General features: G+C 65.7%; 8 protein-coding genes across 14 annotated transcripts in view; 6 read left to right on the forward strand and 2 right to left on the reverse strand.

Moving 5' to 3' along the window:
* Positions 1-2,279, forward strand: part of NTSR1 (neurotensin receptor 1) — a 25,892-nt gene extending 23,613 nt beyond the window's left edge. Inside the window, exons 3-4 of the mRNA XM_062202419.1 lie at positions 1,261-1,351; positions 2,003-2,279. Coding sequence (XP_062058403.1) covers positions 1,261-1,351; positions 2,003-2,252 — 341 coding nt within the window. The 3' untranslated portion in view covers positions 2,253-2,279. The remainder of the gene's footprint in view (positions 1-1,260; positions 1,352-2,002) is intronic.
* A 21,376-nt stretch (positions 2,280-23,655) lies between these two features.
* MRGBP (MRG domain binding protein) lies at positions 23,656-26,063 on the forward strand. The gene is made up of 5 exons (XM_062202420.1): positions 23,656-23,834; positions 24,034-24,155; positions 24,683-24,764; positions 24,909-24,983; positions 25,258-26,063. The coding sequence occupies exons 1-5, from the start codon at positions 23,687-23,689 to the stop codon at positions 25,443-25,445; spliced, it is 615 nt and encodes a 204-aa protein (XP_062058404.1). The 5' UTR covers positions 23,656-23,686; the 3' UTR covers positions 25,446-26,063.
* A 2,180-nt stretch (positions 26,064-28,243) lies between these two features.
* OGFR (opioid growth factor receptor) lies at positions 28,244-33,548 on the forward strand. Its single transcript, XM_062204454.1, has 7 exons — positions 28,244-28,406; positions 29,517-29,585; positions 29,928-30,006; positions 30,875-30,953; positions 31,303-31,369; positions 31,940-32,088; positions 32,415-33,548. The coding sequence occupies exons 1-7, from the start codon at positions 28,281-28,283 to the stop codon at positions 33,328-33,330; spliced, it is 1,485 nt and encodes a 494-aa protein (XP_062060438.1). The 5' UTR covers positions 28,244-28,280; the 3' UTR covers positions 33,331-33,548.
* Positions 33,549-35,172: 1,624 nt separating this feature from the next.
* Positions 35,173-52,203, forward strand: COL9A3 (collagen type IX alpha 3 chain). The gene is made up of 32 exons (XM_062202587.1): positions 35,173-35,235; positions 35,589-35,657; positions 36,367-36,402; positions 36,698-36,769; positions 37,288-37,341; positions 38,156-38,191; positions 39,842-39,865; positions 40,014-40,067; positions 40,278-40,331; positions 40,625-40,666; positions 41,782-41,838; positions 42,096-42,149; positions 42,448-42,501; positions 42,708-42,761; positions 42,921-42,974; positions 43,163-43,216; positions 43,602-43,655; positions 44,099-44,152; positions 44,245-44,298; positions 44,496-44,540; positions 44,633-44,686; positions 44,792-44,845; positions 45,242-45,295; positions 45,367-45,438; positions 46,261-46,296; positions 46,748-46,792; positions 47,346-47,378; positions 47,548-47,694; positions 47,855-47,909; positions 48,156-48,338; positions 50,231-50,308; positions 51,350-52,203. Exons 1-32 carry the CDS (start codon positions 35,173-35,175, stop codon positions 51,538-51,540), a joined length of 2,040 nt encoding a protein of 679 aa, XP_062058571.1. The 3' UTR covers positions 51,541-52,203.
* Positions 52,009-65,577, reverse strand: TCFL5 (transcription factor like 5). Of its 2 annotated transcripts, none has more exons than XM_062204456.1 (6): positions 64,967-65,577; positions 64,691-64,874; positions 64,436-64,598; positions 62,728-62,968; positions 61,159-61,300; positions 52,009-52,933 (listed from the first exon to the last, which is right to left on the reverse strand). In XM_062204456.1, exons 1-6 carry the CDS (start codon positions 65,575-65,577, stop codon positions 52,823-52,825), a joined length of 1,452 nt encoding a protein of 483 aa, XP_062060440.1. In that variant the 3' UTR covers positions 52,009-52,822. The 2 variants fall into 2 exon arrangements, with proteins under 2 accessions (XP_062060440.1, XP_062060439.1); XM_062204455.1 differs by having other exon boundaries at positions 62,728-62,971.
* A 2,227-nt stretch (positions 65,578-67,804) lies between these two features.
* DIDO1 (death inducer-obliterator 1) lies at positions 67,805-110,821 on the reverse strand. Of its 4 annotated transcripts, none has more exons than XM_062204460.1 (17): positions 110,732-110,821; positions 97,556-97,690; positions 96,800-96,904; positions 95,331-96,177; positions 93,658-93,979; positions 92,197-92,409; positions 91,460-91,670; positions 83,022-83,484; positions 82,777-82,936; positions 82,171-82,287; positions 81,981-82,085; positions 81,504-81,639; positions 80,780-81,311; positions 79,599-79,752; positions 79,029-79,118; positions 78,226-78,421; positions 67,805-72,247 (listed from the first exon to the last, which is right to left on the reverse strand). In XM_062204460.1, the coding sequence occupies exons 4-17, from the start codon at positions 96,173-96,175 to the stop codon at positions 69,066-69,068; spliced, it is 6,726 nt and encodes a 2,241-aa protein (XP_062060444.1). In that variant the 5' UTR covers positions 96,176-96,177; positions 96,800-96,904; positions 97,556-97,690; positions 110,732-110,821; the 3' UTR covers positions 67,805-69,065. The 4 variants fall into 4 exon arrangements, with proteins under 4 accessions (XP_062060444.1, XP_062060445.1, XP_062060441.1 ...); XM_062204461.1 differs by having other exon boundaries at positions 96,800-96,879; positions 110,706-110,815; XM_062204457.1 differs by having other exon boundaries at positions 110,706-110,815.
* A 239-nt stretch (positions 110,822-111,060) lies between these two features.
* Positions 111,061-118,221, forward strand: GID8 (GID complex subunit 8 homolog). Its single transcript, XM_062204462.1, has 5 exons — positions 111,061-111,167; positions 113,640-113,769; positions 115,553-115,749; positions 116,249-116,446; positions 117,550-118,221. Exons 2-5 carry the CDS (start codon positions 113,652-113,654, stop codon positions 117,721-117,723), a joined length of 687 nt encoding a protein of 228 aa, XP_062060446.1. The 5' UTR covers positions 111,061-111,167; positions 113,640-113,651; the 3' UTR covers positions 117,724-118,221.
* A 6,567-nt stretch (positions 118,222-124,788) lies between these two features.
* Positions 124,789-133,350, forward strand: part of SLC17A9 (solute carrier family 17 member 9) — an 11,476-nt gene continuing 2,914 nt past the window's right edge. For 2 of the 3 annotated variants that reach the window (XM_062204465.1, XM_062204463.1), the window contains exons 1-10: positions 124,789-124,875; positions 128,508-128,705; positions 128,994-129,133; positions 130,180-130,279; positions 131,332-131,462; positions 131,688-131,769; positions 131,958-132,054; positions 132,583-132,670; positions 132,951-132,985; positions 133,216-133,331. In XM_062204465.1, the coding sequence (XP_062060449.1) occupies positions 124,820-124,875; positions 128,508-128,705; positions 128,994-129,133; positions 130,180-130,279; positions 131,332-131,462; positions 131,688-131,769; positions 131,958-132,054; positions 132,583-132,670; positions 132,951-132,985; positions 133,216-133,331 (1,043 nt within the window). In that variant the 5' untranslated portion in view covers positions 124,789-124,819. Of the gene's footprint in view, positions 124,876-128,507; positions 128,706-128,968; positions 129,134-130,179; positions 130,280-131,331; positions 131,463-131,687; positions 131,770-131,957; positions 132,055-132,582; positions 132,671-132,950; positions 132,986-133,215; positions 133,332-133,350 lie in introns of all 3 variants that reach the window. The other variant, XM_062204464.1, reaches the window with a different exon arrangement.

Genomic DNA, 133,350 nt, shown 5'->3' on the forward strand with positions numbered 1-133,350 from the left:
CCTGCTGGGGTCAGCTGTGGCCAGCAGTCGGGAAGGCTCGGGATGGGGCGGCTGGGGCCAAGGCCCAGGGGTGGCTCCATCTGTCCGTTCATCCTTCCACTCGCTCACTCACACACCAGGGCCAGGAGTTTGCTCTGAGATGGGGGGGACAGCAGAGGCGGGGGCCCCGTGAGGAAGCAAACCCACCCACCAGGCACTCAGAGCCCGAGCTCGAAGGCAAGGCAGCCGGTCTGGCAGGTCCTAAGGCCCTGTGGTCAGCGAGCCTGGCGAAAACTGGGGCTGGGAACCCGCAGCCAGGTGAGGCGAGGGTGACCTGGGAGAGGTGGGCACCGCCTCACTCACTCCAGTGTCCACCTGGCCAAGCGTCCGGTCCCCTGTTCCCCAGCGTGGCCGGGTCTCAGGTGGGACCCAGGGCCCTGTGGCCCCAGCCTTCCCCACACGTGGGGCGGAGGAGACTGGCCTGGCCAGCGATGTGGGGCAGTCCGGGCTTCCTGGCTGGAGCCAGCTGGGACAGAGCGCTGGGCCAGACCCCTCCTTCCGGGGACTCTCCCAGCCCCCTCTCCCCGGCGCCCTGTTGGCAGCCCTCCAGCCTGGACCCGGCTCCCTGCCTCAACCTTGGGGCAGGCGGAGATAAGGGCATCAGGAAATGCCCGCTTCCGGCGAACGGCGGCTGTGTCTCCTGATTCCCGGGCTCTAATTCTTTTTCTTTGGTGCCAACTCCACGCGGTGAAGTCTTTGTTCTCTTCCAGGGCTCTGTCGCTCGGCTCTCACGCTGAGCTCATTAACCCGTCTCTTAGTGGATTTTGGCGCGTGGCGTGGGGTGAGGGTCCAGCCCCACGCTCCCATGTGTGGCCGCCCCGTTCCCCGTCACCATTCGTGGGAGACACTGCCCTTTGCCCACGCCCTGGTGCCAGCACCCTTGCCAAAGGTCTCCTGGCCGCGGGCAGGGTTTGCTTCCTGTGCTCCCCTCGACGTCTGGGTGCCCGTGCCGCACTGTGCCCGTGCCGGTGCCTGGCTGTAAGTTTTCGGATCAGGGAGTGCGCACTGAGATGCACAGTCCCCAGCTCTGCTCCTTCTGCAAGGCTGCAGCTTCTCGGGGTACAGATGTTGGGGGAGAAGCATCAGTGGGAGCTGACGGGGGTGCGTGGACGCCGTGGACCACGGTGGGCGGCCGGGGCCCTGGTGGTGCCCAGCCCCCGCTCCTTGGACAGGACCCCCCTCAACCCATGTCTCCTGAGGCCGCGTCTCTCTGTGTCTCAGGGGCCGTGGTCATCGCCTTCGTGGTCTGCTGGCTGCCCTACCACGTGCGGCGCCTCATGTTCTGCTACGTCTCGGACGACCAGTGGACTCCGTGAGTAGTGGGGGCTGGGCCCAGGCAGGGGCTCCCCCGCAAGCTGGCGGCAGGTTGGGGAGGGCACCGCCCAGAGCAGTCGGGTGTCGGGTGCTGAGTCCACCCCGCGGCCGCCCTCCATCCCCACAAGGCTTTGAGCAAGCAGGAGAACCCGGCCAGCAGGTCCCTCAGGGCCCCATGAGCTCTGTCCGCACTGCCGGGCTGCCAGGGCCAGGGCAGAGGTCCCTGCTGGGGACGGCGGGAGACGACACGGGGGCTCCGTGGTGGCCAGCTGCCTGGCAGGGGGGTGAGACCCTGTGGGGGGCAGCAGGCCCAGAGGCCGTGGGCTGAGGCCCCTCGAGGCTCTCGGAGGCTGGGGTCCTGCGCAGGATCCAAGGATCAATGCAGGGAGCTGCGGCTTGCACTGGGCTGGGTGCAGTCAGAGCCAGGGCCCACGAGCGTCCTGGGCAGCGTCCAGCGGGGAGGTGTGGGGCGGGGCCTGGGCCGGGGTGCTGTGGGCGTGGTGGGGGCAGGGCCTGAGGGGCGTGGGCGTGGCCTAGGAGGGGTGTGGCATGGGTGTGGGGCAGGGTCCCCTTGTCCCCCAGGGAAGCACGGGGCGGGTCTGGGCGGGGCAGGGGCTCCCCCCAGGCCCGTGTGACTGCTGCCCCGCAGGTTCCTCTACGACTTCTACCACTACTTCTACATGCTGACCAACGCGCTTTTCTACGTGAGCTCCACCATCAACCCCGTGCTCTACAACCTCGTCTCTGCCAACTTCCGCCAGATCTTCTTGGCCACCCTGGCCTGCCTGTGTCCCCTGTGGCCACGCCGCCGGCGCAGGCCCGCCCTCTCCAGGAAGGCCAACAGCGTGTCCAGCAGCCACACCTTCTCCAGCCACGCCACCCGGGAGACGCTGTACTAGGGCCCCGCGGGGAGGGCGGGAGCCGACGGAGGCCACCTGGGAGCCCGGGGCGGTCAGCCAGAGGCCAGTCCGGACCCTGGCGCCCGGGGCCTGTTTCTTCTCAGCTTCTCCCCGCTTGCTCCACCCTCCCTCGTCTCCTCTTGGAAAGCCGGAAAGAAAGATGGTCCCCTCGCACCCAGAAGGCCTCTTGACGCTTGGCCAGGAGCAGTTGCTTTGTCCCGGACTAAGGGGCATGCGGAGGGGGGGTGGTGAGAGGGGCGGTCAGGCTGGGCCTCGCCTGCCTCCACCAGCCCAGGCCTGGCAGGCGCCAGGGCCCGCACCTCGCACCCAGGCCCTTGCCCAGCCGGCCGGCTCCGCCTCCCTCCGGGGCAGGCCCAGGGGAGCCCCCAGTGCTCCAGGCATGGAAGGTGAAGGGACCCCCTCCCGCCGTGACCCACAGGTGCTGGGTGCCCCGGGGGCAGCTTCTCTGTAACCGGGAGGACCCAGCCCCTGCCCAGGAGGCCAGAGCCACCTGCTTCCTGTTCCGCTGGAGAGAGACGGGCAGGAAGACGGCTCCTGGACTCTGGTTCATGCCCCAGATGCCGGCCACAGCCGAGGCTGGGCCGGGCTGAAGCCAGAAGCCAGGCGCTCCGTCCAGGCCCCTGATGTGGGTGGCAGGGACCCCAGGACTTGAGCCATCGCCTCTGCCCCCCAGGTGTGCATGAGCAGAGACTGGAGTCAGGATCAGGCGTCCCAGGCTCTGTGCCACGTGCTGCCCCAGCCCCATTCTCCTGTCCCTCCAAAGCCCATGGGGGAGGGAGGGGGCGGGAAGCCAGCTTGCCCTAAGGGTGAGGGAGGGGCATGACCCCCCCGGGGGGGCAGAGCTCCAACACCAGCTCTGAAAGAACTGAAGCCCCATGCCATCGGCTCCAGGACTGCTGCCCGCTCCCCACAGCAGGTGCACAGGCAGCTGCCTCCAGGACACGCCCTCTGCCCTGTGCCATCATCCCCACTCGGGGTCCCTGAGCCCAAGGCTGCCCCCTGCACTGGAGGGAACCCTTCCAGACTGCAGGCCTGGGTCCTTCCGAGGGGAGGGGCAGCCAGGGTCCAGGCCCCCACCTGACCGTGTCAGGCTGCGTCCCCAGGACATCGGCTGTGGAGTCCATGCTCGCTCCACGACCGGTCTGTTCACTCTGCTCCCTCCCAGCTGACATGGGTGCCCCGGGACGGCACAGGGACGAGCTCCTGGGGCTCCCACACTCCTGGCCACTACAGGGAGGTCTCCTGACCCCCACCCACCCCAGGGTGCGGGGCCTCGCTGGCCCGCTGCTGGCTGATGGGAATGTCAAAGGAATGAAACTCAGATGGTGGAATTCCAGTCCGGGATGTGGGGGCCGTGGGCAGGCAGCCCTGACCCCTCACCCCGGACCCCTGGCCACAGCTCAGTCCCCACCTGCCCATGAGGCCAGAGTATGGGTGCACCCCTCCCCACCCCACAGGTCATCTGCTCCTGACCCTTGCTCCCAGCGGCGTCCCCACTGTTGCTAGGCAACGTGGTGGTCTTGGGAGATGAGTCTGCATTTCAGATGCATCTGGGGACGGAGAAAAACGGCCCCAGCCACAAGGAGCCGGGAGCTGGCGCTTCCTGCACGGAGCGCTTCCCCGCCCCCACCCCCTGCAATTACGATTTGAACTCCGGTTCCTATTTGAACACCATGGAAACCGTGTCCAGGCTGAGTCTACGGAGGCAGTGACGCCAGGCAGAGAATGGGCACGGAGGCGGGGGCCACTCGTGCAGTCACACACATGCACACACGCGTGCAGGCTCACACACCCCAGGCAGAGAGCGGGCACGGAGGTGGGGAGCCCAAGGCAGGGCCGTCAGGACAGGCAGAGGGAGCAGTGCAGGGTCCAAGGGAATGACGTGCTGAGTGCGCCTCGCACACAGGCACACACCACACACACACACGTGTGAGCACATGGCCTGCCTGCATGGGCCCCACTCCTGGCGTCTGGGGGCCTTTGCCAGCTCTCCCTAGGAGATCACAGCACCTCGGGGAGCCCGGGGAGGCCCCAGCCAGGCTCAGAACCGGCCCGAGGCTGACTGCCCAGCTCTGGCCCTGCCACCCCCACTATCGGGCTACACCTGACCCCGTCCGTGATGGGGACAGGAGAAGCCCCGGATGCAGGCACGCGCGGGGCCTCACGCTCTGGGGGGTGGGGCCTCATGCAAGGTGGCTCCAGGTCCTCAGGCCAGCGGCCTGTCGCTCCATGGAGGCCTGACCCTAACCAGCCGCACTCCCTGAGCACGTGAGAGCAGACACCACGCATGGCCCCCGCACCCGGCTCTCAGCCTTGTCGGGACGGGACAGGAGCCTGGAGCACCTGCCACCGCAGGGAGGGGGCCGGGCGACCGCGGGGCGGCCAGCGCTCAGGGCAGGCTGGCGGTGCGGCCCGACAACCCCACACCCGCGTCTAACGCAGAGGGTTGGAATTGCTCCGTCTCCTGCTGGCCCTGAGCAGGTTCACTCGGGTCCCACGGGCTCCGCCCCATTGTGGGCCGCTCCTCCCTTCCGGGGATCCAGACCCCAGGCCCACTTCCGGGAAAGGGGAGAAACTCACGGGGAGTGTCGTGGCGCATGGGCCACCGCAGCCAGGACCTGCGTGTCTGCGCCCGGCGCGGGCAGCCCTGGGGAGGAAGGGACGAGAGGAGCCCCCCCCCCCCCCCCCCCCCCGTGCAAGTCACGTCTAAGCTGAGCCCCTGGAGCAGGCCAGAGAAGACGGGCGGGGGGCGTGTCCCAGGGAGAAGACGGGCAGGGGGCGTGTCCCAAGGAGAAGATGGCCAGGGGCGTGTCCCAGGGAGAAGACGGGCAGGGGGCTTGTCCCAGGGAGAAGACGGGCAGGGGGTGTGTCCCAGCCAGAAGACTGGCAGGAGAACGCCCTGGACAAGGCTCTGTTCTGATGCGGGGTGGGGGGGGGGAGTCAGGGAGACAGATGAAGTTCCTGAGCTGGAGGCCACACCCACCCCAGCCCGTAATCCCGACATCGGTCAGATGCACTTCTCCCCTGGGACCCCGGGGCGGTGCGATGTAGCCACGCCCCTTCTCCAAGCCTGGGGAGGGGCGGGGCTCCCTTCCTCTCCCACCCCGTGGCCCCAGGCCCGCACAGCAGGTATGAAACTCCCTTTCGGCCGCTCTCCCCAGGTGCCGCCCTCAGGTGTCTGCGCGTCCTCACTTTCTCAATAAACCTGCGCTGCATGCCGAGCCCTGCCTGTGCCTAGAGTTCTCTAAGGAAGAGGCAAGCGCCTGGGATATCAGGTCTCGCCCACCCTGGACCACGCCCCCACCGTTGTGTGGGCGGGGCTTCGAGGGCTGGTCACTCTCGGGAGTCCTAAGGCCCAGGGGCGGACGCCACTGTCACCAGGCGTCCACGCCAAGGCCACCAGCTCTGCCCTCAGGGGTTCCTCCAGCTCGGGCCACGCCCCCCACGTCTGAGGAAGCGCCCACCACTGGCTGCAGCCCGGGGCGCCCTCGGCAGAGGAGCAGAGTGGACACCGTCAGTGGCCAGTGGCCAGTGGCCTGGCAGGGGCGGACCCTCCCAGAGCTCCGCCCAGGCCCTTCGGGAAGACCTTGCCCGTGCCTCCAGGGGCGCAGGAGGCCCCGCCTGTGGACCAGGTACGCGCCAGCCCTGGCAGGGCGCTCTGCGGTCCTGGTCCCCTCCAGGCCCTGTTTCCCCCTTGCTTCACAGATGGGGAAGCTGGGGCTCAAAGGACCAGGGGGCCCAGGCCTCCAGGCCAGGTGGCCACCGGGAAGGGCGTCCAGAGCACCCGCCGCCCGGGGTCCAGAGCACCCGCTGCCCGCCGCACCGCCCCGTCACCCCAGCCCTCGGCTGCCGCCCGCCCCACCGCCCCGTCACCCCAGCCCTCGGCTGCCGCCCGCCGCACCGCCCCGTCACCCCAGCCCTCGGCTACCGCCCGTCACCCCAGCCCTCGGCTACCGCCCATCACCCCAGCCCTCGGCTGCCGCCCGCCCCACCGCCCCGTCACCCCAGCCCTCGGCTGCCGCCCGCCCCACCGCCCGTCACCCCAGCCCTCGGCTGCCGCCCGCCCCACCGCCCCGTCACCCCAGCCCTCGGCTGCCGCCCGCCGCACCGCCCCGTCACCCCAGCCCTCGGCTGCCGTCCTCCGGGCACTGCGCTGACAGAAGGAAACACCCTCGCCCAGGTCACGATGCCTGCACCCTCAGGACGTGCACCCCGCCCCAGCCCGGTCAGCCCGAGACCCTGCGCCGTCCCCCTCTGAGTCCCAGCCTGTCACTCAGGAGCATTTATGCAGCACCTGCTGTGTACCCCCTTTCAGGATGCAGCACACAGCTCAGCCCCCACCTTGGTGCGCTGCCCCCTCCCCCACCCCTTTCAACCCAGCAGGGGTCCTTGGTGAGGGGTTCTCCCATGGGGTGGGGAGACAGCCATAACTCCGCCCCCAGGGCTCTGACCACGTCCCTCTGGGGCACCGAGCCTGGCCATGCCCAGGCACCCAGCTGGGCTCCTGGCAGGGACTGGCTGGTACCCAGGGTCAGCTCCGCCAGGACCGCCCCCCCACCCCTCATGGCTCTGGCAGCGGAGGGGGCAGCTGTGGGCTCGCCCCTTCCTGTCACCGAGGGCCACCATGAGGTGGGACAGGGCAGCACGGTGCGCGCACACAGTCTGGCCTCCGTGAGGAGCCGTCAGCGCTGAGGCCGGCCTGGCCGGGGCTGCTGACCGCCCGGCGGGGACACAGCACTGCCTTAGTGGCGCCACGAGGGCTGTTCCCACCCCGGTGCCAGCCTCCGGGAGTGGCCGGGGTTGGGTCCACGTTGCCCGCAGCCCTGCACCCAGTGCGCAATGAAGTCTCCGGCAGAATATTCCGAGACATTCTCTCTGGCATCAGTCACCAGGCGCTCAGAGGGGACCGGAACCTTCAGGACCCGGCCCTCAGACGCCGGGGCCCGGGCAGCCGCACAGCCCCACCTGCCCGAGCCGGTGGACTCGGGACTCAGCAGGACGGCCCAGGAGCCAAGCGTCCAGGTCCCAGCAGCTGAGCTGAGCCACAGGGGCCACCAAACCCCAGCTCCCGGGGACGGTGCCTCCCTCGCCAGGTCCCAGCAGCTGAGCTGAGCCACAGGGGCCACCAAACCCCAGCTCCCGGGGACGGCGCCTCCCTTGCCCTCACCCTGCTGCTCCAGGGCAGAGCCGATCACGAGCTTGCTCCAGCGCCGCCTGGGCGTGGGCGTGACGCATGTGTGCGGTGTGTTGCACACGCGTGTGGTATGTTACATGTGTGGCGTGTTGCACGAGTGTAGCGTGTTGTGTGTGTGGCCTGTTGCATGTGTGTGGCTGTGGTACACATGTATGGTGTGTGTTGTGTGTGTGTTGCACATGTGGCCTGGTGTGTTCACCCACAGGGTCGCTGTGAGACACACTGGTGCCCCCGAGCGCCTCTGTGAGACAGAAGCCCCCAGGCGCTGGCTCTCAGTGCTAGGCCCTGGGCAGAATCCTGGGAGGTCAGAGCTGCCCGAGGCCACCCAGCGCCCAGGGGGCGCCCGCGGCACCGTGCACCCTTGCTTGGTTTCGCTGTTTGCTCCGTGCACACCCGGGCTCCCCGCGTGCTCCCCCGGTCTCTCCCGGCGCGGGCGGCCAGTGGCGGAGCAGGTCAGCCTGCTCCCGCTGCAGGCCGCTGGCGCTCGTGCCTGGCAGCCTGCTCTGGCCGCGTTGGCTTCTTTGTGAGCGCGGATTTGGAGAGCGTCTGCATGTGAAAGCTGAGCTGCAGAGTGCAGTCTCCACCCCCCCCCCCGCGTCCCCCCCAACAGATGGCCAAGCGCGGCGCCAGCGCGTGACGGGCGGAAGCTCCGTTGACAGCTCGTCCCGGTGCTGTCACTCCGCCCGCCTCCCAGGTGGGCACAGTCCCAAAGCTGTGCGCTGCACCCTCCGAGGTAAATGATTTTCTGACATTTGGAAGCTTCTGAAAGCAAAAGGCCCGTCAGGTGCAGTGGGGACGTCCCTGTCCCCACAGGACCCAAGCAGGGGGACAACGGGGCACAGCTGGGCTGGCAGCGGGCTCACAAGGCCCTGAGTCCCTCCATGGCTGCAGGCAGGCCGCGCTGTGGGGGTCAAGACCATCCGGGTGGGGATTTGGGATCTGAGTGGGGGGGCCTCAGACTGCCCCTCCTCCGTCTTTCCTTGGGCTGTGAAACCTCCGTCCAGGTCCCCACGTCCACCTCCCCCGACTCCCTCCCCAGCTCTGGCCCAGCCCCCGCCAGGCGCCCCGCCCTCACGGGCCCCGGGTGGTCTCCCCTGCACAGCCTCAGCTGTGGAGGAGGGTGAATGACAGCTGTCCTTCAGGGGGAGAGATGGGGAGGTGCGAATGCCGTGGAGGTCACAGCCACCTCCAGCCGGGGCGGGAGCCGGTGACCAACGGTCTGGCTGCACCCTGGCCCCTGCCTGAGGTCACATGTGGGACAGCCCCAGGGGCCCGAGCCAGGGATGAGAGGTGTGGTCGGGATGTGGGCACGACTACCCACTGCCAGGGGCGGGCAACTGCTGTGGACGTCCCCGGAGCTCCCCAGACCCAGCAAGGGGCACCCTGACCGCCCGGCAGCCCCTGGCCAGGCCCTGGCAAGGCTCCGTGTGCAGGGGAACCCAGTAGGTGGCTCCTGGTGACCACAGCCCCTTCCCCCGCTCAGGGGCTGCTCTGCCCTCAGAACTCGGCTGGGGGCCTGCCATTCACGGTGGGGGAGGGGGGCAGCCACGTAGGTAAGGGGCCACGCCGGCACGCGGCAGCTCCTCTGAGCTCCCTGTGGCTGCTCTCCCTACCATGGCAGAGCTGGGACCACCCAGCCATCCAGGACGTGAAAGCGCCGGCCCCCAGCCTGTTCCAGGCCAAGTCTGCCCAGTGCCGTCCTCGGCAACCTGATGGCAGCCACAGGTGTCGCTTAGAATCTTGAACACATTCTTATTTATTTATAAAGAATCTTCCGTCTGCTGGCTCATTGCCCCAAAGCCAGCAGCAGCCAAGGCTGGGCCAGGCCGAAGCCCGGAGCCAGGTGAAAGGCAGGCCCACCACCGACACCGAACCCGGAGCGGGGAAGAGGTTCCCGGTCGGGTGGGGGAGGCCCGACGCTGCCTCCCCGTGCGCTGGGAGAACGGTCTCCTGCAGCCTTGCAGGGTGGGACGTGGGTGGAGCCGACGCCTGTGATTGGGCCACTGGCTCACCTGACTTCCAGAAAGCCAGGCTGGGCACTGGGGGCCTCCGGTCTCCGCATGGGTGCTGGGGGCCGAGCACTGGAGCTGCTGCCTCCCGGGTGCACATGCAGAAGCTGGCGTCGGGAGAGGAGCCGGGAGTCAAACCCAGGCCCTCGGCCGTGGGCCGTGGGCTGTGGGCCGTGGGCCGTGGGCCGTGGGCCGTGGGCTGTGGGCCGTGGGCCGTGGGCCGTGGGCCCTGGGCCGTGGGCCCTGGGCCGTGGGCCGTGGGCCGTGGGCTGTGGGCCGTGGGCCGTGGGCCGCAGACGTAAACGAAGAAGCAGAAACATGTGGAGCTGACTTTGGTGAGACAGCATCACCTAACGCCACGATGTCACCACATCCAGAGAGATGGCTGTGGCAAATCGCTCCTGGGGCCGGCGCTGTGGCATAGCGGGTAAAGCCGCCACCTTCACCGGGGCGGAATCCAACATGGGCGCCGGTTCGAGTCCTGGCTGCTCCTTTCCCAATCCAGCTCTCTGCTGTGGCCTGGGAAAACAGTGGAGGATGGCCCAGGTGCTTGGGCCCCTGCACCCACGTGGGAGACCTGGAAGAAGCTCCTGGCTCCTGGCTTCGATGGGCACAGCTCCAGCCGTTGCGGCCATTTGGGGAGTGACCAGCGGATGGAAAACCTCTCTCTCTCTCTCTCCCTCTGCTTTTCAAATAAATAAATCAATCTTTGGGGGAAAAAAAAGACATCGCTCCTTATCCTGCTAAGTGTTTGGACCGGGCTGCCTTGTGTGCTTCCAGCGCCTCTGAATTTAGACGCGAAATCTGGAGGAGCCGGCGCTGCGCTCGGGTTTTGTGAGCGGCACAGTTCAGAGCGAATTCATACACGGTTCCAAGGAGCTCGGTGGATGGAGTTTTCCAAAAACTGGATGGCGTGCCGGGCTTTTTTTTTTTTTTTTTTTTTTTCAAGTGTAACTCATTGAAAACACAAATGTGAAGTTCAGCTCTTCGGTCACAAAAGCCACATTCCGAGCCCCGGCAGCCACAGGCGCCCAGCGGTCGCTGATGTGAAAGCTCCGGGAGCCGAGCCCGGCCCCCGGGGCACAGGGCCAGCCCCTCCCTCCTGCCAGTCTCCCGACCCCCAGGGTGCCAGCCCGCACGGCCCCTGCAGGTGAACTGGGTGCTCAGAGGTGCAGCAGCGTCTGGGCCCTGGTGCTGGGTAATCGCTGCTTCCACAGAGGCCCCGGGGCGCCGCCCCTCCCAGCCCAGGCCGGCCGAGGCCCCTCCCTCTGTGGTCTGGGGTCAGCCGGGGCGGGGGCGGCTCCCAGGCCCATGGCGCAGGCGCTGCCCTCATGCACCGGGGAGAAACTTGTCTCCTACCCTAAGGAGAAGCCTCCCACGAGGCCCCCAGGCACCCACCTGCCTGCCTGGCCCGAGCTGGGGCCTCTGGGAAGCAGGGAGCTGTGCCCACGGTGCTGGCCAGGCCAAAGGCGTGGGCCAGGCTTGTCTGGCCTGGTGCGTGGAGGGTGCAGCAGCAGAGGGAGGAGGCGGCAGCTCCGCTGTGACCACAGGGGAGTCCGGGCGCAGCCTGGTCCCGCGGGCCCTGGGTGAGCGCCGCAGTTCCATGCTGCACGGCTCTGCCGTCCGCCCCAGCGCGGGGAACCCGGAGGCACCCACGGAGCCACGGGGCACGCGGCGATCTGTGGGCCTCCGGCCTGAAGCCCCTGCCCTCTGCCCGGGAGCAGCCGTCCCCTCCTCCTGTCCTGACCTCGTGCTGGGGCCTCCCTTTCCTGGCGCCAAAGCACAGCGTGGACGGCACTGCCCGCTCCTCGGGGGGCACCGGGCCAGGCGTGCGTGGGGTTTGGAGTGGACAGGAGCTGGAAGCAGGCACGGCGCCGGCGCTGCTCAGGTCCTTGTCTGGGCTTCACGGTGCCCTGGGGTTGGGCAGTGCACACCGTGCAGCTGTGCAGGGCAGCCGTGGGTCTCCACATCAGAAGGCGCGTGGCGGCGTTCTGAGCTCTTCCGTGTGTATGGGGGGGGGGGGGGCCTGTGCTGACCAGGAGGCTCAGAACATTCCAGACCCACCATCCAGGTAGCCTGAGGACTGGGCACTGAAGTCTCGCCCCATTTCCTGGTGGCTTTTGCCCAGCCAGCATCCGGCCATGGTGTGGGCCGGCTCTGGTCACCACTGAAGAGCTCCTGTCCTCTCCCACACCTGCCCTGGGGCGGGGGCATTGGGACCCGTGGGGGACAGGGATGGGGGTCCCTGTGGGGCAGAGCAGGCAGGAAGAGCCTGGCAGTGAGAGGGGGTCTTGCTGAGCTCGGGTCACTGGGGAGGGACAGGGAGGCAGGGGGCAGTTGGATGCAGAGGCCAAAGTCCCCTCGGCCACACTGGGGAGGGGCAGGAGCAGGGTGGGCAGAGAGCTGCCCCACCGCCCCCGGGATGCCCCTCTGGGGTGACTTCACGTGCCCCCCCCCCCGGTGCAGCCCAGGTGAGGCAACAGGAGGGGGGGCAGGGGCTTATCCCCAACCTCTGGGGGCTTCAGCCAGGAGGTGACAGGTGACCAGGTGGTGTGCAGCTCCCCTGAGAGGAGAGCGACCCCTTCCTGAGTTGACCCCTGGCCTCTGGGGCTGGACCTGCCTCCCGGAGCCGGTCCCGCTCACAGGGGTCAGGTCCGTGCGGGGCCCCGCCCTGGCTGCTGCCGAGGTCTCTGTGTCTTAGGCTCAGACCCGGGGCCCTGCCCCCAGCACCTGTGCGCAGGCGCAGGGGTGTGATGAAGGCCACAATGCTGGGGTCATTGCGTGAACCTGTGAAGAGGGAACTTGCCCCCGCCATCCCCGCGGGTGGACTCGGGGGGCCACAGGGAGCGGGAGGGTCCGGGCAAGCAGGAGGAAGGGGCCCCCAGAAGCCGGGCACAGCCACAGCCAGCGAGGGCTGGACACCCACTCCCACCACCCACGGGGCTGGATCTCATGACGTCCACAACGGGCAGCAGGCAGACGTCTCCCAGGGCCACCAGGACCCCGGCTGCAAAACCTGGCTCTCGGCCCAGAGACCCTGAGCAAGGAAACCGACTGGGCCCAGGGCCCCTGCCTGGGCGTGGGGCGAGCAGAGGCGGCCCCCAGGGCCCAAGGTGACTTCCAGCAGCAGGGCCGAGGGCGGTACCACTCATCTGGGGGTAGCTCGGCCCCCTCCCCCCTCCCCTCCCACTGACCGGCGGCAGCCGCTCCTGTGCACCTGCAGGGGAGCAAACTTGCTCTTGAGCCCCGAGTTAAGCCCCCCAAGATGCCACAAAGCCAGGGCACCCACCAGGCGCCTATGCCCAGGCTGCGTCCACACAGGACGGACCGCACGCAGGAGGGGCAGCTGGCTCCCCGCCACCCCCCCCAGGCCGACTCATGAGCCCCGCCCAAGCGCTTGGCTCCCTGTTCCTGAGGAGCGGATGCTCGGAGCGCCTGGGCCGCACAGCTGACGGGCAGCCAGGGAGCCCTCGGCAGGGCCAGACCCACAGCGGGCGCGCGTGTCCCTGCCGGCCGCCACCTCAGCCTCGCCAGCCCTCCCTTCGGTTGCTCTGGGCAGGGCTGCAGGCCCAGGTGGTCTCCCCCCTGCTCAGTCCCTGACTCTCTGGAAGGGACGTGGTGGACCCTGGCACAGCCACCACGGGGCTGCCCTGGTGCAGGGCCACCTCTTCCTGGGGCCGTCTCTGAGGACAGGAAGCTGCCTGGGGGGGGGGGGGACAGGACAGGCCCCTGAGTGCTGGAATGGGCGGATCGTGTCTATCTCGCACAGGAACTGGTTTGGGCTGACGTCCAGGCCTGGCCCCTGGGCACTCCGAGCTGTGACGTCAGGGCCCCTCGCACCTGCTGTCCATCTCCCAGACTCACTGCTGAGCCCCCAGCAACACTGCAGAGGCCACGCCCCATGGTGTAAGACCCCTGCTAAAAGTAAATATTAAAATAATATTATAGTAAAGGGTTAAAAAGTTTAGCTGCTGACAGTAGACATCCCTTAAAATAACTGTGTCTCCACCTGCCTGCAGAATAACCTTGGGAAACTGCCTTGGGAAGCTGCTCTGTGTAACTGTCTCACGCGATAACACTTGCAGGAGTCCGGAAAAGACTCGCAATAAGGTTCTGTGACCATTGTATAAACTTACCCCTTCCCTCGCTAAAGCTAACAAGAGTTTGCCCTTCAAAATAGTCAATCACCAAACGCCCCGCATACACATGTCAATCAGGTGGCTGTTGTCTTTAAAAACTGCTGTAACCCCTGCTCAGGGCTCTCTCGCTCTCTCGCTCTCTCGACTGCCTGTGGTGCCGGGGAGCCCGTTTGCGCAAACGCCTAATGAAAATCCTCTTGCTCTTGCATCTTCTGGTCTGGAGGTTGGGTTTTTGGGCGACCACCTGAGCGCGCTGGATTCCCAGATTTGGGGTCGTTCAATGGCAGGTGGGAGGAGGGCAGCCTCGGGGAGGATGAGGGTGTGTTACTGTTTTTGTTTTTAAAGATTTGTTAATTCGAAAGCCAGAGTTAGAGAAGAGGAGCAACACAGAGAGACACAGGCCACCACGGGAGACACAGGCCACCACGGGAGACACAGGCCACCAAGGGGGGCACAGGCCACCACGGGAGACACAGGCCACCATGGGAGACACAGGCCACCACGGGAGACACAGGCCACCAAGGGAGACACAGGCCACCACGGGAGACACAGGCCACCAAGGGGGGCACAGGCCACCACGGGAGACCCAGGCCACCACGGGAGACACAGGCCACCACGGGAGACACAGGCCACCAAGGGGGGCACAGGCCACCACGGGAGACCCAGGCCACCAAGGGGGGCACAGGCCATCACGGGAGACACAGGCCACCACGGGAGACACAGGCCATCACGGGGGGCACAGGCCACCACGGGAGACACAGGCCATCACGGGAGACACAGGCCACCAAGGGGGGCACAGGCCACCACGGGAGACACAGGCCACCACGGGAGCACAGGCCACCACGGGAGACACAGGCCACCAAGGGGGGCACAGGCCACCACGGGAGACACAGGCCACCATGGGAGACACAGGCCACCACGGGAGACACAGGCTACCATGGGAGACACAGGCCTCCACGGGAGACACAGGCTACCATGGGAAACAGAGGCCATCACGGGAGACACAGGCCACCACGGGAGACACAGGCCACCACGGGAGACAGAGGCCATCACGGGAGACACAGGCCACCACGGGAGACACAGGCCACCACGGGAGACACAGGCCACCACGGGAGACACAGGCTACCACGGGAAACAGAGGCCATCACGGGAGGCACAGGCCACCACGGGAGACACAGGCCACCACGGGAGACAGAGGCCATCACGGGAGACACAGGCCACCACGGGAGACACAGGCCACCAAGGGGGGCACAGGCCACCACGGGAGACACAGGCCACCACGGGAGACACAGGCCACCACGGGAGACACAGGCCACCAAGGGGGGCACAGGCCACCACGGGAGACACAGGCCACCAAGGGGGGCACAGGCCATCACGGGAGACACAGGCCACCACGGGAGACACAGGCCACCAAGGGGGGCACAGGCCACCACGGGAGACCCAGGCCACCACGGGAGACACAGGCCATCACGGGAGACACAGGCCACCACGGGAGACACAGGCCACCAAGGGGGGCACAGGCCACCACGGGAGACACAGGCCACCAAGGGGGGCACAGGCCATCACGGGAGACACAGGCCACCACGGGAGACACAGGCCACCAAGGGGGGCACAGGCCTCCACGGGAGACACAGGCCACCATGGGAGACACAGGCCACCACGGGAGACACAGGCTACCATGGGAGACACAGGCCACCACGGGAGACACAGGCTACCATGGGAAACAGAGGCCATCACGGGAGACACAGGCCACCACGGGAGACACAGGCCACCACGGGAGACACAGGCCATCATGGGAGACACAGGCCACCACGGGAGACATAGGCTACCACGGGAGACACAGACCACCACGGGAGACACAGGCTACCATGGGAAACAGAGGCCATCACGGGAGACACAGGCCACCACGGGAGACACAGGCCACCACGGGAGACACAGGCCATCACGGGAGACACAGGCCACCACGGGAGACACAGGCCACCACGGGAGACACAGGCCACCAAGGGGGGCACAGGCCACCATGGGAGGCACAGGCCACCATGGGAGACACAGGCCACCATGGGAGACACAGGCTACCATGGGAGACACAGGCCATCACGGGAGACACAGGCCACCATGAGAGACAGAGGCCATCACGGGAGACACAGGCCACCACGGGAAACACAGGCCACCATGGGAGACACAGGCCACCACGGGAGACACAGGCCACCATGGGAGACCCAGGCCACCATGGGAGACACAGGCCACCAAGGGGGGCACAGGTCACCACGGGAGACACAGGCCACCATGGGAGACACAGGCCACCACGGGAGACACAGGCTACCATGGGAGACACAGGCCACCACGGGAGACACAGGCTACCATGGGAAACAGAGGCCATCACGGGAGACACAGGCCACCACGGGAGACACAGGCCACCAAGGGAGACACAGGCCACCACGGGAGACACAGGCCACCAAGGGAGACACAGGCTACCACGGGAGACCCAGGCCACCACGGGAGACACAGGCCATCACGGGGGGCACAGGCCACCAAGGGGGGCACAGGCTACCATGGGAGCACAGGCCACCACGGGAGACACAGGCTACCATGGGAAACAGAGGCCATCACGGGAGACACAGGCCATCACGGGAGACACAGGCCACCATGAGAGACAGAGGCCATCACGGGAGACACAGGCCACCACGGGAAACACAGGCCACCATGGGAGACACAGGCCACCACGGGAGACACAGGCCACCATGGGAGACACAGGCCACCACGGGAGACCCAGGCCACCACAGGAGACCCAGGCCACCTCCTTTGCTCTGATCTTTCTCCATTAGTCGCAAACCAGCATCCTCTCATCACTGTGTCTCTGCTGTCAAACGAGGAATCTTGCTACGCTCACTCTGTGGTGCCTGACAGAGAAGCAACGGGACCCAGGAGTGGGGGGGGGGTGCCCAGGTATGGGTGTGAAGGGGGGGCGCACGGGTGTGGGTGTGAATGGGGGGTGGGGAGTGGCTGTGAATGGGGGGTACATGGGTGTGGGTGTGAATGGGGGGTGGGGAGTGGCTGTGAATGGGGGGTACATGGGTGTGGGTGTGAATGGAGGGTACACGGGTGTGGGTGTGAATGGGGGTGCATGGGTGTGGGTGTGAATGGGGGGTGCACGGGTGTGAATGGGGGTATGTGGGTGTGGGTGTGAACAGGGGTGGGGAGTGGGTGGGGGGAGCATGGACGCTGGCAGGAGACAGAAACGTGCAGCTCACGAGGGCAGCTGCCTGTGTTTCGGTGACGGGTTGGCCCCTCCCCTTCCTTGCCGTGGTCCCAAGGCAGCTGGTAGGGAGGTCAGCGCTGGTCGGACTTTGCCAGGGGACTTCCGTTAGGAAAGGAGCATCCCGGCGGGCGTGGCAGCTGTGCCGACAGGGAGGGCGCGTCCCGGCGATGCCTGTCGGGCTCTGAGGGGACTGGGACAGTGACCGTGGCAGAACTGAGGGCGGACGGTCAGCTGCAGGCTGGGCCCCCAGCCCCCAGGCCCCATGCTGCCCAGGTGGGCGTCTGCTCAGCACCTGCTAGTGCCCCGGGGTCCACTCCACGCTGTCCACACAGGCGCTCCTGCCCCAGCCTCCCCTCACACAGCCCGAGACAAGGTCCAGGTGCAGGGGTCTCTGGGAAGAGCCCCAGGGAGCAGGTGGCGACGGGAAGTGGGGGAGCCGAGGCCCAGTGTGTCCACGTCAGGTTGCTCGGCCCCTCCAGGGAGGTCCCACCCAGGGCAGGGACCGGGGGGCTCACCCAGCAACACCACCAAGCATCAGGGAAGGCCACTCCCGGACACCAGGCGCCCGAAGGCTGGACCCAGGCTGCCCACGGCAGGGGCAGTGCCTCCCCCGCAGCGAGAGGGGCAGAGCCACCGCCCCCCAGGGCTCGCCAGGCGCTCGGCTAGAAAGAGGGCGGGCCTGCCCGCTCGTTTGAGTCCATCAAGAATGACAGGCAGCCCAGCTTCCGAGCCAGGGCGCTGCCCGTGGGCGGCCTCGGGGAGGCTGCCATCCCCCGCCGCGTGCGCGTTTCCGTGACAACGGCGCCTCCAGCGCGGGGGTCGGTGTTTATTTCCTGCACTCGGACACGCGAGGACGCTGCTGGGGGCACCCGCGTTCCGCCGTCACCGAAGGCTCTCTGACTGTGCTACACGCTGGGGCCCTGGGTCGGGGGCGAGGGGCCAGCGGTGGCCCTAGCCTGGCCCTGGGGGGAGGTGGAGGCGGTGTGGGCGGGGCCTGACGCGTGGGCGGGGCCTGCTCCCCGCCGCCTGTTTGCGCCTCCCGCGCAGCAGACTTTGACAGCTTCATGGGGGAGGTGATGTGCCGGGCTTTGGGGAAAACATGACAAACGCTCATAATTTTCGTCTTCCGTGGAAACCACAGCACAGAGAGAGGCTTCCCCTGCGTGGCCCAGCACGGGGGAGGCAGGCGGCTGGGTCCTAATGCCCTACACTGACACTGGGCACCAAGGGGCCAGACCATAGGAGGACAGCCAAGGAGGACCCTCGGCCTCCGAGCCTGGACTGAAACCTGACAGCCCCGCTGGTGACCCCGCTCTCGACGCCACTGACAGCCCCAGTGGACTCCAGTGGGGTCCGGGCACAGTCGCAGCCACAGCTGGAGCCCAGGGGCCGGAGCTGGCCAGGCCAGCGAGTCTCCAGGACGCAGCTCAGGGGCTGTTCCTGCCGGCTTTGTGGCCCCCACCCCCGGCAACAGGCTCAGTTCCCGGGAGCGTCAGGACACAGGAATCCCCGGGGATTCCCGTGCTGACCCGGACAGGCAAACAGAGGCGGTGTGGGCCCCTTCCCTGCCCTTCCTAGTGAGCCGGCATGGTCACGCCGCACGGTCCAGGCAAGGTCGTGTCAAAGCTGATCGCCGTGGCGGCCCGGGGCTCACAGAGGGTGCCCGGGCTCTGGGCGACAGCTCTGCCTCGCCCAGGGCAGCCCAGGGCCAACTGGAGCCTCTGCGTGGGCAGGCGCCCCTCGGCCTCACGGTTTGCCGCAGCACCCCCGCCCAGCACGCAGAAGGGCTGATGTTGTGGAGTGGACAGCCATGGGCGTCTGCTCCAACCCCAGCTCGACCACTGCCCCCCGAGGAAGGAGAGGGCCTGGGCAGCCTGGGCCAGCCGGACCAGATCCGCGATGAGAGTCCGCTGGGCTCTTCGCGTCCGCACCTCCGTGCCCGGCTGGAGCTGACCGGGGGGCCTGACCGTGCCCAGCCCGCTGTCCTAACCCAGCTGTGCAGGAGCCGCCCACCACGGGCAGCACCAGCACACAGACCTCAGAGTGGCCTTGGCCCCGCTTCTGCCTGAGCCCACACCAGGGCCCCCAGCGTGGCCGTGCCAGGGGGCCCGGCAGAGCCCATGTTGACCTCCAGGGCCGGGGCCACTTCCCCACACAGACCCACTGGGCCAAGGGGTGTTGGACCCACCGGGGCCCCGGCCGGCATGAAGCAGCAGTGCCATGGGGGGCGGGGGGGCGGTAGCTGGGCCCCTCCGTATTCACTTCCCGCCCACGGTCCAGCAGGATGGCAATGGGTGTGACCACTGGACGAGGTCCTTCAGGCCGAGGGGCTGTGAGGGGGCATGGAGGGCCCCACACCCACAGCAGGCAGGAGACACCAGGCTCACCTCCACCCCCTGCCAGAAAACCAGACAACGAGGACAGCAGGCAACACCCCCACCCCCGCCCCTGCCTGCGGCAGCAGAGCTGGGTGCTGGGTGCCACCTGTGCATGTGGGCACACGTGTGTTCATGCTGTACATGTGTGTTGATCGTGCACACGCGTGTTCATGTTTGTGTGCACACACATGCACCTGTTTCTCACCAGTGCCCTGGGCCTACCAGGACTTGAGGCTCCTCTTCCCGCCCGGCCCACAGGCCTGAGCCGGTTCCGGGCTGCGGGCAGCACAGACCCCCAGAGCAGCCTGGGACCCCCGGGGCCCACGCCTGGCTCCTCCCTCCGGCCACAAACCCTGAGGAGCAGTGTGGGAGGGGCTGCCCCGTCCTGCTTCCTGCCGCCGGGGACCGCGGCTTGGCGGCCAATCAAGCTGCTGGCCAGGCGCCAGCTGGGGAGAAAGAAGCAAGAGCGGGGCCAAAGCAGAGCGCCAGCGCGGGCGCTCACACCCGGAATTCGCCAGGGCTCCCCTGAAATCCCGATTCAACTTGGCAGCCGGAAGTTTATGTCAAATCTGGCAACTCCTAAACACAGCCGGAGCCCCCACGGCCAGTCAGGGGCGACGCTGGCCCCAGCACCCTGCACCTGCCCCCCTCTCGGGACCTGGCCCTGTGGGTGACGTGGAGGCGACAGCAACAGCCGTCAATGGAGCTGCCCCCGAGCCGTGCCCACTGGGCGGGGATGGATGCCCCCCTGTCCTCAGAACTGTTTCATCCTCTAGATGGCGAGGATGGCCCCTCCCGCCGCGTGGGCCACCCTCCCGGGGACCAGGAACAGCCCCTGGGTCCATTCAGTGGGTGGGAGACGCCCCCTGCAGGCCCAGCGACTCCCCAGGGCCAGCTCCGAAGTCCTGGTAGCTCCAGGCTCAGGGAGCGCACAGCCGTGGCCATGTCAGCGGAGACAGAATTCAGGCGTGAGGGCCGTGGTCAGCAAGGTAGCAAGGCTTATTGGAGTAGGGCAGCCTTCAGAGTGGACGGGACAGAGAGAGCGCCCGGTGCCTCAGACCGGGGACAGCAAGGTCACGTGGTTAAGTGGAGCAGCTGCACCTGGGCCCGGGCGGGCGGCTCAGCAGAGCCGAGTGCTGGGCACGGGCTTCGTTCAGACTGGGGTTTTTAAGGGAATTGGTCTGATTCTTCCAGGCTTTTCTCCCCCTCCCCCCCCCCCAGGAAAAAGTGTTTGCTCAGCATAAATTATGAAAATTCTTCCCAAGGGTTTACCTCTCAGTGCTGTCAGACTGGGGGCCACCACTTGGTCAGAACCCAGAGCCAGACCCACCCAAGACCCAGAGCCCCCACTCCTGGAGTCCAGGAGTGGAGAGGCCATTCACCCCTTAGTTGGTCAGTTAGTCCATCAACAGATGGCCACTGCCCCCTTACGTGCTGGGTCCTTCCTGGGAGGCTGGGCAGACCCGGCTAGGAAGCCCGCCCTGGCCCCTGGAGCGCCCTGCAGGGAAGGCGCACGTTGGACCGGCTGTCACCAGTCCAGCGTGAGGAGCAGGGGAGTGCGCCACGGGAGCCTACTTCCTGTCTCAGCCTCCTGGCCCGAGAGGCTGCTGCTGCCCTCGGCCCTGCCATCGGCTTCGGCTCCCGCTCTGGGCATCTGTTATTGCTGCCCCACCCCACCCCACGCAGGTGTGCACCCCAACCCCCAAGGTCGGCCTGATCCCGGGCCTCCCGCAAGCGTGTCCTGTGCTTGGTCACTCTCCGTAGCCCCGCAGGCTGCCGCCCCCCCCCCGCCCCCCTCACTCTACAGAGCTGCTGACGCCGCCTTGCCCGCCCGGAGACCCACTGTCAAGACGGGGTGGGGAGGGGCAACCTGGGCCTGTTTACTGGGGCGGCCTCTGCCCATCCCCCCTTCCCAGTCAAGGGAACCTCCGGGGAAAACCCTGGGTCTCGGCTGGCTCCGCCCACCTCCAGGCCTTCCCGGTCCCCAGGATCCCCCGTCTCCTCTACGTGTCTGCAGCCCCAGGCTGTGAGCCCCCTCGGGAGGGGACCCCAGGCCGGGCACATGGCAGGCGGGGGAGGGACAGCAGCTGCGTGGCGCCTTCCCCTTCCCCACCACGGGGGACACCACTGCCCAGCGCCCCGCTCCCGGCCTCAGCCTGGGCGCGCAGTCCGTCCACTGAGTGCATTTCCGTTTTGAAACACAGATGTGAAGGCTTCCTGGGCCTGGCTCTGTGGCATAACAGGCTAAGCCTCCGCCTGCGGTGCCGCATCCCACATGGGCACTGGTTCGAGTCCTGGCTGCTGCTCTTCTGATCCAGCCCCCTGCTAATGCACCTGGGAAGGCAGAGGATGGCCCCAGTGCTTGGCCCCTGCACCCGCGTGGGCGACCTGGAGGTTTCCTGGCTCCTGGCTTCGGAGCAGCACAGCTGCCACCATCTGGGGAGTGACCCAGCGGATGGAAGCGCTGTCTCTCTCTGTCACCCTGCCTTTCAAATAAAATAAGTAAATGTTTTTTTAAAAAATTATTTATTTATGTGAGGGGTAGAGTGACAGAGAGAGAGAGGTCTTCCATCCGCTGGGTCACGCCCCAAAGACCCACGAGAGCCGGGGCTGGGCCGGCCCGGAGCCAGGAGCTCCGTCCGGGTCTCACGCAGGTGAGAAGAACCCACGCACTTGGGCCGTCGTCTGCTGCCTCCCAGGATGCTCTGGGAGCAGGTGACAGGACGCAGGGAGCAGCAGGGGACCCAGCTCTCCAACGTGGACTTGGGTGCCCCAACGCCCACCCCTGCATTTCAGTTTTCAACTTCTTTTTCCCCGTTGTAGTGTGAGGCCACGGGAAACACCCACCCCGACTCGGCTCCCCCGGGGACCAGGGGCCTCAATCCCACATCACCGACTCCAGCTCTGCTCGGACGCCCGTGAAACGGGCAAGCGGGCAGCGTCCCGCAGCCGCCCAGCTTGTGCCCCGTGGAGACCTGGCCGGGAGCCTGCACCGGCAGTTTGCCCACAAGATGCCCGGGAGAGAGCGAGGCGCTGCCCTCGGCCCGAAGCAACCAGCCCGCGTCTGGTGGAGCGCGGGTCGGGGCAGGGCTCACCGGGCAGGCACAGCAGCGTGGAGAGGACCTCAGGGCCAAGGGCAGCCCCGAGGGCTTCCTGTGGGAGGCGGAGATGACCACAACGCCAGGGGCAGCAGGCAGGGATGGGGGGCCAAGACGGGGAGGCCGCCGCCCGCGGGCGCTCAGAACCCCCACGGGGATCCGGCCGAGCAGCACCATCCTCGGGCTCCTGGTGCTGGTGGTCCCGGCAGCCAGGGTGGGGCGCTGAGCCCGAGCCCAGAGCCGAGTCCCGAGGGCGGCGCCACCGCCGAGCCCCTCCCAACACCCTAGGGCGGGCTGCCCTTCGCCCCACCGCGCGGGGGACGACGCCGAGCCCGGACGCGCGCGGGGCCTCGCCGGGGGTCTCACAGCCGAGACGCCGAAGAGCCCGAAACGCGCCCCGGCCTGCGGCGCCGGGCACAGACGCACGTGTGCGCCGCGTGGGCGTGGCGCGCGGGGAGAAGGCGGGGTGGGGGCGGAGCCACGATCCGTGCGGACTCCGACGAGCGTCTCCGTGAGCCGGTCCCCGGTCGCGGTCCAGTGGGCGGCCCCGCCCCGCCCAGGCCCCGCCCCTCCCTGACTCCGCCCCAACCAAGGCTCCACCCACGACAGACTGCTCGAAGGGCACGCGGGATTCCCGCCTCGCCCAGACTCCGCCCACGACCGATCCGCCCCGCCCAGGCCCCGCCCACTCCGCCCCTCCCTGGCTCCGCCCCAACCAAGGCTCCACCCACGACAGACTGCTCGAAGGGCACGCGGGATTCCCGCCTCGCCCAGACTCCGCCCCCGATTGGTCCGCCCCGCCCACCCCCCCGCCCAGGATTGGTCCGCCCCGCCCAGGCCCTGCCGTTGACTCCGCCCCGCCCAGGCCCCCCGTTGACTCCGCCCCAGCCCGCCGCTGAGCGGACTGAGACCCCCAGGCAGCCCCGGGGACCCGCGGCCGCGGAGCGGGGCTGACTCCGCCCGGGCGGTCCCGCCTGCAGGCCCCGCCCTGGGCCCGGGGGCGCCGCCGGGCTGCTAACTCGCGTCGGGGTGGGGGGGAAGTGTCCGGGCGGCGCTGCGGGGGCCAGGGTGTCGGACAGAGACCTGGGAGACCCCCACCCACAGCAGCCGCGCCCGCTTCCCGCCTTTGCGCGGCCCCGGGTCCGAGCCGCGGGCGGGTTCCGTTCGGGCCCGCGCCGCCAGGGGCCGCCGCCAGGGGCCGCCACAGCGCGCGCCCACCCCGACCGCAGCTGCGCCTGCGCCGGCGCCGGCGCGCGCGCCCGAGCGGCCCGTGACTGCGCCTGCGCGGAGCCCGGGCCGTGCCCGCGCCCTCCGGGGGGCTTGTCGCCGGGCGGCCATGGGGGAGGCCGAGGTGGGCGGCGGGGGCGCCCCGGGTGACAAGGGCCCCGGCGAGGCGGCCACGAGCCCGGCGGAGGAGACGGTGGTGTGGAGCCCCGAGGTGGAAGTGTGCCTCTTCCACGCCATGCTGGGCCACAAGCCCGTCGGTGAGCGCGGGCCCGGCGTGGGGGCGGGGCGGGCAACCGTCAGGGCGGGGGCGGGGCCTGGGACCCCCGCGACCCCGCACGCCCTCACCCCGTGCCCGGGGGCGCGCAGCTCGCCAGCCCGCCTCCCCACTCCTCTGCGCCAGGGGGGCCGCGACTGCTTCACCCCCGGCCCCGCCCTCACCGGGCCCCGCCCCCGCAGGTGTGAACCGGCACTTCCACATGATCTGCATCCGGGACAAGTTCAGCCAGAACATCGGGCGGCAGGTGCCCTCCAAGGTCATCTGGGACCACCTGAGCACCATGTACGACATGCAGGCCCTGGTGAGCTGGACCCGCGGCGCGGGGCGCGGCGCCGCCCGGGCCCGCGTGGGGGCCACAGGAGGTGGAGGGGGCCTTGCTGGCCACCTCCCGGGGGTCCCGGGACGGCTGCCCGAGTCCAGCTAAGGCGCAGCACAGCTCCTGGGGCCCCGGGCCTCACCTGTGTTGCTGCGGGGGGCAGGCTCCCCCCGGCCCCCCCGGGCCAGGGCTGCGGACCTTGGGTCTGGGAGTTCAGAGGCGCTGACTGCACCGGAGGGGGGGGCGGCAGAAGGGGCAGCACCTGTGCCTCCCAGCTGGACTTGGGGCTCCCGCGGCTGTGCGGGACCTTGCCCGCGGCTGCCCTGCGCCCGAGTTCAGCCTGCGTGGTGCCTGGGGGTCCTGGTGCCCAGAGGTTCCCCTCGCGGCTGCAGAGGCCAGAGCAGCCCGGGGAGGCAGAGGCCAGGGCGCGCTCACGGCTGCAGGGGCTGGCCCAGGAGCAGCGCCCTCACGGACTTGCTGAACCCGTGTTCCTTTGCCGGGTCCGACGTCAGCACGAGTCGGAGATCCTTCCGTTCCCGAACCCCGAGAGGAACTTCGTGCTCCCGGAGGAGATCATTCAGGAGGTCCGGGAAGGTGAGCAGGGCTGGGCCGAGGCCCTGTGGCCGGCACAGCGGGTGGGCGGGCAGGGCTGGGGCCGAGGCCCTGTGGCCGGCACAGCGGGTGGGCGGGTGGCCGGCACAGCGGGTGTCCCATGGTGCCGCCGCCGCCTCCTCCCAGGCAAAGTGATCCTGGAAGAGGAGACCAAGGAGGAGATGAAGGAAGACCTGGACCCCCACGGCGGGGCCGACGACGGTGAGCGCGGGGCGGGGCCGGGGGCGGGGCTGCGCGCGTGGCGGGGCGGGGCGGGGCCGGGGGCGGGGCTGCGCGCGGGGCGGGGCTGCGGCGCACAGGGCCAGCTGGTCTCCCGACGGTGCTGGCTGCGCTGGCCTTCAGGCTGGGCACCCCCTCGAGCCCCGCGGCCCGGGCTCCCAGCCCAGGAGGGCACCGAGGGTCAGGTGCGCAGAACCTGACGGGCGGATGGTGGAGCTCCTGGGCTCCGTGCTCAGCTGAGTGGTTTTGCTCTCAGTTTTCTCATCCTCAGGGAGCTTGGGCAAAGCCACAGAAAAACCCGGCAAAGACAGAGAGAAGAACTCGTCCGACCTGGGCTGCAAGGAGGGGGCGGACAAGCGGAAGCGCAGCCGGGTCACCGACAAGGTTCTGACCGCCAACAGCAACCCCTCCAGCCCCAGCGCCGCCAAGCGCCGCCGCACGTAGGCCCCGGCCCGGGGGCAGCCGGGAGCGGGTGAGGCGCCACGGCCGCCGAGGGCCGAGCGCTGGGGGCCAGCAGCGGGAAGCCCAGGTGGGCCCCGCCGTGTCCATAGGCTGGACGCACGCAGCTCCGTGTCCAGCGTCTGGCACGTGTGGGCCGTGGCAGCGGCCTGGGACTGGGGAAGACCTGGACGTGGCCAGCCAGGAGGACAGCTCCACGCCCCGCTGCCGTCTGAGGCCCCGAGCCCGCCACGGGGCCTGCGCCGATGGCCGCCCTGCCCATCGGGGGCCTAGGACAAGGCCTTCTGCCCCTCCCCGCACCGCAGCGATGCGTGTGGTCGGGTGGGCGTCTCACTATTTAAATTTCCAGAAGCCTGTTTACTAGGGTTTTACGTGAAAGCACACGGGAGTGAAGGCCGCGGGGCCCTCGCGGGAGCTGCGCTGTTTGCGCCGCCTGCGGGAGTTTGCCGCCTCGCTCTTGCATCGCCCGGTGGGGAGCGGCGGGCAGACGGGGTGGGCGGGAGGCGGGCACGGCCTGGCGCCCCCGCCCTGGGATGAAATTTCTTTTCCTTTGATTGCTGCACATTAAAGCAGAGAGGGGCGTGTTCGCACCAGTGGGCTTTCCTCCAGCAGGAACTCGCGTGGGTGACCTCCCGGGCGGGCGGGCGGGCGCTCGCTACACTGTTAGTGCCTCAGCAGGGAGGGGGAGGAGCCGCGGGGCTGGGCTGCCTCCCCGGTCGGCCCTGGCACCGCCCCCCACCTCTGCCTCGGGGGTCCGGGCCACTGGGTTCCTCGCCTGCACTGACCCCGCAGCACCCACCGAGGCGGCCAAGCCGGGCCTGCTGTGGGGAGGGGCTGGCGGCCCCAGGTCACTTCCCGGGGCGACATCGGGCTGGCAGCTGCTTCCCTAGCACGCACACAGCACCCTGTGCCCCCGGAGCCCCCCCTAGCCAGAGCCAGGGCCCAAGCTGCGTGGCTGCCCTACCCTGGCCACGCCTACCCGGCCCCAGACCGCATGGAGGGAGGGGAGGGGTGTCCTCCCAGTGCCCCCCGGGGTCCCCTGCACAAAGCCAGCCCCCCCCCCCCCCCCCGCCTTGGGCCAGCTCTGCAGCCAGAGCTGTGATCCGAGCAAGCCAGGCCTTGCAGGAATCGGCCCGGCCGCGCGCTCATCACCCAGCACCGCTCTGCCCTCGGCCCGTGCCTGCCTGCCCCGTCGGCACGTTTCAACCCCTGGGCCCTTCGCGCCGGTTTTCTAAGGATGGACGAGTACCGGACGCACGGAAGGGCGAGTGTCCGCCACTTCACCCCCAGAGGGCAGTGTGGCTGGCCGGCCGGAGCCTGGAGCTGCCTCCGGGTCGCCCACGCGGGTGCAAGGGCTGAGCCGTCTTCCACTGCTGTCCCAGGGACAGCAGGGAGCTGGGTTGGAAGTGGAGCAGCCGGGACTTGAACCTGTGCCCGTGTGGGTGTCGGCCCTGCAGATGGCCACAGCACTGGTCCCAGCATCCCGTTTCTGCAAGCAGGGGCTGCCCACACACCCAGGGGGCCGGCCTGGCTGGACAGGTGGGCAGCCCTCCTGGGCCCCTGCGGGCAGGTCCCGTGGCACTGCTGTGTCAGGGGTGTGGCCTGCGATGGGCTTAGGAATACCTGGGCTCAGTGCAGGCGGTGCCAGCCGGGACTGGGAGGTGGAGGCAGGAGACGCGGCCTGGGGCAGCTGACCCTCAGCTGAGCCAGCACTGCTGTGCGCTTTGTGTGGGGGCCCCTGGCGAGCACCCCGCGTACCACACAGGCTTCCCTAAAAGTTATTTGAAAGCCAGAGTTAGAGGCAGATCTGTCCACTGGTTCACTCCCCAAATGGCCACAAGGCCCAAGGCTGGAGCCAGGAGCTTCATCCCGGTCTCCCTTGTGGGTGCAGGGGCCCAGCGCTCGGGCCTCCATTGCTTTCCCAGGAGCATCAGGGAGCTGGGTTGGGAGTGGAGTCGCCGGGACTTGAACCAGCACTCGTGGACTGTGGCATCTCCCGGCCCTGGCCGTCTCCTGGTGGATTCAGATGGGGGTTCAGGAGGGGCTGGAGGGGTGGGTGTGGTCCCAGCCCAGGGGCAGCCAGGAGGGAGACTGGGCCCCGGTGCTGCCCAAGTAGTGGTGACTGCTGATCGGCATTGGCCGCCTGGGTGAGGACAGGGCGTACAGGGACCTGGCCACACACCTGTAGCCTGCTGCCAAGGACACCAAGGGGACTCTAACCAGAGCCGCCGGAGCCCCAGTCCTTGGTGCTGGGCGGGTGTTTCCAGGTGTGCCACCTGCTTGCTGCCTCCCCCAGCCCCGGCCCCGCCTGAGGTGGCAGGTGCTGTACGCACACCGGCCAGGGAGCGTCTCACCAGCAACGCTGTGGGAGCACAGCGCCATGGCCCACCGGCCTGGCGAGACGGCCACATGTGCTCCGACCCATGGGACTGCCCCAGCACCCACCTGTGCCCCACCAGAGGCCTCTGTGCACCGACTTGGCAGCTGGGCCTCAGCTGGGAAACATCCAACAGGCCGCCGAGGCTCGGGGCCAGCCCCACTGCCCTGGCCACCACGGGGAGTCCTCCTGGGAGGAGGAGCGGCGGCTCCCGCACCCGCGGCCGGGCGGGGCGCGCAGCCCACAGGGTCGGGCCTCCCCCCGCCCGCACAGCGCCTTCGGGGCTCCCCTGGCACGCGGGGTCGCGGCGGGCGGAGGATTCCCGCGCCTCCGAGGGGCGTCCCGAGGGCGGGGCCGGGCCCGGGGCCGCCCCCCGCCCCGCCCCCGCGCTTCCTCCGCTTTCACTTTCGCTTCCGCCCGAGCGGGCCCCGCCGCCGCCGAGCATGGACGACCCCGACTGCGACTCCACCTGGGAAGACGACGCGGAGGACGCGGGGGACGCGGAGGACGCGGGGGACGCGGACGAGGACGCGGACGAGCTCCGGGCGGCCCGGCCCGGCGCGCAGCAGGTGCGGCCCGGGGAGGCTCCGGGTCCCCGGGGGCAGAGGCCCCCCTCGGCCGCGCCGGGGGCCCCCGAGACGCCGGCCCAGGCCAGGCTGCGGAACGCGGGGGTAGCCCTGGGACCGCGCGGGACCGGGGCTGTGCGCGCGTGACGTCAGGGGTCGGAACGTGGCTGTCCTCAGAGCCCCGGGCGGGGCCGCGGTCCGTGAGCGGGTGCCATCCGGGCTGTGTGCCCGGGTCCCGCAGCCCGACCGCCTGTGGTCACCACGGCCACCGTGGCCTCCGTACCGCTCTGCTGGGCACAGCCGCCCCTCTCCGGGTGCAGCGCCGCGAGCTCCCGGGGTTGGGCAGGGGGTGGCGGCCGGGGGGCGGTCAGCCGCTGGCTACTTTGTTGCCGCCCGCGCGCTGCCAGCGCTCGCTGCTGGTGCTCGGCTCTGCGGCGGGTCCAGCGCGGTTGCCCAGAGCGTCCCCTTCCCGCCTGTGGTCTCGGGATGGGTCCTCCCAGCTCCACTCTCGCCCGCGGTGGTCAGGCAGAGCGGCCGGAGGACCTCCGACCTCTTCTGCCTCTGATCTGGACCCTGGCCAGGGGCACCTGTCGCCCTCTGGACACAGAGGGAAGTAGGGGCCGCTGGAGGGCGGGGCCCGGCTGCCGAGTTTCGGTTTCCCAGCAGCTGGCCCCGGTTTCAGGTCCCAGCGGAACCAAGAACGGGTTCCGGCGTCCAGAGGTTCCTCCAGGGCCTAGGAGCGCGGCGTTTCCGCGGAGGGCCGCCCCCTGGCCCCTGCCTGGGCCTCTTGCTGCCCTGGGATCGCAGCTGGGCTCAGCCCCACCCCCGCCCCCGGCCAGAGAGGTGGGGTCAGGACTGACCCTCCCTGGTGCCCAGTATTTGGCTCTCCTAGCGGGAGGCTGAGGGGCGTGGTCAGCCTGGGCCAGGAGTCCCGGGGTGGGGGTGCAGCCGAGGCCCGGCTCTGGCAGCTCCTCTGCGCAGGGATCCGAGCATCCTCTCGACCCAGCTCTGCCCACTGGGCCGTCCTCCCCGAAAAAGTATCCAGGTGGGGGCACCGAAGCCACAGCCTCCGTGCCCTCTGCAGGGGGCCTCACCTTTCTCTCCTCCCATCAGTCCAGGGCACTGCGGCCCCGCAACTGGCGAGCCATGCAGGACATGTGCAGGTACCGGCGCCACTACCCGGTAGGTACCTTCCCGGCCCCCGCACCCTCTCCTCAGAGTGCCTCGGGGCCCCTTGCCGTCAGAGGTCAGGTCCCAGGGAGGTGGGGGGGACGTGGGTCCCACGAGGATGCCCCACTGTGCCAGCAGCCCGCACCCCAGCCTCTCCCCGCAGACCCCTTTTCAACCCCAGGTTGCCTCGGAGCTGTAAGACAGGGGGTCTCCCACCCTGCGCCGTCTGGTGGGGCCGTGAGGGTGGCTGCCAGGGGTCAGAGCCAGGAGCCCAGGCTGGGCTCGCGGGGCCGAGACCCCCGCCCTCAGTGCACACCTGCTGCTGCCATCCCTGACCCTCTCCTCGATCTCTAGGGTTTGGTAGAGCGAGACTGCAATGGTGACATGCCCAACCTGAGCTTCTACAAGAACGAGATCTGCTTCCTGCCCAACGGTACAAACCCGCCTCCTGGGGGGCTCCCTTCCTGCCCTCCCCACGGGCTGTCCCCGACTCTGTCTTCTTAAGTAGCTCCACAGTGCCCCCTGCAGGCGGCTGGGGGACTCCAGGGAAGGCCGGGTCAGGGCTTAGTGAAGTCAGAGGCGCCCCTGGCCCTGCTGTGCTGGGTGCTGTGCGGCTGCCCCCTGAGACCCAGGGCGTGTAGACCCCCAGGCTGGGAACCAGGCGCGCTCTCTCTCTCTCTAAGATTTATTTGAGCACCCGGCGCTGTTTGAAAAGCAGAGTTACGGGAGGTGGGGTGGTCTTCCATCTGCTGGTTCACTCCCCAAATGGCCAGAGCTGCGCTGATTCGGAGCCAGGAGCCGGGAGCTTCTTCCAGGTCTCCCATGTGGGTGCAGGGGCCCAAGCACTTGGGCCATCTTCTACTGCTTTCCCAGGCCAGAGCAGAGAGCTGGACTGGAAGTGGAGCAGCCGGGACTCAAACCGGCGCCCATAGGGGACGCCGGCACTGCAGGCAGCTGCTTTACCCGCTACTCCACAGCGCCGGCCCCTGATGCTGGAGAGAACTTTATGGAGTGGAATGCTTTGTGCCATGAAAATGCCAGGGTCAATAAGTGACTCTTGGTGGCTGCCGGAGACCGCGGCCTGCACACGGCTCAGTCCTGGGCGCGGGCGGCTGCCCTCCCAGGCGTGACAGTCTGGGCTGGGGTCTGTGTGAGGCCAGAGCTGTGTGGCCGAGAGGCTGTGCAGGGGGAGGTGGTGAGGCCAGGTCCTCCGGACGCCCCCAAGTCCCCCTCTGCGTTGCCCTCGTGGGGAGGGCGGGGCGGGGCCGAGCCGCCGCGCTGACTCGTGCCTGGGGCCCTAGGCTGCTTGATCGAGGAGTTTCTTCAGCAGTGGAGGAGCCGCTACAGCCGGCTGGAGGACAACCACTCCTACATCCAGTGGTGAGCGCGGGGGCCCCGCCCGGCCTTGGTCCTCCGACAACCTGGGCGCCGCCGCTAGTGGGGGAGGGCGGGGCTCCACAGCGTCCGCCCTGGGCCGGGGCCTGATGCCCGGCTCACTGCCTGGGAGACGCTGACCCTGCCAGGCCCCCTCTGAGCCTCCCCGCAAGGTGCATCCCGGGAATAACTGTAGCCTTGAAGAGAGAACGGGAAGTGGAGGCCAGGCCCTCCCTGAGCTGCCGGCCCCGGGCCCGTGGCTGTGTTGGCTGCAGGAGGCCTGGCGGGAGCACCCGTGACGGGGGGGGGGGGGGGGGGGCACTTTCTGTCATTTACGGGGCCGCCCTGCCCGCAGGCTGTTTCCTCTGCGGGAAGCAGGAGTGAACTGGCACGCGAAGCCCCTCACGCTCAGGGAGGTGGAGGTGAGCTCGGCTGGGGCAGCTGGGGAGACCCGGGGCAGGGCTGGGCAGGGCTGGGGCAGGTGGGGAGGCCTGGGGCAGGTGGGGAGACCGGGGGCAGGGCTGGGGCAGGTAGGGAGGGCTGGGGCAGATAGGGAGGGCTGGGGCAGGTGGGGAGGCCTGGGGCAGGTGGGGAGACCGGGGGCAGGGCTGGGGCAGGTAGGGAGGGCTGGGGCAGGTGGGGAGGCCTGGGGCAGGTGGGGAGACCGGGGGCAGGGCTGGGGCAGGTAGGGAGGGCTGGGGCAGGTGGGGAGGCCTGGGGTAGCTGCCCCCGCCCAGGGCGGGGCTCACACCTAGCCTGGTGTTTGGGGACCCTGGCGAAGGCCTCTGGGGTAACGGTCTCCCGTGCAAGGGGGTCCCCCCGGCCGCCCCCGAGGCACGCCTGCTGCCCAGCAGGAGGCGAGGGCAGCGGTCTCCGTGGTGTGGCTGCGCAGGGCCACCTGGGTCTGGAAGGCCCTGAGGGCCGGGAGTGTCGCCCGGGAAGGGGCTCCCACGGCACCCGGTGGCCGCCTGAGCCCCGGTGGGTGTTTCCAGGCATTTAAAAGCTCCAAGGAGGTCAGGGAGCGGCTCGTGCGCGCCTACGAACTCATGCTGGACTTCTACGGGATCCAGCTGCAGGACCGGGACACGGGCGCCGTCTGCCGGGCGCACAACTACCAGAAGCGCTTCCAGAACCTGAACTGGTGAGGGGAGGCCCCACCCCGGGGGGGGCAACTTGAGGCCTGCCCCAGGAGAAGCCAGAGCCTGGAGGGGCCACAGCTCCTCTGGCCTCTCCCAGCTGGGGGTGGGCTGGGGGCGGAGTCGGGAGTCGCCGGGGGCGGGGGGGGGGGGGGGGGGAGTAGGGAGTCACCGGGCCGGGGGCGGCCCCCTTCTGGGTGATGCATCCGAGGCCCCACTCCTGTGCCCAGGGCCCTCTCCCACTCTCCGGGGTGTGGGGTGAGGGTCCCCCCACTGCCCCCCAGGGAAGGGGTTCTGGCAGGCTCCGCCCACCGCCCCCTCCCCCTCGCAGGCACAGCCACAACAACCTGCGCATCACGCGCATCCTCAAGTCGCTGGGCGAGCTGGGCCTGGAGCAGTACCAGGCGCCGCTGGCGCGCTTCTTCCTGGAGGAGACGCTGGTGCGCCACGAGCTGCCCGCCGTGCGCCAGAGCGCCCTGGACTACTTCGTGTTCGCCGTGCGCTGCCGGCGCCAGCGCCGCGAGCTCCTGCGCTTCGCCTGGGAGCACTTCCGGCCGCGCTGCCAGTTCGTCTGGGGCCCGCACGACAAGCTCCGCAGGCTCAGGCCTCTCCCTGCGCCGCCGCCGCCGCGGGCGGGCCCCGGGCAGGCAGAGGGAGGCCAGAGCCCCGAGGCCAGCGCCCAGGGCCGGACCTGCGGGCCGGACCGGACAGGGGCGGGGGACAGGGAGGCCGAGAGTCCCCCGGGCGCCAGCACCCTGGAGAGGGAGCCTGAAGCCGAGGCCGGGGACTGCGGGGAGGACCAGCCCGAGCCCCCCAGCCCCAAAGAGACCAAGAAGAGGAAGTTGGAAGCCAACCGGCAGGAGCGGACCCTGGAGGAGCCAGGCCCGCAGGGTGCCTCCGACGTGGAGAAGATCGCCCAGAACCTGGAGGGCTGCGCGCTCAGCCAGGGCGGCCAGGAGCCGGGGGACACTGAGCAGCCCCGCCCAGGGCCCCCAGGCGCGAGGGCTGCTGAGACCAGGAAGCGCAGGAAGGTGGACAGAGGCGCCGGGGGCTCCCAGGCGCCTGCCCCAGCTGCGCCCTCCGACCCGCAGGAGCGCCCTGGTGCCGGAGCCGAGGCGGAGGAGCCGGAGGGGCCGGAGGAGCTGGAGGAGGGAGCCCAAGGCTGCCTGTCGGAGGGCTCCAGCCAGGGCACGGCGAGAGACACCGGGCAGGACAGGGCTGGGGCAGGGGAACCCGCGGAGCCATGAGGAGTGGGCCCAGCAGCAGGAGTGGAAGCGCCCGGTGGTGGCCAGGACGGAGCCGCGCTCAGGGAAGGCCACGGCCTTGGGGACGCCCCTGACCTCAGCCTCCCCCTTCTCTGCGACCCCCATCTTTTGTGTGGACCCTCGGGGGTCGGGTGGGGTGGCCCCTGTTTTCCTACTCTGGTGCCGAGGGAGGTCTTTCCCAAATAAACAGTTCACTCGGAGCCTCTGCTGTCGCCCGCGGCCCGGCTTGGGGCCTTGGGAGCTGGGAGCCCCTCTGGACTCCTGTCCCTGGTAGGTGCAGCCTTGCTTTGCCCAGACGCCACCCACCCCTCGGCGTGCACACCGCGCTGGGCTCCATCCGCCCTGGCAGGTGCCCCTGAGGGCCGTGCCCTGCCGGGACGCCAGATTCTCCACCAGGGTTTCTACATCACTGGGCGGGGGCCTGTGTGGGCCTGCGGGCAGAGCAGCACAGGAGGCCGGGACACACACAGGGACGGCGTGGGGAGGCCAGGACGCTCATTCCTGAGCGGTGGCAGGGGCACACCTGAGCTGAGGTGCCCAGCGCCGGCTGGGGACAGGGGTCTTGTAAACTGGCTCCTCAGCCTGCTGGGTGCACCAGACCCCGGTGCCTCCACTCTGGCTCAGTGCCGGGGTTCTGCCCCTGGGCAGGGACTGGGGCGCTGAGGTGAGCCGGGCATCAGTGTCTCCAGCAGGGTCCGTTGGGCTGTCTGGCTGACCATCAGGGGCCTCCAGGGGGGACAGAGCCCCTCAGCGCCTGCCCTGACCAGCTGAGAGGCTGGTGCCAGTGGGGCTGGGCCCTGACGGGTGGGTTTTGTGGGGGCTGATGGCAGGGGGAGGGTGAGCGAGGTCTCAAGCGCCTGTCCACCCGCCGAGCACAGGCGAGAGCCGGCCACACGGTTGGTCCAGCAGGAGCCCTCCCTGGCCTGTGTTGGCTGTGGCGGCACAGGGCCAGGCCGGATGGGCTGAGGGGCACTGGCCTCGCCTCGTCTGGTCCCAGGCCTGGTGTGGGGTAGGCTGGCTGTCCCCCACCCGCCACCAGTCTTCTGTCAGACTCAGCTGGGAGCTCGCCCCCGCCCTTCCTGATGTGATGCCCACCCAGGCTCCTGCCCACTCCCTGGTTGGCGACCTCAGGGGGTCAGTGCCACTGTCCTCACTCCTGTCCTGCCCCACTGTGTCACACTCAGCTTTGGGGGAGGGGCCTGGGATTCTGTGCACTGAGCAGCCGTAGGGGACCTGAGCATTTGAATCCCCAAGGGTGTCCCCCGCCTGCCCGGGGGGTGTCCCTCTTCCTGGGGACCTGGTGCCCCCTCAGGAAGGAGCCGAGCTTGTGGGGGGGGGGCTGACAAATCCCTGGGCCAGAGCAAGGCGCGGCTTCCTCCAGGGGCCAGGACCTCCATGAGGCTGTGGCCCTCGCCACTGGCGCCGACGTGGCCACGCCATGTGGTCAGCCCGGGCTTCGTGGGCAGGGGACCAAGGGGTCCCAGCCTAGCAGCCACAGAGCCTTTACCAGGGCGCGGCCTGGGGGTCTTCCTGGGCTGGGGCTGGGGCGCACGGCTCACAGGAGCCTTGTGTGCGGCCGACGTCCGGAGAAAAGGTGTCTTTCTTCCCCGCCGCGAGGTGCGTAATTTTAACTCCCGGGCTGGCCGCGAAGACGCCGCCACCCGCTTCCCCCGCCCGCCCCGGGGCGGCCGGCTGAATAGGGGGCTTGTGCGCGCGGCCCGGCCCGCCCCCGCCCCAGCCCCCGCCCGCGGCCCCGCCCCGCCCCGCCCCCCGCGCCGCCGACCCCGGGCGGCCGCGCCTCGGGCGCTCAGAGCGAGCGCAGCCATGGCCCGCGCGCCCGCGCTGCTCCTGCTGCTTCTCGGGCTCCTGGCGGCCGCCGCGGCGCAGGTGAGCGCGGGCTGCGGGCCGGCCAGGCTCCCGGGTCTGCGGCCGGGCCCGGGCCCGCCGCCCCTGACCCCGGGGCGCCCGCGCAGCCTGGCTGCCCGCGGCCCGCCTCGCCGACGGCGCGGCCGTGAGCCCCCGGACGCCGGGATGCCCCGGGGAAGAGTCCGGCCCGGGGTCGGCCGCTGCCCGAGCCGCCGGCGGACAATGTCCTCTTTGTTTCCGGAGGCTCCCGCAGGCCCGGCGCAGCTGCTCCCCGCCGCGACCCGAGGCTCGGGGGGGTCTCTGAGGCGGGCGGGGGTCGCGGGCCCCGGAGCTGCTCGAATGCGGGAGCTCTCCAGCGACGCTTCTCGTTTCAGAAAACCGGACCGCGAGGGCCCCCCGGCCCCCAAGGGCCTCCTGGGAAGCCGGGAAAGGATGGCGTCGACGTGAGTTTGGGGTTGGGTCGGGGGTCCTGGGTGCCGGCTGCGCCCGCGCTCCGGAGCGCTCTGGGCGGATCTCCCAAGGCTGACCCACCCCCGCAGGCTCCCTGTACCCACCTGGGGGCTGTGGCTGGGCTGTGGGCCCCAAGGGCTCCTGCTGTGGGTAGACGGCAGCTCTCAGGGTCTCTGTGGGGCGCAGCTGAGCACCTGTTCCCTGCCACCGCCTCCTTACCTGAGCAGTGCCCGACCCTGGGCCTCAGCCGCCCCCATCTCCGCCGGGCTGAGTCCAGGACCCCGTGTAGGACCCTGGGCCTCAGCCGCCCCCATCCCTGCCGGGCTGAGTCCAGGACCCCGTGTAGGACCCTGGGCCTCAGCTGCCCCCTGACCTAAAACCTGGCCATGAAGTTGGTGGAAGGATTTCAGGCCTGATGCTGGCCACGGGGGCGGGGGCTGGGGGTCTTCCTGGAGGAGGCTGCCCTTAGGAAGCCCCTGAAGCTCTTGGGGTCCTGTCCAGTTTGGGGAGCTGGCCCCCACGCTGCTGGCCCATCAGTGCAGTGACCGGTGGGTCCTGGCAGGAGCCGAGGCCCCGCCTCCTCCGACCGGACACAGGGGTGCAGCTAGGGGGCCGGGGCAGGTCCGCCCATCCTGTCCCCTGGGCTGGGCTCCCGTGGGGTGAGATTTTCTGGGGTCACAGTGGGCTTCTCTCCCTGTGCAGGGAGAAGCTGGTCCCCCCGGTCTGCCTGGGCCCTCGGTGAGTGTCCCCCGCCGTGGCGGGGAGGGCGGGCCCAGACAACAGAGGGTCATTGAGCACGGCGGCCCTGGGTCTGGGAGCAGGGGCTGGAGCCAGGAGGGGGAGGGGAGATGTCTCTGGGCAGGGTCTGCCTGAAGCTTGCTTTGGGCCGGTGCCCAGGCAGCCAGGCAAAGGGAGCGGAGCAGCCCTGCCGTCCCCGACAGGGCCCCGCAGCCCTCAGCTGGGGCGACTGTCCCGGGGCTGGGGCCGTGGGGCCGGCTGCTCCCTCACACCGGTCCCCTTTGTCCCCACGCAGGGACCCAAAGGGCTGCCAGGGAAGCCGGGGACGCCGGGCGAGGCCGGACTGCCGGGGCTGCCTGGAGTGGATGTGAGTGCCTGGCCCCGCCCCCGCCCACAGCCCTGGACGTCCTCCGGGCCCAGGACCCCCTCCAGCTGTGCCTACCCCAGCAGGACCCCCAGAATCCCACAGCGGGGGTCTCGTGGTCTCCACGCCAGCCCCCAGTGCTGGCTTGTCTGGGAACCAACTCCCATTGGCGGGCTGCTCTGCCTGCCACTGCCCGTGCCCCTCTGAGCCCCAGGCCCACCTAGGTGGGTGTCCGTGGGCTTGGAGCCTGGCCCTAGGGTCCCTGTAGTTTTGCTAGACGACGTGGGAAGTGACTGCTGCCTGGCCCCCGGGCCTGGCTCCAGCAGGTGCCCCCACTGCTGGCCCCCCACTTGCTGCCCCCGCCTCCCCCAGACCCTAGGCACGCACTGGGTAGACGAGGCCGGGCCTAAGGCCGAGACCGCCTGACCCCGGGGTCATCTGTTGGGTCCATGTGTTTGCGCCTGTGCGCTATGCCGTGTCCCGTGTAGCTCCTGGAGTCCTCTCCCTCCCTCCCTCCCCAGGGTCTGACTGGGCAGGATGGACCCCCTGGACCCAAGGGCGCTCCTGGAGAGCGGGTAAGTGCCAGCCCCGTGTCCAGGGGCCGCCGTTCCGAGGCGAGGCCTGGCTGGGGTGAGTAGCAGTCTGTATCCACCTGGAATGGGCAGGACGTGCGGGCAGGTGGGGCCACGTGGCAGTGCCTAGTGGTCCCGCAGGGCAGCCCTCTGTGCCCGTCCACATTTGGCACGCGGAGCACTGCGGGCAGGGTAGGTCCATGCGGGGGGTGGCAGGGGGTGAGCAGCCCCATACACCTCCTCCCTTGGGTGTCCCTGGGGCCCCTAGGAGGGCCATCGCCACGGGCCTCCCTCGCCCGGGAGTCTGACTGTCACTGTCACTGTCACCGCGAAGCCCCGCCCGGCTTTCTTCTGTGTGGCCGCTGAGCTCACAGCTGCGCCCAGCCCTCGGAGAAATGACCGTCCCCGTGGGGCTTCTGGGCCTGGTGCCAGGCAGCACCCAGTGGGAAGGCTGGGCGGGGCCACGGGACGCCCCCGGGCCCCTGGGAGCTCAGCAGCTGTGCACGACGCTCTGCGCCGGCCTCTGGTGCGGGGACGACCATGGGTCCCCTCCTGGGTCCAGGAGCCAGCTCCTGGTGGCTCAGGCTGCTGGGCCTTGTCCCTGCTGGGCGGCCGTGTCCGGCTGCCTCCCCTTGGGGGTCCTTGCTGGCTGAACTGCTCAGCGGGGCTGTTGGGGGGGGGTCCTGCCCAGTGCTGGGCGACAGGGGCCCCTTGGGCCTCAGCTCCCGGCAGAGTGAGGCTCCCTCCCTGCACCCCCCCAGTTACGAGGGAGAGGAGCAGGTTCCGTGTCCCCCCTGACACCCCTTTCTTTCCACAGGGGAGTCTGGGACCCCCAGGGCCGCCCGGGCTGGGGGTAAGTGCTGTCGCCTGTCCAGGGGTCTGGCTGGGTGGGGTGACCACCAGGCGCCCCCTGCTGTCCTCTTTGCAGCCCCTCCTGGGGTCTCCTAGACCAGGTGCCTGTGTCTAGGCCCCTGCACCGTGTGTGTTGGGGGGGGCTGTCCCATGCTCTGACCCCCATGTCCGGGCCCCCTTCCCCAGGGCCCCCTGCACTGTGTGTGGGGGGGCTGTCCCGTGCTCTGACCCCCATGTCCGGGTCCCCTTCCCCAGGGCCCCCTGCACTGTGGGGGGGGGCTGTCCCGTGCTCTGACCCCCATGTCCGGGCTCCCTTCCCCAGGGCCCCCTGCACCGTGTGTGTTGGGGGGGGCTGTCCCATGCTCTGACCCCCATGTCCGGGCCCCCTTCCCCAGGGCCCCCTGCACTGTGTGTGGGGGGGCTGTCCCGTGCTCTGACCCCCATGTCCGGGCCCCCTTCCCCAGGGCCCCCTGCACTGTGTGGGGGGCTGTCCCGTGCTCTGACCCCCATGTCCGGGCCCCCTTCCCCAGGGCCCCCTGCACCGTGTGTGTTGGGGGGGGGGGCTGTCCCATGCTCTGACCCCCATGTCCGGGCCCCCTTCCCCAGGGCCCCCTGCACCGTGTGTGTTGGGGGGGGGGGCTGTCCCATGCTCTGACCCCCATGTCCGGGCCCCCTTCCCCAGGGCCCCCTGCACCGTGTGTGTTGGGGGGGGGGGCTGTCCCGTGCTCTGACCCCCATGTCCGGGCCCCCTTCCCCAGGGCCCCCTGCACTGTGTTTGGGGGGGCTGTCCCGTGCTCTGACCCCCATGTCCGGGCCCCCTTCCCCAGGGCCCACTGCACTGTGTTTGGGGGGGCTGTCCCGTGCTCTGACCCCCATGTCTGGGCCCCCTTCCCTAGGGCCCCCTGCACTGTGTTTGGGGGGGCTGTCCCGTGCTCTGACCCCCATGTCCGGGCCCCCTTCCCCAGGGGCCCCTGCACTGTGTGTGGGGGGGCTGTCCCGTGCTCTGACCCCCATGTCCGGGCCCCCTTCCCCAGGGCCCTCTGCACTGTGTGGGGGGCTGTCCCATACTCTGACCCCCATGTCCGGGCCCCCTTCCCCAGGGCCCCCTGCACCGTGTGTGTTGGGGGGGGGGCTGTCCCATGCTCTGACCCCCATGTCCGGGCCCCCTTCCCCAGGGCCCCCTGCACCGTGTGTGTTGGGGGGGGGGCTGTCCCGTGCTCTGACCCCCATGTCCAGGCCCCCTTCCCCAGGGCCCCTGCACTGTGTTTGGGGGGGCTGTCCCGTGCTCTGACCCCCATGTCCAGGCCCCCTTCCCCAGGGCCCCCTGCACTGTGTGGGGGGCTGTCCCGTGCTCTGACCCCCATGTCCGGGCCCCCTTCCCCAGGGCCCCCTGCACCGTGTGTGTTGGGGGGGGGCTGTCCCGTGCTCTGACCCCCATGTCCAGGCCCCCTTCCCCAGGGCCCCTGCACTGTGTTTGGGGGGGCTGTCCCGTGCTCTGACCCCCATGTCCAGGCCCCCTTCCCCAGGGCCCCCTGCACTGTGTGGGGGGCTGTCCCGTACTCTGACCCCCATGTCCGGGCCCCCTTCCCCAGGGCCCCCTGCACTGTGGGGGGGCTGTCCCGTGCTCTGACCCCCACTCTTGGCTTTGCAGGGCAAAGGCCTCCCCGGACCCCCGGTGAGTACAGGCCAGCGTCATGCGCCAGGGCCAGCCTGGGCTGGGGGGTGCTTTGGGCTGCTCTGTCCCTGCAGAGATGGACGCTGGCCCTGGGTGGGCGCCCTCGCTGTGGAGCTCCCTGGGCCTCTCACTGGTTTGCTCTCCCCAGGGAGAGGCAGGAGTGAGCGGCCTGCCTGGAGGGATCGGCCTCCGTGGCCCCCCGGTGAGTGGAGACCCCCCCCCGCCCCTCACCCAGATTCCACTGAGGGGGTGGGGGAGGGCTGCCTCCCCTCCCCTCCCCTCCCGCCCTGTCCCCTCCAGACTTGTGGGCACAGCACGCAGCAGGAGCTGGGTGCATCTCTTCTGGGAGTGGCTGGGGTCACCTCGGGTGGGGGTGGGGGCTGGAGCTGCTCTAACCCCCGCCTCCCCACAGGGACCCTCTGGACTCCCAGGCCTCCCCGGCCCTCCCGGCCCTCCTGGGCCTCCCGTAAGTACTGGACAGGGCTAGGAGGTGCCCGTTACAGACCAGGCAGGGCCGGAGCCCCCCCACCCCGGGCTCGGTGCGCACCCTGAGATGACCCGCGGGGCGGACGGGACGTCGGGACAGAGCCCAGGGCTGCAGCCAGGGCTTGGTCAAGGCCTGGTCGTCACGGCCACCCTGAGGGTGGTGGCTTCTGGCTGTGCAGATGGGCCAGCAGCACCCAGCGCTGGTCACGTGGGGGCTGGAATGAAAGGTCCCTAGGTCCCTGGGGGGTGGACCTCAGTGTTTTCTCTTTCCAGGGACAGCCAGGGGTCCTCCCCGAAGGCGCCACGGACCTTCAGGTGGGCACTTGCTGCTTTTGTGCAGGGGGTTGGGGGCATCTGCCTTGGGGGTGGGGCGCCCGCCTGGGGGAGGGGTCCGTGTGGGCGGCTGCGGCACAGCCTGGAGCATCCCCCACCCCGGCCCCGAGGACACTGGGAGCCTGAGTCGCACACTGAGCTTCCTGCGGCCCCAGCGGCCCCAGCGCAGCCCCGCGGTGTTCAGCCCTGGAGGCTGCTGCCCTGGGCAGCGCCGCGTGCTTCCCTCACACACCAGGTTCCCGATGCGAGTCTGGGACTGGCTTCTGTCCTGATGTTTGCCTGGTCACTCCCAGGGTCACAGCCATAGCTCTCGGTGCCGTCCACGGCCTCCTGTCCATAGAGACTTCTGCATTTTGTTTTTGAAGATTGATTGATTTATTTGAAAGAGCTACAGCAAGGGAGCAGAAAGAGATCTTCTGTCTGCTGGTTCAGTCCCCACACGGCTGCAACACGGGGCTGGGCCGGGCCCGAGCCAGGAGCTTCTTCCGGGTCTCCCATATGGATGCAGGGGCCAAGCACTTGGGCCATTGTCCTCTGTGTTCCCAGGCCACAGCAGGGAGCTGGGTTGGAAGTGGAGCAGCCGGGATTTGAATCAGTGCCCGTGTGGGTGCCGGCGCTGCCGATGGCGGCTTCACCCCTGCGCCCCAGCCCCAGCCCCAGGCTTTGTATCCGCAAGGAAAACGTCCCCCTGGCTTCACCGAGCCGCAGGGTGGCCTGCCAGCTGCTCGCCCCCCCTGGGTCCCACGTGGTGGCCGGGTCGTGTCCTGGGAGGGAGAGGTTGATGGTGCCAGCCCTGCACCCCTGCCTGGCTTCCCCAGGTTAGCTGGGGAATGATCTAGAAGGCGCCATACCTCCCATGGGTTCCAGCACAGGGGAGCTGTGGCACAGGTCTAGGGCCCGGGCTCACGTCCCTCCCAGAAGCCACACAGCAGGCAGATCGGCACGCCACGGTCGGCTCAGCACACGTGAAGGTGCCACCATGGTACCAGATGGCGCGTCTCAGGTGTCGCTGCGGCCTGAGGCTCTGGGGCTGCAGCTCTGCTGGGGGTCCAGCTGCGTCAGGCTGGGAGGGGTCTGACCACTCTGCTTTCCAACAGTGCCCAGCCATCTGCCCACCAGGCCCCCCTGGGCCACCAGGAATGCCAGGGTTCAAGGTGAGTGGCCCCAAGGTGACTCAGACCAAGCCCACCTCCCCACTGGCAGGGGCAGCCCGCCCAGCCCCCAACACGGGCCATGAGACATCGGGGTATGGGAGGCCTGGCCCTGGCTCCAGGGCTGTCCCTGTCTCATCACCCAGTGACTCACGCACCTGGAGAGTGAGACCCCCTCCCCCACCCCCACCCCCACCCCCACCCCGAGTGCCGCGGCTGGACGCTGGGCCCCTTGGCAGTGACTCTCGGTCCGCTTTCAGGGGCCTGCTGGCTACAAGGGGGAGCAGGGCGAGGTGGGCAAGGACGGCGAGAAGGTGAGGACGGGGCCCTGGGCCGGTGGTCATCTGGGTGGCTGGGGCGGGGCTGTGCGCATGGACGCTCACTCGTGTGTTGGGGCTCCACGGGGACACTCGGGTTGCAGCCTAAAGTGTCCTGGGGGACGCCGCTCACCCTGAGCCTGTGCTGAGGCCAGAGGGGACCACCGCGTGCGTGGCTGGGGTTGTGCCTGGCCACGAGAGGGGCCACGACAACAGGTGTGGCCTCTGGCTCTGTGGGTGCGTGACCCTGCTGCTTAGGCCTGGACCCGCTGACCACCGCTCTGTCTCGACGCAGGGTGACCCTGGCCCTCCAGGGCCCGCTGGCCTCCCAGGGACTGTGGGGCTGCAGGTGAGCCCGGGCAGGGGGAGCTGGTGGTGTGTGTGCGTGGGGGCTCAGGCTGGGGGTGGGGGGGGGTCCCGTCCTGGGAGGGCTGCTGGTACCAAGGCTGGGCCCCTCCCTCTGGGGGCCTGAGCCGAGCTCAGGGGCTTCCAGGGGTCCTGGGCGCTCACCAGGTGGGTGCAATGCTGTCTCCATGTCCTTCTCTGTCCCTGCAGGGCCCCCGGGGAGCACAAGGACTTCCAGGGCCACTTGGACCCCCCGGGGACCGGGTAAGTCGTGGTGGCCGTGTGGTGGGGATCCGGGTGGTGAGACCTCCGGACTCCAGGTGGGCTGGGAGGGAGCTCCCCAGTGTGGCGCCGCTGGCTCTGCCTGGGGGCCGGCCCCGCTCGTCTGTGAAGACCCAGAGCCCCGCCCCCTCTCTCCTGCAGGGTCCTATCGGGTTCCGAGGTCCCCCTGGGATCCCAGGAGCACCTGGAAGAGTGGTACGTGCGTGCTGGGGGTGTCCCCCGTGCCTCCCTCTCGTCATGGACACCTCCCCAGCTGCATTGCTGCTGGCCCTGTCCCGGGCTGAGCTGCCCAGGGCCCTGGGGAGGCTGACGCGGCCTCAGCCACGCCGGGCCTGGGCTGGGCCTTCTGCTGTTTAACTGTCCCTGTCCCCCTCCCTTTGCAGGGCGACAGAGGCGAGAGGGGCGCAGAGGGGTTCCGCGGCCCCAAGGGCGACCTCGTAAGTGAGACAGAATTTGGTTCTCTGGGTCCTTCTGGGGAGAACCCTCACCTGCCTCCTGGGTGGGGGAGACAGGGGAGCTGGGGGCTACCCCATGCCCAGCCCTCTCCTGCCCTCCCGCAGGGCAGCCGACAGCAGTGACAGCCAGAGGCATCGGGGTCTCGCGTTGCTCCACGGGCACTGCCTGGAGGGCGCCTGCAAACCGCGGGACCTGGCAGGGGCCCCAGGCGCCCTGGCGGGATGGGGCGCAGAGCCTCTCGGTGCTGTTGGGACCAGGGCAGCTGCCCCCTGCAGCTCGGAATGGGGGCATGTGCAGGAGTGGGGGGTGGGTGCCGCCGGCAGGAGGGTCCCCACTGCAGCACTTCCTTCCCCGTGTGTCGTCCAGGGCAGACCTGGTCCCAAAGGAATCCCCGGAGTGGCCGGGCCTGGCGGAGAGCCGGTGAGTGCATGCTGGTGCCGCCGCGGTCCCCCTGGGCGTCCGCGCACCCCCTCCCACATCCCGGCCCTGCACCTGGTGGGCTCGGTGGGCTCGTGACCCGTGTTCTCACAGGCCTGCTCAGGAGCGGCCGTGCTCAGTCGAACGCTCTGCCGTTGCCGGCCTGCAGCTCTGTAGCCACCACGCCATGTCCTGGGGGTCCCTCCCCCCGATCTGTGCCCACCCCTCAGCCCCTCTGGAGCTGGTGGAGCGGCCTGCAGGGGTGACCCCTCCTCTTGCCACTCTCCAGCGAGGCCCCGGGGGGGGGGGGCCTGGCCTGTGTCCTGGGTCCACAGGGGGCGGCCACCAAACCTGCCACGCCCCTGGGCCTGCAGGGCCTGAGGCAGCACAGGTCTGGGGGGTGGGGGGGCTGTACCCCACCCAGAGCTTGACGTCCTCGTCCCCAGGGAATGCCGGGCAAGGATGGCCGGGACGGCGTGCCAGGCCTCGATGGCGAGAAGGTAGGTGGCTGGTGTGGGGGGGTGGCCGCAGAGGAACCCAGCCCCCTGGTCTCAGCACCTGTTCCCCTCCCCCTCCATCTTGGTCCTCACAGGGAGAGGCAGGTCGCGGTGGTGCCCCCGGAGAGAAGGGCCCCAACGGGCTGCCGGTGAGTGCCCTGGCAGGGGACGGCCCGCCCAGCTGGCCCCGCCCCCCTCGTGTGCACACGCCTGTCCCTTGACACGGAAGGGCCAGCCCCGTGTGGGGCGTCAGTGGGGGTTCACAGAGGGCTCTGCTTCCAAGGTGGGGAAGCCGCGGGAAGCCCCTGGGGGCAGACGGCCCCGCTCACCCTGAGCTCTCCCCCAGGGCCTCCCCGGAAGAGCGGGGTCCAAGGGCGAGAAGGGAGAACCGGTAGGTGGCTGCTCCCGCGGGGCGGGGGGCAGGTGGCGGCTCCACAGCCCTGGCCTGTGGGGCGGGCCGGCACCTGAAGCTGTCTTCCTCAGGGCCGAGCTGGGGAGCTGGGCGAAGCCGGCCCCTCGGGAGAGCCGGGCGTCCCTGTGAGTATCCGCAGCCTCCCCTCACGTGTGCGCCTGGGCCTCAGCCCTGCCCTTCCCCCGTGGGCGCGTCCACACCCTGCTACAGTGTCCCCATGCCCCCTGCAGGGAGACGTTGGCGTGCCTGGGGAGCGCGGCGAGGCTGGCCACAGGGGCTCTGCGGTGAGTGGGGGACACGGCCCCGAGCGCCCCCAGTGCCCCCAGTTTGAGTAGGCGGGGAGGGGACTCTGGGCACACAGATGGGCCAAGCACCAAGGATGCCCGCATGGGACAGGGGCCTCATGTTTTTGGTCCCTGGCCCACTGGGAGGTGGAGAGGCCACCCGTAGCCGCCGCCGGCCACAGGGCCCTGCCGGAGGCAGTGGACATTGGTGTCCGGCGCAGAGGCCGGCCTGAGGGTCTGAGCTCTGAGCCTGTGCAGGAGGCACCCCTGCCTCTGTCCCCGGCCACTGGAAGACGCTACCACCATTGCAGCGTCCACCCAGCCCAGCTAGGGAGGCAAAGCCGGGGCCCCGGGGCCCTGCCACCCCACGCAGTCACTCACACTTTTATCTTTCAGGGGGCCCTTGGCCCGCAAGGCCCCCAAGGGGCCCCTGGCATCCGAGGCTTCCAGGTAAGGAGGTCGGGGTTGGGGGGACAGGTGCCCTGGGCCCAGTGGGCACTGACGCTGGGCCTCGTCCACAGGGCCAGAAAGGCAGCGCAGGAGAGCCTGGCCTTCCAGGCCCCCAGGGCCTCCGAGGTGACGTGGGTGATCGGGTGAGTGTCCCCGAGGGCTGGGCCCCGAGGTCAGAGACAGCAGGAGGCTTACCTGCCACGTGGTGGTGCGACCCTGCAGTCCCGTGGGGCTGGTCTGGGGGCTCTGTCACCCCCCCCCCCCCCGTGGAGGTCCAGCCAGGCAAACAGCTGTGGCTGCCCCATAATCAGGACAGGGTGGGGGGTGACTCCACCCCCTGGGTGTCAGCTGAGGTTGGCTGGGGGGCGGGTCCCACTGAGTCCCAGCTCACCTCAGGCTTGGTCCCTGTTGGTCTCGTGGCAGCGGTAAGGGCAGGTCCCTGGTGGTCCCGTGTGCCTGCCTGGCTGCAGGGCAGGGACAGAGCTCTGGACATGCACGTGGCCCGAGCAGGCGCCAGGCCCCCCTGCAGACAAAGCCCCGGCCGAGACAGTGGGCCTTTATTAGCCCCCCGGGCAGGACATTCCAGCTTGGCCAGAAGCTGCCAGCAACCCTGGGGCCCCAGACGGGGAAGGCGTGGCGGTGGCTCTGCGCCCTGTCCCCGCGGGGGCGGGCAGGCCCCACACCTCAGTCTGGGCTTCTCTGCCCTGTGGGCGGCTCCCACTCGCAAGAGCGCCAGTCCAGGGGGAGGCAACTCCGGGAGCTCTGGCTCGGCTCGGCTTCGAGGGAGGGATGCCGGGCTGGGGCAGGCCGGGGCGGGGCGGGCGGGGGCTGCCAAGGGCGGCACGGATTCACAGCCGTCCGGGCAGGGTTCACCGCAGGCCTGAGGCCCGGCTGGGCAGTGTTTACCCGCTGCTCCGGGCAGGGCTCCTGTGCTGCGCTAACCCAGGGCCTTCTCTCCACCCCAGGGCCCAGGAGGCGCCGCAGGCCCTAAGGGAGACCAGGTGAGTGGGCGCAGCGTTCGGGTCAGATCCGGTCCCGGCTCTCCCAGGCTCTGCCAGCCCGTGTGGCTCTCGGCTCCCTCTCCCCCCTGCCCGCTCTGCCCAGTGACGGCAGGCAGGTGCCGTGGTGGGGATGACGAAGCAGACGGCTGCAGTCCCAGGTCCGGAGGGGAAGCGTCCCCTGCTGGCCTCCGGGGAACAGCTTTGGGTGAGCCGGGTGCAGGCTCCAAGCTGCACGTGGGCAGCGACACACCAGAGAAACGCTTCCGCCATCTCTGGCGAGGCCGTGCCCGGGCTCTCGGGGCCGTGTGGGGTTCTGGGCAGAACAGCCTCCCTGTGCTAACCTGGACCTCAGCCCGCGGGCGGCGGGACCCAGCTCTGGTCTCTGCCCTGGGGCTGGACAGCGAGTGACTACTCTTAACTGATGGTTCTTACCTTTGGGTCCCTCTTTCAGGGAGTTGCAGGTTCCGATGGTCTTCCTGGGGACAAAGGCGAGCCGGTGAGTGTGGGGAAGATGGGCGCTCACTCTGGGTGGGCAGCCGCCCAGACAGGGCCCTCGCCCGCCCACCTGGGAGCAGCACTGGCTGCCTCCCCCATCAGGCAGCACAGGGAGGAGGGGCCTCCTCCAGGCAGCTGGAGGGTCAGCGCTTCGGGGAGTGTTGGGCGAGGGGGCTATGGTGGTATCATCGCTTCCCTGGGGGCTACTTCCCACCCAGCCAGCGACATCCGGGTAATTCAGCGGTCAGCGCTGTGGCACAGCAGGCAGAGCAGCTGCCTATGGCACTGGCTTCCCGTATGGGCGCCGGTTCAAGTCCCAGCTGCTCCACTTCCAGTCCAGCTCCCTGCTAATGCACCTGGGAAGGCCGCGGAAGACGGCCCAAGTGTTTAGGCCCTGCAGCCATGTGGGAGACCCTGACGGAGCTCCCGGCTTCAGCCTGGCCCGGCCCCAGCTGTTGTGGCCACCTGGGGAGGGAACCAGCGGATGGACGACCTGTCTCTCCCTCTTCTCACTCTGCTTTCAAAACAAAACTTTGTGTGTTTTCTCCTCGCAGGGTCCCAGGGGGCCAGTCGGACCGAAAGGAGAGGTGAGTGCCTGGCAGATCCTCCCTTGGCCTCTGGGCCAGCAGCCCGGGCCCTGCACTGGCCAGATGTGGTCACAGCAGCTCAGCCTGTTCTCCGCAAGCCGGCTGGGGAGCAGGCCCGCGGGGCCTGGCGGGGCTCGCCTCCCAGCCCCTTTGTCCTGTTGCTCTGCAGTCTGGCAGCCGAGGGGAGCTGGGCCCCAAAGGCATCCAGGGCCCCAACGGCACCAGCGGCGTCCAGGGCGTTCCGGGCCCCCCTGGCCCCCTGGGCTTCCAGGGCGAGCAGGGTGTCCCTGGCATCACCGGGAAACCAGGAGTCCCGGTACGTCGGCTCTGCCCCCGCGAGCCCCTGCCATTGGCACCTGGCTCATCGCAGTCAGAGCGCCGGGGCCGGGGCCGGGGCCGGGGGCGGGGGCAGTAAGAATGCCTCCACGGGGCTGCCAGCGCGGCCACCCGCTCACGGCCCTGGGGTGAAATTCCAGGGCAAAGCGGCCAGCGAGCAGCGCATCCGAGAGCTGTGCGGGGGGATGGTGAGCGGTGAGTAGGTCAGCCTCGCCAAGCGGGCTGTGCCCCCGCCCACTCCCTGCCCGTCCTGCCCGCCCTCCAGCCAGGGGCTCCCTCGCTCCCCAGGAGTGAACAGTGCCTGGAGGGCGAGCTCCCAGCGCTCCCTCCGCTGTCACGACCTGGGGCCGCCTCTTTGCCACTTCCCGCACGCCCACGGCAGCTGGCCTTCTGGAAGGCTCTGCCTCGGGCACTCTGACCCGCTGCCCCTTGTTTCCCAAGAGCAAGTCGCACAGCTGGCCGCGCACCTAAGGAAGCCGTTAGCCCCGGGCTCCATCGGCCGGCCTGGCCCAGCGGGCCCCCCCGGGCCGCCAGGCCCCCCAGGCTCCATCGGTCACCCAGGGGCCCGAGGGCCCCCCGGATATCGTGGTCCCCCCGGGGAGCTGGGAGACCCCGGACCCAGAGGTGAGTGTTGACTCAAGAAACAGCTGCTGCAGCCACAGGCAGACCCCAGACACCCCCCACGCACGGGGAGGGGACAGCTCGGGCCCATGACGACCCCTCGCCACCTGGGCGTGACCAGCCTGTGGCCAAGCTCGTCCCTGCCTGACACGTGAGCTGTGTTGCCTCAGAGTCCCCCCCCCCCCCGGCTCTGACCATCTGCGCAGCTGGCTCACGCGTGTGGGCACAGAGGTGTCACCAGGGACCCCTGGGAGGTGGGGACCCTGTGCCCCTTTGGGACCTACACGGTGAATTCCTACTGACCCTGCAGGACTGGGCTTGTTGAAGTGCGGTGTTTTCTTAAATACCATCAGAACAGCATCTGGTAGGAAGGGCTGATAAAAAGTGTGAGGTGTTACAGGAGTCCTGTGGGTCCCCCAGTGTGGCCGGGTCCCCCAGTGTGGCCAGGTCTCAGTGTGGCCGATTCCCCCAGCATGGCAGGGTCCCCCAGTGTGGCCAGGTTCCCCAGCAGGGCAGGGTCCCCCAGTGTGGCCAGGTCTCAGCGTGGCCGGGTCCCCCAGTGTGGCCAGGTCTCAGCGTGGCCGGGTCCCCCCAGCATGGCTGATTCCCCCAGCGTGGCCAGGTCTCTCAGGTGGCAGGTCCCCCAGCATGGAGCGGCTGCAGGTGCTGGCTCCCTGGCCTGGGCAGGCTGAGTGCGTCGGGAGCAGGAGTCGGTACTGACCGGGAGCAGGAGTCGGTACTGACCTGTTACAAAGTGACTGGCGACCCAGTGCGCTGCGAGACGAGATGCGCTGCTCGGCCCCGCCTCGGGTGTGACGCTGTGGCTCCAGTGCCGAGCGGCTGGCGGACGGCGCCGAGGTGCAGCTGAGCTCAGCAGGAACGCACGGGGCCCGTGCCAGTGGCGGTGTTTCACGTCCTGAGACAGCTTAAAGAACGCGAACACGAGAGGGCAAGCGTGTGGAGTTTGTCTTGCCCAGAGGCGCCACCTGGCCCAAATCTCCCGGAGGCTTCCTGGGTTCTGGAAGTTTCTTCAGGCTCAGGCCCTCTCCAGCAGCTCCAACGGGGACCTGGATGCCTGCTGGACTTTCGGGGGTAAAAATTCAGAGCACTGAGCCCTCCCTGGTGTCACAGTCCCATCACACAGAGGGCAGACACACGGCCGGCCCGTGGAGAGCCAGACGCACACACGTGTGCTCGCACACACGGGGCTTCCAGAGGATGTGCAAAGTGGAACTGTTTGATATCAAAACAATTCCGAGTCCACGCACAGGTTTTCCATACCACACGTCCCACCAACTTTTCACACAGCCAGGCCGCAGGTCCAACAGGAGCCACTGCCACACTGTGCCTGGGCCAGCCCACGCCCCGCCTGCTGCACGGGGCCAGCAGTCAACTTCCGAGCTCATTGTCCCGCCTGGGAGGCCAACTTCTGACCTCCCTCCCGTAACGGTGGGTGAGTGGTGGCCGCCGCGTGACCCACGCCTGACGGCGCACACGGCCGCAGCACTGAGGTTAATTGAGCCAGAGCCCAGGGCGGGCTGCTGCGGTGAGCGGCCTCGCGTGCCGACCGAGGGGTTCGCTTGCCAGGAGCAAGGTTCTAGAACAGTCTGCTGCTGGCGAGCGTCGGCTGGCCCCTCTGACGTCACAAGGCGCTCTCACCACATGGGGGCTCCCAGACCAGGAGGTGTGCGACCTGAGTAGCGGGGTGGGGGCTCCCCAGCACCCTGGGTCAGCTGTTGGGCGGCACGGTGTCTCCAGCAGAGCCGGGCTGCCTGTGGCTGGTGACTGGGGGCCTCTCTGCAGACTGTCGGGCCTGCATGGCCGGCATCTCTGCCTGGCGAGCCCCCAAGCAGGGGCTGCAGCAGACACCCCAACACCCTGTGTTCTCGCCACAGGGAGCCCAGGGGACCGTGGAGACAAAGGCGCGGCAGGCTCTGGGCTGGACGGGCCTGACGGAGACCAGGGACTGCAAGGTAGGAGGTCACAGTGCCACGCTGCAGGCGGCCTGGGGTGCGAGCGCACCTCTTTGTAGGGAGGACATCCCCTCCTCCCTGCCTCCCCGGAAGCCAGGTTAGGAGCTGCCTCAATGGTCCCCTTAGCCAAGAATGGTCAGTTAAATCTGCTTAACTGACGCCCCAGACGCCCACCAGGGCCCAGGATGAAGCAAAGGGCCAAGAACTCAGGCCAGGTCCAGCCACCCGAGCCATCCCTGTGCCGTGCAGGAAGCTGGAGTCAGGACCCTCCAGGGACGTGGGCTTCCTAGCCAGTTTTTTTTTTTTTTTAAAGACTTATTTGAAGGGGGGTGGGATACACAGGTAGGTAGACTGACAGATCTTCCATCTGCTGGTTCACTTCCTAAATGTCCACAACAGCTAAGGCAGGACAGTCTGAAGCCAGGAGCTCCACCCGGTCTCCCACGTGGGTGGCAGGGGTCCAGGCACTTCCGCGTCACCGGCCACCTCTCAGGGCACGTTAGCGGAATCTGGCTAGGAAATGGAGCAGCCGAGATTCAAAACGGCCCTCGAGTGTGGGACGTGGAATCCCAGGCAGCGGCGTAACCCGCTGTGCCACCGTGCCTCGCCCCCAACCAGCGGCTTCCACAGCCACACACCAGTCCCTGGAGGGTCCATTTTTGTAATGTCAAAAACGCGTGGTCTGTCGAGGAGGGAAGCAGCCTTGCCACTCCTCGCGAAGACCTGCGCCTTCCCCAGTGCCCGGCTCGGGACCCTCACCTGCACCCACACAGGCCTGTCCACTCCGGCTGTTCCTGCACGCACCTGGTGCTCCGTGGCTAACCCAGCTCTGCCTCCACCCAGTGCCCCAGTGCTCAGGCGCCCCAGGTCCCCACCTGCGAGGCTTTCTGTCGCCTCCGTGTGGCCTTCCAGGTGGACGGCATTCCAGCCCTGGGCTCGGCCACCTCCCCCAGCCTCCAGAATTCCGAGTCAGCCGGGGCTGGGTGCTCGGGACGTGAAGCACTGTCACCTGGCGCTGCTCACCTTCCCGCTCTGTCCCAGGACCCCAAGGCGTGCCTGGCGTAAGCAAAGACGGTCGAGACGGTGCTCACGGCGAGCCTGGCCTGCCCGGGGATCCCGGTCTGCCCGGGGCCGTCGGTGCTCAGGGGACTCCGGGGATCTGCGACACGTCGGCCTGCCAAGGAGCCGTGTTAGGAGGGGGCGGGGAAAAATCAGGTCCCAGAAGCTCCTGAGATAGAACTGAGCCAAGCGAGAAGGCAGCGACCACAGCTTCAGCAGAGCGTGGAGAGGGCTCCCTGGGACCCGCGCGCCGTCGCCGGGAGCGCCCGGGAGCTGTCCTGGCCTCGGTGCTGGCCAAGTGGACGCTGGGGCCCGAGCGTGTCTCGCCTGGCTCCCCTCCGTTCATCTGTGACGTCTTACCTCAGACGCAGGCCTGGGTGATAACTGCCACCCGACGCTCGAGGGCTGGAAGGTGTCGCGTGCCGAGTTGTGCACACTGCCGTGCGATGGGAACACTCGGCAGTGTTTACACGACACGTGTGCAGGCTACGATACGAACGCGCAGGTGGATGGCCGCAGAGTGACGGGAAGTCCGTACGGCGTCCCGTCCAGAGCGCCGGACCCCACCCACTGCCGCGTGCAGACTGCACTAGAGGCTTGGTCTCCCGTTGTAATAAAGCCACTCATTGGAAAACTCGGTTCCGAACACTGCAGTTTATTGCACATAAGATAATGACTCTCAGTGCGGAACGTGCACACTGAGCGTCTACTGACAATATCGCTTCTATGGACGGGAGTAGCTTTGCAGGGGTCTCTGGGGAGTTTACAGTAGGACTGCCCCTTGCAGCACGGCGCCGTCACCAAGGGGAGCGACAACAAAGCAAATAAAATTTCCAAACTACTACCTAAGAACAATGTAACTTGTTCCAGCTGCTGGAGGGGCAGATTTAAAATGTAAATGAAATAAGTAAAAAGCAATGCACCTTTTAGGACGAAAGAAATTACAAAGGATGTTAATCCTTCAAGTTATCATGTTGAGGAAACATGATGGAATCAGATCATTGAAAATTACTAATTATCAAGATGTCATCACCCCAAATGGTCTCACAGCCACGAGTGGGCCGGTGTTGAGTGCGGACTGTGGCAGAGTGTGCTTCCACGGGCCCCGGTGTTGTGTGAGACTGGCAGAGCGCGCTCTCACGGGCCACGAGTGGGCCGGTGTTGTGTGCCAGGGGAGACAGAGCGGCCCCATGTGCGCGCTGGTGTGTACTGACCGGCAGAGTGTGCTGCCGTAACGTGTGGGCCGTGTTGCGTGCCAGGGGAGCCTGTGGGCCGTGCGTGGGCCGTGTTGCGTGCCAGGGGAGCCTGTTCTACAGAGTGCGCTCTCACGGGCCCTGCTGGAGCCCATCAACCTGAGTCGGTCCCCCTCGAGCCGGACGGTCAGCTCCAGGACCAGGGAACCTCCGGATCTCGAAGGAACGGCCGTTCGCTGCCTGAGGACTCCTGCTCAGTCCATCACTTGATCTCCATCGAGGGGCTGCCCTGTGCGGGACAGGCGATCAGGGCGTCCGGCCTGGTCAGCTTCAGCCTTCTGCCAGTCTTACCGCAAAACACACTCTCAAATTCCTAGGGCCAAGACGGGTCGTTAGTGCACGTTCTTCGAAAGCATGGGCTGCTGAGCCGAGTGTCACCCCGATTCCTGTCCCCTCGGGAGGGCGCCTGCGACAGACAGGGACTCGGGCAGCCACTTTTAGACTGTGGCAAAACCAACACAAAATGTACCACTTAAACCACCAGTGGCACCAATGCCGGCTCGGCAGTCGACCCCCTGCCAGCCGCGGCACAGCGGGCAGCGTCACTGTGGCTCTCCCTGTGGGGCGAGCTCCTGGCACGCCAGCTCTAAGAAGCCGGCACTGCAATGGCCTCAAACCAGGCCTCCTGAGAAACAACCACACACAGAGCCGGACCCCATCAAGACTTTAGGTCACCCACCCCTCTATGGGAAGAAAAAGACACAGCACGGCCCGGACGTGCAGGACGGGAAAACCGCCCATTCCTGACAAGAACGGGGGCGCATCTCAGAGCTGCCGACCCAGCACGAGGTCTGCATCCCGACTCAGAGGCCACGGGGGCGCGGACAGGGCTGGCCACCAGGTCAGGGAGGCCACGGGGGCGCGGACAGGGCTGGCCACCAGGTCAGGGAGGCCACGGGGGCGCGGACAGGGCTGGCCACCAGGAGCGGCGAGGACGTCGTGGCCGCGTCCTCACACAGCCCTGTTCTGAATGGAAGGCTTTAGAACAGGGAGGATGAAGGACAGGGAGGCCGGGGGCTCGCGTCTGCAGATTTCCATACACTTTTTGTTTTTTCACAGATAGAGTTAGTGAGAGAGAGACAGACAGAAAGGTCTTCCTTTACCGTTGGTTCACCCTCCAATGGCCACTGCAGCCGGCGTGTTGTATCAATCTGAAGCCAGGAGCCAGGTGCCTCCTCCCGGTCTCCCATGGGGTGCAGGGCCCAAGCACCTGGGCCATCCTCCACTGCACTTCCGGGCCACAGCAGAGAGCTGGCCTGGAAGAGGGGCAACCGGGACAGAATCTGGCGCCCTGACCGGGACCAGAACCCGGGTTCTAGAATCTGGCACTGCAGGTGGAGACTCAGCCCAGTGAGCCGCGGCGCCGGCCCCAATTTGTCTTTTAATTTGGTGAGGGATGGGGTCAGGTGCTGCTGTACTTCCTGTGCGCGTGGACACCCTGCTTCCCAGCACCAACTGCTCCAGACTTGCCTTCTCCACCGTTTCCGTCGGCTGGCTGAGCCCACGGATTCCCGGTCCCCTGGCGGGCTGTGCGTCCGTCCGCTGCTCCGGGCGCGCTGCTGTGCGGTCAGGGCTTGAGGCGCAGCCACCGCAGGTCTCTGCTCAGCTCACCTCGGCTGTTCAGGGGCTTCTGTGGCTCCACGAATCATAGCAGTGTTTTCATGTTTCTAAACAAGGCCATGGAGTTCTGACGGGCTGCACTCAGTGTGTGAATCGCTTGGGCATGTGGCCGCATCAGTAACAATGATTCTTCCAGCTCACGGACACGGGACACCTTCCCTTCCCGTGTGTGTCCTCTTCAGATTCTGATTTTCACTGCAGAGGTCCCCACGCGTCCTTGGTTAAATCCATTCCTGGGTTTCGTCTGGCAGCTCTAGGGAACGCGATTGCTCTCCTGCTACTGATTAAATCAACCTCGTGCTGCCTGCGTTGGCCACACCCTAACACCCGCCCATTCCCTGGCCCCTGGGCGGAGCGCGGCGGTGTTCCCTCTGCCCGCCACACTCGTGGTTGTCTGTGATTTCCGAATACTTTGGGGGCCTCACACACTACAATCACACGGCACTGCTCCTGGAGCCGGCTCCGTTCACTCGGCAAAACGCTCGCGTCGTCACGCCGAGGCGGGCGCGGGGCTCCTTCCCCGCTCGTGCGCTCACTGCCCGTGGCGGCTGGGCTGCTGCCGCCAAGAGCACGCGCGGACAAACGTCATTCCGGCACTGAGATGGGACTGCCCGACCGGGCGCGAGGTCTAACCTCAATTTTTTGAGCAACTGCCATAGCTGTCCAGGGCTGGGTCATCTTACACCCTCACAGCAACGCACAGCGCTCCGGCTTCTCCAGTCCTCGCCGACGGCCGCACTGGTGGCTGTGAAGCGGCGCCTCCCTGCGCTGCTGACGTGCACTGGTGGCTTCCAGTGTCCCTCTGTGTACGTACTGCCTGTCCGCGTATCTTCCTTGGAGAAACGTCCACTTTCAAGTCCTTCATTGTTGTTGACGTCTATTCAGTTTATATTTAATTCAAGCCTGGGATGAGAAGTGGAAGGGACTCTGCTGCCGCTGGCGCGAGCTCCGAGCTGGGTGCCACGGCCAACGCGCTGCACCTGTGGGCGGCACCGAGACCAAGGCCGACCACCACTCCCACGATGCGCGCGCGCAAGCTGCATCTGCACGTAAACAGACTCCGGTTCTCCCAAACGTCGAGAGGCTTTAGGATACAAGTTAAGATGAACCACATCTTGATAATTTCCTATACCTGACACCTGAAGCGTAAACACAAAGTAGCTCCCTAAGTTTGGCAAAGTAGAATTTACCTTTTAGAATAACTAAATGAAAGGAAGAAAATGACCACTTCTCAGATGTCAGGAGGCACCTGAGAGATTCTCCAAACCATTTCCATACAACCACGAGGCTGTGCAAGGCCTCTGCTGCAGGCCGGCGGGAGTGGGTCAAGCTGAAGCTGTCCCTCCAGGGACAGTGTGGTGACCACAACCCAGTGGACAGACAGACCTCGCTGGGCCTCCTCAACCGGAATGACGACCGAGGATCATCTACGCGGGCTGGCGCTGTGGTGTCCCGGTGAGGCCCCATCGCCTGCAGTGCCGGCATCCCATATGAGCACCGGTTGGAGTCCGGGCTGCTCCACTTCCAATCCAGCTCTCTGCCAAGGCCTGGGAAAGCAGTGGAAGATGGTCCAGGTGCCTGGGGCCCTGCACCCACCTGGGAGACCCAGAAGCTTCAGATCGGCTCAGCTCTGGCCGTAGCGGCCATTTGGGGCGTGAACCCACAGAAGGAAGACCTTTCTGTCTCTCACTAACTCTGCCTGTCAAAAAAAAAAAAAAAAAGGCAGACCCCTGTGTAGATGGAAAATTAAAAATGGACTCCGAGAGAACTCACAGCTCGAAGAGGCAAACATGAAAACTGCAAGATATGAAGGACGGAGCGACGACCAGGGGATCGCAGCCCAACCTGGGGCGCGCTCCCCGAGGCAACACAGAAACCCGCTTCAGATGCACCGGGCAGAAAACAAACCGAGTGAACTCAACTCAGCACTCCAGGAAAAACTAAAACTTGAGAAAGGAAAACACAGATCCAAGGTTTTAAAAAATGATAAAGATAAACGCAAATTTCGACAGAAAAGACATGCACCCCCAGCAGAGGTGACGGGGGCCCCAGCAGGGGTGATGAGGAGCCCCCAGCAGGGGTGACGGGGTGTCCTCCCACAGAGGTGACGGGGTGTCCTCCCACAGGGGTGACGGGGGGTCCTCCCACAGAGGTGACGGGGTGTCCTCCCACAGAGGTGACGGGGTGTCCTCCCACAGGGGTGACGGGGTGTCCTCCCACAGAGGTGACGGGGTGTCCTCCCACAGGGGTGACGGGGTGTCCTCCCACAGAGGTGACGGGGTGTCCTCCCACAGGGGTGACGGGGTGTCCTCCCACAGAGGTGACGGGGTGTCCTCCCACAGAGGTGACGGGGTGTCCTCCCACAGAGGTGACGGGGGCCCCAGCAGGGGTGATGAGGAGCCCCTAGCAGGGGTGATGGGGACCCCAGCAGCTCAGGACGGCCCAAGGGTAACACAGGGTAGATTCATCGGCACAGACAGCAGACTTGATTTTCAAAACAGATCCCAACACAGCTTTTGCAGCAGCCACACACAAGCTACAAAGGTTCGCTCAACAGCGTGTCCCCAGAGCAGACAAAAGTCCCCGTCCAACAGCCCTCAAAGCTTCCACAGGGACTCTCAGCCTGCCCTGAGGCTGCGCCAGGGCCAGCCCTGCGAACATGGGCTTCAGCCGTCCCTGGGGCCCCTTAATTCCTGCTGATGTCAGCTGAGGCACCTGTCACCCCCCCCCCCCCCACACACACACACACGGAGACAGGCAGAGCCGCTGGTGTCCTGCTCCTCCTAGGAGGGAAGTCGCCCACCACCGAACGCGACAGACGGCCTCGGAGCACATCAGCAGCACTGACGGCAGCAGCGCGTCAGTGCCCACGCCCTCAGAGCATGCCCCAGGCAGGTGGCGGCACTCATAGCCTGATGGAGGCCGGGATAGTCTGTGCGGGCCCCACCTGCTGGGTGACTACTTCTCATGTGGGCTGGGTCTCTGTGCAGAATGGCCCGCCATGGGCACACCACAAAGGTCAGGTGACCGTCCATACCCCACTCACATGACGCGCAGGGCTGGTTCACGAACACAAGCCTGGGAGGGGCGACACAGGACGAGAGCAGGAGCTCCACACTGCGGGCTGGCGGGAGGCAGAGCCGCCGGGCACCCAAAGACCGTCCAGCTCCGGGCTCCGGGAATATGGACACCGGGGCGTTCAACAGAACCAGCCTTCGCCCTGTGCGAGGACAGTCGTCCAACTCCGTGCCCCACCCTCCCTACCCTGGAGGCAAAAGACTGGGGGAGTTCCTGTTTGGAGGGTGAGGCTGGTTGTAGACTTGGGGGGCCAAGCGTGCAGGCAGGGGAGGCACCCTACTGACCAAGAGAGCCACGGACACTGGACACGGATGGGGGTGCTCTTCAGGTCCCTCAGCTGCTCAGCTCCAGGACGGCGCACACAGCCTGGGCTCCTCAACGCGGAGAACCCGGGCACAGAGCAGCAGCCGGCAGGGAGGGCTCATCCCGGAGGCCGTGGCGTGTGTCCACGCTACACAGAAAGCCACGAGGTCACCTCTCATCCCGCGGCTGGCTACACAGGAGGCAGAGGGGAGCAGCAACCAGAGGCGGAAGGAAGGGAATGTAGGTCTAGGAGAGGGTGGGGAGGGGGCACCTGACTGGGCAGCTAACGAGGGCCAAGGGGTTACTGCTGGCAGGGGTCCCCACCCAGAGCTCCCCCAGGACAGCGACAGGCAAAGTGAGCAGGGGCGGGGCAGTTCCGACATCAGCAACAGGCTCAGAGCAGCACGGTGAGGGCCTGACTCCAGTGTGGCCGGAGGAGCCAGCCCTGGTGACAAGAGGGGCAGCAGGGCAGGTGGGCTGCCCCTGACGCTGGGGACAAGGGAGCGTGCGGGGCCGTGCTGAGGCTTGTCACTAGTGGGCATGGTCAGTGACTGGCCCAGTTCCTCCAGGGAAACGCCCGAGGACATTACTGGGACAGGGGCAGCACCTGAATGGATCAACAGGGCCCCTGAAGTCCTACTGCGATGGCCAAACCCAGGTACTCAGGCACGCGAGAGCCACGGCGTGGGCAGCGCCAGGGACGGAGCTCTCTGCACTACTCTGTGTCTCTGGGCTTGAAATGATGTCGAGATCGAAATCACAGTACACAGCCGGAGCCCAGGAACGCGTTCTGCAGACAAGCGCCTCGGCCCCCCTCGTCTCCGCCCAGGCCACCGGCGCAGGCCACGACACACAGAGTGCCAGCCACGGCGTGCTCTGGGTGAGGGCAGAAGCTCACCAACGCCACGTGCAGGCACAGGCACGAGGTGGTGCCGTCAGCCTCGGGGGGCGCGGGCGCGGCACCACAGCACCAGGAGGAGCCGGTCTTGAGACGCATGAGACACTCGAGAGGAAGACTCGGCTCTGAGCGTGAAGCTGTGTGCGCACGAGGTGCACACGGTCAGCGTCACCTGCTGAGATCAGGCCACGGGCGTCCACGGTACTTGCACATCACGTGCACCCGAACACAGACGCATGGCTGTCTGGGGGACGCCTGCCTCCGGCTGGTCGGCAACACACTCCCACTCCCCCGCCGGCCGCCCCTCCCGCCAGCCCCAGCTGTGCCCGTCAGCCCACGCCCTCCCAGCTACCGCTTAACCACCGGCACGCGGGGAAGCCTCATTCCTGCCACGTCCTGCAGCCAAGGCGCGTCTCTTCCCTCCCCACGGAGGCCAGGGATGGCTCTAAAAGCTGTCAGATCTCGGGCGCCTTGACCCTCAGGAAGCCTCCAGCCCAGCATGCCTGGCCAGTCCGCCTCTGCCCCAGACCCCGGCAACGTGGCCGCTTGTGGTGGCCCCCAAACACAGCCGTGGCACTGTCTGAACATCTGAGGAGCCCCAGCTCCTACTCACCCCCCGGCCTCAGCCAGACACCCAATCCCTGTGCAGTCCCACAGAGCCGCCCAGAGGACCCTCCATGCCTGAACAGACGCCTCGGACCGGGAGAGACGTGTCGAGTGACGTGCACGCTGAACCCACCCAGAAAACCCACCTCAAAACCTCAGCGTTACATCTGTAAAGACAACAGTGTGCATGAAGGGGGGCAAGTTGCCATGGAAATGCGTGCGTGCACGTGCTCGGGCCGCGTACACGCGCTGGGGTGCCGGCTCGGGCCGCACACACACACTGGGGTGCCGGCCTACACGTGCTCGGGCCCCACACACACACTGGGGTGCCGACTCGGGCCGCACACACACACTGGAGTGCCAGCCTACACGTGCTCGGGCCACGTACGCACACTGGGGTGCTGGCCTACACGTGCTCGGGCCGCACACACACGCTGGGGTGCCGGCCTACACGTGCTCGGGCCGCACACACACACTGGGGTGCCGGCCTACACGTGCTCGGGCCGCACACACACACTGGGGTGCCGACTCGGGCCGCACACACACACTGGAGTGCCGGCCTACTGGAGTGCCGGCCTACACATGCTCGGGCCCCACACACACACTGGGGTGCCGGCCTACACATGCTCGGGCCCCACACACACACTGGGGTGCCGGCCTACACGTGCTCGGGCCCCACACACGCGCTGGGGTGCCGGCCTACACGTGCTCGGGCCGCACACACACACTGGGGTGCCGGCCTACATGTGCTCGGGCCACGTACACACACTGGGGTGCCGGCCTACACATGCTCGGGCCCCACACACGCGCTGGGGTGCCGGCCTACACGTGCTCGGGCCACGTACACACACTGGGGTGCCGGCCTACACGTGCTCGGGCCGCACACACACACTTGGGTGCCGGCCTACACGTGCTCGGGCCGCACACACACACTGGGGTGCCGGCCTACACGTGCTCGGGCCGCACACACGCGCTGGGGTGCCGGCCTACACGTGCTCGGGCCGCACACACGTGCTGGGGTGCCGGCCTACACGTGCTCGGGCCGCACACACGCGCTGGGGTGCCGGCCTACACGTGCTCGGGCCGCGTGCACTCTGACAGGCCTGTCAGCCTGCCTGACCCCTGATGGGCCTAACAACCCGACTCAGGAACAAGCTACCATGTCCACGCACCCAAATCTATCTAATCTTTGAGCATAAACACACAGTTAACGACGGGGGTTCTACTTCCAGAGTTATAAACCTCTAACGAGTAACAGGGGGGTAAGTGCACTATAAATACCCACGAGCGACCACACACAGCACAGCACGGCGGCTTAAAAACGCAACTCGAGGTCTAAGGAAAACAAAGAGCAGGAAACGAGGAGACCCGGACGCGGCTGCCACGCGGACACGGCAGGGTGGGGGGTGAGGGCCGAGAACCTGCGCACGCCCGGCCGCTGGGGCACTCCCAGGAACGCTTACGGCGGCCACCTCGGCTCACTCGCCAGTCCGATTCCTGCCGGGCCAGCAGCAGTGCCCGCCGACGGACTGGGCAAGGCACACACTCAGGACCCCACAGCTCACGTCCCTAAGGCCTAACAGTCACTCCTGGAGCGACAAAGCCACCAGCCTCGGCGACTGGACTTCTGAGCCGGAACCTGGACCTGCAGCCCCCCCAAGGCAGGCGCCCACGACTGCCGCCCCTCGTCCCTGGGAACCACCTGTGCGTTCGGAGAGTAGAGCAGGCTGGGGCCACCGCCGACAAACATGCAGATGGGACCCAGGGAGCGATGGCTCGTCCCAGGTCACCAGGCCCCTGTCCACTGCGCACCTCTGGGCCCCTGGGGCCCAGCACAGAGCAGGTGCTGTGTCACCTGACAGGGTCACTGCTTTCGAAGCGACAGGCGGCCTCCCCGGGAGGTTCTGCTCGCGCTGCCGCCGGGACCGGGCGTCCGTCTTCGGGCAGCGACAGGCGGCCTCCCCGGGAGGTGGAAAGGCCACTTGGCAGCCAATCGTGCCCACAGAGGGCCCCGGGGCCCGCTGAGCACTGACCTTCTTGAGGGAATCTCCGTGTCGCTCCTGAATGTACTTCAGGAACGCCGTGGTCCACTGCAGCGTCGTTGCCTTGTCCGTCTCTGCGTTGCAGAACGGAACCAGGAGGTTCAGCTCGTCGCAACAAATGCGGATTCTGCGCCTGCGGTCAGGATGCAAACGCGTCACTCAGAGGCTGAGGCAGGACAGACAGCGAGCGTCCCGGGAAGGGGCTGGACGAGCCTGGGGCCTGCGCTGGGCGCCCAGGAGGCCTCTCGGGCCCCGCTCCTGCTGGCCCAGGGCTGCCCAGAGGGGCCCCAGCCCCTCCACACGGCTTGCAGCCTCCCCTGCTGAGTTCCCGAGGGCCAGGCTCAGAGGCTCCCAGCGCTGAGCGCGCGTGTGCGCCCGGGCGTCCTGTCACTCAGAGGAGCCGCTCGCTCTCCAGGCCCAGGACCCCGGGCAGAGACCACCCCCCACCACGTCCTGAGACGCAGCTCTCCGGAGGGCATCTAAAGCACAACTCGCGTCTTAGCCAGGGCTGGGCCAGGCGGAACCCCCTCCAGACCGCACACGTGGGAGGCCGGGACCCCAGGACTGGCAGCGCTGCGGCGGGGGCGCAGGCCCCCCAGGGGCTGCCACTGCACAGCGGGACAGCCACTCCCTGCAGCCGCACGCCAGCTCCGCTCAGCTCCCTTGCTGTACAGTCAGCAGACCCCAGGGCAGAGGCAATGAACTTGCGGACGGCGTGGAATCGAGCGTGGTCACAGCCCACAGCGAACACACGGCAAAGGCCTCTCCCCCGCAGGCGCTTGGTCCCGGTCCACGGCAGACACAGCGCCCGGCGCGGCCCACAGTGAGCCGGGGGGGGGGGGCGGGCAGCTCAGCCACAGTGCGTGCACACAGCTCCGCCGTGTCCTCCAATCTGTGCCTCGCGGCGTCGCACGGAGCCCGCACGCACGCAGCGGAAGGCTGAGGACTTGGCTCCGCGTCACCGCCGGACCGGGAGACAGGACCGGTCCGGCCCTTTAACTGCACACAGAGGGAAAGCTCAGCTCTAGAGTAAACCCACGCGCGAGACAACTCAGCGCCCCCGAACTCCTCCTTCCCTGCGTTCTCGAAAGAGCAAATCAAAACGCAGAACCAAGCAGCCCGTGTGCCCGGCGGGCCCTGGACCGGCTCCTGGACCACAGCGCTCCGGAGGCCAGTCAGGGTGGCCCCCCGCACCCAGGGTCGGTGCTCAGCACCTGCCTTCCCCGGGGAGCTGCGAGCCGCGTGCCAGGGAGAAGCCGCCTACGCGACGGCCCCCAGCAAGCCCCGGGCTCTGGGTCTCCCACGAGCCTTCCTGCCGGCAACACCCCCGCTGCTGGCTCTGGGAGAGGCCGCCTGGGGGCGCGGGCCCGGTCTCCCCCACACCCACTCCCCACGCGCCTCTGTGGGCCCTCACTGAGAACAGGGCGGTCCTGGGGCGCTGACCTGCCAGGCCACGCCCGGTGATGCTGCTCACGCTTCCTCTCCCCGCCCCCGAGCACATGGCTAATGGCGCTCTCTGACCCGACAGCCACACGCCGGCCCGACAACCATGCGCGGTACCTTCTGTCTCGTTCCATCCGGTTGTGCCTCTCCCGGCGCTGGGACCGCCCGCCCTGGGGCCCGCTCTGGGCCTGCTCCCCCAGGGTGGACTGCGAGGACTCCGAGGACTGCCAGGCCTGCGCGGCCGCGGGGCCCTCGCCCACGTTCTGGATCTCCCCGAGGGCTCTGCGCTCCGTGCTCGCGTCCAGCTGCCGGATCCTGCTCCGGTTCCTCTTGCTCATGGCCTGTTTACATAGCGCTTCTTCTTTGCGGAAGAAGGCGAGAACGTGTGTCAGTTTCGCCCGTGACTCGCGCCCGCCAACGCTGACCGCGTTCAAACTCCCCGGGGGGAGCGCGTGGAACCGACTCTGACGCCGGTCCAGCTGCCACACCCACGCCAGCCCCTGTCCTGTGCTGTGCGGCAGCTCACCCTGTCACAGGCCCCTTTCTCGTCAGATCCTCTGTACCATACGGTCACCCTAACGGGACAACGGCTGCTCTGACACCCAGAGGGGGCGGGGGGCTCCCCTCAGCCGCGTTGACACCCAGAGGGGGCGGGGGGCCCCCTCAGCCGCGCTCTGAGACCCAGGAGGGGGCGGGGTGCTCCCCTCAGCCGCGCTCTGACACCCAGAGGGGGCGGGGGTGCTCCCCTCAGCCGTGCTCTGACACCCAGGAGGGGGAGGGGGGCCCCCTCAGCCGCGCTCTGACACCCAGGAGGGGGAGGGGGGCCCCCTCAGCCGCGCTCTGACACCCAGAGGGGGCGGGGTGCTCCCCTCAGGTGCGCTCTGACACCCAGAGGGGGCGGGGTGCTCCCCTCAGCCGCGCTCTGACACCCAGAGGGGGCGGGGGTGCTCCCCTCAGCCGCGCTGACACCCAGAGGGGGCGGGGTGCTCCCCTCAGCCGCGCTGACACCCAGAGGGGCGGGGTGCTCCCCTCAGCCGCGTTGACACCCAGAGGGGGCGGGGGGCTCCCCTCAGCCGCGCTCTGACACCCAGAGGGGGCGGGGGGCCCCCTCAGCCGCGCGCTGACACCCAGAGGGGGCGGGGGGCCCCCTCAGCCGCGCTCTGACACCCAGAGGGGGCGGGGGTGCTCCCCTCAGCCCCGTGGGCCCACACAGGGCGTCAGCTCACAGCGTCCCCGCCCACCACAGCCACCTGCCGCACCCTGAGGCCCTGGGACCCGGTGACGGTTCAGCCGGCGCCCACAGGCACCACCCCAGGGGCTGCTGGGACACTCACCTTCTCCCCTTACTAGGCCCTAACGCTCGCTTCTGCCCCAGGCGTACATAACAAGGAGAAAACCACACGACGGCCCGGGGGCCGCGCACCCCCAGCCCAGCGTCTCCAGGCTGGGAGGAGTCAGAAGCAGCCTCCAAGGGCCCGGGGTAACTCGCAAGGCGGGAGGCCCCCTCCTCGGCAGTTTCTTAAATTCCAGAACTTTCTGACTCCCCCAGGGCCTCCTGCTTCCGACCCCACCCCCTGCCCACTGAGGGCCGCGTCTCCTCGGCCCCCTCTCCCGGGGCTGGGGGACAACAGACCCCTGCCTCGCGGGGTGCTCCCAGACCCTGAAGATGAACCGGAAATCCCGTGCGTCCACCCACGCTCGGCCAGTGGAGACCCTCCCAGTGGTCGGCTCCACCGCTGGGATCCAGGAGCCGCACGCACCGGCGGGACTGCCACGAGCAGCCGCCGTCCTCCCGGCTGCCCGAGGCCGCGCGGCCCCGTCTTACCTCCCACTTTGATCCAGACCTGCTCGGGCAACGGTTTGTTTCTGCTCCCCAGGGTCTGCTTGGTGGACTCGATTTCCTGCTGGTAGCAGAACGAGAAGGCGCGCGGCAGGCCCACGTCCTGGTGCTTGGCGGCCTCCAGCACGGAGCAGGCGCCGCCGGAACTCTGCGGGGAAAGGAAGCCACAGCGGCCTCACCGCCTGCGCCGCGGCCCGCCGGGGGCCCCGACCCGCGAGCGGCCCGTGCCGGCCCCGGCACCTGCGTGGGCGCCAGGCCCGAGGGGCCGCCGGCCGAGCAGGCGCCGGTGGTGAACAGCGGGTAGCTGAACTGCAGCGCCGTGGCGGCCGCCGCGCTCTTGTTCTTCACCAGCGCCGTGCACTTGCTCTGCTGCTGGAGGGGGACGTTCATCAGCTCGGACGGATGTCGGATCAGAGTCACCAAACTGCCACGCAAAGGAAAACCCGGCGCGTGAGCGGCAGGTGCCCGCGGCGGCCCCGCGCGCGGCGCAGCCCCAGCCCCGCGCGCAGCACGCACTTGTTGAGCGCCACGCCCGGCGGCTCCGAGGGCTCGGGGCCGCGCGGCGCGGGCGGCGGCTCGGCGGGCATGCTGTTGAAGCGGTCCTCCAGGCGGACGCGCACGGCCGACTTGGCCCGGGCCTCGGGGGCGCCGTCGGGGCCCTCCTTGGCGCCGTCGGGCCGGGCCCGCGCGCCGGCCGCGTCCGCGCCGCCCGGGGTCTTCTCGGCCGCGCCCGCGCCCGCCTCGCTCAGCAGCATCATGCGCAGCTCCTGGAAGTCGATGTGGCCCAGGCAGGGCGCGTCGGCCGCCAGCGCGGGCGGGCACAGCACCGGGTAGACGGGCGGCGCGGCGCCCACGCCCGCGCCCGCGCCCGCGCCCGGGCCCGCCAGCAGCGCCGAGCTGAGGCGCGCCTCGAGCTCGCCGTCGGCCGCCTCCATGTGCGAGTAGAGGATGTGCTGCAGCTGCGTGTACTCGATCTCCGTCATCTCCACCAGGCTCAGGTCGGTGGTCGTGAAGCTCAGCCCCGGCTCGCCGAGCGCCGCGTCCCCGCCGCCCGCGCCCTCGGGGCCCGCGTCGCCGCCCGCCGCGCCCGCCTCAGGCGGCGGCTCCCGCGGCCCGGGGCCCGACATGGCGGCGCGGCGCGGCCCAACGGCGGCGGGGCGCGGGGACGCGGGCGGCGGACGCGGGCCGGGGCGGCGGACGCGGGACGCGGGCGGGGCAGGCGGCCACCCGGCCCGAGAGGACGCCGGACGCAGCGCCGGCCACCGCGGGCGCGCCGTTGGGGGGCGGGAAACCGGTGAACGCCGCGCAGTGCGCCTGCGCCGCCCCGCCCCGCAACGGTAACCCCACCCCCTGCGCCGGCCACGCCCCTCCGTTACCCGCCGCCCCGCCCCTGGCCCAACCGCCTGGCCGCCCCGCCCCCGCCTCCCCGCGGCGGCTGCGCACGCACCTCTGCGGCCCGACGGGACGCGCCTCGTGCGCCGACGGGCAGGCGGGCGCCACGTGCCTCGCGCGCCGGCCCTCGACGCCCGGGCCCGGCCACGCCCTCAGCGGCGGCTGCGCGCGCACCTGCGGGGGCTGGTGCCACGTGCCTCACGCGCGCGGACCCTCGACGCCCGGGCCCGGCCACGCCCTCAGCAGCGGCGCCCACTGCCCGGCCACGCCCTCAGCGGCGGCTGCGCGCGCACCTCCGCGGGCTTGCGGGAGCGGTGCAGGGCGCCGAGGCTGGGCGGACGCGCCGGGTCGCGCCGTGCAGGCGGCGTCGGGAGATCCGCGCAGGTCCCGGGGCGCCACCGCCGCGGCACCCGCCTTCCTGGGCCCCGGTGCGGCCCGAGCTGCCGAGGCTCGGCCGGCTGCGAGTCCGGAACCCCCGCTGCTGCTCTTCCTGGGGAAGGGGCGTCTCCGCTCCCGCGCCGCCCACCTGCTGCGCCCGCGGGTGCCCCTGGCCGGGTGCCCGTCTCCGGGGCAGAGAAGGCAGCCGCTTTCCCCAGAGGAACCGGACGCCGGCCTCGGCCTGCGGTCAGCGGGGGCACGAGGTGGGCCCGGCCCCTGCCCCTCGTTCCCGCGGCCTGTGCCTCCTGCCTCGGCGTTTGGGCAGGGTGGGGGCAGCTCCGCCACTGCCCACGTGCTCCTCCGTGGACGCCGGGTCCCGCCCCACCCATCTCCAGGGGGCGCGCGTTCCGTGACACCTGTGTCCGCCCGATGCCTCGGGCCGCCCAGCTGTGGCAGGTGGAAGTCCCAGCTGAAGCGGGGAGAGGAAGACGTCGAGGAGCCGAAGCCACCGCGGCCCCGTCGTGGCTGCCCCGGGCCCGGGCAGTGGCCGCGGTGTGCAGCCGCTGTCCTCCCAGGGTGCCCGGTCCCCGTCTCTGCTGGTGGTCGACCCGGGAGCTCCACCTGCCGGACACTGCGGCCTCCGGACCCAGGCGCTGGACTCAAACTGCATTTCTGGAAAGCTAAACGTGGCCCGGGACCCACCTGTGCCGCGGTGAGGTCAGAGCCGGCCCTGGGAGGAGGGGGCAGGGCCCCGGGCCCACAGTCTGCAGCCGGGCACTGCCGGCTGCCGGGGCCGCCCTCCCGTGGGCGCTTGCTTCGGGGTCCCCCAGTCGGGACTGGAGGTCAAGCTCCACCGAGGGGGGGGCTGTCCTGCCTGGGCCGAGGATGTGTGGGTGCACCCGCTCACAGCTGGATGGACACAGGGACTTGCTGACAAGCTGAGTCGTGGCCAAAGCACCACACCGACACCCGCGATGCCAGCCTTTGGGACAGGCGACGTCAGCACCTGCCCACTCCCTCCCAGCGGGGGCGGTGCACAGCTGGACGGGCCAGGCAGGGCGGGGGACCCTGGCCAAGGGGCATGGCCATAGCCACACTGTGCCTGACCTCTGTAGACCGGTGGCTCCCCGTGAGGCTTGTGGTGGCTTCGTGGTTCTTGCTCTGACACCCAAGGACCCCAGGTCAGAGCCCAGGCGTGGGACCCTCCTCCCTGCATGCCTGCCGGTCCTGTCCACAGCTGGATGTGGGCTTGTCCCGAGTTCAGGACAGAGCCCCAAGAAGGCGCCACGTGATCAAGGTGCCCACACCCAGCCTGCAGCTTCCCCGGCTCAGGGTGGACACCTGCAGGGGCCACGGCACCCTGTTCTGGAGGCCCTGTGGGCAGCAGGTGATGGCTGTGGGAGGCCCGGGTTGAATGCCTGGCTCAGGCCTGGCTGGGCCTGGGCCGTTGGGCTGTTTGGGAGTGAACCAGCAGATGGACCATCTCTGCCTTTCATGTCATTTTTTGGAGGCTCACTGAGACGGGAAACGAGAACTTTCTGTAGATGTTTATTCTACTCAAGTAACAAAACCTATCAAGTCCGTGTTTAATGTACAGTGATATAATACTCTGCAATATAAAATACAATTTACAGAAATTTCTATCAAGTAAACCTAAAGGAACACACTTGATTTTTACATTTGTGTATTTAAATTAGAAAAATTTGCTTTATATGTAAAAAAAAAAAAAAAACAAAAACCGAACCCTTCACATCCTATCCGACGCTGGACCTGCCACCCTGCCTGTTTGATGGACACGTGGTTTTACCACCCCCAGCTGCGAGGCGACACCGATGGGGTAAGAGGCTGCACGGAAGAAACCAATTCTCTCATCTTACATCTGCAAAAGTCATTTTATGAAAATATAAAGTTACCAAAGTGTATGTGTACAGTCAGGTGGATCAGCCGGCAGCAGGGGCCGTGCCCCAGCTCTGACTGTACACGAGGCCGCTCCATTTGATCCCCTGGAAAACACAGCAGCTGGGAGCCGGGGGCCAGGAAGCACTGCTGGTGGTGAAGCCCGAGACAGCGTTCCCGATCCAAGCCCACGCCACCCTCGAGGTACACCTGTGGGTTAATTTTCTCCACCAGGTTGGTAAAACGAGAACATCTTTCAACAAATTGTTTCAAATGCAACGCTTTCTCTACTAGGACGGACGGGGCTTTAAGTCACACTTTTGAAAGGACGCCTTTGAGGGGGCAAATAAAGCTGAGCCAAACTGCGAACTTTACCTTTTGGTTTCTGGATGGAAGTTGGTAACTCAGATTTCTTTATAGTGAAAGAAAGATATATCTGTAAGTTTCGGGTTCCTAAACGTTCTGGACGCGCGTCTCGGGCACCAGCCACCCCGGCCACGGCTCGGCACACGCAGGCATGCGCGCGGCCAGGGCCTGTGCTGACCGACGCCCCCACAGGCAAGAAGCCAGTAGCGGTGTGGTCCAGGGCCCTCCGGGAGTCCCTTAAAATTCACAACAGTCAAGTTACTGGAAAAGATAACTTTATAATCTCAAAAAGCAATATGCTTTTGTGGACACTTTCCCATTTCTGTAATTTTAAATGGAAATATTAAAGAGTTCTTACCTTTAAAAAAAAGTATCAGAATTGTAAGAGGTGAAATTTTGTAAGAAACCATTATACACAAAATTACAGTAATTTCTGAAGTCCAGAATTTGCTATCTGTGTCTACGTTCACAGCTATTTCAAACTATTTGTTCAATGCATTTTATGACCTTGGCTTTTGAAAGGACCTGTGGGGGCTGGGCCTGTCTGCACAGGAGGCCCCCCTGGTCCGGGTGGGCCGGGCCCCTAGGCCTGGGCAGAGGCGGCCTCGGCCTTGGGGTCCCGCGCGCTCTCCTTGCTCTTGCCCTGGTCCCTGCGGTCCCGGTCGCGGCCCCGCTCCCTGTCCCTGGCCTTCTCGCGGTCCCGGTCCCGGTCCCGTCTCCTGTCTCTGTCTCTCTCCCGGTCCCGGTTCCTGCTCCGGCTCCGGTCTCGGCTGCGGCCCCGCTCCCTGTCCCTGTTGGCGCTCCGCTCCCGGCCTCGGTCCCACTCCCGGCCGGCGTCCTTGTCCCTGTGCCGGTCCCACTCGCGGCTCCTCTCCCAATCCCGCTCCCGGCTCCAGTTCCTGCCGCGCTCTCGCTCCCGCCTCCTGTCCTCGAAGCCCCGGCCCTGCCGACTCTCGGGCACTTGGGCTTCGGGCTCGTCCACTGGTTTGTCTTTGGGTCCGGCTTCAAAGCGTTCTCTCGGCCTCCCCTCAAAAGCCTGGCCTCTGTACTCGTGGCCTTTGGCCTCCCGGAAATCAGGAGACCCCCACTGCGCGTCGGCCTCGGGGCCCTGTCCGGATGAGCCGGGGCCAGCCTCGTCCCAGCGGTCCTTCCTGTGCTGTGGGGGGTGGCTGGGGAGCTCGAGTAGGGGCCGGGGCCCCGGCTTCAGCACCTGCGGGGACTGGCCCTGGAAGTGGAAGCGGGCTGGCGTCTGCTCACTCTTCTCAGGAAAGGGTGCAGAGCCCCTGGGCCCAGCCAACGGCAGGGGTGCAGGTGCCCTCTGACCCGCAAACCTGGGTGGCGAGTTCACTCTTTGCTCTTCAAACTGCTGTGGCTGACCCCCCCTGGGGCCCGGCATGAAGGCCGGTGCTTGGCCTCTGGGGCCTTCAAACTGGCCGGGATGGGGGCCCCGGGCATTTTCAAACTGGCCAGGGTGGGGCCCACGTGGACCCACAAAATGGCCAGGGGGTGGTCCTCTCTGGCCTCCAAACTGGGATGGAGGGGGGCCTCCCCGGGGCCCTTTGAGCTGAGACAGCAGAGGCCGCCTCTGGCCGCCACACGGGAAGGGCACGGGGCCCCTGCTGCCCACACAGGGCGCTCGCTCTGGTCCTTCAAACTGGGCGGGCGGGCCGGGCGCCTCGCTATACGGGGGGTCCTGGAAGTCCCGCTGCTCCCCGTGGAGGTCCTTGCGTTCTTCAAACTGGGTCGGCGCTGCTCCTCGTGGGCCGCCGAGGAAGGGGGGCGAAGGGCCTCTAGCATCCCCGTAAGGAGGGGGCCCGTGCTGACCCGCGAATAAGGAAGGGATGGGCCCCTTCTGGGCCCCGAACCTGGCAGGCGGAGGCCCCCTGGGCCCGTCACTTGGAACGACGTTCTCCTCGGGAAATGAAGGGCCCGGCCCCCGCGGTCCTGGGAAGTTAGAGCCGTGAAGCGCTGACATCCCAAAAGGGCGGGCCGGCTCACGCTGGCCCTGAAACGGGGGCGGGGGCGCCCCCCCTTTCTGGCCAGGCAGGGGGAACTGGGCGGGGCCCTCCCCAGCCCGGGCCAGGGGCTCTCTGCCCATCTCAGCGCCGGCGGCGGGGCCGTTGCTCTTGCCGGCACACTGGCTGTGTCTGGGGCTCTCGTAGGGGGCCCCGCCGAGAGGCCGTTCCTGAGCCGCGAACGCGGGGCTGGGGAAGGGGTCCCGCCCTGCGGGGGAGCAGAAGTTCTGCCCGTCGCTCTGCAGAGCGAAGCCGGGCTGCAGGGCGGTGCTCGGGGGCGTGGGCAGCAGCACCCTGCGGGCAGGTCTGGCCAGGCCGTCCCCAGCTGCCACGGGATGGACGCCCTCCATGGGCAGCTGGCCGGGGTTTCCTGAGTACTCGCCCCTCAGGCTGTCCTGCGTGGGCATCAGTGGAGGTTTTTCACCTGGAACCCATGGAGGAGGTGTCGCCTCTTCCTCCTCCTGGGCCTGCGCGGGCCCCTGGACCCCAGGAGTCCCTGCGGGAGGTCCCCTGGCTGCAGGGCCGGGCTGGCTGCTGCCTGCTGGGGGCTTGGCAGGCCCAGCCTCGCCGCTCTCCGCGGCCAACCGCCTGGCCTGCCGCGGGTCCCGCCGCTGTCGCGTGTCTACACTCTGCTGTGCCGCGGGGGCGGCAGGCACAACGGACCTGTCTGGAGCCTGCTGCTGCTCGGGCTCCAGCAGCTCGCCCTTGGTCAGAGCCGCCTTCGGGGGCGGTGACATCAGCGCATCCGACACGGAGAAGTGGGCCATGGACGCGCCCACGGCCGCCCTCTGCTGCCTCAGGGCCTCCTCCTGCTCCTCCAGCTGCCGCTTCTGCTCCTCGATCTGCTTGTTCAGCTCCTCCAGCATCTTCTGCTGCTCCACCAACGAGGGGGTGGGGGCGTCAGGGGCGCAGCCCGCGGCCCTCTCTGTGGGCTCGGCCCCAGCGCCTGCACACATCCTGTTGGGCAGGTCGTCAACAGTCACTTTGGCTTCCTCTAGAATCGTCTCATCCTCAGGGTCGTAGGCCACCTCTTCCCTCTCCGCCACGTCGGGAGCCGGCTCCGGGTCGTGGTGAGCCCCCGGCCGGGCGGCGAGCTGCGCGCCGAAGGCTCTCTCGGGGCCGTACTCCTCCTCGGGGTCGTAGGGCCTGTCATCCTCTTCCTCCACTGGAGCCTTCTCTTTGGAGAACTGGCCAAACTGCTGCACGATGGGGTCCAGCAGGGGGGCTGCTGGGGTCCCACTGTCCAGCGGGGCCTTGGGGTCCTGGTGGGGAGCCGGGGCAGCCCCCCCAGACTCCTTGGCCTGGGTGTCGAAGGATTTTTTCTTCCCGAAGAGAGCCTGCAGGATGTGTTCCAGCGGCGAGGCCGTCTTGGACGCCGAAGCAGCGGCCGGGGGAGCGGCCGCCGGGGCCGCGGGTGGCGCAGCAGGCGCCGAGATGGGGCCAGCGGAGCCAGGCTTGAGGGGCGGCAGCACTGTGGACACGGGCGGCTCTGGAAGAGGGGGCGGAGGCGGGGGGGATGCAGGGGGCGTGGTGCTGCCCATCGGGTCCGCAGAGCAGAGCGGGTACCTGGAGGGCTTCTTGTCGCTCAGAGGAGCCGCGGGGACCTTGGGGCCTGCTGAGATGTCAGCTTCGTCCTGGAGTCGGCTCCGCCTCTCCTCCCCCTTGTCCAACTCTGCAGCGTTTGAAGGGCGTTTTATCTTTTGACAGATCACAAGCCCGAGGATGATATTCGGACGCGGAGACTCAAGACCTGAAAAACAAAACTGGTATTAAGATTCTAAATCCGGTCCCAGCCCTCGGCGAGGTCAGTTTTATTCAGGGCTCTCTCCAAGGGAATAAGGCAGAGGGAGACTGTGACAAACCCAAACATCTGAGGTGCTTACTCCAAGAGCCCGGGGCATTCTGACCCATGATGGCACGAGGCCACCTCCCCAGTCCTGACCGCGGCCTTCGGAGTGGCAGCCACAGACTAAAGCCCACTCAAGCGGTGAGCAGACTCCCCCAGGGTCAGAACCTGTGGGAGGTGCTTCTGAAACTCCGCCTACTGCTCCAACAGCCGCGTGGGAGGAGGGGCTCCATGCAAACGTCACCGCTAGGCCCGGAGGGCTCAGTCCACGGGGCGGCCAGGTGTGTTGCACACGGAACTTGGCTGCTTGTCCTTTCAGCTGCCCTTCCTGTCTACCCCACTAACACATAAACCAAAGCACTCTAACAGCGAACGTGCAACGCCTGACCAACTCAACAGTGCGTAACCATCCGTAAGGCACAAGCCATTAGGCAAACCCATTAGTCTACTGCGTCAGAATTACAGTGTAGAAAAAAAGAAAAAAAAAGACATGGACTGAAATGGCTAAAATAAATGCCTTTTAAGCTCGAGCATTCCTGGATCAGAACCACTTAATGCTCAAGTCTTTGCTCACCGCCACGTGGCCTGGGGATCTGTGTTCAAAAGCCCTTGTTTCTTTGGAGTTGTGCTAACGTGGATTAGACATGTTGTGCTAACGTGGATTAGACATGTTGTGCTAACGTGGATTAGACATGTTGTGCTAACGTGGATTAGACATGTTGCGGTCCCAGTATGGACCCCCCGCCCTACACGTGATAAACCAAGAATACCAAGAGGGGAACCCAAACCTCCAAGTCACAAAAACCCAACTTAGGACACACACACAACAATCATAGATGCACGGTCAGCCAACTGCAAGTTTAACTGACTTGGGATCACTGCACATAAAAGCTACCCACACCGTGCTTCCTTCCTACAACCAAGACGAGAACCAAGGTCTTCCTGTTCTCTCTGTGACTTCCAAAGATGATCACAAATCTTCAGACTTCTTTGGGGCACCATCACACAGTTCTAACCACAGCTGTCATGGCTGTGGAGAAGCTGGGCAGGTGGGGGAGGCGGGCCCCGCCCCCCCTCCCCACCGCCGCAGTGGGAGGTCTTCACGTGCACTTTGCAGGCGCGGAGCCCAGGCTGACGCAGGCCAGCACCCTGCCACGTCCCTCCCTCACAGACACGCCTTCCCAAAGTCCTCTGCCAGCCCTCCTTGGTTAACAGTGGGTCGGTTGGGGGAGGGGCTGCACAGGGCAGGCAGCCGGGGAGCCAGACAGGCCACAAGGGACGTCACACCCACAGGCCCCTGCTTGGCAACCAGTCAAGCAGTTTCCTTCTCTGAAGGTGAACTACGGATATTCTAACAGAACTCTCGGTGTGCACAGCAGCTGCTTACTCCCGAACACTTGACTTATTCACACCACAGCCTCAGGAGGATCGGTTTTCAGTCGCCGCTAGACAGCTTCGCACGGCAGCAGCAAGGGCTCGGCGAGGGGAAGCCAACGTGGCCTCAAGGGGCTGAGCCACCTCGCACAGGGAACAGGTCCCACGACAAGGGCCGCTGTCAGGCTTCTGGCACAAACCAGTCAGGTCAATAAACCACAGGTCCCCAGCAAGCCAGTGCTAGGCCCGTCTGCACCTGACAGCTGCTCTGGGCTCGGCCTTTGCTGCCCCCCTCGGCCAAGCCAAGGTGGCTGATTACTCAGCATCTCCACACAGCGCCCTGGGGTGGGCTGGAGCAGGACGCAAGTGCTGCAGTCCTTAGCCTAACGCAGCCCCGGCCTGGCACATGGCCGCGATGGGCACTGGGACTCCACTCACCCTGCGCCTCCGAGGCCACCTTTACGGGCAGAGGGCCAGGCGTCTGCTCCGAGCACGAACCCCAGGAGTGTCAGGCGTGGCAGACCTGGCTGCAGCCCCAGGGTGGTGCAGACGAGGATACCAGACCACCCTCCACTGCCACAGAAGAGAGTGGTGGCCAGGCCCACTCCCCTCCAAGCCCCCAGAGGGCCAACGTTCCCCACGCTGTGCAAACAGCCCCGGGGAGCCCCGCAGGGCTGTGTCCCCAGTCTTCCTGGTAGAAGGGCTGGCTTCAGACGCAGCGATGAGACCAGGACATGGGACAAGCAAGCAAGGAGCCAGGGACACGTGTATCTGGGAGGGTGTGTGCCGGTCAGAGGCGGGCTGTGTGCCCAGCAGTGTGGGCACAGGCAGGGGCCCTCCTAACCCAAAGCCATCAAATGACAACCTCACTGCTGAGTGAGATGGGAACCCGCTTCTATCTGTCAAATTTTCAAACCTGCCGGAACACAAAATTGTGTGGAAGTTAATAAACGATAGTTCATAACTGATAGAAAGAGACTTGGCAAGTATGGGGGAAAGAGAATACCTCCTGCACCCCACCCCACACGCACACGCTCAGAGCCACCCGCCCAGGCCTGCACACAACCCCGGGCAGAGTGTGCTGGCAGGGGCTGTGCTGCCACTGGGCACTGTGCCGGCTTAGGAAAGCAGGGCAGCCAGGAGCTACCGAACGGTTCCGATCCAAACAACAGTGACCAGTTTCCACGAAATACTTTATTGATCCAGAAGGAGAAAGCAGTACATCCATGCACCTCGCTCAGTACAGTTTCTGTGCACAGCTGTCGGTACAAACACACGGACACCCACGTGCTTACCTGGAAGAAGAGAAATCCCCACCTACTGAGGCAGCAGCCAAAGTGAACACAGACAGAAGGCACCGTGGGGGTCTGTGCTGGGGCACAGGGGGCCTGCTGCTGGCCTGGGAAAGCAGGGGCGGACAGCACGAGTGCTTGGGCCCCTGCACCCACGAGGGACCGGGAGAAGCTCCGGCCCTTGTGGCCATTTGGGCAGTGAACCAGTGGATGGGAGGTCTAACTCTGCCTTTCAAGTAAGAAAGTAAATAAACAAATAAAAGGCACTCTGGATGCACACGTCTCTCCGGGAAGTGAAAACACTCCGGGAACAGGACCCTCCAGGGGCCAGTGCCCCCTACCCCTCATCTGGGGGAGCCACAGGGCTGGAGCAGGCAGACAGCCCAGCCCCCCTGACTCAGGCACGGGCTGGGGGCGTCAGCAGCAGTGTGGCTGGCTGTCCTGGCTGCAGTCCTGGTCCCGTCAGGGTCGCGGTCGGAGCCCAGCACGAGGAGGCCCCTGGCTGACCAGTCGTCCAGGAACAAGGCTGGGACTGGGACTCTGAGGTCCCAGGTCTCTGGCTAAGCACACCGTGCAGCTGGAGTTGGCTAAGCTGGGAGAAGGTGGCCACCTGCACTGGGCTGCCCTTGAGACAGTGCTCCATGACCCAAACCGTCACCGTGGGACACAGACAAACCAGGGCTTCCGCACACAAGTCTTACAGCTGCCAAGGACAGAGCTGTTCCCGGAGAGCTCGGGCAGGCGCAGGGATGCTCTGGACGCTGCTCTGAGGTGCGTGGCTGCTGAAGACCCAGGGAACAGCACCCTCCAGTCACTGTGGCCGAGCATAGCTGGACAGGAACCCAGCGGTGGCCAGGAGCCAGGGCACCGTCCCCTGGCCATGTTCACTGCTCCGCAAGCGTGAGCAGCAGGCCTGCGGAGGATGCTGCTGGCAGGGGCACCTGGGCCGGTGCTGGCCGAGGACCGATGTAGCAGCCCACCCGGGGCTATTCTGTGTTCGCCCCACTGAGAACTGAAGGGCAGCAGCCTCACTGTGATGCTGAGCGCAGGGCGCGGGGCCCACACGGACCCCACAGTCCTGCCACCTCTGTGACTTAGGCCGAATGTGGCATGGGCAGCAAAGGGATCCCGGGTGAGGGACACCCGTGGGCCGCTGGGGCCAGTGCCAGCTGTGCGCTGGGTGCTCATGTGGGATGGTAGGCTGCCACCCTCGGCACAGCCTGTGCTGGCCAAAGGCTTCTGTGCAAAGATTTAGGGTCTGTGAGGACAGGAACCAGGGGGATGGGCCCCAGCCTCCCACAGCCAGCCACACGCGTGTGCACACACACACACAGCCACACTTGCACACCATGAAACCAGGATACACATGTACACACCTGTATCTTGAAAATGCCAAAGTACGTGTCCCAGGTGGGGCAGGGTAAGGCTGCTGGGCTGCAGAGGGTGTTTGGGGGCAGAATTTCACTGACTGCTACTTTCCTAAAATCCTCCTTCCTGTTTTGAAACATATTTGTTCTTCACTGTGGACAGGAACCCGTGGCTGTGCGTGCCCCTCCAGCCAGCATCAAGGCCTCAAGCAAGTGCTGTGAGGGTGAGTGTGACGTCCACGTGGCCGGGCACCCAGTGTGCATCTGGGTGGTCAGTGCCCCACACAGCTAGCGTGAGGCAGGCCTCCTCTCCCCCTGTGCTCCTCACAAGGGAGGCGCTGCACCTCTGTCCTCTCTCACGAACCTCGCAGGAGGCTTCCCCACGCCCCGAGCGCACCCCGTGCCCCGACCCTGCGGCAGAGAAGGGAGACCTTGCTCTACGTTGTTACGAGGGGTTCCAGGTGCACTGCTCGCCCTGCTACAGACGAGGCTCTGCACCGCAGCCAGCAGCTCATCACGGCGAGGGGCGCTCGTGCCCAGGGCCGGCCAGCTGCTCCTCCCAGGCGTCCGACAGGTCAGCTCCGGGTTCTTCGCCCCAGCAGAGCCAGGCGCCTCCTCTCTCCATACAGCCGCCTGCCAGGCAGCTCAGCTTCACCCCAAGTGGTCTGACAGGCCAGACTGAAGCATTTTGCTTCTAACAAGTATTTGGCTTTAAAATAAAACAACGCAAGGCCGCTGTTGTGGCGTAGCGGGTAAAGCTGCCACCTGCAGTGCCGGCATCCCATATGGGCGCTGGCTGGTTCGTGTCCAGCTGCTCCAGTTCCAATCGGGTCCCTGCTAATGGCCTGGGAAGGCAGCGGAGGATGGCCCAAATGCTTGGGCCCTGCACCCACGTGGGAGACCCGGATGAAGCTCCTGGCTTCTTGCTTTGGCGTGTCCAGCCCCAGCTGTTGTGGCCACGTGGGGAGTGAACCAGCGGATTGAAGATCTCTGTCTGTCCCTTTCTCTAATTCTGACTTTCAAATAAATATATAAATCTCTTTTTAAAATACTATAATGCTACCCAGCCAGAGTACTTAACCCTGGGATTACTGACACCAAGTGATACCTTCACGCGCACCAATCTCCGAAGGAAGCGCAGCCTGGGCCCCGGCTCAGTCGGGCGAGGGCAGGGCCTGGGGAGATGGGTCTCTGGCCTCTCCATGCGCCCAGCTGGCATGGGTGTGCGATGCAGCGCGGGCTCTGAGCGCCTGCTGAGCCCGGGCTGGGGCCGCAGTATGCTGAGGGCAGGTCCTGGCTGCACCCATCAGTCTTGGGGGTGCGCAGTGGCTGCCCAACGCCACTTCAGCTTCTGAGGGGTCAGAGCTGACCGAGAGACCACGCACGCCCCCTCGGAATCACCCTCAGTCCTGTACAAACCTGAAGTATTTTTTAGATTAGGTTATAAGTGATCTTTACAACATCCTACTTTCTGAGAAATGAGCAGACACAAGGTAGCGTGCCAGAGCTGGAAGGGTCCAGTAACAGCTGAGCAGTGGCCTAGAAGCGGCCACTCTAGAAGCGTGTCATGTGTCCCTGTGAGAAGTACCAACTGAGGTACTGCAGCTCGAGGGACCCAGGCTCACCCGTCCAGGGTGGAGGACCGAGAGCCAGGCCTCCCCTCTTCTCCCTAGTCCTGGCAGCAGCCTGCGGCTCATCCCTCTCCACTAGCATCTTTGAGACCACGTCTGCCACTGCCAAGGAGCGTGCCCAGCACCGCCCTCCGCACCTTGGCAGCGGCTCAGGAGCCTGCCAGCGAGAGGAAGCTGTGGGTCCCACGTGCCTCAGCACCAAGGAAGTGGGCGCTTACCTGGTCCCTCAAAGGGCAGGAGTTTGGACGGAACCGGGTCCTTGGCACTCAGCGGAATCAAGTAGAGGTCCTTGACGTGCCTGTTGTTGTTGGCGACCACACCGAAGCGGCCACGGCTGCTAAAATAGGAGTAGAGAGAAATATAGGCGACCTCCTCCTCCTCCGTGGCGGGGTGGAAGCGGATCAGGCAGAGCTCCTGCAACGCAAACAGAGGAGGCGAGCGTTCACCTGCGGCTGCCCGGAAGAGCACGCGCTGTCCCGCCTGCACCGAGCCCGCACGCCTCCAGCGGCTGAGCGGAGCACACCGAGCCGCACGGCCCCGTGGCCTTCACCAAACAGCGCCGTGGCGGAGGACGCTCAAGCACCGGTGCCGGGCTCACACCTGTCTGCGGGAAACTCGGAACTGCTCTGTCCACACCCCGACCTTAGACTGGCGTGCCAGTGAGGGGCAGGCCCGGCAGCGTGTGCTCCAGAGAAGTTTGCACCACACACTGCAGGCCAGACAGTTCCAGACCCCTCTCAGGAACGGGGCAGCCACCACAGCCCCTTCCACGTGACACGGCGCAGAAGCACGTGGAGGTAACTCAGCCTCGACCGAGCGCCCTGAGCCACAGCACCGCCACGATCCCACCGTCTGCTCCGTCAACCGTTAAAGAACAAGTGAAGCGCACACACTTGCTAGTGCAGTGTGCGGCACACGCTGGAGCGATCGGCCGCTCTCACAGCATCGCTGGGTCAGGCTGTGGGCTCGGAAGCCCAACGGGAGCGCCGGAGCAAGCAGTGCCTCGGCTGTGAGCAGGTACCTTGGACACGGAAGACTTGAGTTTGCCAACGTAATCCCACACTGTCCTTGGCGCGATCCTCCCGCCGATGTGGATGGTGTCGGGCAAGTCCTAAACAGAAAGCACTCTGGGTAAGCCACAGGAAGTACAGCCCTTTCCGGCACAAGGCCACTGAACCAACAACAGGCCCACGCCACCAAAGCCAAGGTGGCATGAGGCGACCTGCCACGCGGGACCGTGCGTGGAGACTCCCGCCCAGCACCATGCGCTCTCACGCACACATCCGCCCAGTCCAGGTGCCGTGGCACCCTCGCTCCTCCGCTTCTGCCCACATTACAGCAGGAGACCCCACATTCAGCAGGTCCCCAGGGCCTGGCCATGCTCACAGCTGGTCACCACCCCAGCTGAACGGAGAACCAGGACCCCCGGCTTCTTGTCCAGCTTCTGCTCCGTCCCAACCGCTGGCTCCTCCCAGCAGCCTGTTCGCTTCCAGAGCGGTGGCAGTGGCACACGCTGCTCTCCAGGTGAGGTCTCGTGTGGGACTCCCACGAGCGACACAGGCGCGCACACACGCACACTCTGGGTGCTAACCTCACTGAGATAATCCAAGGAGCCAGACACAGGGTACGCCTTAGTGACGAACTTGGCCACACCCTGCATGTTGATGAATCCCTTCCAGATGGCGCTGAGGCGCGACAAGAACAGGCTCGTGTCTCCTTCCGGGGGGGACCGAGAGCCGGAGACACTGGAAACAAACCAACAGGAGGGTGAGCCCTCTGTACAGCGAAGCTTCCCGGCACGAACACGCACATTTTCAGAGAAGCAGAAGTGAGCTCTTGCCAGTTCTGGTAAGTTTACTTTTGCTAATTAACTATGCAAATGTAAACTATGTAAGTGGACGTTTTGGTCAGAGAAAAACAAGCTGATTACACTACAAATGTGGTCAACCACAGATTCAAATTTCAGTTTTCAAAGCCCACACCTCCAGGACCCAGCACTGTGACACAACAGGCTACGCCACTGTCTGTAGCACCAGCAACCCACATGGCTGCTCCACTTCTAGTCCAGCTCCCTGGGGAAGCCACAGAAGGTGGCCCAAGTGCTTGGGTCCCTGCACCCATGTGGGAGACTGGGAAGAGGCTCCCGGCTTTGGCCTGGCCTAGCCATGGCGACTACAACCATTTGGGGAGTGAACCTGGGGGTGGAAGATCTGGCTCTGCCTTTCAAACAAATAAATAAATCTTTTAGAAACCAACAACAAAATCCACACCTAAAGACAATTACACATCCTAAAACCTGTGCCTCTTGGCAAGCATACAGTAGTGTTTCTGGATAAATCTTAGAGTCGCAGCTACTGAGTACCCTACCCCCCCCCCTTTTTTTTTTATTATTTGACAGATAGTTAGACAGTGAGAGAGAGAGAGAGAGAGAGAGAGGGAGAGAGAGGTCTTCCTTCCATTGGTTCACCCCCCAAATGGCTACCACAGCTGGCGCGCTGCGCTGATCCGAAGCCAGGAGCCAGGTGCTTCTCCTGGTCTCCCATGTGGGTGCAGGGCCCAAGCACTTGGGCCATCCTCCACTGCCCTCCTGGGCCACAGCAGAGAGCTGGACTGGAAGAGGAGCAACCGGGATTAGAACCCGGCACCCGTATGGGATGCCTGTGCTGCAGGCAGAGGATTAACCGAGTGAGCCACAGTGCCGGCACCAGCCCCTCCCCTTTGCTTTGTTAATCAAAACACAATGCTCTAGGCTTGTCCGTGAGAACCACACACCTGACACCTGGAGACGGTGGAACCGACAAGTACCGTGGGTCCGGAGATGAGGAAGAGGAAGGCTTAGCCAGGATGGACTTGGGCACCGTCACGGAAGCCACAGCAGGCTTCGGCACGTCGGATTTGCTCTCCATCGCATGGGGACTGTCCAGGTGGGCTGCCGCAGAGGCCATGCCCGCGCCTGACCCACTTGGAGCCGTCCTGGGGTCCCGGCCAGATACTGTGACAGTGGTAACCACCCCACCCCCCGCGGGGGCTGGGCAGGCGCAGAGGCCCTCGAGCGGGGAGGGCTCCGGACAGCCGTCTCCTGGGGGCCCAGGGAGAGGCTTCCTTTCCAGGTGTGGCTGCCAAGTGCCCTCCAGGCCGGGCTCGGCAGCTTCTCCGGGCGGGGCTTCTGGAATCCCGTCGTCAGCCAGGCTGGCAGCGGGGTCCGGGGGGACGCTTCCATCCCCGGACTTCAGGTCGTCCTTCTTAGCGGAGCCTGATAATTTCTGCTTTTTTGGAGCGGGTTCTTCTGACGACGCGACCTGACCTGAGGAATAGCAGAAGGGACGTCGTGAAAACCCGGCGGATCAAAGGCAGGGAGAGCTCCCCAGCGGGCCAGGGCTTTGTGGAAGAATCCAGAGGCAACGGGACAAAGCCAGGGGCTTGAACACAACTGGCTGTAGGAGGCACAACACCACGCTTTGTGTCCAACATCCCTCTCCCCCCAGATTACGCTCACCTGTGCAAATCTTACAGTTCAGGTCAAAGAGGTGCGCACGGTGCTGGCTCGTCGTGTCCTTCAGCATGCTGCTGAAGACGTCCAGGGCGGGGGCTGTGCTCCGCTCAGGGGCAGCTCGGACGGCCTCTTGCTGTTCCTACGAAGTAGCAGCCATGTTTCTCCCAAGCTCACGGCCAGGAAGAACCCACAGAACAGACACAATTCCATGCGGGCGAGTTAAAAGTAGGAGAAAAATAGAATTAAAAGTTTCGGTGCAAAAAACATTAAATCCAAGCATACGTGGCTGCTTAAAAAAAGTTCATGGAAAAATGGAATTAAAAGATACATTTAGTTTACTGCCAAAAAGGAGGCAATCTCCACCTACTTTCTTAACAGGCATTTTTCATAGATTTTTTAAAGTACCCTCAAATACCTTGCCACAAGCTCAGTACCTGGCCCAGCGACTTAACGACACCTGCAGCAGACACGGACGCTCACCTCGGAGTCCGACACGGGGGGAGAATCCTCCATGTCGGGGGCGGCCTCCTGGACGGCAGCTACCCGCCTGCCCCCATCATGCAGCCTGGCTCTGGGCTCCACCGCCTAGGACACGAAGGACAGCAGTGAAGGCCCAGGGGAGACGCTCAGCCACCCCGCGCCGCACACGCCGCTGTCCCAGGAGACTCACGGGTCTCCTCGGTCTCTCCTTCCACGTGGAAAGCTCTTTGGATACCAGTTCTTCTGGCTTCATCCTCACGAGTTTTGCCAAGGAGATTTCTTCACGCAGAACGCGATGGAAGAGCCCCTACAAACAAACGTGTTTCATTCGCTTGTTCAAAAACTGTGTTTGTGTTTGTGTCTGTGAACTTGGAGAGGGCACAGGAGAACGGGGGCTCAGCAGTCACAGGACCAAGACCCTAAGCACCCAGAGAAGGCTGCACCATGCCGGGCAGCAGCCAGCACCCAGGGGACGCCACCCGTGCTGGGGACCCACAGCTGGCGTCCAGGCTCACGCCACACCCATCCTGTGGGGGCGTTAACCAGAAGACCCCAGCACTGGACCCTGCCCGGCAAGCAGCTTGCCCTTCCCCCACAAAGGCCCGAGCCAGGCTCGCTCAGCGGCTGCGGGAGGCAGTGCCCGGTCAGGACCAGGATGCAGCCACAGCTTTGGCTTTGCAGGCAGTGACAAGGCGGCCTGGGGTCTTAGCGTGGTGCAGCGAGCGACCGAGGGAGCCAGTGAGGTCACCGGCGGGCCCAGAAGGCCTTGCAGGGTCCGTGCCGGGCGAGCGCACACCTGGTTTTTGGGGTCTTTCAGGTTAAACATGATGCTGCGGTACTTGCTCTTGTAGCGGTTGTCTGTGACCTGGAACAAGCCGAACATCTCCTTCTCGATGTGCAATGCGATCTTGCCCACCTCGCTCTCCGTCATAATCAAGTCATCGCTGTCGTTCACCCTGAGCAGACAGAGAGCACGGGCGTTACCTTCTGGTGCCGTGGGGCCGCCTCGCACCCAGCACACCGCACACGACGGCAGCCCACCTCTTCCACAGAATCTCCTTCAAGGAGCGCCTTATGTTCTGTCGTATTTGCGAATTCGGCTGGGACGGTGCAGGGCTCACGGCCCCCAGGCGTCCAGCGGCCGGAGAGGCTGCCGATGCGGACGTTGCTGCCGGCTTCCTGACGGCTCCCGCCAGAGCAGTACCCAGTGCCTTCTTGGAGGTGGCCGCCGCAGGGACAGCTGTGGGTCCTGCCTGCCTGGCAGCTGAGGCGCCGCCCGAGGGAGTGCCCGAGAGCCACGGCCTCTTGGGGATGGCGCCCTTGCAGCCAGAGGGTGCCTTTTTAATGACTGGCCTGGCGGCTGCCATGCCACCAAGAGGAGACTTCTTTGGGAGGAGACTCCTGGGCGCCGTCTGCCTGCCTGCCGAGGAGCCTGGGAGGGCTGTCTTCTTGGAGACTGCCGCCGCCGTCACTCTCTCCTCCACTCTTCTGTCTTCTTTCACGGCTAGAACAGACAGGAGGCACATGAGACGGGGCGCTGGCGTGGCCAGCAAGTGCACACGAGGCACGCTCAATGGGACACACTTAAGACACAGGAGAGCGTGGTTCAGGGCTGCCGGGGTGGTCACGCGACCACAGTGCTGCAGAAAGAAGGCAGGGCGGTGGTCCAGTGCAGCGCTGACCGGGCACCTGCACTGCAGCCCCCTGCTCACGCGCACCCTGGAGGGCAGCAGGGGTGGCTCGAGCCCCAGGTTTCTGTTTCCACCTGGGGACCTGGATTCAGTCCCTGGCTCCTGTATGCTGTGAGCATCTGGGCAACACAGCGTTGCCTCTGGGACCTCGAACGCACATGTCTTCCTTCACTGCACTGAAGCTCTGAGCCGGCCGAGCAGCCAAGCAGCAGAGGCTGCACCGAACCACACGCTGAGCTTTCAAGCTCAAGGACAAAGTCCAGTGCCACAGGAGGCTGCACGGAGAACGGCACTTTGACCAGTAAGTGCCCAGGTGAGATCCTTGGCGAACTTGCACTTCAAAGCCTTCCCAGGAAGGGAAGGGAGGGACCCGGGAAGCCCTGCACTGGACTAGCCAGCGGGAGACGAGGCCGTTGCTGGCATGGAAAGGGGACAGACATGTGCGACTCGGGGAAGCCACACCAAGTGCCGGGGCCAAGAACGCAACGATGCCGCTATATCCACCTCCCGGTCACAGCGCTGCGTTGTGACTCAAACAACGTGGCCATGTGTCATTCGTCCTCAACACCCACAGGGCTGTGGTCCAAAGCTCAGCAGAAAGGCAAATCTCTCTGCATGTCCGCGAGTGACAGAGGCCATCACAACCCTGACCAGACTACCAGAATCCAAAGAGCAGCACCACCAGCCCTGGGCAGTGGGGTCCCAGCAACAGCCTTCTCTCTGGCATCCTACACACTCCAGAGATGCCATCTTACCCAGGAGCTAAGAACAAATGAACCCTCACTCCTCTCCCATTGCTTCTGTTAACCATTCCCAAGGAGTCCCAGAAACCTGGGAAAGAGCCGAGACCCCGTCTGTAAAGGCCTGAGGGGAAAACCTGACCTCCTGAAGTGCCGCTCCTGGGGTCCCCGCAGGCCACAGCCCTGCCACCGGCCTGGTCGTGCGGGCAGGGGGCTGGCTGTCAGCCCTTCCCCGGCAGCCTGAGCACCATCACCACGCGTTTCCCGCACTTCACGAGGTAAGATTCCTTGACTTCACAAAAGCTGCACTAGCACCACTCAGGAGGTGGGGGCAGGAATCACCAGGTCTTGTGTTTTTATTCTAAATACCATCCCAGTGGCAGTGCACCAAGGCAAGCCCACCACTGCCGGCAGGTACAGTCCCTTCCCATTTCACACCCCGACACCAGCGAGGGGCCCGTGCACGAGCTGCCTTGCCCTCTCCCACTGCCTGAACCCACACCCCCGACCGCTGTCTCTCCAAACGCAGCACCGTCTTGGAGCTGGGTTTTTACATGGTGGGCACTGTAAAGCCACAATGCCTGGCAAAGCAGAATACTGGGACACCCATCCCCCACACACAGGAGCTCAGCAGGTCACAGGCCCCTCAAAGCTGAGTGCCCAAGCTATTTCTCAGGGTGGCGGGGGGAACTCTGGACCTCAGTATGCCCACTCACTTCTGACTTGCAGATTTCGCTCCAAGGCAGCAGCACCTAGCGGAGTTCCAGCCACAGGGACCCCCACAGGCCTTGCTCTCGGAGGGCAAGGGGCGCATGTCTGGAGCAGCAAGGACAGGGCTGTGCCACGGGAATGAACTGGCCGAGCTCAAAGCTGAGGCCAGAGCGCGTCCAGTCCCTGCTGCATCTGAGCGCAGAGCCAGGGCCTCAACAGGACCCCCGAGTGTCACACGGGACGCCTGTGCGGCGAGACCCAAAGCCAACCTCCAGGGCGTTACACTCTCGTTTCAGGTCAGAAACTTAATTCCAGACGTCAACACTGCTTCTCCCAACCCCAGGTCTAGAGTGAGCTGTCCACGGAGACCAGAGCTCCCACTGATCTATCTTCTCCCTTTCGGGGGAAAGCCAAGTCCAGACGTTACCTTTAGGACTTCCCCAACACAAGGCTGAGTCACCAGTCCTGGAGCCCAACTGCCCCTCCGTGACACCAGCTGCTCCTACGCCGTCTCTCTGCTGCCCCCTACTGCCACTCCCGATCCACCACGGAGCCAGATTCGATAAATGAACTTGGCAACACCCTCCCAGATTGGTGGAGGCCAGCTAGTTGTCTGCTGGTATCTGACGCGCACGGAACACGTCTGCAGAGTGTGTATGACGCGTGGAAGTCCTGCCCAGCTGCTCAGGCCAGGAATGAGGGGCTCTTCCTCCCACAACGGGGGGCAGCACGGCCAGGGTGGACCTGGCTTGGCCTCTGCTCAAAGGACAAACTGATTTTTTAAGTACTGTTAACCCGAATCTGCAACTTCTTGACTCTAGTTTGCTCTCCAGTGTATTGTGCAGGCCAGACCTGCTGCCACCCTCCCTCCCGGGCCTGCCTGGAGAGGCAGCTCAGACCTCAGCAGCCACAGGAGGAAGTGTATCCAGCAGGCAACACCACGGAACTTGGGGGAAGCTTGCTGTGGCCGCATCTGTGAGGGAAACTGTTTGCGTTTGGCCTTGGTGTGCCGGGATAAGCCAGCAGGCTCTAATTGGCCAGCTTCCCTGAAACAGGAAACCAGGAGTGGGGCCTGGGAAGGCTGGTGCTGCAGCACCGCGAGTCACTGGGTGGCACTAGTGGGCCTCCACCAAGAACCTGTGCACCACCCCTCCCCTCCTCGCTCGACAGCTATCAGGGACAAAGGAGCCGCAGCCTTCAGCCAGGGCTTTCCCGTTGGAAACAGTGCCTCAGGCCAAACCCCGGGACTGGACCCACCCCAGCTCTGCCCCCTGCGCTAGCTCCGTGTGAAAGATCAAGGTGACAGCACCCAGAGAAAACAGCTTCTCTCAGTCTGTCGTTTCAGAGGTAGAGAGCTACTGCCTTGTCGGACTGAAACTCCTCGAGGAGGAAGCAACACTGCACGGAGCATGCTTCTGCAGCTGCCCGCAGCCAGCCATGCGAACAGCACGACGGCCAGGGTCGCGCGCTCCCTCGCAGCTGTGCGGTCCCTGGGTCTTCACAGGAAACCGGTGGTCCCCTGGGGCAGATGACCTCGTTGGCGCGAGCTTCACACACAGCACTTTCAGCTACAACTCACGCTGGGTTGGTCATATACAAAGAATTCATCAACTGACCCTTCAGTGTGGACCACCAGGATGTGATGTGGAGGGGCCACAGGCAGGGGAGCACTCGCTGTCACCTCAGCCGTCTGCTGGCTGTGCATGGGTGTGCCCAGCTTCCAGACCAACACTCACTGGGAGGGGAGTTGCTGCTTCCCTGAGCCACCTGGCTGCTTCAACAAGCTCTTAGCGTCTTAGTCACGGTTGGTCTGTGCCTGCACTGTGCCCTACTTGAACCCTGTGACAAGGCCACAACCCTCCCCTTGAAGGCCCACAGGGTCACACCCAGTGTAAGCACCCAGATCACAGCTGGCTACCACTCACATTCTTCCTGCTGGAAACTTCAGGTTTGCAGCAAGTGTTTCCAACCTTCGTTTAAGTGACAGCTGGGGCGTCACGGTGGTGTAGATAGAGCCACTACCTGGTGCCAGTTCCAGTCCCGGTGCTCTTTGCTAATGACCATGGGAAAGCAGCCAGAGTGTTTGGGCCCCTACACCCATGTGGGAGACCTGGGAGATGCTCTTGGCTCCTGGCTTTAGCCTGGTCCAACCCTGGCCATTGCAGCCATCTAGGGAGCCAGCCAGCAGATGGAAGACTGTCTGCCTTTCAAATAAAAGACGGAACTGGCACTGTGGCGAACCAGGTAAAGCCACTGCCTGCAGTGCCGGCTTCCCATATGGGCACCTGTTTTGAGTCCCGCTGCTCCACTTCCAACCCAGCTCTCTTTGGCCTGGGAAAGCAGAAGATGGCCCAATCCTTGAGCCCTGCACCAGTATAGGAGACCTGGAAGAAGCTCCTGGCTTTGGATCAGCCCAGCTCCGGCTGCTGTGGCCACTTGGGGAGTGAACCAGTGGATGGAAGACCCCTCTCTCCACCTCTCTGTAACTCTGCCTTTCAAATAAATAAATAATCTTAAAAAAAATTAAACGTAGTAGGGACCAGCATTGTAGCATAGCAGCTAAAGCCACTACCCGCAGTGCCAGTTCGAGTCCCGGATGCTCCACTTCCAATCCAGCTCTCTGCTATGGCCTGGAGAAGCAGCAGATGGCCCCAGTGCTCAGGCAACTGCACCCACGTGGGAGACCCCAAAGAAGTTCCTGGTTCCAGATTGGCACAGCTCTGGCTGTTGCAGCCATCTGGGCAGTGAACCAGCAGATGGAGGACCTCCCTCCTCTCCGCCTCTCTGTAACACTGCCTTTCAGATACATGAATCTTTAAATAAAGCAGCAAATTTTCTTTTAAAAGCCAAGAGTATGAGCAGGCAGGTGTTGACGTGCCAGAGAAGCGTACTACGGTACTTCACGTAAACCTGGCGCCCACCTGGCGTGGAGTCATCACAGCGGGCATCCCGAGGAGACCTGTGCCCTCAGCACGGGCTACGCCACCACAGGGACCTTCCTGAGCACTGACTGGAGGCAGCAGACCCACAGCGCCCAGGCCGCAGGAAGGTCATGTGGGCGGGGGGACCCCGCGGGCCCAACACCCAGTCCCGCCAGGAGCTTCCACCTCCCCCAGCGTGGCCTTGGCACAGGCACCTGAAGACGGGCGAGGGGGCTTCCCCTTGCAGGGTCACAGCCAAGATGTGAAACCTCTCTCTAACCTGAACTTCGTAGTAGGCTACTTTAAGGCTAAACACTTCTAACATAACATTGACAAATGAGAATTCTAGCTGTGTAAACATTTAAAGAGAGCTGTTCAACTAAACTCTTTCAGCATAAGCTTTGACTTTTTCCTCTAGTTGGGAGACAAAGTCAGGTTCCTCGTTTTATTATCACTAACTCTGGACGAGGGAGACAAAAGCTGCTCATGAAACCAGCAAGCAGCCTGACCTGAGCCCCCCACCCAGATTCCTGCACAACCACCCAACGCCCCACACACTTGACAGGGAATCTGCTCCTCAGGGCTTCGGTGCAACGTCCTTCTGCGTGTTCTGTGGGCAGACTGCCCTGCAAGCCGCCCGGGCTGTGCACAGCGAGGCATCTGGGTTTGGGTCTACAAAGTTGTTAAAAAAGATTTTCACTCTCACTCCCACAGCTACATGAAATGAGGTTTAGAAATCCGTTTATCGAAGCCTGTTTGGATCCTCTACTGTAGCTTAAGGAGTCCCAAATACTAGAAATTACGCCACGAGGACCAGGGCTCCATTTCAGAATCCTATCGAATCAGGAACATTTTGGAAGAAGATTACAGCCGCACTGTATCCAGACAATAAGGGGAGATGAACTAACAGTGGGAATATAAAGAGGGAAAAAATGGAATAAGGACACAGAAACAAAAGGAATGATTTTGTGGAGAAATAATAAAACGACAATTGTTTCCATGAGCTAGAGAGACTACACAAAGCCCTAAGAAGCAATCTGAACAACAAACCAGAGGGCTGACTGCATGCCCACGGCATCACCTTGCGTGAAGATCTGTGGCTCCCACGGGCAGCACAGGTCCCTGGCCCGCACGCTCCAGCAGCTGGGCCTGTGTCCACACCTGCCGTCCCAGCTGGCCCACGGGGAGGACAGGGCTGCCCAGTGCGCCTCTGCAGCAACGGTGGCGTCCTCGTGCACGGCGAGCTGAGCGTCAGCCAGCTCACAAGGGGCCAGGAGCTTAGCCCCAGCCGGCCTCAGGCTTTCACCCCAAGCAGCGCCTGCCAGGGAGGCAGGACACGGGTCCTCCCAGACGCAGCGTCCCAGTGGACTGTGTGTGAGTGCCCAGAGTGTGTCCTGCCCCAGGGAGAAGAGATGGAGGAGGGAGGGGTGCAGCCCCGCTCTGCCCCCCACGGCTGAAGTCGGGTTCAGTTACTAAAGACCCTGCTCTCCTGCCATCAGCTCGTGGGGAGACGCCGTTTCTGGGATAACAGATCAGAAGCAACTGTTTCCAAGTGTGTGCTGTGCCGTCAGCCCGAGATGTGGATGCACTGGGAAGGCCCCTCAGGCACCCGTCTGTCCCGACCTCCTGCCACTCAGCACAGCAGCTTCAGTTAAGAGCTCACAGTAGAAAAGGGAGGAGCTGGGAGACATCAGAGCAGGAGTGCACAGGACCCAGCCCCCAAAGCAGACAGGAAACCATGGGTCAGACCTAGTGCCCCACCCACCCCACCCCCCTCTCCCCAGTGGGCAGAGCCTCCTGAACCCCCCCCCCCCCATTCTGGCTGGCAGCCAGGAATCAACTGCACTGAACTAGACGGCCCTTTGCTGCACTGGGTCGCGGGCCTGGGTGCTCTCCCTTCACTGCTGGGTCTGTAAGCAACAGAGGCCAGGCCTACTGACACACCCTTGAGAGCTGTGACAAAGGTCACGCCATGGACACGCGTGTCACTGCAGACAGCCACGTGCTGCCTGGAATTCTCAGCTGCAACAACTGAAGGTGTTAGGAGTCACTGCAGGGGCCGGTGCTGCGGCGTGACAGCCTAAGCCGCCGCCTGTGGGCCCAGCATCCCACATGGGCACCGGCTCTTGTGCCGGCTGCTCCTCTTCCGATCCAGTTCTCTGCTATGGCCGGGGAAAGCAGGAGATGGCCCCACTGCTTGGGTCCCTGCACCCACGTGGGAGACCTGGAAGAAGCTCCTGGCTTCAGATCTGCTCAGCTCCGGCCGTTGCGGCCATCTGGGGAGTGAACCAGTGGATGGAAGACCTCTGTCTCTCCTCTCTCTGCAACTCTGCCTCTCAAATAAATAATTTTAAAAAAAAGAAGAAGAAAAAATCACTGTAACACAATCCGTGGAGGCCGTGCACTTAGCTCTCGGGCTCACGCTCCTAGGCACAGTGCACCACCCGCAGGGCTCGTCACAGACAACACAGCCGTGTCGTCGTGGGGCTCAGGGCTCCTCCACCTCTGGCGCTTCTGTAAAAGGCACTGTGAACGAGAGACGCCCAGGAACCGAGCGGGAACGTCTTCCTGCCGTAAGAGGTGCTATGGACCTGACAATCCAGGAAGACCAGACTCATGGTGACCGTGGGGTCCAAAGCTCTGCTGACGTCCACCCCACTGATTTGGCAGTGGGGCAGGGCACGATCATTAAGTCCAAACATTCCCAGGTAGCCAGGAAGTTACCCCCTCCCCAGCCACGACCCTCTGACCCTCGGGACGGGCACTGTGCTGTCACTCACCACGGCTTTGCAGCAGCCTTTTACGTGCATGTGTTAGGTGGGTGTGTGGTACGTGAATGGGTGCAGAGAAAAATCTGTATCCAGTGAAAAACCAGCGTCACTCTTGAGGGCCACAGCCTCACCGAGCGTCAGAACACTAATGTGCAGAGAGCCCCACAGCAGTGATGACAGGATGGGCCCCAGGTAGGCAATGTGGAAGAACCCCACATTTCACACTGAGCTGCCGGGGCCACGATGAGCTTCGAGCGCTGGCCAGGTGCGTCGGTTCCGACTTCGCTGTGCGGCACAGGGATACTCACCAGAGCCTGACAGTGCACACGACTAGAGAAGCAAGGTGACACTCAGCGCGGAGGCTTGCACAGCTCTGAGGAAAGACTGACATGTCCCAGCACAGCAGGGACACAAACAGGGTCAAAGGGCATCCTGGACACCAGCACTTGCTTCCAGCTCTGACAGTGCTGCCCGTGTTCAGGGTCAGCGTTAGGACACCAGCACAGCTCCCAGCTCTGACGGTGCTGCCCGTGTTCGGGGTCAGCGTTAGGACACCAGCACAGCTCCCAGTCCTGGAGAGGCCAGGAAACGCTTTCCAGAGGGGGTGGGAGGGGCCCAGGAGGCCAGCCCCCAGGTCATACATACATTTATACAACAGTGACGACGAGAGCGCAGCACTCTTTTCCGGCTTTACTGCATTGTAATTGTGGTCGCTCGCCCAGGACGGCGTGCTTTCGCTCGGTGCGTCCTTCCCCATGGCTTCGCCCCTAGGAGGAGCCATCACCACCTTCTTTGTTGGGTTTTCTTTTTTTTCTGGAGCTGGTCTCTTGTGCACAGAAGAGATTTTAATGCCTGCCTGGATAACCAGGAAAACCCCGGTCATTACGGTGTCACTACTGCTTCTTGGGGTCAGCTGAAGACCCCTCACCCACCCTGAGCCCGGGCCCCGGCACTGCCCTTTGAGTTGCAGGGACGAGCCCCCAGCCACCCCTCCCCTCACGCTGCTGAGCTGCAGGCCGCGCACGCGACAGGAGTGAGCCTGGCGGAGCAGGGCCTGCCTGGGAGGGTGCCGTCTCCTCGGCTCAGTCTGGAGCGTCCCTCCTGAGTGTGCCGCACCCACAGTATCAGCCCTGAAATCCAGCCGTCTAAAGGCTCAACAACAGTTTGAAAGGAAGCCAGCTACCTCCTGCAAGCAGCACGAGTCACGTGTGTCACACACGTGATCGCAGCAGGGCTGACACAGGCTCCAAGGCAGCGTCTGTTTCTAAACTCCCCTGGATGCTTCCCAGCATGCCGCAGGACCACGGCAGCCCAGGGCCCCGCCCCCACGCAGGGCAGTGCCTGGGAAGACCAGCGCCGCCCCCAGCTGCCGGCCGACTCACCTGCACGCTCCACGTGGGAAGACGGAGCTTTTCTGCCTTCACCTTCATCTTCTCCTTGGGCTTGGGCCTCTGGTCTTTACCTGAGCTGAGGAACCTCATGGTGGCGGCGGCGTGCTTCAGGATGCAGCTGTTGCTGCAGTACACGGAGTCCGGCTGCGCCACGCTGGAGCACCCCGGGCCGATGCACCTGGCGGCCCCAGGAGCCTCCACCACCTGCGGAAGGGAGCGGGGACTTGGAGCGATGCACACGGCCGCCCTGGCAGTCAGCGTCTGAGTCACCAGGTACCAGGGACACTGCTTCCAATTCTACCCCACCCCGAGGAACGAGCCTTGGGCTCTGCTCTAGGGAAACACGTGGGATTCCGCAGGTGTCATCCAGGTCCCGACTCTGTCAGCAGAAATCGCTGGCCAGAGGCACTGGGCCTTTTCTGAAGAGGGGACCCCACGCCGGCCTCGCAGTTAAGCTGTCCTGTGAGGAAGGGGACACCCAGTTAAACCTGACTTCAGACAGACAACCAGCAACTTTTTAGTATGTGTATGCCACAGACCAAGTACCAGACAATGCTTCTGGAAACTTCTATCTCCTGAGAGCACACAGTCCTGGCCTGCACGCTAGCCCACGGGAACTGTGACGGCCAAGCTGGAGGCTGGTAAGCACCGTGAGAAGCCCACCCGGCTGCCTCTGCTCACTGCCCAGACAATGCTTTGATGGGAAGAACAGATACACAGGAACGTGTTCTCCAACTGCACTGAAGCAAAATGCCATTTCTCAAATGAAATATTTAAGATAATTATTTTTCCTCCATAGACTCAAAAGTTTTACTTAGAATAAAAGTTAGGCTTCTGTCAAGAACATGGAGAATGAAGACGTGAAACTAAGTGACTTTCCCCGCAGTTTACGCCCCTGCTGATACTTCTTGTTTTTGCTAATTCTCAACGACGGCCGTGGCAATGGCAGCAAGGCCACACGCCCACCTGCACGCTGCAGACACTCCACACGGCAGGCCGGCCACGGTGCAGACCTGCTGAGCCATAACCGTCCCGTCCCCCCGACCATGGAACTGGACTGCAGCACACGTGGGACACGTGACAAAGGACCACGGCCCAAAGCAGGCGTCCAACCCAGCGGGAGACTTGGGTAAACAGCGGCCAGCAAAGAAACGCCATCACCAGCACCAGTGAGGGCCACGCTGACGCCAGTGCCGCCCGCCCTGGGCTCCTTGTGTGAGGGGCAGCAGCTCCAGGTGCTGGAAGGGGACATGGGGTGCACGTTTACTGTGGCAACACGAAGCCGTTACCTGCACAAAGTGCCCGGCAACACCAACAATACTCACGTGAGGCTCACACACTGGCACACCGGCACGGCTGGACGGTTTAACAGCTGCTTCCAGGTCTGCACTGCTGTGCCATCTACACCACGAGGCAGCCCCTCGCGGCTCAGCTGGGCAGACCCCCACTCACCGGCTGGAATATCTTCAGCTTCTTCTTGCCACTCGGGTGCGTGGCTTTCTCGATCCTCCCCTTGATCCCCTGGTCCTCGCTGGACCGCTGCTCCACGGTTCCCATGCTCATCAGAGCTGTGCCGTCGGCGCTGCCAGGGGTCCCTCCCGCGTCCTGCTGGTCGGCGGCTCCCGCGTCAGGCTCAGCCTGCACTTGCAGGATCGTGCAGTTTGGGCAGATGTAGTCCTCCCCATTCCGCTCCAAAAGCCTCCCCCGGTTTTCAGAAATGCCCACACAGTCGCCGTGAAACCATTCTTCACATCGGTCACAGCAGATCATGAACCTGAAACAACCGAACCGTGACACCGGGAGGTGAGGGTGACAGCCACCGCGGTGCCACAGTGAAGACTCGGCTTAGCATTCTAACAGGGCAAAAACAGAAATACACAGGAGAGAGCGCGGGCCCACCATCACATACACAGGAGAGAGCACAGGACCACCATCACATACGCAGGAGAGCGCGCGGGCCCACCATCACATACACAGGAGAGAGCGGGACCACCATCACATACACAGGAGAGCGCGCGGGCCCACCATCACATACACAGGAGAGAGCGGGCCCACCATCACATACGCAGGAGAGAGCGCGGGCCCACCATCACATACGCAGGAGAGAGCGCGGGACCACCATCACATACACAGGAGAGCGCGCGGGACCACCATCACATACACAAGAGAGAGCGCGGGACCACCATCACATACACAGGAGAGAGCGGGCCCACCATCACATACACAGGAGAGAGCGCGGGCCCACCATCACATACACAAGAGAGAGCGCGGGACCACCATCACATACGCAGGAGAGAGCGGGACCACCATCACATACGCAGGAGAGAGCGCGGGACCACCATCACATACACAAGAGAGAGCGCGGGACCACCATCACATACGCAGGAGAGAGCGCGGGACCACCATCACATACACAAGAGAGAGCGGGCCCACCATCACATACACAGGAGAGAGCGGGACCACCATCACATACACAGGAAAGAGCGGGCCCATCATCACATACACAGGAGAGAGCACGGGACCATCATCACATACGCAGGAGAGAGCACGGGACCACCATCACATACGCAGGAGAGAGCGGGCCCATCATCACATACACAGGAGAGAGCACGGGACCACCATCACATACACAGGAGAGAGCGGGCCCACCATCACATACACAGGAGAGAGCGGGCCCACCATCACATACACAGGAGAGAGCGCGGGCCCACCATCACATACGCAGGAGAGAGCGCGGGCCGACCATCACATACACAGGAGAGAGAGCGGGCCCACCATCATCCTACCTGACCTTCTCTGGATCCCAACACCCCACTAAAATCCGCTTCTTGTCCTGACCCCCACGTCTCCATGTGCATCTCCCGACAGCACCCACACCCGTCCCACCCTGGAGCCGGGCCACACCCCACCACCACCCAGCCCCGGACCCTGCAGAGGCTCCAGGCAATCCGTACACCCCAAGGGCTGTCTAGAGCCAGCAGCGCTGACCAGGTCCAGGCCCAGAGTGGACAGCGTGGCTCCACGCAGTCCTGACAAGGACTCTTCCTGTAAAATCCAAACACAGGCAACGTCCTCTCGCGCCGTCCGTCTCCGCAGGCCGGGGCAGCGACCGCTCCCCCACCCACCTGCTGTTGTGGGGCTGGCGGCAGATGCAGTACAGGGTGCTGGGGTCGTAGATCTCGCACTCAGGCTTAGGTCTCCCCGTGTTCCTGGGCTCTTCTTCGACTTCCTGTGCCACACGTCCCTCGGCCTCGCTCTCCACGCCCTCCTCCACCACCTCGGACACGGCCCCTCGGCCAGCCTCAGGCTCCTGGGCACTGGGCAGCACCTGCTCGGCAGCAGCGCCGGCCTCCACATCCACGGGCTCTGTGGGGTCCTCCTCCCGACGCTTCTTCCTCAGGCGACTGGGGACCCCCTTCGCGGGCCTCTCGGCCGGCTCCTGCTCGCGCTTCCTCCGCAGGCGGTTCTGAAGCTCCTTCAGAGTGAGGCCGTCGCTGTCACTGTCGGAGGTGTCGTCCTCCTCGTCACCCGCTTTGGCTTTCTCAGGAGACGCGAGTCGCTCCTTGGCCGCCCCGGCCCCAGGCGTGGAGCCACCCTTGCTCTCGGAGGCGCTCTCCACGCTTCCTTCCGAGGCGGTCTCGGCATCGGTGACGGGGCAGGATGCTGGCTCCGTGCAGTCCTCCAGGGAGGCCGGGGCACTCCGCCTGCCCCGGCGCCGCACCGTGGTGAGGAATTCTTCCACCCGCTCCGTGCGCTTCGGCTGCCGGCCACTGCGCCGCAAGGACAGGCCATGCTGCGGCTGCGGCTGTGGCTGCGGGGCCGGCTCTGCAGCGTCCGCCTCGGCATCGCCCGCACCTTCACGCTTGGCAATCGTGGTTCTCCGGAAGCCCCACGTCTTCCTGAACTCCTTACTTGTGGGCTTGATGGCCTTGGGGGCCTCCTCACTGCTCGGGTCTCCCGAATCATCCATACCTAATGATGGAATGTAATCGGGTCACGACCAGCACACAAGTTCAAAGGTCAACGGCCAGCACCGCCTCCCATCAAGTGCACAGCTAACAGGAAGCCCCGCTCCACACACCAGCCAAGCCTGAGAGCTCTGACAAGGAAGTGTGGCGGGGAGGCGACTGTAGGCAGCTCCCGAGGACGGCCGTCCCGGCTCTGTCTCGGCTCTGTGCCAGCATTAGCAGAAAAAGCAAAGCCAGCAAAACTGCATGAGCTGCTGAGAGGACAAGGCCGACAGGCAGCGAGCGGCAGCACCAACCACGCAAGGCACTCGATGTGGCAGACCTGAGGCCACACCGGGTCAGGCTGGCCCTGCCTGTAACCGACCTAGCCACATCCACGCTGGCCCCTGGAGCACTGCTGCCCAGCCTGCTGGAGCCTGTGTGGAGAGGCAGGCCCACTGTGCCCTGGGAGCCAGCCAGGACCCTCCGCACAGTGCTGCTGCAGGCTGAGCCGGGCAGGGGTGACCCCCGAGCCACAGTCTCCATGTGCACGCTTTCCCCCATTCTTCCTCACAGACTGCTAAAGGAGTTTGCAAAAACATGCATTCTTGCTTAAAACCACAAGCCCTGAGAAAGGCGGCATATACCTTCCGAGTTGTCCAAGCTGCGCAGGCTTTAATCACATGTAACTGCTAAGGGCGACTCCGGCTTCACGCCACGTTCCATGCTAGGACAAGGCACACAACGAAACCCTGAGGGCAGAAAACACACCAACGACCTGCTGCTTTCACTTCTTCCTGACATCACTTCCCGACCACGGCCTCGGCCACGCTGTGCTTCTGACCCCCACTCTCAGGCCACCCGCAGCTGCCCAGAGCACAGAGGCCCCTGAGCAGCACCGCCAAGATGGGAGCAGATTGGGGGGGGGGGGGGGGCTCGTGGGAGGGCCAGGGACCACGACTGCCCTCAACCAGGGGTGGCTGTGGTCCTGAATGTAAGACACAGACTCACGGCCGAGGGCTTACTCATCACCTTAACCACGACTGCTCATTCCCAACACAAATCCCACTTCTAGGAAGCTCTTTGTGGCAATGTGACAGCTGTCTCAGAGGATCCAGTCCTGCTTTTCAAGCGACTTTAAATTTCTACTAAAGATGTCTCAGTCTCAGCCAAGTGGAGCGTGCCGCTGAGGGGGTGGGGATGGGTGGACCTTGGTTCCCTCCAACCCAGAGCAGAGCCCCAGGGGCAGTGCAGAGGCGGCACGCGCGCTCAGCTGCCGGCACTCACCTGAACACCTCTGACCGATCTTCAGAGTGCGTCAGGTAAACACGAATGCAAATGATGTCACTTCAGACACAGAAAACACAACTTTATCCCACCGTTCAACACCAGCGATACTTTACCTGCCCAGCGCCGAGCACCTGGACACTTTCCCCAGAAGTTCTACGTGCAGCAGAATCCCAGCGAGTCTCTTAGACAGAGGGCCAGGCCTCCACCCCGTGCCCAAGGGACAGGATTCGTATTTTCAACAACTGCTCCTACAAGAAAATGAAAAAACATTTTATAGCTCTTCAGTAACCACAACAAAGGCCCACACGACAGGGGCATGACGGACGAGCCCCATCTCCTCATCTGTGGTGGCGAAAATGCCCAGGGTCACAGTGCAGCCCGGTCTCCAGTCCCGACGAGGGACGCGCCCCAGGACAGCAGGGGCCAGGCCTACTTTCGAGATGTAAAACCCAACACTGAGCAGGGACATCAGTCAGAAAATGAAAAGGCTGAACAAAAAGTTATACACGAATGAATTCTTAAACATTCTCTATACTGCAACTATGTCATCACTTTCATTAAAAACCAAGAAAAAAACTCAGAAGAGCGACCCCCATCATTACCTCACGCGAGCTTGGCGTGGGGTCTGTGAGCGCACAGCCACCCGCACACGCCGGGCCTTGTGCCCGCCAGGTCGGCAGGACAGACAGCTGTGACCCTCTGCAGGCCACTGAGCCTGCTCTTCTCCAACTGCCTCCCCTGTAACTGTGGTCTCCCGGGTGACGGCAGGACAATCCCACATTCTGACCCGGTTCACTTTAAAGGGACAGCAACCATTTAGACTTCAGAGCTCACTGATCAGCCAAACGACGCCGATGTCAGAATGACTGCTTCAAGGGCTCAGAAATTATTCAGAAGAGGCTGAATGTAAACTTTGTATTTCACAACACTGAGCATTTTTGTAAAAGACTTTATTTATTTGAGAGGCAGCATCAGAGACAGAGAGGTCTTCCATCTGCTGGCCTGCTCCCTAAATGGCCACAAACGGCCGGAGCGGGGCTGATTCGAAGCCAGGAGCTTCTCCCAGTCTCCCAGGTGGGTGCGGGGGCCCAAGCACTTGGGGACATCCCCTGGTGCCTTCTAGGCTCCTCATCTGGGAGCTGGATGAGAAGCGGAGCAGCTAGGTTTAACCTACTGCGCCACAGCACTGGCCCAAGTATTTTTTTGAAGAAGGTTTCAGGGACTGGTATGGTGGTGCGGTGGCTTAACCGCCACCTGCAACACCAGCATCCCACGGGGGCGCGGGCCTGAGTCCTGACTGCTCCGCTCCAATCCAGCTCCCTGCTAACAGCAACACGGCCCAAGCGCTTGGCCCCAGCTCCCAGGTGGGCGTCCCGATGCAGCTCCTGGCTCCCGTCAGGGCCGCAGTCATTTGGGGAGGAAGAGATGGTAAAACCAGCGGATGGAGGATCTCCCCCCACCCAACTCTACTTTTCAAATAAATCTTTAAAGCTCAAACACTCTCCTGGTTCACTCCCCCAGGAACAGCCTGGGCTGGGCTGGGCTGTGCCAGGGCCAGGAGCCAGGCGCTGTGTCTGGGTCTCCCACGCGAATGGCAGGAGCCCAAGTACCTGGGCTGGCACCTGCTGGCACCTGCACGGCACCAGGAGGCCAGATCAGGACAGAGTAGCTGGGACTAGGAAATGGGATGCAGACATCTTAAACAGTAGCTCAACCTGCGTTCTCCCAACACCACACTGAGCGCTGACAAATAAAAGCAAACATACGAAGGCGTTCTCAGAAATAAAGATGCCCTTTTCAAAACTGCGATCGTATGTGAACCTGAAAAATAAGGGTCTCTGGATCTGAGTCTGGACAACTGACACTGTCAAACGTAATAACTTCTGTTACAATGAGATACAGGACCTCCAGAGCAGCCACATATCTCCAAAACTGCCTTCAGAATTTTCTCAACACAAAACTATAAAATTCTAGTTAGCTTGTAAATAACCACAGATATCAAGACAAAAGTAAAAGAAAAATAAAGTACACATAAGGCAAAAGTAAAACAAATTAAGTAAAATTTCTAATTTTACACATTAATTCCATATGACACGGAAATGTCACCAAAACTGGAATCACGCAAAGGGAGAGAGACGGCATCTCGGGAACCAGGCCAGCAGCGGTGTACGGACCAGGAACCAGGCCAGCAGCGGTGTACGGACCGGGAACCAGGCCAGCAGCCGTGTACGGACCTGACTTGACTTCTCTCTGCTTCTGAGCACAGGTTCTGCTCAGCTGGACCCGCTCCTGCTGGCTCAAGTGTGGACAGCTTGTGATTACCCCTCCCCCCCATCCTGGACAGCTCTGACCCTGCAGCCTGTGAGGTCACAGAATGCAGACCCTGGGAGCCCACCAGGGGCACCCCCTTCTCTGAACTCCTGTGTCCTGTCTCAAGTTGGGGGCTGCAGGTAGACGGGTTCCTGTCATCCATGCGGGAGACCTGGACTGGATCCCCAGCTCTCACTGCCCTGGTCTTTGTGGCGTTTGGGGAGCAAACCAGTAGACAGATCCCCCTTTCCCCTTCCTCACTCTTGTCTCTCAAATGAATAAATTAAAAAATAAAAGTTGAGGACTCCAAAGAGCTTTAGTTTGTGAGGAATATATACTGATATTTCCAAAAATTTAAATTTAAAATACAAAAATCCATTACACACTAATACTTTTTTTAAATAAAAGTAATGTCAGTTCCAAAACCAGTAACAAAAATTGTGGACTGGGCCAGTGCTGTGGCGTAGCGGATAAAGCTGCCACCTGCAGTGCTAGCACCCCGTATGGGCACCAGTTTGAGTCCCAGCTGCTCCACTTCCGATCCAGCTCTCTGCTATGGCCTGGGAAAGCAGTAGAAGACGGGCCAAGTCCTTGGGCCCCTGCACCAATATGGGAGACCCGAAAGAAGCTCCTGGCTTCGGATCGGCACAGCTCCAGCCATTGTGGTCATTTGGGGAGTGAACTAGTGAAGGAAGACCTCTCTGTCTTTCAGGTAAATTAATCTTCAAAAAACGGAGGCTGCCTTATAACTCTGCAGATCTCTGGCTTAATACAAGACGGCCGGATTTCCCCTCTGCATCTCAGTGAACCTACTCCCTCCACTGTCCGACTGAAATACAAGTATTCCATTTTTTCTATTTGAAAGAGCAAGAGAGAGAAACCATGCACTGGTTCACTCTCTAAATGGCCACAACAACCAGGTCTGGGCCGGTATGAGCTCCACCCAGGTCTCCCACGTTGGGTGCAGGGGCCCAGGGACTCTCAGTGGAGCTGGACTGGAAGCAGGGCAGCTGAGCCTGAAGCCAGCACCGATACAGGACACTGGTGTTGCAGGCGGTGGCCTACCCACTGCGCCATGCACGGTGTCACCCCGAGTCTCAACAAGAAGCAGTTTCCTGCAGTTGTCCGCACCCAGGAAAGCGGTGTAGAAGCACACCGGACACGCGCAGAGCAGGTACAGCCGACCTGGCCCCGCGTTCCCATCCCACAAGCCAATTCCTTAAGCTACATCAGAACCCAGCACACTGACTGCTTTCCCGGCGTCCCTCACCAGAGCGAGGGCAGAGGCCAGACCAGTCCGGACGCCGCGGCCGTGTGACTCCAGACTGTGCTAACGCCACTCATGCGGGGAAAGACAAGCATGAAAGCATAGCGTTTAAAAAAGCTTAGACTGCAACGAATTAAAGAAAGAGAGTGAGCCAATACAAGCCGCTGTAACGCAGTCTCCACTGACAGGCACTCCTAGGAACGTGCTGAGAAGCTCCACACGACCCCCAAGGTGGAACTATTTCCAGAGCCGACTCTGCCTCCTCCCAACAGAACCACGCAGGCCCGCAGCAGCAAATGCTGAGCAGACGGGCTGGGTGCACAGTGCTCACCCTACGGCCTGCAATGCGGGCCCACACTTCTGCCCTCAGTCCCCATGGACACTTGGGAGCAAGCCCACCAAGTTTCTCACGAGGGAAACGTCTGTGCTTGAACCAGCTAGGTAAGTGCACAAACAGCACCCCTCCTCGCCTGGTGCAGGACCAGTGACCTCTGAGGGCAACGCGGGCCGGAAGCCACCTCCCCAAAGGCTCTCAAGGATTTCACTGAACAGGAAAAAGGAGAGGCGCCCCCTGTTCTCGAATGATTCGACACCACCCCTAACTCGTCTCTCGGCAAGTAGGAAAACACAGTTTACAGAAGTGCTGGCCCAAATCCTACATCCCAGGGTGATGGGTGCTCTCCCACCTAAGAATTTTTGTAACCAATACCTAAAATTCACCTGTGTCTAGGGCACAGGTGTTGCCATGTGGACACTGGATGAAGGCAAACCGGGACACACGGCCTCCTGCGCATGAGCTTTCCCACCCAAGGGCACACAGCCACTGTCTCCGTGCCTACTCATTCCACTGAACCTGACGGCTCCAGCCTCACCCACATGACAGCTCTCGCCCTTGCACCTGCACGTCCCAGTGGACCTGGCTGTGTGAACAGTGCTGCACCCAGGAGCGGGATTCCCGGATCACAGGGCAGCTCCATCTGTAGCTTTTAAGAAACACCTGTGTTCCCCATAACGGTTGTACCGCTACCTTCCCACCAACAGCATGTGAGGAGCTGGCAGCAGCTTCCTAAGGAGAGCAGGAGTCATCCTCCTTAAGACACCATGGGAGTCCCGGCCGCTCCTCTTCCCATCCAGCTCCCTGCTATGGCTGGGGAAGCAGTGGAGGATGCTCCAAGTCCTTGGGCCCTGCACCCACGTGGGAGACCAGGAGACGGCTCCGGCTCCAGACCACTGCAGTCATCTGGGGAGTGAACCAGAGGATGGACAATCCACTCCCCCCACCCTCAACTCTTAAATACATAAATCTTGAAAGAAAAAAGAAAAAAACAACAAAAACAAAAAACAAGGAACCCGTGGCCCATCAGAGGTGGGGGTGCTCAAGAAGAAAGGCCCGGGGTCCCTGGGTCCTGGGGCTCCATCCTGATCCTGAGTGCGCCCGCTCCGCACGGCCACCCTACCTGCTGGTCACGCGCTAAAGCGCTGTCCCTTTCAGCACCTGGGAGCTCTCATCTCAGGGGCCGGTGTGCCTGGGACAGCAGCTCTGCCTTAGCAAAGACTTCGCTGAGTCACCACAGTTCAGCCACCAAAAGGAACCCACCTCCCAGGGTGGCTCCAGGTGCCATCAGCACAACACCAGCTCCCCTGCCCTCCCTGCCCCTCCCGCAGGAGCCGAAGCTGAGTGCCTGCATGACAATGCTACTGCCAGGCAGGAAACGGGCACCTCTCCCACCCTCCCAGCCAGCGCAGGGAGTTCAAGGGTATCACGGGCTTACTACTCCAAGGTGTTTAAAAAGGAGTAACTTCTACGCCTCCCGCCCACGCAGAGGGCCAAGGGTCACCGCCAGGCTGCAGGGGGCAGTAAGGGCACCGCCTCCAGAGGGCTGCTGGGTGGGATTAGAAGGGCACAGCTCCTCACCTCCCCCCTCCCCCCGCCGCCTAAGGCCTAAGGACACAGGAAATCGAAAGGGAAGAACTGACTTTAGATCTGCATTCCAGCTGGAACCGCCCTCCTCCAGTTTGCTCAGGGAGCAAGAGTGCGACAGAGTCCAGCCAAAAGCAGCGACGCTCGTCACTCAGCACAGGTGCGAAGGAGGGAAAACGCAGGGTCCCTGGCCAGTGTGCACGCGGGCAGGCGCAGCCCAAGGCCACCCCTGGTGCTGCGCTTCCCTGCCATGCGGACCTCGGCTCCCTAGACGACCTCCACGGTCCGGTCATCAGTCTAGTCCCCACCAGCAGGACCGGGGCCTGGGGTGCTGGGTGGGCACGGGGAGAGGCTCAACTCCGACCCCGTGGCCCCGCAGGGGGGGGGGGGTAACTCGGGCGGAGTGCAGGCACACGCGAGGTCCAGCGGCAGGCGGGATCCTTTCCCATCAGCACTGATGGCAGTGTCCCCGCGGTCGCCGCTGTGGGAGGAGCCTGCAGCAGAGTGACAGGCGACAAACCAGCCCTGCTCACCCAGCTCAGATCTGGGCCCCGCCCGCGGGCTCCTCAGAGGTGCTTCTCCCACCTCCCGTGCAAGCACTGTCTTCAACAACCTCACTTTAGGGGAAAAGCTGCTCTATCGAGTGTTCACACCACTCGGACGTCCAGCCGCACAGAAAGCAAACCCGGGGCTCTAAACCCGACAGCCGAACGAGCTTTCGCTCCCCAAGTCCACCGAAGCAAGGCCCCCGCCGGCGGCCAACCGCTCCCCAAGTCCACACGAGGGGAGCCCCCGACAGCCGAACGAGCTTTCGCTCCCCAAGTCCACCGAAGCAAGGCGGCCAACCGCTCCAAGTCCACCGAAGCAAGGCCCCCGCCGGCGGCCCACCTGGCTCCAGCCAGAGCCCGCGGCCCAGCGCCCTGCACTCGGACGCCGCCAACAGAGCCAGCCGCTCCCGCCGGCCGCAGGGAGAGCGCCGCCAGCTACATCGGAAGGGACCCAACTTTCTAAATCCTAAACTAAGAAAGGCGAAAAGGAGACGACACAGGGAGCACGTCCGTAGCGGACTTCCGAGACGAGGCCGCAGCTGGAGCCCGGCGCCCGCACAGCTGACCCCGGCGCAGGGCCACAGCACCTGGCACCGCTTAAGCGCGGACCGAACGCAACCTCTCCGCAGGCACGGGCCCAAGCCGAGACTCGGGACCACAAACCTCGGCGCCAAGAAAACGAGATCAAAGACCCACCCGTCGCCCTCCCCACCGCCCGGGGCCGGGCCGGGGCTGGCAGTCGCTCAACTTCGCACCAGGACACAACCGCCGCGCTCGACGCCGGCCCAACCTGAACGACCGGGTCCGCTCTGAGGGACCAGAAGCGAGGGTTCACTCCCACGGCAAAGCGGCCGCCCGAGCTCCGAGGGACCTTGTGCTCGGGGGAGGCGGGGGCCGCCGTGCACACAAGGACCCGCGGCCCCGCCAGCCCCGGCCGGAGGAGCAGCGCCCGGATCCAGGGCGGGGTCCAGGCCGGCCTTCTCCGTCCAGGGTCTCGGCAGCCAAACGTGCGGCCCCGGCCGAGCGGAGGGGCCAGGGCGGGGTCCAGGCGCGGCTCTCTGGGCCGCTCCCGCCGTCGGCAGGCGGAGTCGGACCACGAGGGAGGCCGCGGCCTTGCGCGGACGCCGAGAGCTCCACCGGAGGCAGGGGCGCCGGGCCGGCCTCTGCCCGCCCGCCCCCAGCTCACACGGCTGCGTTCGTGAGGCCCGCGGCCCCCGGCCGGCCCGCCGCCCCCGCGCCGCCATCTTCTCCGCGGGCGGCTTAGCGCGGCCCGCGGCCCCAGGCCCGACGGGGCCCGTCCTGCTATCCCCGGCAGCCCGCATGGCGGCTGCCTCCCTCAGCCCGGCGCCCGGGTCGCCACTCACCGCAGCCGCAAGCCTCCAGGGTCTCCGGCCAAGCCCTCCGAGCGTCTCGGAAAAGGCAACCGGCCACCGAGACGCGGCGGCCAGAGCGGCGCCCCCGCGCGGCGGGCGGAGGCCAACCACCGAGACGCGGCGGCCAGAGCGGCGCTCCCGCGCGGCGGGCGGAAATCAGGCCCCGCCCCGCCCCCCGGTGCGGGCGCCCTCAGGGTTCGCCGCCCAGAGCGAGGCCTTGCTTCCTCCGGGGCTGTCCTCCCGAGCTCGGGGGTTAAAGCTGCAGGCGGGCCGGGTCGTCCCGCGCCGCGTGGGCGTCAGGGGCGTCAAGGAAGACCAGCCGCGCTCCCCCTGCCCCGGGCTGCACCGTGGCCCAAGCCGGGGGTGGGGCGTGCGGAGCCTGCGTGCTCAGGCTGCGGGGGCCCGGGGCGCTCTGCCGTCGCGGGGGGGCTGCGCAGGCCCCACTGGAGTGGACGCTTCTGTCCTGCCCTCAGATATGGGCAGCGGGCAGTGCAGAAGCCGAAAGGCTGACGGCCCCCAGCCTCCCCGTGGCTGCAGGCTGGGCATTGCCGGGCACGCGGCTGCGCAGGACCGGCAGAGGGGCCGAGGCCCGGGGCGGGACCCCGCCTGCCCTGCGCTCTGTCAGCCCTCAGCGGGCACTGGCGGAACCCACAGCTGAGTCGCTTTATGTATTTAAGTTAGAAGGGGAGAGAGCGAGCGAGCTTCCACCTCGGTCACTGCGGGCCCATCAGCAGGAAGCGGGACTGGAAGTGGAGCAGCCGGGACTCGAACCAGCCCCGCTCAGCAGCCTACCCACTGCAGCACAACACGGGCTCCAGAAACGCGCCCAAGACCACGGGGTCGCTGGTTTCAGTCCGAGCTGCTCCACTTTTGGTCCAGGTCCCCCCAATGTGCCTGGGCCCATGCTGGAGACGCCCGGCCCCAGCCTGGCCGTGTGGCCATTTGAGGAGTGAACCAGCGGATGGAGACAGCTCTGTCCCACTCCCTCTACCTTTCAAATAAAATAAATCTAGGGAAAAAACTTCTCCCCAAATGCCCCGGATCTGCAAAGTTCGGCTGACTGACAGCAGGCTGTGGCTGGGGAGGCAGGGGGCGGGGTCAGACCCCAAAGGAAGACACTGTGGCTGCTCCAGCAGAAAGCTCGCTTTATTGTGACTTCACGGCAACCCCAGGTCTGCCCCAGCCCAGGGTGGTGGATGGCCCTTCGCTGTTTGGCCAAGGACAGGACTACTGGACATGTCTCATGGCCAAGCTGTCCATCCTCGGGGCTGCTCGCATGGTGTGCCAGGGCCCGGTGCTGGCGCTCGGGTTGTGCCCCCAGCACTGGTGGAGGACAGTGGCCGGCGCTGTGGCCTAGCAGGTTAAGCCACCGGTGCAAGTCCCGGCTGCTCCACTTCCCGTCCAGCTCCCTGCTAATGCATCTGGGAAAGCAGTCTGGGAGATCCCGATGGCGCTCCTGGCTCCTGTCTTCAGCCTGGCCCAGCCCTGGCTGCTGTGGCCACTTGGAGAGTGAGCCCGTGGATGGCAGAGCCCTGTCTCTCCTAACTCTGCTTTTCAAACAAACAAAAAGAAAAAGGCAACGGAAAAGCAATGACAAAACCACCCCATCCCGGGGCAGGGGCGCAGCATTGGCTATGAGACACTGGGCCAGGCAGGGGCCAGCCGTCAGCTCCCCAGGGCTGAGGCCCGCTCCTCCTGCGGCACAGGCCCGGCACGGGCTGGCTCCCCCTTCTCAGACCTGCTGTGTCCACCAGCAGGGCCAGGAGACTTCCTGGAAACTGCCCACTCCCCAAGCGCGGCTGAAGGCCGTTCCCCCGTGGAGCGGTGCGGAGGCCGCGTGGTGAGCTGAGGGGAACTGGGAAGGCCAGGAGACAGAGAGAAACAAACGCCCAAGCCCGTCAGCTGCGGCCCGGGACGGCCACAGGCTCAAAGCAGCAAGTCAGCGTCACACCCGTGTTCTTTTAGGCGAACGAATAGACGTGAAGGGGCGGGGAGCGGAGGAGGCAAACGCACACAGTTCGTTCACCGAGCTGCGCCAGCGCGGCCGCCACCTCTCCTCCCCAGAGAAGCAGCGAGGGGACGGCTCCTGCGCCAGCCGCGGCCACCGAGGCGGAGAGAGCTCTCACAGGACGCGGTCTGTGAGGGGCAGGTCCCCCATCTCCCGGGATTCTTACATCCTCTGTAACAGCAAGCCCCGCTCGCTACCTGGACGCTCCTAGCCCCGCACCTGTGAGGGCCTGCAGGCTCCCGCGACGTATGGGTTTTCCCTTCAAGTCCAAGGAGACGCAAATAAAACCAACGGCAGGGAACACGGAGTCAGTACCGGGCGTGAGAATCCTATTCACCGGCTGTCTTCAGAGCAAGACACCAGATACAGCCGAGGAGACAGCGCTGCCTTCCAGACGCCCACGGGAAGGGGTCCCGGCTCACAGGCAGAGGGGCCGCGGACCCACAGGCCTCCTGGGTTGCACCAGCAGACGGGCATTTCCAGGAGGTGAGACGGGGCACAGTGGGTCAGGCCACCGTCTGAGTGCCGGCTCCAGTGCTGGCTGTGGACTTCCTATCCAGCTCCCTGCTGTGGTCTGGGAAAGCAGTAGAAGACGACGGCCCAAGTGCTTGGGCCCCTGCACCCACGTGGGAGACCAGGTTGGAGTTCCAGGCTCCTGGCTTTAGCCTGGCCCAGCCCTGGCCATTGAGGCCGTTTGGGAAGTGAATCAACCAATGGAAGTCCTCTCCGTCTCTCTAACTCTGCCTTTCAAAATCAATCTTAGAAACAAAGTGCAAGTTCTCGACACAGTGGGGGTGGGCAGGACGCCACCCCGTGTCCTCTCTGACCACACTGCCCTGGAGTGCGGGCTTCGGGGCTGCCAGAGACAACGCGAGGCTACAACCGAAGATTTTAAAAAAATAGTTATTTATCCGAAAGTCAGATTTACAGAGACAGAGAGATCTTCCACCTGCTGGCTCACTCCCCAGGCTGGAGCCAGGAGCTGGGAGCCTCGTCTGGGTCTCCCACGGGGGTGGCAGAGACACAAACCCTGGGCCATCTCCTGCTTTTCCCAGGACAGCAGCTTGGACGGGAAGTGGAGCACCAGGACACAAACTGGCACCCATACAGGTGCCGGCGCTACAGGCAGAGGCTTAACCAGCTACACCACGCATGCCCCTGAAGATTTCCCCCCACATTAAAATACTGAGATTACCGCCCGTCCAGACTTAGGGCTTGTTCAGAACAGGAACTCGGGGTAAAGGAGCCCAAGAACAAAGCGGTGACATCAGGAATGTGGTCGGGGAGACACGGCCAGAATGACTGGCGCCCCCCCCCGGGGGGGGGGTCCAAGGATGCGCAAAAGGGAACTCAGTTCCGTTCCGAATTTCAGCAAATCAACATCCATAAACGGCCCCTCTCGTGCTAGAATCAAACCACCTGCTTCTAAAATTTAAAAGCTGGGCCAGGCACCATGGCTCACTTGGTTAATCCTCCGCCTGCGGCGCCGGCATTCAATATGGGCGCCAGGTTCTAGTCCCAGCTGCCCCTCTTCCAGTCCAGCTCTCTGCTGTGCCCCAGGAGTGCAGTGGAGAATGGCCCAGGTGCTTGGGCCCTGCACCCGCATGGGAGACCAGGAGGAAGTACCCGGATCCTGGCTTTGGGTCGGCACAGCACTAGCCGTGGCGGCCATTTGGGGGGTGAACCAACGGAAGGAAGACCTTTCTCTCTGTCTCTCTCTCACTGTCTAACTCTGCCTGTCAAATAAAAAAATAATAATAAAATAAAATTTAAAAGCTGACCTGTCCAAAGGAAAAATAAGATCTGTGTATCTCTGTCCACAAGTGGAGAGCCAAGAATTTTGTTGCATTTTAGGGTCGTGCAAAAAAATGAAAAATCAGACATACAAAAGTTCCTCTTTCCAACAGCAAATAAGTGGAGAATAAATAAACAGAAAAACTAACAGGGGTCGGCGCCGCGGCTCACTAGGCTAATCCTCCGCCTTGCGGCGCCGGCACACCGGGTTCTAGTCCCGGTCGGGGCGCCGGATTCTGTCCCGGTTGCCCCTCTTCCAGGCCAGCTCTCTGCTGTGGCCTGGGAGTGCAGTGGAGGATGGCCCAAGTGCTTGGGCCCTGTACCCCATGGGAGACCAGGAGAAGCACCTGGCTCCTGGCTTCGGATCAGCACGGTGCGCCAGCCGCTGCAGCCATTGGGGGGTGAACCAACGGCAAAGGAAGACCTTTCTCTCTGCCTCTCTCTCACTGTCCACTCTGCCTGTCAAAAACAAAACAAAACAAAACAAAACAAAACAACTACCAGAGCGGTGTCGGGTGACGAGGCGGGGTTCGCCGTGTATCTGGAAGCCCTGACCGTTATTTTTTACTCCTGAAGGCGCTCATGGATCCTAACCCCGAGTCAGCATGGCCGGCAGCTAGCAGAAGGCCTGCGGTGCCACCGCTCCACGCAGCCGAACTCCGCGCATTGAAACAGGGAAAGGTGGAGCCCAGGCCGCTGAGGGTCTCTCCACACCGCCCCCCAGAACCCGCTGGTCTGGAGTTAAATGTTTACAAATAAATATTAGCCTTGGACCCCCATCCATATGGCCACTGGTTCGAGTCCCGGCTGCTCCACTTCCGATCCAGCTCTCTGCTGTGGCCTGGGAAGGCAGTACAAGACGGCCCAAGTGCTTGGGCCCAGCGCCCATGGGAGACCCGGAGGAAGCTCCTGGCTTCGGATCAGCCCAGCTCTGGCCGTTGCGGCCAGTTGGGAGTGAAGCAGCGGACAGAAGATCCCCCCCCCCTCTCTCTCCCTCCCTCCCTCCCTCCCTCTCTCTCTCTCTCTCTCTCTCTCTCTCTCTCTCCCTCCCTCCCTCTCTCTCTCTCCCTCCCTCTCTCTGTAACTGCGCTTCTCGAACAAACACGTCTTCTAAGATGTAGCTATCATCCTTGCCCTTTCCCAACCAAAGAAGCTGCGACAGGAGCAGTGCAGTCCCACAGCGCCGTGTAGACGCGGACATAAAATCCGGTGCGGGCGGAGCGCGACCAGACCACCCGGCCCCCTGGCTCGGCACGGACGCCGCCACGGCGGGGACCCGAGGCGGGGGCGGGGCGAGCCCTGGGGTCCGAGCCACAAGCAGCGCTCGGATCTTGAGTGAGAAACACCCACGGCAACACCGCGGTTCCCACAGCCCCGCGTGACCGCGGAGCTCTCAGAGCACGGCAGCTCCTCGGGGTCGCAGCCGCCTGCCTGGCCCCGAGCAGGCCGGGGGAGCCAGCGGGGGAACCGGGCGGGCCAGCGTCCCCGCCTCCCGGGCTCTGCAGTCGCGGGGCCGCGCGGTCCCGGCAGGGCTCCATCACGGCCCCCGCGGGCTCACTGCGCTCCCGCCGCCCCCGCCGCCCAGGCAGGCGGCTCGGGACCCCGCGCGTGCAGGCACCCACGGGCCAGGCTCGGGGTCGGCCCCGCCCCGCACCCCCGAGCCGACAGCTAAGCCGTTCGCCGAGGACCACGCGGCCCCGAGGCCTCCACGCTGCCTCTAGCGCGGGTCCAGGCCGCGGGCCGTCCGCGCACGCCCCGCAAGCGCCCCCTCCCCGGCGCTCTCGGACCCGAGGCCAGGCCACCGAGCACGCCCGGCCCCGCCGGCCGCAGCGGAGGTCGCGCTCCCCGGCGCCCGGCCAGCCACCCCCAAGGAACCGGCCCCCACCGCCGACGAGGGCGCCCGCGCGACAGCCCGGCCCGGCGGCCGCTCTCCGGCGCCCGGGGACGCAGCCCTGGCAGGCCGCCAGCCGGGGGCTCCCTCAGGGTCTCGGGCGCCACAGCTTCCTCTGGCCGCCCGCCCGCCCCGTCCCCACCGGCCTCACACAGACGACGCGAGAGGAGCTGGGACCTTCGCCGCCGACTCGGTCGAGACGTCCCGTCAGGGCGCGAGGACTCCGCGCTCGGACGCCTCCGCGGCCGCCATCTTGCCCGCCGCCCGCCGACGCCTTTTGACTCTCGCGCCAACCCGTAGAGCGAGGGCACCGGCGGGGACGCTCTGCGCAGGAGCGGAAGCCGGGGCCTGCGCTTCCGGCGGCCGCCCGCCTCGGCCCCTCGCGGGAGCGCTCCCCATTGGCTGCCGGCTCGCGCGGTCTCGCGAGAGGTGGCTGAGGGGCGGCCGCCGGTGCGTCTGCGGCCCCGCTCCCCGCCCCGCCCCCGCCCGCGCCGCGGCCTCCGCCTCCGCCCCGCTCGGGCGCCCCCGCCGCCGCCGCCCCGCCCCGGCCCGGGAGCGGCCGCGGAGCCTCCGCCTTCGCCAGACCGATCGCGCGGGAGGCGGGATCCGCACGGTAAGATGGCTGCGGCGGGCCCGGGCGGGCCGGGGCCGGGGCGGGCCGGGGCGGGGGCCGGGCTGGGCCGGCTTGACCCCGCGCCGGGGGGGTGGGGAGGGAGAGGGGTGGTCCCGGGGGTCAAAGGTCGGCGCAGGTGCCTGGGCCTCGGGGCCTGGAGTCGGGGTGGGGGCAGCGCCCCCGGGGTTGGAGTCGCGCCAGCCCGGGCGGCCGCCCCCCGGCCGAGCCTGGAACCCGCGCCCGCGTGGCGGAGGAGCGGGGCCTTGTGCGGGACGGGGGTCGCCGGGCGAGCCGGGCCGGCGCGGGGCTCCGGACGCAGCCCGGCCTCCGCGTGGGAGCGGCGGGGGTGGACTGGCCGGCTTGGCCGGCCCGGCCGGGCCTCGGGCGCCGGCCGCCTCCCCGCCCCTGCGTGGCGTCTGCGGGCCGAGCCGCGGGCCCGACCCAGACTCGCCCTGCGGCTCGGACCCGTGCGCGCGGGCCAGCGTCTCCGTGGGCTGGCGCGGCTCGGCGCGGGCTTTGCTGCGTGCACCGTGACGTCCGCGCCGCGCGTGGCGCCCAGGCGGCCCGGGAGCCCGCGTCCGTCCCGCGTCGCGGCCGCCGCGGAGCTGCGCCTGAGTGCGGGGGCCGCCGCGGGGTGGGCGCCCGCGGCTCCGGGACCGAGCGCTTGGTCCACGCTACCCGGAGGCCGAAACCGCCCAGCTTCGGCCCCTGCGGAGCGGGTGTGGATGGTGCGGGGCCGCCGTCCCGGTGTTAGGAGGGGGGCGCGCGTGTCTGCGTCCCCGCGTGGGTGCGGGGGGGCCGTCCCGGTGTTAGGAGGAGGGCGCGCGCGTCTGCTTTCCCGCGTGGGTGCAGGGCCGCTGTCCCGGTGTTAGGAGGGGGGCGCGCGCGTCTGCTTTCCCGCGTGGGTGCGGGGCCGCCGTCCCGGTGTTAGGAAGGGGGCGCGTGTCTGCTTTCCCGCGTGGGTGCGGGGGCCGCTGTCCCGGTGTTAGCAGGGGGCGCGCGTGTCTGCGTCCCCGCGTGGGTGCGGGGGCCGCCATCCCGGTGTTAGGAAAGAAGTGCGCCTGCTTTCCCGCGTGGGTGCAGGGCCGCTGTCCCGGTGTTAGGAGGGGGGCGCGCGTCTGCTTTCCCACGTGGGTGCGGGGGCCGCTGTCCCGGTGTTAGGAGGGGGGCGCGCGTCTGCTTTCCCACGTGGGTGCGGGGGCCGCTGTCCCGGTGTTAGCAGGGGGCACGTGTGTCTGCTTTCCCGCGTGGGTGCGGGGCCGCTGTCCCGGTGTTAGCAGGGGGCGCGCGTGTCTGCTTTCCCACGTGGGTGCGGGGCCGCCGTCCCGGTGTTAGCAGGGGGCACGCGTGTCGGCTTTCCCGCGTGGGTGCAGGGCCGCCGTCCCGGTGTTAGCAGGGGGCACGCGTGTCTGCTTTCCCGCGTGGGTGCAGGGCCGCTGTCCCGGTGTTAGGAGGGGGGCGTGTGTCTGCTTTCCCGCGTGGGTGCGGGGGCCGCCGTCCCGGTGTTAGCAGGGGGCACGCGTGTCGGCTTTCCCGCGTGGGTGCAGGGCCGCCGTCCCGGTGTTAGCAGGGGGCACGCGTGTCTGCTTTCCCGCGTGGGTGCGGGGCCGCCGTCCCGGTGTTAGGAGGGGCGCGTGTGTCTGCTTTCCCGCGTGGGTGCAGGGCCGCCGTCCCGGTGTTAGGAGGGGCGCGTGTGTCTGCTTTCCCGCGTGGGTGCAGGGCCGCTGTCCCGGTGTTAGGAGGGGGGCGCGCGCGTCTGCTTTCCCGCGTGGGTGCAGGGCCGCCGTCCCGGTGTTAGCAGGGGGGCACGTGTCTGCTTTCCCGCGTGGGTGCAGGGCCGCTGTCCCGGTGTTAGGAGGGGGGCGCGCGCGTCTGCTTTCCCGCGTGGGTGCAGGGCCGCTGTCCCGGTGTTAGCAGGGGGGCACGTGTCTGCTTTCCCACGTGGGTGCAGGGCCGCCGTCCCGGTGTTAGCAGGGGGGCGCGTGTCTGCTTTCCCGCGTGGGTGCAGGGCCGCTGTCCCGGTGTTAGCAGGGGGGCGCGCGTGTCTGCTTTCCCGCGTGGGTGCAGGGCCGCTGTCCCGGTGTTAGCAGGGGGGCGCGCGTGTCTGCTTTCCCGCGTGGGTGCAGGGCCGCTGTCCCGGTGTTAGCAGGGGGGCGGCGTCGGCTGGAGGTGTGGGTCCACAGCCTCCTCGGCACCTGCATCTGGCCGTGCGGCTGTGGCTTTGCCGCCTGTGGCCGTCCCCTGCGCCTGGTGGACAGCTGAACGCCTCCCTGGCTCACGGGGCCTCCTGGCCCTGAGCCGAGCCGGCCTCCTGCCCCTGAGCCGAGCCGGCCTCCTGGCCTCGCATGCATCGTGGCTGCCAAACACCCGGCCTCCTGCTGGCGTCCCAGGCTCTCCCTCCTGCCCCTGCTGAGCGTTTTCGGAGCTGGCCGCAGGCTCCCGCGAGTCTTTCTGGGTTTATTTTTCCCGTAGAAATAAGTCAGAATGAGCTATGCAGAAAAGCCCGACGACATCACGAAGGACGAGTGGATGGAGAAGCTGAACAACTTGCACGTGCAGCGGGCGGACATGAACCGGCTCATCATGAACTACCTGGTCACAGGTAACTTCCCCGGGGGGCACACCGGAGCTCTTGAGCGGGAGCCCGGAAGGCGCCGTGAGGAAGCTGTGTTGTGCCGAGCCCGCGTGGAAGCAGGTTTGTGCCTCGGCGCGAGGCCGCCTTCTGGGGAGGTGACACCACTGTCCCCGGTCAGACCTGAAGCGGAGCCCCGGCTCTTGGTCTGTGACAGCTTCACGGCTGGGTAACCAGGAACTTCGTCTCCCGGGGCCCCCGAAGCCCGAGTGACCCATTGCTCCTGGTGCGTGTGGTGAGCGACACCGGCCAGTCCACAGGCTGGGGCCGTCCTCAGGGCCGTGCTGCGCGTGGCGGGAGGGAGGAAGTGTAGGCGGCAGGGAGGGGCGCAGGGCGCTGAGCGGAGCCGGCCCCAGGGCCCCTCAGCCCTGGGGACCTGGCCAGCGCCTCGTCCTCACCGGGAGCCAGCTCTGCACTGCGCTCGTACCCCAGGAAGGGGTCCCGTGCTGCCAGCCCTTCTGACAGGTGGTGGGTCGGAGCGTTTGCAGGGGGTGGAGAGTACTGAGGCACAGGGCATAGCGTGTCCATCACAGACATGGCCTCACCACGTGCCTTGCAGAGTGGGGACTGCAGCAGCGGCCGTCTGAGGCCACCAGGCTTCCCCATGTACAGCCCCCGCGTACAGAGCTCCGTGTACAGCCCCCGCGTACAGAGCTCCGTGTACAGAGCCCTGTGTACAGCCCCCGCATGCACACAGCCCTGTGTACAGCCCCCACGTCCAGAGCCCTGTGTATAGCCCCCACGTCCAGAGCTCCGTGCACAGAGCCCTGTGTACAGCCCCTGCGTACAGAGCTCCGTGCACAGAGCCCTGTGTACAGCCCCACGTCCAGAGCTCCGTGCACAGAGCCCTGTGTACAGCCCCCACGTCCAGAGCTCCGTGCACAGAGCCCTGTGTACAGCCCCATGTGCAGAGCTCCGCGTACAGAGCCCTGTGTACAGCCCCCACATGCACACAGCCTTGTGTACAGCCCCACGTCCAGAGCTCCGCGTACAGAGCCCTGTGTACAGCCCCACGTCCAGAGCTCCGCGTACAGCCCCCGCGTGCACACAGCCCTGTGTACAGCCCCCACGCCCAGAGCTCCGTGTACAGAGCCCTGTGTATAGCCCCACATCCAGAGCTCCATGTACACAGCCCTGTGTACAGCCCCCACGTCCAGAGCTCCGTGTACAGAGCCCTGTGTACAGCCCCCACGTCCAGAGCTCCGTGCACAGAGCCCTGTGTACAGCCCCCACGTCCAGAGCTCCGTGTACAGAGCCAAGTGTACAGCCCCCACGTCCAGAGCTCCGTGTACAGAGCCAAGTGTACAGCCCCCACGTCCAGAGCTTTGCGTACAGAGCCCTGTGTACAGCCCCCACATGCACACAGCCTTGTGTACAGCCCCACGTCCAGAGCTCCGCGTACAGAGCCCTGTGTACAGCCCCACGTCCAGAGCTCCGCGTACAGCCCCCGCGTGCACACAGCCCTGTGTACAGCCCCCACGCCCAGAGCTCCGTGTACAGAGCCCTGTGTATAGCCCCACATCCAGAGCTCCATGTACACAGCCCTGTGGACAGCCCCACGTCCAGAGCTCCGTGTACAGAGCCCTGTGTACAGCCCCACGTCCAGAGCTCCGTGCACAGAGCCCTGTGTACAGCCCCACGTCCAGAGCTCCGTGCACAGAGCCCTGTGGACAGCCCCACGTCCCAGCTCCGCGTGCACAGCCCCGCTGGCGCCCTGTGGACTGCCAGCAGTGAGGACGGTTTTCCTTCTCAGAGGGCTTTAAGGAAGCAGCGGAGAAATTCCGCGTGGAATCTGGAATCGAGCCGAGCGTGGACCTGGAAACCCTGGACGAGCGGATCAAGATCCGGGAGCTGATCCTGAAAGGGCGCATCCAGGAGGCCATCGCGCTGATCAACAGCCTGCACCCCGAGCTCCTGGACACCAACCGCTACCTGTACTTCCACCTGCAGGTGAGCGGGCGGGCGGGCGGGCGGGGCCTGCTCCCCGTCCCCACTGTGGGAGCTGTCTTTCCTATTGAAACGCTGGCGTGAGAACTCCAGGCCTTCCTTTGAGATGGGCTTTTTTTAACGGGATCTTTTTTTTTACATACACACATACTTATATGAAAAGCTGAGTAGAGAGAGGCAGGGAGAGAGAGAGAGAGAGAGGTCTTCCATCCGCTGGTTCACTCCCCAAATGGCCACAGCAGCCGGAGCTGAGCTGACCCGAAGCCAGGAGCCGGGAGCTTCTTCAGGTCTCCCACGCGGGTGCAGGGCCCAAGCAGCTGGGCTGCTGCCACTGCTTTCCCGGGCCATAGCAGGGAGCCGGATCGGAAAGTGGAGCAGCCGGGACCCAAGTCGACACCCATAAGGGACGCCGGCACTGCCGCCGGCGGCTTCCCCCGCTGTTCCGCAGCCGGGCCGAGCCCCGCGGCGTTGCTGCTGAGCCTGGCTCTCTCGCCGTCCACAGCAGCAGCACTTGATCGAGCTGATCCGCCAGCGCGAGACGGAGGCGGCCCTGGAGTTCGCGCAGACGCAGCTGGCGGAGCAGGGCGAGGAGAGCAGGGAGTGCCTCACGGAGATGGAGCGCACGCTGGCCCTGCTGGCCTTCGACAGCCCCGAGGAGTCACCTTTCGGGGACCTGCTGCACACCATGCAGAGGCAGAAGGTGGGGGAGGGCACGGGGGGGCCGCCCTGGGGGGGCACGGAGGGGAGGGGCCGCCCTAGGGGGGGCACGGAGGGGAGGGGCCGCCCTGGGGGGGCACGGAGGGGAGGGGCCACCCGAGGAGGGGGGCACGGAGGGGAGGGGCCGCCCGAGGAGGGGGGCACGGAGGGGAGGGGCCGCCCGAGGAGGGGGGCACGGAGGGGAGGGGCCGCCCGAGGAGGGGGGCACGGAGGGGAGGGGCCGCCCTAGGAGCCGGGCAGGGCCGCTGGCCGGGACGCGTTGTGAGGCCGTGTCTGCACCTGCCCTCCCGCTGAAGCCGGGCCGGCGCCATTCCGGCTCCTGTGCTGCTGCCCGTGCGCCCCCGCCTTCCTCCCAGAAAGCAGTCCATGTCCTGACCGTCGCGCTCTGCTCTGAGACTTCCCTCCCTGCCACTCCTGTCCCCGCTGGTGCCCGGGCTCTGTCCTCCCTGTCCTGGCCTAGAATGACCGCCCATCCCCAAGGTCCACCTGAGGTGTCTTGCTGAGGCTGGCTTTTGTAATCTTTGACAGGCAGAGTGGCAGAGAAAGATGGCAGTCTTCCACGCACTGGCTCACTCCACAGTGGCCACAGTGGCCCGGGCTGGGCCAGGCTGGTCTCCCACGTGGGTGCAGGGCCCCAAGCTTGGGCCACCTTCCGCTGCCTCCCACGTGCGTTAGCAGGGAACTGGCTCAGAGCAGAGCAGCTGGTAGAGAGAGGGAGAGACAGAGCTTCCATCCACTGGTTTGCTCCCCAAGTTGCTGCAACGGCCGGGGAGCCCGGAAGTTCTTTGGGGTCTCCCACATGGGTGCAGGGGCCCCAGCACTTGGGCCGTCTTCTGCTTTCCCAGGCCACAGCAGGGGCTGGACTGGGAGTGGAGCAGCCGGGGCTCGAAGCAGCACCCACGTGGGAAGCCGGCCAGCGCTGCAGGCAAAGGCTTAACCCGGCTGCCCCTCGCAAAGCTGCTGGCACTGACCTGGCAGGGCGGCGTGACGCCCCGCTGGTGCCCCGCGGTCCCACAGGTGGCTCACGGTCAGGGCGCACAGACCCTGCACGCGTGTGCGGACCACACGGCTGTGTTCCTTTGCCAGGTGTGGAGTGAAGTCAACCAGGCTGTGCTGGACTACGAGAACCGGGAGTCGACGCCCAAGCTGGCCAAGTTGCTGAAGCTGCTGCTCTGGGCCCAGAATGAGCTGGACCAGAAGAAGGTGAAGTACCCCAAAATGACAGACCTCAGCAAGGGCATGATCGAGGAGCCCAAGTAGGGCCCGGCCCCGCCGCGGGAGCCACCCCTCGGCCCGTGCTGTTCTCTGACCCAGCGTCTCTAAAGGGAAGCGCCGCCCTCGGGGCGGGAGGACGCCACCTGCAGGGCTGCGGAGAGGCGCCGGGGCTCGTCCTGCCCTGCGCCGCTTCCCCGGGACTCTCAGCCGGTGGCGCTGGGCCCTGCGTGGCCGTCTGCGGGCCTGGAGGCCGCCCGGCCCTCGGGGCTCCTGGCTCACCAGGCCTGCGTCTGCCAGTTTTCCTTCCTTTGTTTGTTTCTCTGTTTTTTCATAGGAAGAATATATAAATTTGTAAATCCTGATTCTAAGGTGACTCCGCGTGAGGGTCTTGAGTTCGGCCCGGGTGTGTGTGAGGGCTGGGCTGTGGTTTCAGTTTTTTAAATATATATATTTTGGTGCTGTGTGTGGTGAGAGGCGTTCCTAGTGGACCGGCGAGCCGTCTCTGCCAGGCAGTTCTGTTGGAAATAAAGGTTTCTCTTTGGTTTCAAGAATGATGTTTGAATCATCGCACGCAGCCTTTTGTCTCTGGGGCCTCACGGGAGTGCAGAAGGCTGTGGTAGTGACAGTGGTGTCACCCAGGACCTGCGGGGCTGCTGGCGTGGCCCCCGGTGATGGGGAGCCACCTGTGTGAGGACAGGGAGGCCCCGGCCCTGACAGGAGCAGCCTGAGTGCCCCCCACTGCAGCGCTGGTGCTGGCTTCTCAGCTCCCGCCTCGCTGTCCCCAGCTGGGCAAGTGTCCCCCTCTGGGCACCCACTGGGGCCTGCTCACAGGCGCGGGGTGGGGCTCGTGCAGCCCAAAGCACAGCCCTGGACCCCTGGAGTGGACCTCGCTGGAGCAGTGCTGGAAGCCGGTTGTGGGTGGGCCCAGAACTGCCGAGGCACCGTGCGTCTGGCAGAGGTGGCAGCGCCATACCGGGACCGTCCTCGGGTGCTCGCTCCTGGCCACCCCTCTGCGGTGTCCTGGTGCAGAGAGGAGGCGCGTGCCCTGGCGTGCTGGAGAGAAGTGCTGCCAGCAGCCGAGCCATACCTGACGGGCGAGGCCGGGCTGGGGCGAGGGCCAGCGTCCCTCGGGCACTGGTGGTGAGCTGTCTGCTGCTGTCTTCGCATGGCACCGGTGAGGGGCATCCCCTGACCTGAAGGCGCCAGTGGGGTGAGTGGCACGCTGGGTACGCAGGAACAGGACGAAGACGTGGGGAGGTCAGCATCGCGAGTGTTTGTTGCATAATTAACATTCTCAGGACAAGACGTGAGTGGCGAGGGCCGCAGACCCTGGGACGAGAGGGGGCTGGGCCCTGGCCGCAGACCCCCGGGACGCGACGGGGCTGGGCCCTGGCCGCAGACCCCTGGGACGCGACGGGGCTGGGCCCCTGCCTGAGGCCCTGGTGCCAGGGCTGGGTGTGGCGTGTCACCAGTGCAGCATCGTGCTGTCTCAGCCCGCGCAGGGTCCTCCGAGCTGACGCAGGCCAGCCTGGTGGCCCCTGCGATCGGTGGCCAGGCCGTGGCTCTGCCCAGAGCGCCCAGCTCACCACCGGGAAGCCACTTCGGGCCTTCGCGATCGTTGGGCTGTTTCGCCTCATTCGGGTTGCGCTGTTCACTGGACAGCAGTGACCCCTGCGGAGAAGATGCCTCCAGCAGTGAGGATGTCCAGTGCTCCGTGCCCGGCAGCGTGCGGGCCCGTGAGGGGGACCCTGGCGCACAGCTCTCCAAAGCCCAGGGCTTGATGCAGGGTAATGAGAACTGACGGATTCTGCACTCGATTATGGGAAAAGCAGGCGTCAGCCAGGGCTGCTGAGAGACCCCTGCCCAGGGACGGTTGCGGAGCAGGCGGGAGCCGGCTTTCTCGGACGACGTGCTGTCTGGTCTCCGTGCTTGTGGGGAGCAGCAGACGGGGTTCAGAGGGTCTGAGACGGCGACATCGCCAGGGTAACGGAGCAGCGGTCAAGCGAGGACCTGGAAGGGCCACGTTCAGGGCCTCAGGCGGCCTGGCTGCGGGGCCTGCTCTGTGCCGACTGTGTCCGTCCCAGGAACGTGCGCGGCTTTCCCAAGTCCACGGCAAGTTGTGCCCTCAGCATTAACAATTTGGAATCGTGTACGAAACCAGACCCAGCCGGGACGAGCTCTGCAGGGCCTGCGTGCCCGCACAGGCTCTGGAGATCCAGAACAGGCTGGTGCTGCCGCCTGTCCGGAGCTGAGGGAAGCGTCCTGTCGCAGCCGTCTCCCGGCCAGGCCTTTGCTGGAGATGGGAGTGGAAGCTCGTGTGACCACGTGCGGTTCTGTCCGTCCCTCTGACGGGATCAGCCAGGGCAGTGTAGCTTGGGATCTGCCATCTGTGCTTAAGCTTCACAAGCTAGTCTATTTCCTGAGCTACCCAACACCCTGTTTTTTTAAGATTGATGTATGAGGCCGGCGCTATGGTGCAGCAGGTTAAAGCCCTGGCCTGAAGCGCTGGCATCCCATATGGGCGCCGGTTCTAGTCCCAGCTGCTCCACTTCCGGTCCAGCTCCCTGCTAATGCACCTGGGAAGGCAGTGGAAGACGACCCAAGTGCTGGGCCCCTGCACCCGCGTGGGAGACCCGGGTGGAGCTCCTGGCTCCTGGCTGCAGTCTGGCCCAGCCCTGGCTGTTGAAGCCATTGGGAAATGAACCAGTGGATGGAGGGACAATCTCTCTGCTTTGTTGCCCTGCTTTCCAAATAAATAATAAATCTTTTTTAAAACAGAACAGGGTTTGAACGCCCTGGATATGGTGCTGCTGGTGTGGGGAGGTGAGTCTGTGAGGCGGGACCTGTGTGTGTGAGGCAGGACCTGTGTGTGTGAGGCAGGACCTGTGTGTGTGAGGCGGGGCCTGTGTGTGAGGCGGGGCCTGTGTGTGCAGTGTGAGATGGACATGTGTGGGGTGTGGCTGTGTGTACAGTGGGTGACAGGCATCTGTGGGGTGGGGCGTGTACATGTAATGTGTGATGAGCGGCTGTGGGGTGTGGCGTGTGTGGGGTGGGGCGTGTACGTGTAACGTGTGATGTGTGTGGGGTGCGGCTGTGTGTGGGGTGGGGCGTGTACATGTAACGTGTGATGTGTGTGGGGTGCGGCTGTGTGTGCCGTGGGTGACGGGCGTCTGTGGGGTGGGGTGGGGCGTGTACGTGTAACGTGTAATGAGCATGTGTGGGGTAGGCGTGCGTGTGCAGTGGGTGACGGGCATGGAAGCCATCTTCCGTGCTCAGCACCACCAGCGTCTCCTGCTGGAAATCGGGGGGGGGGGGGGACTGTGCTGAGGGAGACAGCGGCCTGGGGCCAGCCTGCCCATGGGCTCCCAGCCGTGACCGGCAGAAGCACCTCCTGGAGCGAGCGCCTGGCCTCCACCTGTGTTGGTTCAGTGCGTTTGACCTGCGGGTCACTCCCGGCTCTGCTGCCCGCACACACGAGCGTGGTGGAGACGGATGCTTGGCGCTCCCGGAAGGGAGGAAGCAGCTGCTGCTCCACCTCGGGGTGGTGCCTGTGAGCCTTGAGCCCCTAGCCCAGGGACGGGCTGGCCCAGGCACGCCAGGCGTTGCCCCCGCCTGCAAGGTGCTCACCCGTGGGTCAGGTGGACTGGTCACCCAGGCCTCTCAGGCACCAAAGGCCACAGGGAGCCAGAGCAGGGGTGGTGGTGTCGGCCAGGAGCACGGAGACCATGGCTGCACTGCCCCAGGGTCTCTGTGTGGCCACAGAGGACTGCCCAGTCCCCGGTCTGGGCACTGCGGCGGTAGAAACTGAACCCTCCGACACCTGTTCCAGAGCCTGCCAGCGTCGTCCTCACAGAGTGCAGTGCAGCCCGTGGTCAGTGGTCAGTGGTCAGAGCGCAGCCCGTGGTCAGCGCTCAGCGCGCAGCCCGTGGTCAGTGCTCAGCCCGTGGTCAGTGCACAGCCCGTGGTCAGTGCTCAGCCCGTGGTCAGAGCACAGCCCGTGGTCAGCGCACAGCCCGTGGTCAGTGGTCAGTGGTCAGAGCGCAGCCCGTGGTCAGTGCGCAGCCCGTGGTCAGTGCTCAGCCCGTGGTCAGTGGTCAAAGCGCAGCCCGTGGTCAGTGCTCAGCCCGTGGTCAGAGCGCAGCCCGTGGTCAGTGCTCAGCCCGTGGTCAGTGCTCAGCCCGTGGTCAGAGCACAGCCCGTGGTCAGAGCGCAGCCCGTGGTCAGTGCTCAGCCCGTGGTCAGTGCTCAGCCCGTGGTCAGAGCACAGCCCGTGGTCAGAGCGCAGCCCGTGGCCATGCACAGCCCGTGGTCAGAGCGCAGCCCGTGGTCAGTGCACAGCCCGTGGTCAGAGCACAGCCCGTGGTCAGGCACAGCCCGTGGTCAGCGCGCAGCCCGTGGTCAGCGCGCAGCCCGTGGTCAGAGCGCAGCCCGTGGTCAGAGCGCAGCCCGTGGTCAGTGCGCAGCCCGTGGTCAGAGCGCACTGCACAGCCCGTGGTCAGCGCACAGCCCGTGGTCAGAGCACACTGCACAGCCCGTGGTCAGAGCGCACTGCACAGCCCGTGGTCAGAGCACACTGCACAGCCCGTGGTCAGAGCGCACTGCACAGCCCGTGGTCAGAGCGCACTGCACAGCCCATGGTCAGAGCACACTGCACAGCCCGTGGTCAGAGCGCACTGCACAGCCCGTGGTCAGAGCACACTGCACAGCCCGTGGTCAGCGCACAGCCTGTGGTCAGAGCACAGCCCGTGGTCAGTGCTCAGCCCGTGGTCAGAGCGCAGCCTGTGGTCAGCACACAGCCCGTGGTCAGAGCGCAGCCCGTGGTCAGCGCACAGCCCGTGGTCAGCACACAGCCCGTGGTCAGAGCGCAGCCCGTGGCCACGCACAGCCCGTGGTCAGCACACAGCCTGGGGGATCTTACATGGCTCTTCGCCGCTGTCTCTCTACCACGGACCGTTCCTTCAGCGTGAATTAGGGATGCTGCCGCCGCTGCAGTCAGTGCACTTCTGTCCAGTACAGAGCGCTGCCTGCCCGGCAGGCCCCACAGGCAGCGTGGTCACCCTGCCAGAGCCTCAGCAGCCGTACAGCCCAGGGCAGGCCACAGGGTCGCCCTGTCCTTGAGAGCCTGGGTGTTGAAGTCTCCTGCCATCCCCACCCTTCATGGTTCTCCTCTTAAACTGCAAAAGTGGTCCGCGGGGGTTGGGGGGCAGCTCACAGAATCAGCTAGAAGCCGGGGGTCTGTGTCCACCCTGGCCAGGGCCAGTGCCCGTGACGCCACGGCCTCCCCTCGGAGGGCGAAGTCTGGGGAGGTGTACAGCGCACTCTGCAGCCTCCCGGCTTGGCCGTCACACGCCTCGCAGCTCAGCACCCGGCCACTGCCTGCTGGCAGGTCCCCCTTGCCCAGGTGAGAGCGGTGAGCATGGCTCAATGGCCTCCCCAGCGAGGCCTGATCAAGGCCTCACTCAAAAGTGGCCTTGAGAGGGGCCGGCGCTGTGGTATAAGACCTGCATCCCATATGAGCGGCAGTTCAAGTCCCAGCTGCTCCACTTCTGATTCAGCTCCCTGCCAACATGCCTAGGAAGGCAGCGGAAGATGGGCCAAGTGCTCCGGCCCCTACACCCACACGGGAGACCCAGAGGAAGCTCCTGGAGGCCCCAGGGGGTGTGGCCACTTTGGGAGTGAACCAACAGCCTTTCAAATAAATAAATAAATCTTTTTAAAAAAATCACCACCTTCATTCTCCTTTGGGTTCTTGTCCACCTGCCCAGGAGGGAAGGGACCTTGCCAAAGTGGACGCAGGTGGCCCAGAAGCCAGCAGCCTGTGTCATGGCGGGATGCAGGGACAACCCCCAAGCTGGCCCAGCTGCCCACATCAGGTGCGGGAGGAAGAGCGGCCCTGCTGTAGGCTGTCTCACTCTGTTCGCCAAGCGCGTGTGCGGCCAGGCAGTGGACGCCGGGGAGCCACGGGGCCATGGTGCAGAGGCCCTGGCAGGGCTGGGCAGCTGAGGACACAGGAGGCCGTGGCGTGAATTCAGCGAGATGACCCCTGCCCCCTGCAGGTTGTCAGCTGACCACCAGCCCCCCACCCCCGACGGCTGTGCGGCTGCAGGGCAGCTGGGGTGAGGGTTGGGAGGGGGAGGTTCTGCGTGGCTGGGAGAAGCAGCCCCAGCCTTTCCCTGCTCCTTCTTTTTTTTATGGTTTTTTTTTTTTTTTTTTGACAGGCAGAGTGGACAGTGAGAGAGAGAGAGAGACAGAGAGAAATGTCTTCCTTTGCCGTTGGTTCACCCTCCAACGGCCACCGCGCTGCGGCCGGCGCACTGCGCTGATCCGAAGGCAGGAGCCAGGTGCTTCTCCTGGTCTCCTATGGGGTGCAGGGCCCAAGCACTTGGGCCATCCTCCACTGCACTCCTGGGCCACAGCAGAGAGCTGGCCTGGAAGAGGGGCAACCGGGACAGAATCCGGCGCCCCAACCGGGACTAGAACCCGGTGTGCCGGCGCCGCAGGCGGAGGATTAGCCTGTTGAGCCGCGACGCCGGCAGTCCCTGCTCCTTCTTGTGCACCTGCCAAGCGCGGTGGACGGCCCAGCTGCACAGGGAGCCCCGCCCCCAGCCCAGGGCTTGGCAGTCAGTGCCCAGGACACCTGCAGGGAGCTCTTGGGGCCCCCCCCCCCCCCGTCCTCGCCCAGGCCCAGGCAGGTTCCCGGTGTGGAGCTTGGTCCCTCCAACTCCATTTAAACAAAATGAGCTACCTTGCATTTGATTGAGCAGCCCGTGCCCTGGGATGGGGCGTTGCCGCGCTCAGTTTGTAGTGGGCGGATGGCAGCCCCCACCAGCCCCCCTCCCACCTGCCTGGGCTGCGGCTGCCGGGGGAGCACTGGCCCCTCAGGGCCCATGGGTGTCCTCCCTGTGGGGCAGCGGGGAAAGCTCTGGCCCGGCTGCTCCAGACGTGGGCGGGGTGGGGGCGGGGCCCTGCAGTGCACCACGCCCCCTGGCCGTCTGGGGGCGACGCTCCTGGGAGTGCAAGACGGAAGCGCAGCTGGGACTGACACGTGGACTTGGGCGGTGCTGCCCGGGTGGGCGGGAGGCAGGAGGGCCCGAGGGCACTGGGACACAGCCGGCCACGCTGTCCCCGCGCCGTGAGCTCGATGCAGCCGCAGGACGAGGCCCGCAGGGACATGGCTGAGGAGGCCCGGTGGTCCAGGTGGCTTTTCGCTTGGGGAGGGAGCGGCTGGGGCTCGCTGGGTGGGCAGCGCTGGCCCGCGAGGGCTCTGCTGACAGGGGGCTCAGCACCTCCACAGCAGCCACCCTCCCTGTCTGGGGCGGCCCAGCCCTGGGAGGAAGCAGGAGCCGTGGGACCCTTCAGTCCTAGGACCTGGCTGAGAGGGCCCCGAACCCTCCTCCCAGCTGCTGTCCTGAGGGTCTGGCAGACAGGGCCGCATCCTTCAGGCCTGGCTGGGGGAGCAGGGAGCACCCGGAGGGGTCGGCTGGGGGCAATGTTAGCAGCTCTGGGTCACCATAGGTAGACCCTGGGCGGTGCGGAGCCGGTACAGGGCCCAAGTGACCGCGTAATGAGGGCCACCCCCTCCAGAAGGGGGGGAGGGGAGGGGCCACGCCGGGCCTGTCACCTACCTGTCCATGCTCTTTCCACAGCCACTGCCCAGGAAGGGGCTAGCCCAGAACCCAGGGTGAGATGGTGGCTGCTATGCAGGGTCCGAGTGCGTGTCCCCCAGCCCCCCTTGGGTCTGTGTGCTGCGCCCAGAGTGAGCCCCACCACCAAGGCTGGTCCCCAGGACCAGCCCTGGCTGAGGGGACGAGCTGCCCCCCCAAAGGCTGGTGTGGCTGGGCAGGGGGAGGGGGCTGATGGTTAGAGGAAGCAGGGGAGGGAGGTGGAGAGCACAGTGAGAGCCCAAATCACTGCCCTGTCTCCGACCAGGTGCCAATTAGAGGGGAGAGCTGCCGCCCGCCCCCCGCCTCCCCACCCCCACGTGAGTCCAGGCTGCCTGCCTGGGCAGCCTTGCTCCCCGCAGCTCCCAGGGCGGGGGTCCCAGGACCTGGACAACATTGAGAGCTTCTGTCCCCACCACCTGCAGCCCGGCCACTTCACAGCCCTGGGCAAGGGGGCCTTCATGTGAGCAAGAGAGAGAGGCCGGTGCCTCTGCCTGCAGGGCCGCGGCCTCCACTGGTCTCGGCGGCGGTGGGCGGTGGGCGGAATCTGGGGGCCGGGTGCCCCGTGCTCCTGGCCCCTGGGGCACACTTCCCTTTTCTGAGCCCAGGCTCCACGTGACCCCCACCTGTTCAGGCGTGGATGGGTCTGCACAGGGCCCTCTGCAGAGAACGGGGCCTCTAGACTGTTCACAGGAAGCAATCCGCTGGGCAGGGGGCGGGGGGAGCTGAGGGCCAAGTGGTGGCATTTCCCAAGGGACCCTGCCCTCGGCTCTCTGGTGCCTCCCGGCAGGGTGGAGGGTTCTAGGCCTTGGGTCCTAACTCGCCTGCAGGCGGTCACCTTGGGCCACCTTCCCAGACTTCCTTGTCCTGCCCATCTCAGGGACGCTCAGGCAGCCCCAACTGTGAGGACAAGGAGGAAGCAGACAGCTCCCGGCCCCGTGCCAGCGCCTCCCGCTGAGGGCACACAGATCGCCTGGCTGTGGGTGGGTCCCTGTGCCCAGTTGCACACTCCCGGTCTCGTGCCAGCGCCTCCCGCTGAGGGCACACAGATCGCCTGGCTGTGGATGGGTCCCTGCGCTCAGCTGTGCACTGGTTTCCCGCAGGCGTCTGCCCCCACCAACCCCGCCTCACCCAGGGAGCAGACGGCCCAGCCACTGTGTCTGCCCAGGGGAGGGAGGGCAGGCAGCATGCTGGGTGGGTCCAGATCCCTTCTGGGCACAGCTGGCCCCTTGCCACTTTGAGCACAGAAAGGAATAAAAGTTTTAAAAGGCACCTCTGGACCATATGACCTGAGTGGGGCCGGAACCTTGCTCCCACACCTGCCACAGCCCTCCTGCATCGTCAGCGAAAACCAAACTTCTGTGCATGGGTGGGGGGCTCGCCCGCGGGGCCGGCAGGGCCAAGGCAGCATGGTGGGCGGCGTGCTCTGGCAACCCAGCCGCCCTGTTTGCTCAGAGGACTCCACAGTGGTAGGGGTGCCCCGTGGGGGGCCCTCACCAGCCAACACTTTGTAGGGTCCCCTGGATGGACTCCCCGACCAAGACTCAGGTAACCGAGTCTGGGCAGCTCAACCCCAGCCCCAGAGTGCAGCCCCCAGGGGTCCACAGGCCGTGAGGGGGCACCGGAGAACAGAACCGCTGAGCACGCCGTTGGCCAGCGGGTTTGCAACTTCCCCTGTGACTGCCGCGCCCGGGGTTCACAGAGCCCCTCCCCTCCCCACCCCTGCAGTGTTTTCTAATCCTGTGCAGAAAACCAGAGTTCTGACCTCAGCCCCGAGAGACGGGGCCTGCAGCACTCATGGCCTCACTGACACCTGCCATGCGGTCACTGTCCCAGCTTCTGAGTGGCTCCGCTAACTCTTTTTTTTTTTTTTTTTTTTTTTTTAAGAATTTTATTTATGCCGGCGCTGTGGCTTAACAGGCTAATCCTCCACCTTGCGGCGCCAGCACACCGGGTTCTAGTCCCGGTTGGGGCGCCGGATTCTATCCTGGTTGCCCCTTTTCCAGGCCAGCTCTCTGCTGTGGCCCCGGAAGGCAGTGGAGGATGGCCCAAGTGCTTGGGCCCTGCACCTGCATGGGAGACCAGGAGAAGCACCTGGCTCCTGGCTTTGGATCAGCACGATGCACGGGCCGCAACGGCCATTGGAGGGTGAACCAACGGCAAAAAAGGAAGACCTTTCTCTGTCTCTCTCTTTCACTATCCACTCTGCCTGTCAAAAAAAAAAAAAAAAGAATTTTATTTATTTATTTGAGGGACAGAGAGACAGAGAGAGTCAGAGAGAGAAAGAGAAAGAGAGAGAATCTTCCACCTGCTGGTTCACTCCCCAGATGACTACAAAGGCTGGAGCTGGACCGATCCAAAGCCAGGAGCCAGGAGCTTCTTCCGGGTCTCCTGTGGTTGCAGGGCCCAAGTATTTGGTCCATCTTCCACTGCTTTTCCAGGCCATTAGCAGGGAGCTGGATCAGAAGTGGAGTAGCTGGGACTGGAACTGGCACCCATAGGGGATGCTGGCATGGCAGGTGGCAGCTTTACCCACTATGCCACAACACTGGCCCCATAAAAAATGTCAAGTCCTGTGTTTTAGAGCGGTGCTGGGTTTACGGCATCTTTGTGAGGGCAGCAAGGGCGCCCCCGAGTGGTCCCCATCGCACTCCCGCTCACACAGCGGATGCGTGGATGCCCATGGACTGATGGTCACGGGTCGCCATGAGCTGGGCCCACGTGCTGTTCTGATTCCCTCAGCTTCCCCAGATGTCCTCGTTCTGCCCCGGGACCCCACCCCAGGCCCCACGCGGCATTTGTCGTCATACCTCCAGGGGTTCGCTGGGCCATGGCAGCTTCTCGGAAGACAGAGCAGGTGTCCCGGGTGTGTCCACTGCTGGGGCTTGTCTGGGGGTTCCTCTCTGGCCAGGGTCCACACTGCTGGCCTCACACTGGCCACACGTGGACGCTCCCTGGTGTATTTTACATGCCCCACTACCTGCCTATGTCCTCCCAGGAGTCAGTGGGTAGGTAGGTTTGTGTAGACGTTTGCAACTCGCCAAGTTGTCCTGCAAAAAGCCTTGCGATTCCCAGTCCCTCCAACGTGTGTGCGTCCCCAGCACCCAGCCCCCAGCCCCCAGCCCCCAGGGGCCTCTGCAAGGCTGACTCCGCTGTGCTCCCCTGCAGGCCCGAGTGCCAGGCCTGGACAGGGGCCCTGCTGCTGGGCACCTGCCTGCTGTACTGCGCCCGCGCCAGCCTGTCCATCTGCGCTGCCACCATGAGCCAGGACTTTGGCTGGAACAAGAAGGAGGCCGGCATCGTCCTCAGCAGCTTCTTCTGGGGCTACTGCTTCACGCAGGTGGCAGGCGGCCACCTCGGGGACCGGTAAGCCGCCTCGCCCATGCCGGCTTCTCAGCCCACACTCGGCGGGAGGCAGGGGAAGGAGCCTGTGGAACAAACGTGGGGAGAAGTAACCCCTGGCCGGGGAAAGCGAGGCGTAGCCCGGGCAGACCTGCGTCAGCACGAGGCCCCGGCACCCCAGAGGCAGCTGTGAGCGCCGGCCAGGACCTGCAGGGTAGACGGACAGGCAGCCCCGGCGCGCCCGCAGCGTGGGTCACGCGGTGCCCGGCCTGCACGGCCGCTCCCAGGTCCTCCTCCTTGTGTCGCCTCCAGCATCGGGGGGGAGAAGGTCATCTTGCTGTCGGCCTCCGCCTGGGGCTGCCTCACAGCCGCCACCCCGCTGCTCAGCCGTCTCGGCAGCGCCCACCTGGTCTTCATAACCTTCTCGCGTGTCCTCACGGGCCTGCTGCAAGGTAAGGGAAGCCTTAGGCCAGCCTCCTGCACGCGCTGGCATTTAATTCTGTCTGCTCGGCAGAGGGAATGTGTGCCTGTGCCTGTGCGCAGGTGCCCATGTGTGTGCAAGGTATACATGCACGTGCACGGGTTGTGTACACGTGTTCACATGTATGTGTGCTGGTGCCCATGTGTGTTCCTGCAGCTGCACTGTGCACTTGGGCGTGCCTGCAGGTGGGCTGTGTGCACGCATGTGCCCACGTGTGCACACAGGAACACGTGCACGGGTTGTGTGCCTGCATGTGCCTATACACGCGTTCATATGTATGTGTGCTGGTGCACATGTGTGTGTGGGGTGAGCCGTGGGCGTGCATGCGTGTGCATGGGGGTGCGTGTGCTCCTGTAGGTACGTGCTGCCTGCACAGATGACCAGATGGGCCCCCTGTGGTAAACTGACCTGGCTTCATAGCTCAGTGCACGTCCTGGCTGAGAGGGTCACCTGGTCTCACCTGAGGTGCCGACGCTGATGGTGCCTCTGACAGCGGGACCTTGAAGTTGCTGAGTGACAGGGAGGAAAGGGGCCAGTCCCTGCTGGGCCGGGGTCCCGTGGGGAAGCGGCTCTTGTCTAGCACTCACTGGGTCCTGCCTACCTCCCCCAGTGTCCTGAGCGATCCTCACCCCCCCATCGGCCGACCGTGCCCTGCCGTCCTGAGCCACCATGTTGGGGGGAGTGGGGGACTTCCCTCCTCTACGTCCTGAGCCTGCCCAGGCCTCTTCCCTCTCCTGCTCGCCCTCACTCACCAGGTTCAGGCCTGTGTCACTTAGCCCCTCCTCCCCAGCCCAGAGGAGGAAGCCGTCTGTCCAGGGGGGCTGCCCTGCGGGCAGTCCTCAGAGAGGCAGCTGGGACACGGAAGTCTGTCCCGCCAGGGGAGGCAGGGTGAATGAACGAATGAATGAATGAATGAATGACCGAGCATCCCGCGGGACACAGGGCGGCTGCTTGCGCGTGGGCCTGCCCTCCAGGTGGGCGGTGACGCAAGCCCAGTGCTGCCCTCTGCTGTTCCAGGGGTCTACTTCCCCGCCCTGACCAGCCTGTTGGCCCAGAAGGTGCGGGAGAGCGAGCGGGCCTTCACCTACAGCACGGTGGGCGCCGGCTCCCAGCTCGGGTGAGTCCCAGACTCCGGGCCCTCGGGGCGCCTGGGGCTGTGCCAGCCTGCGCACTGGCTGCACCCCGCTTTCTGGGCCTGTGCGAAGCGTTTCCCTCTGCCCTCCTGGGGCACTGGGGCCTTGGCCTTGTCCCTCTACACTGCTGGAGTCAGGTGCTGTCCCCTCCCTCTGCGGCTGTTCCACATGAGAGTCGGGGCAGCAGGCAGGGGCCGGGCGGGCTGCAGCCTGAGCTCGAGCCTGGAGGGCGCCTTCTCTCCGCCCACCCTGGACGCCAAAGCCCTGCGCCCCGCAGCCTCGCCTTTCTGCACCCCACCCCCACCGCAGGGAGCTCTGGGCCCTTCCACGGTCTGTGTCGCAGGGCCTGGGGGAGAAGGGCTCCCCGGCTGCCACAGGGCTGCTATGTTGTGTTGCTGAGGTTCAGGGAGAGCCCAGTTCAGGGGAACAGACAGGAGTGGGGTGTGTGGGAGCAGCCCCGCAGGGCCACGGTGACCCCGGTTCAGCAAGCAAAATACAGGTGCCCGGTGAACCACTGTTTAGATGGGTAAATCTGCTGATGAAGGGGCCCGGGGGTGGTGGGGGGGGCTTAGAGAGAACCACCCTGCGGCCCAGGTGCTGGCTCCGCCCCCGGGCAGCAGCGAGCCCCAGCACCGCGGCAGTGAGGCTCCCTCTGGGGCCAGGGCAGCGGCATGTGGGCGGGGTGGCCCTGCTGGGAGGGGTCATCGGACACCGTGGGGTTGGGGCTTTGGCTCTGGCGCCGCTGTTGCAACACTTAGCGCTCTGTTTGGAAGTTTATCCTCTCGGATCAGTGAAGAAAAAGGACATGACAGGTTGCAGCACAACTTGAAGGTCTGGAAGCAGGAAGTGAGAAGCCACACGGGCGCCCCAGTGTCGGTCCCTGAGCCACGCCCCGCGCGTGGCTCCTCACAAGCCCACTTGCCCCATGCCCGACCTCCCCGCCCTCGCCATGCTGCCGCCGGGTGGGCGTTCTCGGCCATCTCCTGAGCTGTGGGGTGCAGCCACGGCCACGGCTACGCTCTCCTCTGCCCTCCAGGACGCTGGTAACTGGGGCCGTGGGCTCCCTGCTGCTGGACTGGTACGGCTGGCAGAGTGTCTTCTACTTCTCCGGAGGCCTCACCTTGCTCTGGGTGGGTTACGTGTACAGGTACCTGCTGAGTGGAAAAGGTAACCGCGGGCCGGTGGGCGGGCCCGGGGCCTCCCCCCTCCCGGCAGCTGCCGAGTGTCCAGGGGGCGGCACGGCCCTGCAGGGTCCTGGAGGCCCCAGAGGAGCCCTTCAGACCAGAGTCTGAGCAGGACACAAGTCCCGCTGGGAGCCCATGCGGCCACAGTGGTGGGGCAGGAGCAGGACCCTGCTACTTTGTATCCACTGATACCCACTTGTTTCCTCAGACTGCGGGGCCCTGGGCGGCCCGCCAGCAGCCAGGCCGTCCAAAGTGCCCTGGAGACAGCTCTTCCGCAAGCCTTCGGTGTGGTGAGCCTCGTGGGCTGGGCGGGCAGAGCACGGGCAGGGACGGCCACCGCGGGACACAGACCTGGCTGGCCCCTGGCTGGCCCGAGCAGGCCGGGGCTGGGGCTCAGGGCAGGAGCGGCGGTGGCTTTGGCCCTTGGGGAGAGGAGGTGGGGCCCCCGGCAGACCCATCACCAGCCCGGCACCCGCAGGGCAGCGGTCCTCTCCCAGCTCTCCTCAGCCTGCTCCTTCTTCATCCTCCTCTCCTGGCTGCCCACCTTCTTCCAAGAGACCTTCCCCCACTCCAAGGTGAGTCGCCCTGGCCGAGGGCTCGCGTGGGCTGAACCAGACCCATCCCCTTGGACACCGAGGGTCCTGCGTGCAGTGGATGGGGTCCCAGTTCAGGCTCCTGGCCCTGAGGTGTCAGTGTCCACGGTTGGAGGCAGATGTCAGGTTCTGAGGCCCAAAGCCTGCTCCTCGCTGTGGCTGAAGGTTTCCCTGCACAGCCGTGGTTCACCTGCAGGGCCTGGCTGGCTACCGCGACCCCTGAGCAGGAGCCAGGGGGTCCCCTGCCTTGGCCTGTGTCCACCTCTGCCCAGTGACCAGGTCCCTGAACTGTGTGACCCCAGGCAGAGCAAGCCCCGTGTGGGGCAGTGTGGGTGACCTCCCACGGGCCCAGCATTTGGCCAGGGTGGTGCTAGGCTAGTGGCTACACCGCCTCCCGGGGCTCCTTGACCTCAGGGTCCAGCCCGTGGGTGGGAAGAGCCCTCCTGGGTGGGGGCATCCGCCCAGCCTGTGCTTCCGATGCCCCCTCTGAGGTCTCGCTCCCCCTTGCAGGGCTGGGTCTTCAATGTGGTGCCCTGGCTGGTGGCGGCTCCCACCAGTCTGCTCAGCGGTTTTCTGGCTGATCGCCTCATCAGCCAAGGTGAGCCCCGGGCTGGGCGCCTCCTCTTCTGGGTGCAGCCCCAGAGCCCCAGGACTGCCTGCCCCCGCCCTTCAGAACCAGCCAGGGTGCGCCACACTGGGGCTGCCCCGAGCCAGGCCTGCTTCCCACTAGAGGGTGGGGGCTGGGAGCAGTGAGAGGGCGCAGTCTCCTGGTGCCTGGGCCACCCTGTCCCTGGTCCCCGTGTCCCCTCTGCAGCTGTGCTGGTGGCTCCGGGCTCTTGGCTGGGGGCACCCAATTCTCCATCTCCCTCCCCTCCCAGGTTACAGAACCATCACTGTGCGCAAGTTCATGCAGGTAGGGTTCTCTCTGGACAGACGGAACCACAGGTTTTGTCCCCGGTCCTGACTCCTGGGAACGCGGGGCCCAGCACCCAGCCCTGGACTGGAAGCCGCCTGGCTGAGGTGCTGCCAGGGATGCCCCGGCGCCTCTGGTGGGGCCTCGCCGACAGCTGGGCGTCCCGGCTCAGGAGGGGTTTTGGGTGGCACACCCGGCTGAGTGCTGGCCTGTCCCGGTCCCCTCCCCAGGTGATGGGCCTCGGCCTGTCGAGCATTTTCGCCCTGTGTGTGGGGCACAGCTCCAGCTTTCTCAAGTCTGTGGTCTTTGCCTCAGCCTCCATCGGCCTCCAGACCTTCAACCACAGGTGAGGGCCGGCTGCCCAG

This window comes from Lepus europaeus, chromosome 10 (assembly GCF_033115175.1).
Source record: "Lepus europaeus isolate LE1 chromosome 10, mLepTim1.pri, whole genome shotgun sequence".
Taxonomy (NCBI): domain Eukaryota; kingdom Metazoa; phylum Chordata; class Mammalia; order Lagomorpha; family Leporidae; genus Lepus; species Lepus europaeus.

What these genes read in the sequence shown, in the direction of transcription:
- GID8 (XM_062204462.1), top strand. Translation starts at nt 113,652, where the DNA reads ATGAGCTATGCAGAAAAGCCCGACGACATCACGAAGGACGAGTGGATG. An exon ending in ACCTGTACTTCCACCTGCAG is followed by an intron (nt 115,750 to 116,248) that starts GTGAGCGGGCGG and finishes CGCCGTCCACAG; the next exon opens with CAGCAGCACTTGATCGAGCT. An exon ending in ACACCATGCAGAGGCAGAAG is followed by an intron (nt 116,447 to 117,549) that starts GTGGGGGAGGGC and finishes TTCCTTTGCCAG; the next exon opens with GTGTGGAGTGAAGTCAACCA.
- DIDO1 (XM_062204460.1), bottom strand. Translation starts at nt 96,175, where the DNA reads ATGGATGATTCGGGAGACCCGAGCAGTGAGGAGGCCCCCAAGGCCATC. An exon ending in TTCCCACGTGGAGCGTGCAG is followed by an intron (nt 91,671 to 92,196) that starts GTGAGTCGGCCG and finishes CTGGTTATCCAG; the next exon opens with GCAGGCATTAAAATCTCTTC. An exon ending in AGGAGAGACCGAGGAGACCC is followed by an intron (nt 82,086 to 82,170) that starts GTGAGTCTCCTG and finishes TTCGTGTCCTAG; the next exon opens with GCGGTGGAGCCCAGAGCCAG.
- COL9A3 (XM_062202587.1), top strand. Translation starts at nt 35,173, where the DNA reads ATGGCCCGCGCGCCCGCGCTGCTCCTGCTGCTTCTCGGGCTCCTGGCG. An exon ending in AAGGCCTCCCCGGACCCCCG is followed by an intron (nt 39,866 to 40,013) that starts GTGAGTACAGGC and finishes TGCTCTCCCCAG; the next exon opens with GGAGAGGCAGGAGTGAGCGG. An exon ending in AGGGCGAGAAGGGAGAACCG is followed by an intron (nt 44,541 to 44,632) that starts GTAGGTGGCTGC and finishes TGTCTTCCTCAG; the next exon opens with GGCCGAGCTGGGGAGCTGGG.
- MRGBP (XM_062202420.1), top strand. Translation starts at nt 23,687, where the DNA reads ATGGGGGAGGCCGAGGTGGGCGGCGGGGGCGCCCCGGGTGACAAGGGC. An exon ending in GCTGGGCCACAAGCCCGTCG is followed by an intron (nt 23,835 to 24,033) that starts GTGAGCGCGGGC and finishes CCGCCCCCGCAG; the next exon opens with GTGTGAACCGGCACTTCCAC. An exon ending in TGTACGACATGCAGGCCCTG is followed by an intron (nt 24,156 to 24,682) that starts GTGAGCTGGACC and finishes GTCCGACGTCAG; the next exon opens with CACGAGTCGGAGATCCTTCC.
- OGFR (XM_062204454.1), top strand. Translation starts at nt 28,281, where the DNA reads ATGGACGACCCCGACTGCGACTCCACCTGGGAAGACGACGCGGAGGAC. An exon ending in GGTACCGGCGCCACTACCCG is followed by an intron (nt 29,586 to 29,927) that starts GTAGGTACCTTC and finishes CTCGATCTCTAG; the next exon opens with GGTTTGGTAGAGCGAGACTG. An exon ending in CGCTTCCAGAACCTGAACTG is followed by an intron (nt 32,089 to 32,414) that starts GTGAGGGGAGGC and finishes TCCCCCTCGCAG; the next exon opens with GCACAGCCACAACAACCTGC.
- TCFL5 (XM_062204455.1), bottom strand. Translation starts at nt 65,577, where the DNA reads ATGTCGGGCCCCGGGCCGCGGGAGCCGCCGCCTGAGGCGGGCGCGGCG. An exon ending in CGGATGGAACGAGACAGAAG is followed by an intron (nt 61,301 to 62,727) that starts GTACCGCGCATG and finishes TCCTGACCGCAG; the next exon opens with GCGCAGAATCCGCATTTGTT. An exon ending in ACGGAGATTCCCTCAAGAAG is followed by an intron (nt 52,934 to 61,158) that starts GTCAGTGCTCAG and finishes TCTTGGCCCTAG; the next exon opens with GAATTTGAGAGTGTGTTTTG.